Genomic DNA, 111,854 nt, shown 5'->3' with positions numbered 1-111,854 from the left:
GATTTTGTCGACAGTATACACATAAACTACTCAATTTACCTGCAAAATTATATCACTGTACAGCAATTTGTATAAAAATATGAGGTCATCAACACTGAAATGCTTGAAAAACTACAATGTCATCAGCCATACACATTTTACATGCTTAATGTCAAATGTTTAACACGTTAAAACCATACTTCAAGTATTCATAAGTTTTGAAGCTGTTTTATATATTAGATTTTGAGTCTGAAGAAGCAGGTGGGATACATTACCCTTTGAAGAGAAGGTAAACAAAACGGAAGAAGAAATTGTTTTTCTGCCTTTTTATAATGGCATCTGTGAATGCTTTCATCTTGTATCAAATAACAAGAAATAATCAGGACACAGGTTGCCACACAAAAAATTTTCTTTATAGCTATGGGAGGAGTTTCCAAGCAAAATAAGAACACAACAACAGGTAGTAACTTCCAAAATGTGTCTTGCAAAAAGGCTGTATGCTGGCAGAATTTCTTTCATGGATATGAAGACACACCCACAAATGTGCAAAGCTCATAAAGGGTGGTGCAGGGAATTGGGAAATTACTCTTGTCACCACCGTAATACAGACAGTTGTTCAGAAATAATGAGAAACAGTTGTGAACAAGATTTGATTAGTAATCTTGCAGCACTGAGGTGGTACGGAATGTGCTGTCGCTGTTAGAGCCTTTCACAAGCAGGGCAATAGTGTGACTGCTGCACAAAAGGTATTTTGAGAGCATTACCAGCTAGCTCATGGTTTCATCCCACCTGCTCATGCGAATACAATGTGGTGGCATAATTTTGAAGAAACTGGTTGAGTCTTGAAAACATAGCCTTCAGGCAGTCTTCAAATGGTATATACTCAGAGAACATTGCAGCCTTTCAAGTTTCTACCATGAGGAGCCCTCGATGCTCCATTTGACAACATGCATCAGGACTAGAGATTGGGCAACAAAGCATACAAAGAATATTGCACGACTTAACATACCATCCTTATACATTACAGATTGTGCAACAACTAAATCCCTGATAACCTGTGTCACATAGGAAGTTTAGCGAAAAGGTGTAGGTTAAAATGAATGAGGATGTCAATTTCATTAACAACATATGGACATCAGCTAAAGCCTACTGCCATCTTAAAAGATGTGTTAAGAAACAAAACTTCCATTACTGAGCACAGGAAAATCCTTACGGGTTTGACAGGCGTCCATTACACAGTTCCAAGTTACAGCATGGTGTACCATGTAATATGGTGGTGTTACTGGCCCTTGATTTTGTAATCATGAGGGTGGTACTGCAATAACAGTAACATCTGCTTGGTGTGTTCATGTGAAGAAAAAACCATTGCTAATCCCAAAACAAGCTAGACTGAGCATTCTGGAGTATCCATAGCAGGCTATTACAATATGAAAACCAAAAGGGAGTAAATCTTTCTGATATCTTCTTTAAGAAGTAAAGAGACAGTTTGTGACACACTGTAGTGAAAACATAAGTAGTATACTGTTTACATCCACTTTCATCAAATCTCTGTTTAGTCTTGAAAATTATGTTACTTCAAAATCTCCCCTTTCCCTGTGTCACCCTGCACATGAAGAGGCCAATGTTGAGGTGTCCCGATTGTGATATTTTGCCATGAAAGGCTAAATTATTGTTACATTTATGAACAAGCATTTACACAAATTATTTTCAACTGAAATTTTATTTTAATTTAAATACAAGAGTTGGACAAACACATGGAAACACCAAGACACATGCGTGCTTTAACATAAATGCAGTGGCTAGCCAAGTTTGCAGGTTGCACTGTTGTATTTGACCATGAAGAGTACCTGTACATTGCAAGTGTCATTCATGGCCAGAACAATGTTCTGTATAGTTGTGAGTGGATTACATTGGGGCTAAGTGAATTTGAATGTGGGCAAGTTGTTGGTGCTTCTGCAACCAATGGAGCTGACATGTTTTGTGTTTCAAGGATCACCATAGCGAAAATTTATACTGCACGCACGGGAAGTGAAAAAAAGTCATCTGCTAAGTTACAATGCGGATGAAAGAGTGTATTGAGTGATTGTAACAAATAGTCACTGGAGAGAATTGTGACAAAAAAATAAGAGGACGACAGCTGCAAAAGTACTGCAGAACCAAATATTGCAATCACAAAAACCTGTCAGCGCAAAAATGTGAAGGGAGTTCCATAAGCAGGGAATTTCAGGACAAATTGGAATGCCAAAACCACTCATCAGTGATGCAAATGCCCATAGCACAAAAAAAGTGATGCTGAAGCCATAAAATGTGGACTGTGGGGCAATGGAAGAAAGTCACTTGGTCGTATGAGTCTTTTTTGACACTGTTTCCAACTTCTGGTGAAATTTAACCCCAAGAGTGAAAGATGGTGGGTGTTCAGCAATGATATGGGCAGCCATAGTGTGTTGTTTCATGGGTCCCCTGATTACTGTGCAAGGTTGCATTACTGACAAGGGTTATGTGGACATTTTGGTGAATCAGGCCCACCCCTTGTTATAATGTTTGTTTCCCAGTGAGGATGATGCTATGTTCCAATAGGATTGGGCCTCTGTTCGCACAGCTTGCATTGTCCAGGACTGGCTTTGTGAGCATGAAAATGAACTGTCACAACTCCTCTGGTCACAACACTTGATCAGATCTCAATATAATTGAGGCTTCGTAATCTACTTTGGAGAAAAGGACGTATGATCACTATCCACCTCCATCACTGGTAACTGAACTTGCTACTATTTTGCAGGAATAATGCCCTTAAAAACTATACGGGTCTGTACTTATGCATTCTGAGATAACTGGAAGCTGTTTTGAAAGCCAATGGGTTTCCTACACCGTAATAGGCATCTTAATGTATTGATTTTTTTGTGTTTCCATGTTTTTGTGCAACTCCTCTACAGTTCCTGTGCTAAACTGAAAGCAAATGTGTTTTACTTTTATTGTTAGTTTAAAGAAGAATTTTTTTTATTTCAAAAATGTGTTTTCTCTTTGCAAATAATACTTACAGGATGGTAAAAATATCTGGAATTCTGTCACATACAGGCTACAAAGGGTACAGAAACTGAAGTATTAACTACATGTAAATATTTACTTTGGTCATTAGCAATTTCTCAGACATTATCAGCTCTCTTGAGGACAAGTGGATGCTCTTTATTTGTCTGAATATATTTCATGAATTGCTATAACACTGTAGTACAGAAACAAGGCATTGAGAACCATAAGGATCAAATTGGTGTCCGGTCAATATCTACAGTTGGAATTTATCAGGGAAAGCTCTGAAAATAAAATGCAGTGAGGGCAAGAATTTTTACAAGCCCTACTCAAAAAAATGTTCTGGAATACAATAATAACCAAACTACAACTATTAGTTGCTGCTGCACTACAGTCAAGTCATGCTTTCAAAATACATTTGTCAAATCAAATATCTGAAAGGCCTTAAGCAGCCTTGGCAGGATTTCCACATACTTTAAAACTGGATAGCTTTGCTGTTGTGAAACAAGGCAAGTAGAGAAAAATTGATAAGCCAAATTAATAATGAACCAAATGTTATTTCACATTTAGAATACTCAACTGTTGATGAGTAAAGTATAAGTACAATGTGGGCAATCTTTCGCCTGCAGTGACATATGTCAACCTAAAATCAAAATTAGTGTACATACATTTTCAATAGATTATTTGTAATATTTATAAAACTTTCTTACATTAATACTGGATATGTCATTTCATTGATACTATACAATATAAATTCACCACATTACGACATGGAAACAGCCAAGTCGTGAAAATTAGGAACTGATCAGAAAAAAAAATTATAGGATTAACTTTGTACATAACCTAGAATTTTCACTTTGTACTTAGTCATTACTTTATTAATAGCAGTTGGTGAATTGCAGTATATAACTCTAAGGAAATATAGTTCCCTCAAATGAACAAATGATATAATCTGACAGTATTTCCTTTATTTTTTTATTTTATGTTTTTTTTCTCATTTAGTTAATCTACTGTTTAATGCACTGATTTGTTTGGTTCTTGCACGACTGGAGAAAAATAGAAAAAGAGTGAAAGAAAAAGAAATACTCTAACTGTAGGTGTTCTGAATTGTGCTCATTAAAAATCTTATTGAACCCTGTATTCTTACATGACACAAATACATAAAAACACAGAAATTTTAAACATAGACTTAGAAATTATACAGTGTATCCAATGTAATCTTGCAAATGGGGCATGGAGTAGTAGTATTAATACTGGAGTAGATAGCTCATGCAGGCAGAATGCTTTATAAAATCTGTACAGTAATAATACATTGTTAAAAAAGAGAAAAATACTGAAACTGAAGGATGTCACAAAAACATGATACCTTCAAATGACCAGAATGCATTTACAAATAGTAATCATATGGGCATTTTCAACATAAAAATGATGTTACGATAATATTGCTACCCGGTTCTTACAAAACTGGTGCAGTTTAAAAGAACTCATGCTATATCATGGTGCATGTAAAGAAAATAAATTTATAATCTTCTCTAAACATGTGAAAATCGGCAAGACTTAAATCCATTTGATATTCTTCTATATGTCTTAGCAACCAGAGATAATGAGAGATTGAAAATTATTAATAATAGCAGCAGTACGTAAGATATGATGTGATAAAAACGATATGGTAGCCAAAGCACGGTGTAAAGAACAGTATTATCTGTGAGATCTGCAAATGGAAAAAAGAATCTAATATAGAAATTATAGTAAATACATTTAAAAAAGTTATATTAATATGCACTACAATTACAGCTAATATAAGTTACAAAACAAATTTTCCTGTCACTGTGTAGGTAATACAGCTGAAAATCAACACCCATGAAATACAAAAAAATGAAGCTCATATATCAATTTAACTCTGACAGATTACACAAGAAATTACTAATACCACTAAACTATTCATGATTTACTGAATATGAAATAAAAAAGGCAAATGTATCTCATGCATATCAGAGAGAAGGGAAACTTATAATGTCTGCTCCCTTATTACAAGCATTCTGTATGGTAAAATGAAAATTTCCACAACGTAGTTTAATGTGGCTGGCATGAAAATAGGCAGGTGGAGGGTTCATTCCACCTTTGTACAGTGTTGCAAGTCTGTAACAATTTCAACTTCACTTCTAATAATGTGTAATGATGCACTTATAAACTGCTTATTTTGTTATTACAATATAAAAAAGAAATTGCTTTGATTACAAATGTTATGAGAACATTACTTTTTTACTTCAGCCAGACCAAAACATCATAATGTCTCATAAAATGAAGCTAAAAAAATTAAGAGGCATTCTGAAGGTTTTTATTTTACTTTCAGTAGTTATCAAGACATACCAAACGTAACAGAACATGATGTAAAAAAATAGAATACGAAGAGTTTTCTTGACAGTTTTTGAATATGTTGGTTAAATTGTCATCACTAACTCACTTATCTTCGTGTTAAAGAAGAGAAAACTTTCAGCAAGAAAGTTACTCCAAAAGCGTTGAATTTATTTTTAGAATCTCAGACAGCATCTTTAATCTACTTCTTAGCCACATTTGATGTTTTATTTCCAGGGTTTCTAACTGCGCAGACTCTTGACATTAAGCAGTAAGCACTCTGTCAGGCTTTGTAAAGTACACAAAGATTTTCCAATAAAAACGAGCACTCAATCAAGGGGGGAAAAAAAAGCACAGAGGCAAATTTCAAAAGTATAAGGCAAAGGACAACACAGTAATGCAAATGCAAATATTAACGTATTCAATACAGGTCTTTAGCAAAGACTGCCATTGTTCATAAATGCAGGACTGGAAATCTCATTTTAAATGGCAATTACTGGTGAGTAAACTAATTTCTACCATTTGTAACACATTTATCATGTACTGACAGGGGGAAAATTAATATAAAATTGCAATGCCAAGAAGGAACTGTGTGACATAGACGAAAGTAGGTAGGCATGTTTCTACATCAAAAGATGATGTCTATTCAAATTTAGCGTCAGTCGCATAAGAGTGGCATTAGTAATGCCACTATGAGGATGCAAATCAGGTTTGCTTTAAATACACTCTGTAACAGCCATGGGCATCAGTTATCTTTGAGACTGGATGTGGTGAGTTGATATTAGTTAAGAATGCCTTTAAGGTGACAATGACACTGTTGTCAACATCTGATTGAGTCTGAACGAGGTTGTGTAATAGGGCTAAGAGAAGCTGGATGTTCCTTCCGCAATACTGCAGAAAGACTTGGCAGGAATGTAGCCACTATACATGGCTGCTGGCAGCAGTGGTCAGGGGAATGTGTCCAGACAGTCACAAGGCACTACCGAGTGGGAAGACCATCGTGTTCAGTATATGGCTCTGGGGCTTTGTGCTGCATACACAGCAGCAACTTGAGCAGCAGTTTGCACTGCAGTGACACAATGAACTGTTACAAATGAGTTACTTCAAGGACAACTCCAAGCCAGGTGCCCTGTAGTATGCATTCCACTGATCACACACATAACTGCCATTTGTGACTTAAGTGGTGTCATGTGAGAGCTCATTGGAGTGTAGGATGTAGGTCTGTTGTGTTCGCTGCTGAAAGCTGTTTCTGCCTTAGTGTTGGCCATGTGTTGGTTAGGAGGAGGTCAGTTGAGGGCCTGCAACCAACCTGTCTGTGTGCTAGACACAATGGACCTACACCTGGAAATATATCTCACAAACCCTGACTGCCAATTTGTATGTTAATCTGTGAACAGAATTCCAGAGGATGTTTCCCAGTAGGATAACGCCTGCCCACATGCTGCTGTTGTAACCCAATATGCTCCGTAGAGTGTCTGCATGTTGCCTTGGCCCGCTTGATCACCAGATCTGTGTCCAATCGAGCAAATATGGGACTTCATCAGACGACAACTCCAGTGATATCCACAATCAGCATTACTCGCCCCTGTATTGACTGACCAAGTTGCAAAAGGCATGGAACTCCATGCTACAAACTGACACCTGGCACCTGTACAACACGATGCACAAATGTCTGCATGCTTGCATTTAACATTCTGGTGGTTACACCGGATATGAAAGTACCAGCATTTCATATTTACCATAGATTATCTTGCACTTGCTTGAACCTGAGATCTTGGAAAGTTAATCACTTAAACGTGTTACCTAGACAATTGTATTCCCAAAATTTAATTACTCTACACTAATTATTTTTTGGTGTTGCAATTATTATTTTTCTTCTATCAGTGTACATCTAGGGAAAATATCCATTCACAATGCATCGACCCTAACTAAAATAAATATAGACAAAAATTTAAATCCAATAAGCTTTTTACATAGCTTTCATTTGCCTAAACTAGAGTATTTTCTAGTTCCATGTCTTCAAGTTAAATGTCACTTGTTTCAATCAGTTGTATTATCATATGTTCCACTATACTTTCTCTCTAGGCCCTGGCTCAAAAAATCAGTTTCTTGCAATGCTTCCAACCATTTTATGCATCTCACCCTGTCATGTTGAGTAAGTTTGTTAGCTGCTTCGCAGTGATATTGTGACAGGCACACATATTTACTTTGTGTCTTATTTCATTTGCCTACTGATCTAACTCATATGCCTTTTGCCTTCATTTCACTGAGTGAAAATGAATCATTCTTTTCATCAAATTACTCTGTTATGTCTGCTTTGCACCAACTTGAACATGGCAGCTTTTCTATTTGAATGGAATGATAGCTACCAACAATAACTGAGCCTTCTTCCAGTGTAGACAACATTCAAATAAAGCAATTTTTAAAAGCTTCTCCATTCATTTCTGAATGATTATCCGATTGGCTGGAACATTTACCACCATGAAAAACAAGTGTGTCCTATGGTAAGAAGCTTGTGTTCAATGCACCAGCATGGATGATGACTAATCAACCAACTCTACCAGTAGGGTTCTGGTTAGCCCCATCCGACCACCATAGAGGAGGATCACCATACTGTGCATCAAGAAAAACTTAACCATTTCACTTCTGCACCTGCCACACAAGAACAAGTAATAAAATCCCTGCAATTTTCTGTGTTATCCCACATCATTGGTCGGAGACTAACAGCAGCCTTATTAGTCAATTACTGTCCCCTCCATAGGCTGCCTTTAAAACAGCTGTGTTTCGATTGGTGTCGTGATGGGGAAGCACGTAGTGCTGATGAATGGCATCGCATTGGGTTCAGCACGAATTGCGGAACTGCACAACCCCAAATGGCCACTGTTCGTGAATATGGCACTGACCTCTGGAGAGGTTCCCTTCTTCCAGTTTTGAGTAAGTACATTCCAATGTTTTGAAGAAGCACCGAGGTGCTACTTCTGGTATCATTGTGTGAGGAGTCACTGGGTATGACTTCAGGTAATGGTTGGTAGTGGCTGAGGGGATTTTGACAGCACTGTTAGCTCATATGCAACATATTGTGGTGCCCTTTTTCAACACGACAATGCTTGGCCACTCACCGCAAGTACCTCAATGAACTGTCTATGTGATGTAGAGGTGCTCTCATAGCAAGCAATATCCTCATATCTGCCCCCATAGAATACTTGTGGGACCAGTTCAGGTGTCAACTCGGCCCAGAGACAGCATCCAGGATATCAAGGGCTAGTTACAACAGTTGCAGCCAACTCACCTCAGGGGAGCACACAACAGCTTTATGACACCCTTTTCAACACAAGCAGTACATGCATCCAAGCCAGATGCTAGTTGATATCGTACTTCCAAGTTATTTGTAAATTTGATTCTATTTTATAATCACTGCAATAATGTCACATGCTACCTCAACCTTTGAAATTTGCCGGGCAGTGGAATGTAGTGACCTGATAAGAATTTTTTATCAATGTCTTTGCAATGCACATTTACTGTAGATTAATAATGGATTTGATTAATTATATTTAAAGTTATGAGTAACACACAATGCATCTCCATCATACCCTCACACCTAGCCACCCTTCTGGCCTTAATCTCCATTAACAATCTTCCCTTCCACCATTTTTGTCAATGGTAGTTTTTCCATTTCTTTAATTCATATCAGATGCAACAAATTAAGAATTTTCTCAAACAGGAAATAAAAATTAGGGAAACAAAACAAATATGTAAATTTACAGTACTTACAACATTTACAATGAACAACAGAAAAAAATAGGCCATGAGCTATGTAAAAAACAGATTATTTAGGCTACTTTAGAAGAGATGTAGACAAGAGAATGGTATTAGCAGTTGTGGATACGGAACTCCATGGCTGCACACACAAATGTGTATCATTGTAAGAGCTTTACTATGGATTTCCTGTCTGTAATCTGTTAAGAGACTTCCTGACTTCCCAGTTTTTGAGATGGTTTGGGGCTAGTTCTTTTGATAGTTTACATTATCTCCACTTTAAACTGAGCTTAGTGCTCATAACCCTCAGTTGCTCAGAGGAAGCTACTTCTTGATTTTAGCCTTAAGGTAACTGGTTGAACACCATACAGCAAGTATTGTTCAGAAATGAATTATTTAATCCTCTCTCAGTACGCAGTTACCTCTCACTCAATTTTTCAATGACTGAATTTCATTATTATTGCTATAACTTTGTTACTTTTCATCTTCATCTTTCTCTCTCTCTCATTTTGGTTTTTCCCTATTTCCTTTTCTGCTTTCTTTCTAGTACATTGTCGCACTTCTCATTTCTGTTCATTTTAATCTGTGTTTACTTCTCACTCTATCCTATCATCTCCAGATTGAAGCTGGCACACTACTTTACCATCTAATACCTTTGACCTCCTACTCTCTCTAATGCCTCTTCCTCCATCTTTCCCTCCTTTTTAAGCTCCCCCAACCTATCACTCTTTTCCAGCTGAGGGAGGAACTTCTTTTCCAAACTTAGATGCAGCTTTCCCTACTTTTAAGTGTGTCACTTGACAGTACATGGAACTTGATCTCCTGAAAAAAGGTACTGCAGACAATTCTGTCTCCTTATAGTTTTACAACTTCCAAATAATATTTTTCATGCCTGACAGTAATTTCTTTGTACAAAACTGTAGCCCATGGGAACTTCACTTTCAAAATAAATGCTAATAAAAACGTTGGCATTCATTTCTGCAGTTACATTTGACTTGTATACTATTATTGTTTCAGTCTAAAGGTTACTAGAGCTACCTATACTGTGTGCATATTGTCTCCGAAATAGAAATAGTGTGTCTGATCTTCTTTGGGTAAAATAGTTTTAGGCACAGAAGATAAGGATGAACAGAATGGTGAACTCTGCATTGCCTCGAAGGACCAAATTCATGCACTATTTCTAAGTTACATACCATGAAATAGAAAAATTAAAGCAGAAGACACTACTTTAGATGCATCGATATACTCATATTCTAATTACACTTTAGTAGTCAATCATTTTTATTTTTATTTATTTATTTTTTGCTATGATCTGAACAGATTTTTCAGAGATTGCTACCAGTCAGCAACTTTTGTTGACTTACTTAACAATTTACATCAAAACATGTTGCTTTATTAAATAATTTAGTAAATCAACAAAAATTTGTGAGCGGTGGTGGTCTTTCAATAACGTTTTCATATTTTTGAAATAGTCACAGTCAATTTTCAGTCTATATGGCTTTCAATTGTTATGATTTATTAAGTTGAAATGTCTTTAAAATGTGAATAAGCACAGATTTTAGAATGACTACAGTAGGGATCAACTTTGTGTTCATATTAAGGCATTCCTACACATATCTAGGACTATCGTGGTACAAAATGAAAAGTGGAAATTGTAATCAAAATTGAAGTCAAAGAAGAATTTTACTAAACATACATGTTGTGGATTATTATTACACTAAATTATGAGGTAGAATGATCCTTTCAACCCCAATCATTTTGATCTACAGAATATGAGAGCAAAATAATTTATAGTAGGTTTCATCTATGCACTAACAAATGTCTAGCCAAGACAACACTGCACAGCATCTTCCAGATATATCCCATGCACTATCAGGAATAAGAGTCTATCAAATATTCTTGTTATCATTAAAACAGACCTACAAAATAATGGTAGAATAAACAACAGCTGCTGGCAGAAACATGCATTAGCACACTTACCAAACAAGGCAGCACCATAGCCTACATCCTGCACTCCCATTCTGTATGAACATGTAGGCACCATTATTTCTTGTACTATTTCCGTCTGGAGAAAAAATTTCCAAACCGGACCACTACTTGGAAGCAGAGCTTGTATAACAGTGTCATCACCTGGCCTCAATATATGCATAGTTGTATGCAATGATTTGTGATCATGAGCCGAGAAAATTATTTCTGGCTTTAGCTTTTTAACAACCTATACAACAACAAAAAAAGGGATAAGCTATTTGCGAAACAGTCAAGGCATGAATAATTTACACCTGATAGCTCAAAAGTCCATCACAATATGGTTAGTAAAAACATCTGTGTCATACATTACAGCTTCTTGCCCAAAGTGTAGTGGGAGAAACTACCACCACAGTCCGAAGATTTTAAACCACAGTTAAAGAGTTGAAACATTTATAAGTACCTAACAAACATATTTATTTTTTATGTTATAAACAGAATTAATATTTGCTGTTTTCTAATTCATATACTAGGGGTATTGGAGGACACACTGTTACTATCATTGTATCGAAACATTTACTACGCCTGCTCTGTAGCTAAGTAAACAGGCGCAATCAACAGCTAGCAGGCAAAATAATTAGCCTTTTTTAGGGACTGAAACCCATGAAGTCAAGATCGCACATAAAATCTTCTTTATTTGGATTGATTACTACTTTTGGCTAACGATCTATCCGTCTTCAGATCAAAGATATGAAACCAATTTTTCCTCACATCAGCGAAATACAACAGCTTACAACACAATGATCTTGCATCCTCCTACCGTCACTTGACAACGCCACGTTGTAATATGCCAGAGCATCAGCAGAAGAAAGTTACAGACTGCTGCTTTTTATAGAAAATAAGACCGGTCCTATCACACTTTCCTGAATCACTCCTGATGATATCCTTGTCTCTGATGAACACTTGCCATTGAGGGCAACATATTGGGTCCTGTTACTTAAGATGTTTTCGAGCCACTCACATTCCTAGGAACCTATTCCAAATGCTTGTACCTTCGTTAATAGTCAGCAGTGTGGAAACATTTCAAATGCTTCATGGAAATCTAGGAAAATTGGCTCCGCCTGTTGCCCTTCATCCATGGTTCACAAGATCTCATATGAGGAAAGGGCAAGCTGAGATTCATACAAGTGATGCTTTCTACAACCTTTCTGATCCGTGGAGAGAAGATTGTTGGTCTCGAGGAAATTTTTTATATTTGAACTGAGAATTTGTTCAAGGTTTCTGCAGCAAACCAATGTGAAATATATTGGTCTGTAATTTTGCAGGTCTGTTTCTTTACCCTTCTTATATACGGAAGTCACCTGCGCCTTTTTCCAGTCCCTTCGGACTTTGCCCTGAGTGAGAAATTCACAAGAAATGCAAGTTAAGTGTGGAACTAATGCTGTAGAGTACTGTTTGTAAAAGTGAACTGGGATTCCATCTAGACCTGCCGACTTACTTGCTTTAATTTTTTCAGTTGTTTCTGTACACCAGATATGTTTATTACTATGTTCTCCATATAGGAGCCTGTGCAATAGTCAAATGACAGTATGTATGTACGATTCTCTTGCATGAACTTATCTTAGATATGTAATTTAAAAATTTGGCTTTATTTTTGCTATCTTCTACTGCCACACCAGACTGGTCAATAAGTAACTGGGTAGAAGCCTTATACACCCACAGTGATTTTAAATAGGAGCAGAATTTGTTTGGGTTCTTGGCAAGGTTTTTCCTAAGGTATGACAGTGGCAGTAGTTGTAAGCTTCTCGCATTTATCTTTTTACAGATGCATGAATTTCTATTAACTTTTGCCAGCTGTCATTTTTTCATTCTCTTTTGAACCAAGAGTGCAACGGCCTTTGCTTCCTCAGCATTTTTTAAATTATGTTGTTAAACCATGGTGGGTCTTTTCCATTCTTAATCCACTTACTTGGTACATACTTTTCCTGAGTATAATTTTCAATCAGTTTAACTTTTGCCCATAATTCCTCTGTGTCCATTGTAATGGAAACAAATGGTTTCAACTCATTGTCTATGTTGGTATTAACAGTACTCTATCTGATCTTTCAAGCAGAAATAGTCTCCTAGCCTTCTTGATTAATTTATTAACTTTAGTAATTAATCTCGCTACAGTGACATCCTGGTCAACAATCCCTGCCTCCATACTGATGCCGTTGATTAAGTCAGGCCTGTTTGTAGCTACAGTTGAACTAGCAGCTCAAGACAGCTTTTGGAAAAGTGTTCAAATGATCTTTGAAAGACTGTTCGTACCCCTGCAATGAATCCATACATGTTCCAGTTTATACTTGGTAGATTAATGTCGTCAATGGCTCTAAAACCATCATAGCAGAATTGGGTGGCTGCTCAAAACATCCAACAATTAACTCGATTTCACCTACACCTGTTACACGCAACCGTATAACATCCCTCAATTAGAACTTAGTAGACAGAAGGTTTTTGTCAATTGCAATGAACACACTCCCTACTATGGTGCCTAAAGTACAGGGTGATCAAAAAGTCAGTATAAATTTGAAAACTGAATAAATCGCGGGATAATGTAGATGGAGAGGTACAAAGTGACACACATGCTTGGAATGACATGGGGTTTTATTAGAATAAAAAAAATACAAAAGTTCAAAAAATGTCCAACAGATGGCGCCATCATCTGATCAGAATAGCAATAATTAGCATAACAAAGTAAGACAAAGCAGAGATGATGTTCTTTACAGGAAATGCTCAATATGTGCACCATCATTCCTCAACAATAGCTGTAGTCGAGGAATAATGTTGTGAACAGCACCGTGAAGCATGTCCGGAGTTATGGTGAGGCATTGGCGTCGGATGTTGTCTTTCAGCATCCCTAGAGATGTCGGTCGATCACGATACACTTGCGACTTCAGGTAGCCCCAAAGCCAATAATCGCACAGACTAAGGTCTGGGGACCTGGGAGGCCAAGCATGACGAAGTGGCGGCTGAGCACACAATCATCACCAAATGACGCGCATCTGTCGGACATTTTGTGAACTTTGTATTTATTTTTTATTTGTTTTTTTTTTTCGGTTCTAATAAAACCCCATGTCTTTCCAAGCATGTGTGTCAATTTTTATGTCTCTATCTACATTATTCCGTGGTTTATTAAGTTTTCAAATTTATACTGACTTTTTGATCACCCAGTATCTTTTCAACATATGTTCCATGCATCGCTAAGTATCTCAGAACTTTCTACTTTGGGTTTCAGCCAACTCTCGGTCCTGAGAAGAATTTGAGTGCATCAACTTTCCTGGAGGGCAGTAAATTCAGAAATTTTGTTACCAATACTTTGACAGTATACTGATAAAATATTGACAGAATGTGCCTTTACTTAGAATGCAGTCTGACTTTCCTATATGCCAGTTGTCTGGCAAGTGTTCATCAGTGAACCTGAACCTACCACTTACAGTAAAAACCCCGTGTGCACTCCACAAGTACTGCGTAGCTGCTTCCTTTTGTAGTGCACCCCTGACCTATCAAGAATTCAATGTGATCAATGATCAATGTGACCATAGATGTTAACTGATTCAATCTTTACGAGTGCTAATTGCTAGTAGTATATATTATGTACTTAGAAGTTTTAGATGCCTATGGAAGTTCAGAGATATAAATAAGTGCACTAGCAATTTAATTATAGAATGAATTACAGTTCAATATTTACCAATAGCTGAAGTATCAGCATACTCACACCTGTTCAATCCAAAATAAGTACTGCACATACAATATTGAGATACATGAATATTATTATTATTGCCTTGTCTGAGGAAGACAAGTTACAATGGCTTCCACCTTCAACCGATATGAAGTTAGACTTCAGGTAATGCCACCACCTACATGCAGACAACAACTATGACTAAATCTCACCAATGCATTCTATGAATTGTGTAAAATTCAATTACTATAAATTGTATAAAGCTCAATTATGTAAGGTTTTTCCCATAAGAGTAGGAATGCCAACCATATGACATTATGGTACAAAGTCAGTTACAAATACACATATTTCTGTAAGAGGGTGATGGGCAATGGTAAATTGAAGGTATAAGATTATGATAAAATTCCAAGAATCTAAGTTCTGCACCTTTGTGCGTGCACTTTGTAAGCATCTAGCCACAGACCTAGCTGCAGTTTTTATTATTTTTTTCTTTTATAGCGTCTCTTTATATTACTTACATTGTCATACATTTTGTACATTTTCATTTTAATAAATTGAATCTGTTGTTGTTACCTATACTGGCACTAAGACATGAAAAGTGCCTTACGTTGTATCCACCTCTGTTGTGATTCACAATGCTGCATATGATTGAAGCTCCTTATGACAAGATTTGCTATTAAGACATGTAGCATAAGAAGTTTTAAAAAATGGCCTTCCTTCATCATGTGGACTGTCACACATTTTACATCCTTTTCAGTTTAATAACTGTGTAATCTGTTGTTATTACCATTACCATCACAATGACAGAAAAACTGTCGGTCATTCGTTCAACCTCAATTGTGGACCATAGTGTTGCGTATTGGTGATGTTCCCTATAATTTTGTTTGCTGTGTAGACAACTATTAAAATCAAAAATATTTTGTAACAACCGAAATAAAATGTTCAAACGTACCTACGTTCTGTGTTTTAATTTAAAAAACCTACCTGTTACTAACTGTTCATCTAAAATTGTGAGCCATATGTTTGTGACTATTACAGCGCCATCTATCACAAAGCGAAAAAAGTGGTCCAACTAAAACATTCATATTTCTTTACGTACTACACGAATATGTAATAAAAAATGGGGGTTCCTATTTAAACAAATGCAGTTGATATCAGTTTGACCTATGGCAGCGCCATCTAGCGGGTCAACCATAGCACCATCTGGTTGCCCCCTTCAAGCTAGACGAGTTTCATTCTTTGTAGTTTTTTTTGTTTGATGCTTACTTCATGAGATATTTGGCCCAGTCACTATCAATGGACCACCCTGTATGTAATTTTAAACAATGGTTGTATAAACAACAATGTGCTGCTTTGTTTTCTTCATCGCAGGCAATTTTAAGAGGAAAGAAGAATGCTGTCTGTGTTTATGGCTTACTGACTTACAATTAGAATACTACTTTGGAATCTGAATCATTTGGAACTTTACAATCTTACTTATTCACAGATGAGAAATACTGTCACTGAAGCTACTACCCTCACAGGTCCAGCAGCTGGAGAGGTCTCTCCTGTACCCCTTATATTAATGATCCCAACCGATTTACTCGACGTTTCATTTGCAGTAACAATAAACAAGGCTCAAGGTCAGAGAGAGAGGGAAAGAGGAGATGGGCAGAGTGGAGGAGGCAGAGAAAACAGACAGAGAGGAAGGGATGAGGAGATGGACAGAGAGAGGGATGAGGAGAAGATGGAGAGAGATTGGGAGGGGGGAAGCGATAGACAGTGAGAGAGGGAGGGTAGGGGAGGTGGTGGTGGAGGAGGAGGAGGAGGAGGAGGAGATGGGGGAAGACAAGTAGATGGACAAATAGAGGGGGAGGAGAAGATGGAGAAACAGAGGGGGCAGCAAAAGGAGATTAGGGCTTATTTCCATACACATCCAACAATTTGTTTTCTCTGTTTTAACATGGACATAGCTGTGATGGATGTCTGTACAAAACAGATCTCAGCTCATCTGAACTGGATATATAAAATTTGTCAACACTGTAAATTCCCCCCCCCCCCCCTTCCACCAAGCACAGTCCTTGTGTCATTTAAACAAGTTCCAAAACTATGACTAGTCTTAAAAATCAATTACGTCACTGGCAAACCACAGTTTTTATTTCTTCACCAGAACTTTAATTGCCTTTCCAAATTTCTCCTCGCGTCCATTTATCACCTGCTCAATGTACAGATTAAATAACATCCTGGATATGCTACAGCCCTATATCACTGCCTTCTCAACTACTGGTTCCCATTCATGTCACATACTGCAGTTTAGCTTCTGTACAAGTTGTAAATAACCTTTCACTTCCTGTATTTTATCCTGCTACCTAAAGAATTTCACAGAATACATTCAGTCATCATTACCAAAAGCTGCCTTTAAATCTATAAATGTTATAAACACAGATTTGCCTTACCTTCTATCTTAAGTTTTAGGGTCAGTATTGCCTAGTGTGTTCGCATACAGCAGAGTCCCACTAATCCGCACCCCGGTAATCCGAAAATGAAAAATGTTAATCTAAGAATGGAAAACTGTGTGGTAAACTGCTGTACATACACACTATTTTGATTTACACAGTACAGTAAACGGGTATTTGAAAAATTGGCAAAAAACATTGGGTTTAAATAGTGCATAACAACGAAAGAAAAGCTGTCAAACTTACTAAAATACAGTGGACATTTTATCCCTACTTTTTAGATGACAAAAACTCAAGTCATTGCTTTTTGGCACAATGAAGACAGTCTGTTATGTGACGCATAGTTGTGTCACCGTCTCATAAACATCAAATCAGCACGTGTAACAGTGGGCTGTTGCTCCAAATAACGCAGTGTGAGGTCAAGGGCTTCTGCTGCGTCACTCTGTGGCACCACATCTCCTTTGTCGCCTTCAGTCTCATTGTCACTTCCGTCACAACAGTCCACTTCTTCCTGGACTTGAGTCACAGCAACAACTAAATCAGCATCAGTAAGGTTCTCCACACATACCCCATCCATTGCCATCCACTCATCTACATCTCCTTCTAGTCTTCTACACATCCAGGGATTGTTTGTACATTTGTAGTAGATTTTCCTCCTCATTTTCAACTAGGTTGTTCTGAAATTCGAGAGATGTCTACCGTTTTCTCCACAATTTTCTCTGAGTATTTTCTGAAATATTCTGCCAAGTCTCAGTGGCCCAATAAACAACATCCTTCACATTTTTTTTTTATTTTTTCCACTAAAGGAATGCCATCATCTTGTGAGCCATGCTGCAGCTCGGGTTGGTGCTGTTTGTAGGTCTCCGCCCTCTGTTGGGGGCCAGATGATATCGTTTGGTTGGCATAGTTTGGGGCGACGTCGTCATTTTGCCAGATCATGTGAGTGGGCCAGTTTGGTTGGGGACTCGGGGAGCCAGGTCCACGCAGTGCCAGAACACGCTGGGACTGCCAGCGGCAAGCATAGACTGCCAGATGGAAGGGCTGTGGTCACAAGGGTGCACGACTTCGTCGTAGACCAGATGCGACTTCGTCGTAAACCAGATGCACCAAGCTTTAAGATGAGTGCATTTCAATCCAAGTAGACAAACCTCCACCATTGTGATATATTGTGATTCTCCAGTGACTTGGGTTCGTGTTGCTGCTCGTAGTGTCGCCGAGGCGAAGAGCAGTGAGTAGAGTGCGTGGAAAAGGGACATCTGATTAGCTTTCCTCGACTTCCTATTACTATTTACTGCGATCAACTTGTTACAATTTGTTAAGTTCAGCCAACGGTAATTTTTCTTGCCTGGTGGCCACTAATGCCCCAGTTACCTGCCCTGGGGGTTAGTGTATGTAACAGCAGTGCATGTTTCCTTGCCTTGCCTCTGCCATCCGGTAAGGCGTGTAGTTTTGACAACTTTCTTGATTGCAGGCCGGTTGGTGATTCTACTACTCTGGTGTTAGTGATTCCTTTCTCGTTCTGGGCGCTCTAAACACAGTATTCTGAGGATGTAGTGCAGACCACCGGTTCCAGCTTTGGTGTATTGTTCCATCGTTGCATTCGATTTATCAGATGTCAGGTAGCTTCAGCAAGATTATCATTAGTCATTTGTAAGACTACTTCTAGTCTGAGTTACCATCTTGTGAACTGAATGCAACTCTTGGCTGCATTTCTCATCATTCGCTTAAGTGTTACTTGCTGGACCTTCTCAGAGGTCGATTCCTGGAGCACCGTCTGTGGCCCCTTGGTTCTTGTAATACGTGTTTTCTAAAAGGAGGTCTGATGGCCAGTAGTTCGGTGTAACCCTCCTTCAATCCACGCCTTCTGTGCATATAATCTGCCTCCGTACCCTTTAAGGGACTTATGTACTGGTCCTTGTGTTTTATTACTGTATTATTTATTATAATACCTTGTAATGCCTACATTAAAGGTTACATATGTCTAGTTAATAGTTCTGGTCGCCTTCTGGTATAAACCTAGCAGTGTAGTGTTCAGTGGATGTTAAGGGGTGGGTTACAAAGTTTACCATCATCTTATTTCACCTGTTTGCTATTGTATTTCACCCCTTTGCTGTTGTATTTTCTGTTCTACAGCAGGTTTCCAATTTTTTTATATTATTGCCGTTCCTGGCGTGTAAGCACTTCCACTGTGATTGTGGTCATTTGCCTTAAAGTTCTAATTGGTATTTGTATTTTTGCAGTAAACCTTAAAATCTTATTTACTGCCATTCCTGGCTTTTTAATTTATTGCCATTCTTTGCATGTAAGGCCTTCAGCCGTGACTGTGGTCACTTTACTTAAAATTCTAATTTGGTATTTGTATTTACGCAGTAAGCCTTTACAACCTTATTTCCTACCATTCTTGGCGTCTGATGCCTTCTGCTGTGTTTATGACGACTTGACTTTAATATTTCAATACCTGTAATTTGTAAGTTGCAGCGAGTTTTAAACAATTCTTAATTTATTGCAATTCCTGGCGTGTAAGGCCTTCTGCCCATATCGCAGTGGCTTGCTTTTAAAACATTATCTGCTGTACCTGTATTTAATGGTGAGTTGCTAAATTGTAACTCACTGAAAACACTATTATTCACAGTTGTTTATTCCTTCATTGATAACGTATGGTATTTTTATTTATTGTTGAGTCTGGAATTACTGGTATAAAATAAATTGTGTGTCACTGTAAAAGGCAACCAACAGTAACTGATTACTGCCCCGTCCACAATCGTAACTGAATCCTGCCTTCCCTCGACTACTAGGTTTCAACTGGCAGCATAGTGTGGTTATGGCTGTAATATCACCATGTCAGTTACTGTTGGTTTGATTTGTTAAAGTCTGTTAGTGTTGTACAATTTCTGCCTTTGGTATTGTGTTCTGTTTTAGGTGATCAACTCTGTAATGGCGGTAAGGCAGTCCCTGGGATCGGCGTATTGAGGAAGGTCCACCTCACTTACTAGCTGGCGGTAAGACGCCAGCCTATTGAGGGTAGTGTTCCAGAGTTAGCAGCCTGTTTGCGTGCTACCGTTCTTCAGCCGGTTGTCACACTGGATGTTGAGGGTGAGACAAAGGCAGCCATTGGGTTTTTGTTTAAAGCTGTTAGGAGTCTTGAGGACAACATTGGCTTTTTAGAGGGCACTCTACCTAGTGGCAGTCAGTCAGACAGGGTGCGGGCACAGTTGATAAATTTAGCCCACTGGATATCTGACTTAATGGCATTAAAATTAGTGGATCGTGATAACAAATCAACCGCTGAATTGAGGTTCTTGGTTAACGAATTGCAGTTTAAGGTCACGTGTTTAGAGCTTGATGGGAAGAGGACAGGGGAGCAGGATTTGTTATCTTCCGGGAGGTGTGCTAGTGAGCCTGGGAATAATGCCCTCCAATGGGTTAGGCGGGGCATTTGCTACATTGCCTAATCCCCTGGTGCATCTGTTTCGAGACATCACAGAATTAACTTTAGATCAACTCGAGCAAACTGAAAGGTTGTTGTGGTTGTTGGTTCATTCTGAGCAACACGCTGATGCATTTGATGTTTCTCATCAGGTAATTTAGTCTCTATTGTATCCTTTAACTAGAGGCGAATTGAGGGCCCTGGTATCCAGGGCCATGGCAGAAGGTTTTCACGGCAGCAGTTGAGGGAGCTTGTGATCAGCAAAAGATTGACCATGGGAGTTCGTAAACAGCTCAAGTGTCGCTATATTTGGCCGATGCAGCAAGATAGGGAGGTGTTGCATCAATATGTGGAAAGAGTTAAGATGGCCTGTTTGGTCTTATAAGGCGACTTGCCAGAATGGGAGTTAGTTGTTGTTGTCCTGAGGGGAATGCGAGCAGCGGATAAGTCACATTTTGTTTTTCGTAGTCGTCCCTCCACTTGGGAAGAACTTTGTGCCACCGCTGTAGCGATATTCGCGTTGCCGCTCTCGGATGATAAACACCGTGAAGTTAAAGTTCAGCCCATGGGCGTCACTGAGGGGAGCTCCGGATTACCAACATCAGCTGAGTCTGCTAAAGGGGAATCGCAGCGTTGTTTCCAGTGCGGTGGAACAGGGCACTTAGTTCACACTTGCATTCAGCCGCGGACACCCAGAGTCAATAAATAACACCCGGCTGGGAAGCGACCCCGGGGTCGAGCCTGGTGTACCCGTGTCACTGCTTGATCATCACCCCCACTGCCTTATATTTGTTCTCGAGTAGGTGGCGAACCTACTTGTGCCCTCTTGGATTCTGGTAGCTCCTTTTCATTCTTGAGTTTGGGATGGTTTCTTAAATTTGGTCATTTTGCGAGACTTAGGCCGGTCCTTTCTTTGGTGCAGAGATGTCAGGTTGCCAACGGGCACGTGTTGCCTCTGCATGGTTGGGTCGAGGGAGTATCTCAGTTGGGGATTTCTTGTGGCCCTTGTCTTTGGCCTTGGTTAAGGAGCTGCTGGTCGATTTGATTTTGGGATGTGATTTTATCGGTAAAACTGGTCTTGTCTTGGATTATTCGGAGTACACCTTTTTCTTTATGTTCACTTCTGGTCAGAAATTTGGGTTCTGTGCGTGTACTAAACGTAAGGTGCATCGAGATGCAGGAATCCTGGCTGTTCATGCTAAGGTTAGTGAGTTTGATCTCACCCATCTTTCTTCCCAGCAGGCCTCTGAACTAGCAGGTTTGTTGGAGAGGTTCCCACAGCTTCTCTGTGATAGACTGGGGTTACTAATGTTCTTGACTACCATATTCGTCTGCCTGACCATATTCCCGTGAGGCAGTCCCCATTGCGTCTCTCACCGCCTAAGATGAAGTTACTAAGGGAAAAGATCTCCAAAATGCTTCAGCAGGGAGTTATTAGGCCTTCTACATCCGCTTATGCCTCCCCTATATTCTTCATCCCTAAGGATCAAGGGTGAGACTTTCGGCCTGTTGCTGGCTACCGTCGCCAAAATAAGAAGGTTCTCCTCGAATTGATTCCTTTACCTGATCTTCGTAACTCTTTTACTTTGTTTGCCAGGGCTAATTGGTTTACTGTGCTCGACCTGAATCAAGCCTATTATCAGGTTCCCTTAACCAAAGAGTGTAAACACGTTACAGCATTTTGTACTGATTGGAATCTGTTGAATAGGGTCCCCTTTGGTTTGGCTACTGGCGCAGCCATCCTTACTCGTTTGCTGGATAATATTCTTGGAGACTTGAAATTAGTCTGTGTTTACAATTACCTGGATGATTTGGTAATTTATAGTCGTTCATTTCAAGAGCATTTGGAACATATCCAGCAAGTTTTTGCTAGGTTGCAGAGCGCTGGTTTGACTGTTAAACCCAATAAGGTGACATTAGCCAGGCAGCAGGTATCCTTCTTAGGTCACCTAGTATCAGGAGAGAGTATTTGCATTGATCAGAAGTGGACTAAGGCCTTGAGAACCCTTCTGCCACCCACTGATAAGCGAGGGATTGCGAAGTTCATAGGGATGGCAAATTATTTTAGGCATTTTGTCCCTAATTTTTCTCAGCTGGTGACCCCTTTAAATGAACTGCGCCGAAAAGGGGTGAGTTTTGAGTGGGGACCTACTAAAGAGGCCATGTATGAGCACATTAAGGCGGCTATAGTCAATCCTCGGATTCTTGGCGTGCCTGATTTTAATAAGAGATTTTTTGTCAAAACCAACGCATCTAATGTGGGAATTTCGGCAGTCCTCCTCCTGGAGTTCGTGGGTCAAAGGCAGCCATTAGCACATGCATCTCGTCAATTAACCAGTGCCGAGCTTAAATATTCTGTTTACGAATGTGAGGCATTGGCCGTCTTGTTCGTGCTGGATAAATGCCGGTTTTATCTCGAACGTAGAGTATTTCAGCTAGAGACTGACAATCAAGCCTTAAGCTGGGTGCTAGCGAGGCCGCGTAAAACCGGCCGTAACGCGAGGTGGGCAGTACACATTTCGGCGTTTCAGTTCGAGGTTAAGTACATTCGAGGCACTGACAATATGCTCGCGGACGTGCTCAGCCATATGTTTACTGAACAACCATCTAGTCAGGGCGCCCAAGAAGCTTGGGAAGGCAACCATAGTTGGGTCATGTTAGGCGGTATTCCTCATTTGTTTAGTGACATTGCCAACCACCAGTACCAGGACCCCACTTGGGGACCCGTTAAGAAATAGATTTCGGCAGGGGAGCGTTTGGATGAATACGTTATCAGGAAAGGCATTTTGTGTAAAAGGGTGGGACGTAGCCAGGAGATTACAATCTGTCTACCAGGCACCCTAGAACGCTCTTTTTTCCATTATTTTCACAACTCATTGATTGGCTGGCATTTAGGAACCTATAAGACCTTGCAGAAGATTAAGGAGCATCTGACTTGGCCATCTATTGACCTAGACGTTAGAGAAATGGTTTCTCAGTGTCAGTTGTGTCGTGTGGCCAAACTGAAAAACGCTCTTCAACATGGGTTCCTTAGTTCTGAGCATGAATCTCGCCCCATGGACAAATTCTATATCAATTACGTGGGACCTTACCTTGCACCAAAGGAGGCCATTGGTATGTATTAGTTATTATTGACGCGTTGTTGAGGTTTACCTTGTTTCTTCCGATTCTTAATGTGACTGCTGCCAACACCATTGCACAATTAACTAAAGTATTTAGTGTTTTTGGATCTCCTAAGCAAATCTTTAGTGATAATGCGCCAGCATCTCTTTCGGCTCCCTTTCAGGCCATCTGTTTTTAAAGTGGTGTTAAGCATGTAATTACCACTCCATATTATCCGCAGGGGTCCTTCGTGGAAAGGGTTAATTGTAACCTTAAACCCGCACTGATTATCTTTCATCAGAAGTCTCCCACTAAGTGGGATTCTAGTCAGCCTTGGCTTAGCTTTGCCTTCAATACCACCAGCTATGAAGCTTTTAAAGGCTGCTCCGGTTTTCTTCATGACTGCTTACCCTGTTAATTGCCCCCTTTCAAACTTATGGGGGATTCAAGATCTAATTCTTGCGGAGATCGCCCCTCAGGTCGTCAAAGAAAACTGGAATCATGCGAGGCGAAATATTCTCAGGCCTCACAACAGACAAGCTGGTCGTTATAACCGTAATCGATGAGCCTTCCGGGGTAAGCCTGGAGATCAGGTGTATGTCAGTAATATTCCTAGGGAGGAGGTGCGCGTTGGCAACCTTGGTAAGTCCGTGTACGATTACGTGGATGTTAGGCCCAGTTAAACTTCTGGTTAAGGACAATCATACCTGTAAGCAATACCGGGTCCACCTTAATCAAATTAAGTTTTGTTAGGCCGCTAGTTGGGTTTGTCCCCGGGTTTGTCCTTGAGAGGGTGAGGTTGAGCCGTGCTGCAGCTCGCGTTGGTGCTGTTTGTAGGTTTCCGCCCTCTACTGGAGGCAAGACGGTATCGTTTAGTTGGCATGGTTGTGGTTGTTTGTCTTCTTCTCATGTTGACTGACACCACTCAGTTTCGCAAGCATTGCCTGTCCGCTAGTGGCAGCAGCGGCAGTTATCGATATGTAGTAACTGTTGCCCTATCTTTGGGGCCATGTCGTCGTTCTTCAGGATCATGTGAGTGGGCCAGTTTGGTTGGGGACTCTGGAGGAGCCAGGTCTGCGCAATTGCCAGAACGAGCTAGGACCGTTGGCGGCACGCATGGACTGTCAGATTGAAGGGCTGTGGTCACGAGGGTGCACAACCTCGTTGTAAACCAGATCCAGCAAGCTTTAAGATGAGTGCATTTTGATTCTAATAGACAAACCTCCACAATTGTGATATCTTGTGATTCTCCAGTGACTTGGATTCGTGTTGCTGCTCGTAGTGGCGCCGAGGCAAAGAGCAGCGAGTGGAGTGCTTGGGGAAGGCACATCTGATTAGCTTCCCTCGACTTCCTATTACTATTTACTGCGATCAACTTGTTACAATTTGTTAAGGTCAGCTAACGGTAATTTTTCTTGCCTGCTGGCCACTAATGCCCCAGTTGCCTGCCCTGGGGGTTAGTGTATGTAACAGCAGTGTATCATTCCTCCCCTTGTCGCTACTGTCCGGTAAGGAATGTAGTTTTGACAGCTTTCTTGATTGCAGGCCGGTTGGTGATTCTTCTACTCTGGTGATAGTGATTCCTTTCTCGTTCTGGGCACTCAAACACAGTATTCTGGGGACGCAGTGCAGACCACTGGTTCCAACGTTGGCGTATTGTTCCATCGTTGCATTCGGTTTATCGGATGTCAGCTGGCTTCAGCAAAATTATCATTAGTCATTCATAAGACCACTGCTAGTCTGAGTTACCATCTTGTGGAGTGAATGCAACTCTTGGCTGCCTTTCTCATCACTCGCTTAAGTGTTTGTTGCTGGACATTCTCAGGGGTCGATTCCTGGAGCACCGTCTGTGACCCCTTCGTTCTTGTAAGACATGTGTGTTCTAAAAGGAGGTCTGATGGCCAGTAGTTCAGTGTAATGCTCCTTCAGTCCACGCTTTCTGTGGCTACAATCTGCATCCGTACCCTTTGAGGGACTTATGTACTGGTCCTTGTGTTTTATTACCGTATTATTTATTACAATACTTTGTAATGCCTACATTAATGGTTACATATGTCTAGTTAATAGTTCTGGTCGCCTTCTGGTATAAACCTAGCAGTGTAGTGTTCAGTGGGTGATAGGGGTTGGGTTACAAAGTTTACCATCATCTTATTTCACCTGTTTGCTATTGTATTTCTGCCCTTTGCTATTGTATTTGATGTTTTACAGCAGGTTTCCAATTTTTTTATAATATTACCGTCCCTGGTGTAGTAAGCCCTTCCACCGTGATTGTGGTCATTTGCCTTAAAATTCTAATTGGTATTTGTACTTTAGCAGTAAGTCTTAAAATCTTATTTACTGTCATTCCTGGCATCTGAATTTACTGCCATTCTTTGCATGTTAGGTCTTCAGCCGTGACTGTGGTCACTTTACTTAAAATTCTAATTTGGTATTTGTATTTACGCAGTAAGCCTTTAAAACCTTATTTCCTACCATTCCTGGCCTCTGATGCCTTCTGCTGTGTTTCTGACGACTTGCCTTTAATATTTTAATACCTGTAATTTGTAAGTTCAGCGAGTTTTAAACAATTCTTAATTTATTGCCATTCCTGGCGTGAAAGGCTTTCTGCCCATATCACAGTGGCTTGCTTTTAAAACATTATCTGCTGTATCTGTATTTAATGGTGATTTGCTAAATTGTAACTCACTGAAACCACAATTATTTACAGTTGTTTATTGCTTCATTGATAACGTGTGGTATTTTTGTTTATTGTTGAGTTTGAAATTACTGGTTTAAAATAAATTGTATGTAACTGTAAAAGGCAACCAATAGTAAGTGATTATGGCCCTGTCCACAATCATAACCGAATCCTGCCTTCCCTTGACTACCAGGTTTCATCTTGGATCAGTATTTTAAAAATTGCTTTCTGTAAATCAGTTTTAATGTTTGCAGTACGTCCTAGTCCATCCGCTGTAGAAGTGATGTAACATTCACCAGCAAAAACTTTGCCGTAATTTCTCCACCACATAAATCCTCAGTGCTGGGGTGAGATGGCGCTTTATCAATCAAAACGACTGCATGGGGAGACAAATGATTTTCCTTAGAAAACCATCAAACAGAGGGAACAAACTGGCCGTGAAACCATTCTTTAAACAGCTTACCATCTATCCATGTTTTTTTCTGGTTGTGATAATATACGGGCAGGGACTTCATGTTGCAGTTTTTAAAAGCTCTGGGCCTAGCAGATTTTCCGATCAGCATTAAAGGCAGCTTGTGATTACCGGCAGCGTTGCTGCACGCTAATGAAGTCACACAATCTTTGCACATTTTAAAACCAGGAGCATGGTCTTCTGCTTCTGGTACCAGGGTTTTGTTGGCAATGCCCTAAAATTAAGGCCAGTCTCGTCAGCATTATAAATTTGTTGGGGGGAATACTTTCCCTCTCTTATCATTTTTTTCAAACTCACCCAAGTATTTCTTCACTGCATCACACTTCAGAAGAAAGCTTCTCTCTAGCAATTGTTAGCTGACAGATTCCATGATGTTTTTTGAATCTGTCCAACCAACCCGTATTCACACTAAAAGACTCATCACAATTCATTAATTTGTTCAGGTAAACAGCCTTCTCCTAGCCAGTGCTCAACTCAAAGGAGTTCCCCTTTCTCTTTCCTGCATAAACCAAAGGAAAAGAGCTTCATGCACTTTATCGTACTAGGACTGTTTCAAAGTCTGCCGAATTTCGAGTGTTTTTCCCAAAGGCGTGGCACAGAACTGTTCAAGCTTCAACTGGTTATCTTCCAATCACAAATGCTTGCTTTACCAACACCCTTTTCTGTTACCAGTTTAGATACATTCTCACCACTGTCTATCTGCTTCAAAGCATTCAGTTTTTCTTAAAGAGTTAACATTGTATGATTCTGTTTGCTCATGACAAAAAACACACACCACTACACCTGAACGAATACAATACAAGAACCAACATAACCAAGCATTTTGTGAGCCAACTGGCAGTGCACTGACCTCAGACACTACAAAGGTCTCAACAATGCACAACAACAAGAGCAGGGAATGAGTGAGAGTGAACCATTGTTCCCACACTTGTTCCCATTTGTTACCATAGTGTACCTACTTACCGGCTTGGTATACTTCATTCTAGAAACCGTAATTCCAGCTAATCCGAACAAGGTTCGGTCCCAATTCGTTCGGATTAATGGGACTCTACTGTATTTCTCTGGAACCAAAACTGATCTACAGCAGATAAGCTCCTACCAGTTTTTCCATTCTTCCACAAATAATTCATTCCAGTATTTTGCTATCACGATTTATTTAACTGATAATTTGGCAACAGTCGCACCTATTGTGATGAATCAAGCTGGAATCTCTTTACTTCCTCTCTTGTTTTGCCATCTGCCTCCATAAATTCATTTTATTTTTATTTTTTGCCTAATTACCATTAACAGTATGAGTATAATCTGCATTGCCACAAAAGAGAAAGGTTAGCCCTCCGTCTTAAGGAATATAGCACCACGTCTAATTTTGTGCTTAGTTTTGTGTATGTGATTAATTTCCTAAGTTATTTTGACCATTCCTAGTTAATACTTTTGTTATAAGGTGTTTAGCGGCTTAGATTCTATTGTTGACTTATAAACAAATATAAATTATGTACTAACTACAAACATTTGCAAGAACTACTAGGTTTCTTAAAGTATTTATTTGGCTCTATTTGAAAACATATTAGCAAAGCCAGCCCTTAATTAATTCCAAAATAGTTACCAGGTATGTCAAAAGTATTGTTTGTATAACTACATCTGTTAATTTCATTATTTAAATAAATAATTTGGCCTACTCTTTGTGGTGGAAGGAATTATTATAAAGAAGAAATTTTTTGATGTATTCAGTTAATTGAATGAATTATGTTTTAATTGTAATTTCTGTAAATTAAGCATCAAACAACGTATAATTTCAGTGGCTATTGTTGTGAGGATATATAAAGAACTGATATTTGGTCCTGAGACAGTCGGTCACCAATTGATTTGCAGATGGGAATTATGTATTGGTTAAATTAACAACAATGCATCAACTTAACAGTGGAATAAATGTAACACAAGTAAATCGTGTGTTAGAACAATTTAATGACAGCGTCTGTTTAATTTATGTATCACACGTACTGTATTAAATTGCAAGAACTGTGAACTGTGTGGTTAAGTTTTTACTGCTCACGTATGTTCAACAGGAAACTATTATAGCAATATGCTAATGTTGCCTGCAACCTAATAATGAGGCTTATCAGCATTTACCAATAGTGAACTGGCCATATAATTGTGTAATATCTGTGGATTGTGAACAGTGAAAGTAAGGAACCTTGAAACACAATAGTGCAACTGTTGGCAACATCATTTACTGTATTCAGTGACGAATTTCCACCCTCCATTTTTCAGGCAGTATAACAATGCAGTACAACAACACTGAGGACTAACAATGAAGAAATAAAGCACGCAAATGTCACATTGTCAGCACCAGACTTCTTCGGAAGTCTTTTTGAAATCTGAAGATACTTTGCCCGTCCTACATATCTTGCACATCAGATAGAACAGTTTTGTCATTATATGTTTTCTCGGATTTAAGAATTCTGAGGGAATGTTGTCTACTGCAAGCACTGCCTCTTAACTTTGGTTTTACAGCTTTCTGCTGACATCTTCTTGCAGTACAATCTCTCTCATCTCATCTTTATCTAATTCCTCTTTCCTTTCTGTAACACTGTCTTTAAAGTTCATTTCTTTCTACATATTCCTTCCACCCTTCAGTCTAACACTGGCTTGTCATCTGAGCTTTTAATATGCTTCTTTTTTCCTCTAAGCATCTCTGTAATTGAGGCAGACAAGCTACCTCACCGTAGTTCAAATGGCAGGTGCAATTGTTCCAGTTGAACAGAATAATGTACCATTTTTACAAAAAGGACAGATATTCCTATGTACAAAAACAATATATTTAATAAAACAATAGGAAGTCCAGGATGTAACAACAACAATATGAAAAGAACATATTGCTATTCACCAAGGAGAAGAGGCTCTGAGTCACACACAGGCACAATGGAAAAAAAATAATAGCAGAAATACTTAGGCTTTCGGGCAACGTCCTTCCTCAGAAGTCCTTCCTCATCGTTCTTCCTCACACATTCACACAATAACAACCCATACATACACACATGGCTGCTGTCTCCAGGCACTAGGTAGTTGTCTTTAAGTCATCAAAGCAAAGAAACATACGTGCTGCAACAATGACGTAAACAGCGAAGAGCCAAAGAAACTGGTACATGTGCCTAATATTGTGTAGGGCCCCCACGAGCACACAGAAGTACCACAACACGACATGGCATGGACTCAACTAATGTCTGAAGTAGTGCTGGAGGGAACTGACATCATGAATCCTGCAGGGCTGTCAATAAATTCGTAAGAGTATGAGGGGCTGGAGATCTCTTCTGAACAGCACATTGCAAGGCATCCCAGATATGCTCCATAATGTTCACGTCTGGGGAGTTTGGTGGCCAGCGGAAGTGTTTAAACTCAGAAGAGTGTTCCTGGAGGCACTTTGTAGTAATTCTGGAGATGTAGGGTGTCGCATTGTCCTGTTGGAATTGCCCAAGTCCATCAGTATGCACCGAGCAAGGTGGCACAGTGGTTAGCACACTGGACTCGCATTCAGGACAACGACGGTAAAATCCCGCGTCCGGCAATCCTGATTTAGGTTTTCCGTGATTTCCCTAAATCGCTCCAGGCAAATGCCGGGATGGTCCCTTTGAAAGGGCACAGCCGACTTCCTTCTGCATCCTTCCCTAATCCGATGAGACCGATGACCTCGCTGTTTGGTCTCTTCTCCCAAACAACCCCAACCCCCATCAGTATGCACAATGGACAAAAACGGACGCAGGTGATCAGACAGGATGCTTACATATGTGTCACCTGTCAGAGTCATACCTAGGCATATCAGGGGTCCCATATACAAGCTTGAACAGTCCCCTGCTGACATGCAGGGTGCATGGATTCATGAGGTTGTCTCCATACTTGTACACGTGCATTCACTTAATACAATTTGAAATGACATGTTTCCTGCCACCAACAGTCCAACGTCAGTGTTGATGGGCCCAGGCAAGGTGTAAAGCTTTGTGTCCTGTGGTCATCAATGGTACACAACTGGGCCTTTGGCTCCAAAAGCCCATATTGATGACGTTTTGTTGAAGGGCTTCCACACTGACACTTGTTCATGGCCCAGCACTGAAATCCGCAGAAATTTGTGGAACAGTTGCTCTTCTGTCAAACTGAACGATTCTCTTCAGTTGTCATTGGTCCCGTTCTTGCAGGATCTTTTTCCAGCCACAGCGATTTAAGGGATTTGATGTTTTACCAGATTCCTGATATTCATGGTACACTCGTGAAATGGTCATATGGGAAAATCTCCACTTTATTGTTACCTCGGAGATGCTGTGTCCCACTGCTCGTGCTCCAACTATTAACAGAACATTCAAACTCACTTAAATCTTCATAACCTGCCATCGTAGCAGCAGAAACCAATCTAACAACTGTGCCAGATACCTGTGGTCTTAAATAGGCATCGCCAACCGCAGTGCCGTATTCTACCTGTTTACGTATCCCTGTATTTGAATACATATGCCTATAACTGTTTCTTTGGCGCTTCCAGTATAACAGTGGTGTTAATGCCGTTGACGGAATATTGTCCCATTCAAATATGCACTTCAGCAAGTAGCTTTTTCTGCAGTATTTCAAACTGCAGTCAAGTTTTAGTGGCCAGAGACAGTGGCCATGTATTTGTGAGTTGTTCTCATGTGTCCGCAGCTCGTGGTCATGTGGTAGCGTTCTCGCTTCCCGTGCCCGGGTTCTATTCCCGGCGGGGTCAGGGATTTTCTCTGTCTCGTGATGACTGGGTGTTGTGTGCTGTCTTTAGGTTAGTTAGGTTTAAGTAGTTCTAAGTTCTAGGGGACTGTTGACCATAGATGTTAAGTCCCATAGAGCTCAGAGCCATTTGAACCATTTGTTCTCATGTGATGTGTGTGAGTTTTCAACTTTGGAACAAGGACCTTGTTTGAAAGCTTAAAATGTTCCTATTACTCTTTTTCATCGTACTTGTTTGTGACTCAGTGCCTCCTGTACATTGTACGTAGCAATCTATTCTCTCTATATTGTTGATATTTTGTTATAATTAATTAATGGCATTATAAACCCACAATACCTTTCTCACAAAGTCATTTGGTGTAAACAAGAGCGGCATGTGTGAAGCAATAATAGACATTTTGCTAGACAGGCTCTTGGTATGCAATTCGGGCTGTGGAAATGTATACAGCAGCCTGTTCACCTGAAACACACAACAACAGTGCCATGATTTCTAGAGTATTACAATATTACCTGATAAGGAATTATAATATTCAAGGAATTGTTCATTACAAATATAATGATCCAATATCATTTAGTATTATATTGAAGTAGAATAAAGTAAGTCAGCATCTTACTTTTTTAATATTAATACACTAATTAAACAATGGAAATTCTAGTATAGAATAATGGCAATGCAAAATTTTAAAAAATAAAAAAAGTCATGTGGCACGAATGCCTGGTGCAAGTCTTTGAAGTGAGTTGGGCACCTTGAGCATCCTCAAAACCAACGGCACCTGGTTTTCCCTGGAGGGTCACTCATCCCAGTAAAGGAGAGTCACCCATCCCAGTATAAGCCTTGCCCAATATTGCTTCACTTCGGAGATTGGGTGGGAATGGGTGTTGCCAATGTAGCAAGGCCATTGGCAGAACAAAAATATTATAAAAAGGGATAGATTGCTACGAACCATATGGAGGAGATGTTGAGTCGCAGACAGGCACAATAACAGAAAACACACACACATGAAACCTCTGTCTCTAGCAGCAGAGACCAGCAGTCCAGCCTCAGTGGCGATAGGCATTGAACGTGTGTGCATGTGCGTGTGTGTGTGTGTGTGTGTGTGTGTGTGTGTGTGTGTGTGTGTGTGTGTTTTCTACTTTAGAAAAAGGTCATTTGGCCAATGGCAGTCTTTTTGTTGAGACTGTCTGCGACTCAACGTCTCCTCTGTTATGGCAAGTAGCAATCTATCCTTTTTTTATGTTCACAATTCTCACATGGGACTATTAAGTACCAACACTGTATTAGCTTATGAAGTGTATTAAATTATTTGGCAAAATATATATAATTGAAGTATAAATTCCTATATAATTAATTAAAGCACAGCACATAAATACAACTGTTAGTGGCTGAAATGGAAAAAAAAACTACTGTGACACAGTATTAAGTACACACATCCTGGTATGCTTCAATCCAGTAGTTTGTTAGATTGTACACTGCTCTCTCATTTGAGAAGCCTTTGTGGAACCCTAACTGAGCAGTTCATAGTTTTTGACAGAAGGGAGATTCAATATATTGCTATAAGCTGCCTCATATGGATGTTATTACTGCATGCTTCAGTTTTATCAGGATATACACCTTAATCAACAGACTAATTGCATTTCTTTTTTTTTTTGTGAAGTACACAGAACCTGTCTTCTTAAATTAAACTTACCTGGTTCCACTTTTTCCTTCTTATGCTTTCAGGTACTGTTGGAAGAATTCAGAATTCACTGAGTCTGGCTGCCAATGACTGAATTTCATACCATCCGTCCTGCTGCATCTGTCATCAGTGAGATGAGTTTCTATGTCTATATACATACTATGTAGACTACTGTGAAGTGCATGGCAGAAGACACTTAGCTCTCCATCACATTTTTAGGGTTTCTTCTTTTTCCAACTGCATATTGATTATGGGCAGAACGGCTGCTTGAATCACTTTGTGCACTCTGTAATTAGTTGTCAAACCATTTGCCTTTATTGTTGTTCATTTTTTTCTTAAAGCAACTCCTAGTCTGAAGTACCATGAAATCTGAGACTACTGCATCAATAATAGTTTGGATATCTCAATCACTACACTCAAAGGGATGCATTTGACTCAGTAGTTGTTAAGCTTAGCTTAAACAGAAATCAGTTTGCCAATAAGCTCTATAATTCCAATAGCCCAATCACCAACTTCTACCAGAAAATACATGTAGCTACTAGGATAATCAGTTCACCCTAACAATTGGTTAAATAAAAGTCAAAACGATATTTACTTCAAAGGCAGCAACGGACACTGGTATACATAAATGGCTTTACAACAAGGTCAAGAGAGGAACTCACTCACAATCATAATTATGGATATCACTATTTCAGGGATTTAAATAAGCAGGCCTGCCTAGATGCGAGCTCTTAGTCCACCCTGTCCCCTTATCAAGGATGAACCATCACCTTATCACTGATCCTAACCACATCTACTTACTCCTTTAGATTTCCCTTTATATTTCCAACTGACAGAAGAAGGCAACCGACAAACCAACCCAGTGTTTCGTTCCCAAGAAAACCCATAATGGATTTACCTGCTGTTAAATAGTCCGGAAATATTAACTGCCTCCCAGTCAAATCTCTGAGTGGGACAGCATCCAAAGGAATATATACATTTGCAGTGTACAAAGAGTGTGCCAAATTGTTACACTACAGATTGTGGAAATGAACTCCAGTGAACTAAAATCGGAATACTAGGACTAGCAAAGACTCACAGGAAAGGCAATGGGCACTTCGAAACAGCTAATGATAATACAATATATTTTTCTGGTAGATGAGGTAATTCCAGTAATGATAATGCCTTGTTAGTACATATGGGATAGAATGCCACAATAACTGAATACAAAACTATCAGTGACCGAATAACGTTAGTGGAATTCAGTATTAGATCTTGCAAGTTAAATGTTATACAGGCATATGCACCAACTTTAACAGCTGCTGATGAAGAGTTAGAAGAATTTTCAGTGTCTTTTCAAATTCCTCAAATTGATACCCAAAAAGGAAATTACCATAATGCTAATATATTTTAATTTTAATGAAGGGAAATGGAACTCAACAAATGAAGTATGGTCATGGAGATTGACTGATTCATTTCTGGCAGAAAAATAAGTTTATTTACACTTTGAACACCATTAATGAAGACTTTACAACTGGACCTCACCAAGTGGAACTTACTGCTATGAAACTGACTATGCTTCGATTGGCTTAAGATGGAGTTCGTCCATTACAAAAATATCAAGACACTTCCGAGTGCTGATTGCGGTTCTGAACATCAGCTTCTATGTCTTGAAAAAGAGAATGAAATTGTCGAATTACTTCCAGAAACATTACTACAGCAAAAGGGTGAAACTGAAATTTTTGTGGGAATTGAGTCAGAGAAAAACATTCCTACAATCAGTAAGATAATATGACATCTGCAGAGAAATGGAACTTCCTGAAGGAGGCATTACTTAAAACATCTGAGGAAGTAGTCAACAATAGCAAAAAAATAAAGAATAAAAGCAACTGGCTTCCTACTTTAAAAAAATCATTGAGGACTTAAAAGTACTGAAAACGGCTCCATTAATTGTGTTGCCTTGTTAATACACAATGGCTGGAATGCCTCTATAACTGAATATAAACTTGTCTGTGACGAAATAATACTACCGAAAATCAATACTAGACCTTGCAAGTTAAATGTCATACAGGAAACTTTGCAGTGCTGCAAGTTGTCTGCATTAATACAGAGAAGTTGTCAAAAAGTCAAGAATAATTTCACCAATGAAACATGTAAGACAACTGAGTTATTTTGGGATTGCAACGAGACCAGGTGCACATTCAATGAAATGAAGAAACCAACAGCATCCTTCAACCAATAACATGGGTCACAGAAAATGAAGATGGTAAACCTCTAACATAGAACTAACTGTCAATCGGTGGAGAACATACTGCAACAAGTTGTACACTGTTAGCAACGGAAAACTCGGTCATGTAAACATAACAGCAGAGCTGGAACCTAATATCTTAAAAGAACAAGTTCTAAAAGCTATACCTAAATTTAAAAATAACAAAGCACCTGGACCATGCCTTATAATTAATGAAATTATAATTAATGAAATGATCAATGCAGCTGAAGACTTGGGTTTGGAAATCATGTGTGAAATACGTAATAGCATGTGAAATAATAGTACATGGATAGAAGATTGGACCATGCCAGTAATGATTTCTTTACATATTGGTAAGTAGGGAAAAGCACCGTGTTGTGAGAACTACAGAACTATTTTATTGATTTCACATGCCAGCAAGATTCTTCTGAATGGTATCCGTGAATGTCTGAGAACCAACTTAGATAAAGAAATACCATGAGAGCAAGCTAGGTTGGTGCATAATGAAGGAACATGAGAGGAGATTATCAGTGTCGGACAGCTAACCGAAAAATGTAGAGAATTCAACACCCCTTTAGCGCTCTGTTTATTGGACTAAGATAAAGATTTTGACTGTGTTGTATGAACAGAACAGTGAAATGTGCTAGCAGAAATGAGCATTCCTGATCAGCTTATTACCCTTATCAGAAATCACTACTCTGATAGAATCACAAGTAATCAGACTCAGTAAGACTATTTCAAGTTCTTTTGAAGCATGTAATGTTATTAGGCAGGAGATGCCCTCTATCATCATTTCTATTTCACACCTACTGATAGTACGTCATAAGGAAAAGCCTTCACCACTTTACAGGTGGAATCTAAACTGAAGGACAAAGAATCAGTAACTTTAGATTTGCTGATGACACCAAGCCGTGTGCAGAATCTCAAGTTATAATGAAAGAACAACTGGGTAGAGTTAAGAGAGAAAGTGAAAAACTTGAATTGTCAGTTAATACTAAAAACACCAAGATCACGATAACTGACAGTAGTGAGTAACTACCAGCTGCTGACATTATCGTACACAAAGAAGTTGACAATTAACAAAATATTCCAGGCTATTATGCCGTGGTCGAATGGATTTCACCATAAAACCCAACATTTCGTCCCCCTCTGCAGACAACATTTTCAAGGGGGATCGTAGCTTTGTTGAATATCCATTTCACACTCTGGCTTGTTACTGACTACAGCAAAATTCCACTTCCACAAAATGGCGTGACATCATGTTTTGAATACGCAAGTGCAATTGGCTGTTGTTGACTGCTGTCGTCTGCTATTGCTATCATCCCATGGTGGAAGATTGGTACACATCTTCATCAGCACCAGAACCGAATTTCATTCAATTTCATGCCCTTGAAATTCCTGGGGTGTTTCATAATCTCTATGGCCTCCTTGTATAGCCTTTTATCATATCCACTTGTGGCTGTCAGTACTTGAGTGCTCTCAAAATGAATGTGGTGGTCACCTGGTTGATAAGCATGTTCCGCAACAGCTGATCTGTCATCTTCCCTGTTCTGCAATTGCTCTTGTGCTCATCGAGTCGTTTTTTTGACAGTTCTTTTTGTAGTACCACATCGTCGATGAAGAAACAATACCGCGTAACCGACAAATTGCCGATTTTTTGTTTTTCAGTCAGATGATGTTGAGTGTACATGCATCTGCTCTTAATGCCATAATGCCGAATTTTTAATTATTTACCACGAAAAAATTACCTAAAACAGTACCGCTTATGCGACACAGCAAATAAATAGGTGGCAATACCGCGGAACTGTAGAGAATTAAATACCACGCATCTACAATCTATGGATATTGTAAACAATACCGCGTAAATACAAAAGCGCACGCAGCCACAGCACATTGTTACTGCCTTATTATGTATTTAACAGTGCTCGAAAGTGGTTCCATGCTTGTAGCTTCACTCGTGATAATGGACAGCGATACAGACGACGATCTTTTTACTGTAGAAGAAATTGTTTCTCAGCTGACATCAGGTTATGAAAGCTGAGAATCGTTACTGAGAGCAATTGACAGCAGTAAGAAAATTGTTTTATTATTCACCTTTGAATGTTAGTAGCACCACAAGTATCTTACTGTGATAAAAATCAGAATGCCCCCACTTCACTCATTCTGTGCTTTATTCATTTCTGCAAAAGATTTCTAGACTGTCCACTTTCTTGTAGGCTCTCCCATAAATGCAGAACAAACAACAGGTGAGAAAAGTCGTAATGCTGAAGTTACATTTACCGAAGAAGAATTAATTTCGTATATGGGGTTCTCGGTTGCTGTTCCTGAAACATCTAATGACGCAGGTAAATTTCCTTGGGATTATTGTTAATAGTGTTACTGATGCCATCGTTGTCATAAATACATGAATTTGAGCATCTTTGTCTGCTTAATTTATAAATATTTTTCCATCTAGAAACTTCAGTGGCTGTATCCAACAATGCTCAAAATGAAACCACAGTCAGTTTCCACTAGAGATGACAGTACTTCACACACATTGCTATGCAATGGTGCTCATTGTTTGCCAAACACTCTGGATAAATTATCAGAAGATCAAGGGAGCAATAATGATACTGACAGTGAAGCCAAGGGTTTTATAGTGAAGTAAGCAGTGACAGGAAAAGGAAGTCTAAACCACATCCTGAAGATTGGAAGAAAAACGCCAATAAAATTCTGAGAATGCGTGGACAGGCGTGTATTGGATACAAAAGAAGTCGAATTGGTAAAATCACTCACAGTACTCCAAGAGAGGTATGAAAATTAGGTCCAACATGTATTTCGAAGATGTGCCAGAAATCCGTTCAAAGCAAGTGTCATCAGTTTTCTGCTGATGAGAGAGAGGCAGTATTTAACACATTTTGGGAAACGTCATGGGATCAGAGGAAGGTTTACGTTATCAGCCTTGTGGACATAATTCCAACCAAATGTCCAGGGAAGAACAATGGCAAATCCAGGAGAAAAGGGACGCTCATTTATCATTTGAAAAATGAGCTGGGGAAACACAAAGTACGCAAAAAGATGTTTCTCAATACTCTTGGGATTAAAGAATGGACTGTCCGATATTGGCTGGGTAATTCCACACATGGGATGAGTCCTGATACAGAATCGTCATGACCTTGAATCAAACAAACGAAGAAGAAAGATGAGCAAACCTTTATGAAAGAATTCCTGGACTCTTGTCCAAAACTTCCGTCGCATTACTGCAGGAAATCCTCCTAGAAATTTTACCTTGAGCCTATTCTACAATACAAACAACAGCTGTATGGACTCTATGTGGAAAAATGTCATGCGAAGAAGGTTTCACCATTAAGTCGGGCTACCTTTAACTTGATTTTAAAAGATGGTAATATTAGCTTTCCCCAAGAAAGACCAGTGGGACTTGTGTTGTAGTTACAGGCTTGGTAACTTGAGTGAAGACCTGTGGAAGCAACACACACAACGGAAAGAGCAGGCAAGGATGCAAAAAGATGCTGACATGGAAGAAGCCTCCATTTTTAAGTGCAAGTGCAGTTTATTATAAAACAAAATTGGCTGTTCATAACTTTACAATGTATAATTTAGAAAGTCATGATGCAATATGTTACTGGTTCGGTGAACTGCAAGGTGATTTGGTTGCATCATGTTGTGCCTCATGCATCATGGACACCCTGTCCAGAACGATTAAGGAAAATCCCATTCAATTCATTCTGTATTCTGATGGCTGCACATATCAGAACAGAAATGTGATATTATCGAATGCTCTTTTAAGATTAGCAATCGACACTGGAGTATTGATTACACAAAAGTTTTTGAAGAAAGGCCATACTCAGATGGAATGTGACTCAGTTCACAGTTCCATTGAGAGCAAGCTTAAAGGACGTGAATTTACCCATTCTAGCCAATACGCTATGATATCTAAAAAAGCGAGAAAAAAGCGACAGCCATATGAAGTCCATTACCTACTTTATTCCTTTTTCATCAACTACGCAGAGAAAAGTTTGTGGCTGTACAACTCAATTACGCCTCGAAGAGCTGTAAAAAAAATGAGTCTACAGTTAACAATCAGAGAGCGCTACACTACCACCCAAATGGTATTATTTACAACAAGTGCTCTTTCAACTATGTGTGGCAAGAATTACCGAGGGGTCCAAGGAAAATTTTTGGAGATGTTTGGTTCCCGAAACTATACAAGGAAAGACTGAAAATCAAGAAATCCTAATGGGATCATTTCCAAAAAGTTAAATCTGTTCTTCCTAAAGATTGTCATAGTTATTATGACAACATTCCTTATGAATGAAAATTATCGCGGAGGTAACGGTGTGACGAGTATCAGTGCAGTGTAATTCTCTGTTGCTGCTTTGAGTGACGTTTAGGATTTTTCTTGAAGAAATGTGCCGACATTATTGGAACTATGTAAACAGTATATTTATTTAAAATGTTTCTGTGAAATCTTTCAATAAACAATGATTAATGCTCCAAAATGTGTTCTTTCTAGCTTTCTCAGCACCAAATACCAACGTAAATTTGTTAAGTCGTGCCAGGAGACTGACAAACAAATACCGCATAAGTAACAGACCATGGCATAAATCCCGAGACAATTCCGCGTATGTGCCGTAATTAAGCTTTCTAAAGTGGTTTTTTTTCACATTTTTATTTGATCCAATATTTCCTTGTAGTGCTACAATGCAAATTTAGCGCCGCTGTAAAATGTATAAGGCATTTTAGACAGTTTTTTGTCTCTCATGTAAAGTTCTTATTTTGCTACTTACGCGGTATTGTTTCTTCACCGACGATATACATCTCCACACAACTACACAGAATCCTGTAACTTTCAGCTTTTTCCAGCAGTTGGTAAGCATCCTTGGCCGATTTTAGGTCAGGCAACACTAGCTCGCAGATTTTCCTTGCTATATCTGCCAATGTTTTTTATGATGCCTCGCTTTTTGTTGGTAGTAGTTCGAATCCCAGTGTAGGAAACAGTCTGTGGGCATGGGTTTTTGGTAAACCGTGAGGCCCAAGCTACCATCGTCTTTCATGATACTAGCACATCAAGAAAATGTAATCTTCCGCCTGCCTCCTCCTCCTCCTCCTTCATAAACTGAACCTCCGGAGTGATCCCATTCAAATGTTTATGATAATGATGCAGTTCCTCCCTGCCATGCCGCCACAAAACAAATGTATCTACATAACTGAACCAAATATTCGGTTTCTTGTTCACAGTTTCCAATGCCTGCTCCTCGTTTGCAATAACCAGGCTTTAAGGTGAAATCCATTCGACCACGGAATAATAGCCCTGAACATTTTGTTAATTGTGACGTTCCCAGCCATGGAAGTTTACATTTTACAACATGAAGAAGTTGATCAATTTGTTTATCTGGGCCCACTGTTTCAGAAAGAGGGTGGCTACACAAAGGAAATATGGTGTTGAATTGTTCTGGGCAGGGATGCTGCATTGAGGCGGGCGGTGATTTGGTAAGACCAAGTTCTAACGAAACAGGGACTGTTGAAATCTCTGGTATTTCCAGTTTTCCTTTATGGGACCGAAACATGAACAACAACTGGAGGGGACCACAAAAGAACTGATGCTTTTGAGATGTGGGTATACAGGAGAACAAATCAATCTTTCAAGAACTTAGGGTGGAGAGGAGGTTTTCCAGTATTTGTTTCTGGTGAATCCTTTAGTTGTTTGCTCAGACAGTTTGATGGCAGGAGGATAACTCGGAAAATATGATGATTCAAGGCAAAGTTGAAGGGAAAAACATTGCACGGAAGACGACTGAAATGATGGTCCACCCAGATAAAGGAGAAGGCAAACAAAATACAGGACCAGCTAATCCAAAACACAGTGGACAAGGAAAAATGGAAACAGACTGTTAATAGGATCATCTGATGGGTCATCAACTTTGAACTATGAAAGATGGCATAATACTGTACTGTGTAACAAAATACAGTCTTTTAGTAATTGCCATCCATCACCTAGCACGATAGAGAAAAAGAGTTGGAAGAAAAAAGACATTTTAGATATTATATAAAAAAGCTACTTAGAACTGAGTTAAGTCAAGAAAGAAACAACAGGATAGTGCAATGGGAACAGACATAATGTGTCAGGAGAAAAGGTACATGCTTTGAGGGACTAATGGTGTTGGTGACTGAAAAAAAACTTCACAGGGGCATATGCCCTATTCCAAATGGTCTCCAAGATAAAACACCTTTAACATCAATTTGTTTTTCTTGGATAACTATAAAACTGCAGCTTCTAACAAAACTATGTCACACTACAAAATTTAACTACATTTAATTTACTACAAAAAAGGTCCTATCTCTTTTTTTCTCTAGGGCTAATAGCTTGCATGAAGTAGTGAGAGAATACTGAAAATTTCACATGAAATGTATGCCATAGCTTCAGTAGTTTTAGTAAGCCAATTTGAGTAGTTTCCTGACTTGATAGACCACAAGTGTCCTGTATCAAATTGTTCTTCTCGAATTCCTCTACACTATTTGGCATATTGTAAATAATGTACTGAATATTACACAAAATAAATAATAATGTACATTAAATGTGTACCTGAAACGTGACGGCTAACGGGGCTCTGGTGAAGCTGCGATAGGCCTAGCAAGCCAGTAGTGGATAAATCAACTGCTTTCAAAAAGGGAACATGCCTCGGATCACGGAACGGATTTACAGGAAACCGACCAAGCAATGGAAAAGGATTACGAGATGGTTTACGACTGGGCACCTTAAACGTAAGGACTCTAACTGGGAAGTTAGAAGAAATTGTAGAAATGATGGAAAGGAGGAAATTGGACATCTTGGGACTTGCTGAGACTAGGTGGAGAGGAGTTGGTGAAAAATCACTAAGTAAAGGATGTAAACTGTACTGGATAGGGAATGAGAGGGGAAGAAATGGAGTGGCAATAGTGGTCAGAGAGGGTCTGCAGGAGGAGGTGGAAGGTATCAATGATCGAATGATAAAAGCCAGAGTACGAGTGAAAGGAAAAAGCATTGAAATCATCCAAGCATATGCCCCACAGGTGGGGTGTACAAAACAGGAGAAGGAGGAATCTGAAGATGACATGCAAAAGCAGCTAAATGGAGGTAATCAGATTATAATAGGGGACCTCAATGCACATGTTGGCACAGACAGGAAAGGATTCGAGGAGATAATGGGACCAGAGGGCTGGGGGAACCGAAATAGAGAAGGAAAATTGTTGCTGGAATTCTGCAAGAGGAATGGGCTGGCAATCGCAAATTCCTGGTACAAGAAGAGAAGTAGCCACAAAATAACTTGGTACAGTGGAGACTGGTCCCAAACTTCAGTAGTAGACTATGTACTAGTGGATAGGCAGATGATGAGCAGCGTCACAGATGTTAAGGTCATTCCATCTGAGGCCTTAGACAGTGACCATCGGCTGTTGGTAGCCACCCTGAGAGAGAAAAAAGATAGGAGGGCAACAGACATACAGGAGAAAAGGTTGAAGACATGGATGCTGAAAGAGGATGAACGGAGGACCCAGTACCAGACACTGATCAGGAAGAAGCTGCCAAAGGAAGATCAGAGAACAGTGGAAGAAGAATGGGGAGATTTTAAGAGGGCTCTAGTTGAGGCAGCTGAGACTGTGTGCGGAAGAACTAGCACAAAGAGGAGAAGTAAGGAAACCCCATGGTGGAACAACATATGTAAAGAGGCAGTACTTCGAAAGAACAAAGCCTTCAGAGAATGGTTCCAGACCCGAACAGAGGAAGCTAGGGTAAAATATAAGGGAAGCAAGAAAGCGGCACAGACCATAGTAAGGGCGGAGAAGAAGAAGTGGATGGAAAAATGGACAAGAATGTTAGAAGAGGACAGTGAAGGGAACAAAAAAGTACTTTACACCGTGGTAAGAAATAAAGAGGAACGACAGAAGCGAGTGCCTGAGGACCATGGATAATAATGGAAGAGTTGTGGAGGAAATGCATGAGCTCAAAAAGATTTGGAAGGAGTACTTTGAAGATCTGTTGAATGCCGTCAAGCGGGTAACTAACAGCGATGGAGAACCTAAGGCAGCAGATGATGATAATAGTGGGGAAATTGATGATCTAACTTGGAATGAAGTGGAAGAAGCCATAAAGAGGATGAAAGGGGGCAAGGCACCAGGTTGGGACGAAGTAACAGTGGATATGATACGAGCAGCAGGAGAAGTAGGAACCCAGTGGCTATACAGAGTGCTGAGGGTGGTGTGGAAGGAGAACAGAATTCCTGAGGATTGGAAGAAAAGAATTATAGTCCCGATCTTCAAGACAGGGGATAAAAGGAGATGTGAGAACTACAGAGGAATCACCCTGCTATGCCACTGTGGAAAAATCTATGAAAAGATCCTGGAGAAGAGAATAAGAAGCAGTACTGAAAGTAGACTGCAAGAGGAGCAGTATGGTTTCAGACCGGGAAGATCAACAACGGACCTCATATTTGCGGTAAGGCAACTGCAGGAAAGGCACTATGAGTACGGGAAGGACTTAATCATGGCCTTTTTAGATATTGAGAAGGCGTATGACAGTACCTATAGGGACAAGCTCTGGGATGTGCTGAACGCAAAAGGGATAGATGAAGAGATAACACGAAAAGTCAGAAAAATGTATGAGGGAAGTGAGAGTTGTGTGAAAGTGGGGAGGGAACGTACTGCATGGTTCAAGCTGGAAAATGGGCTGCGACAGGGAAGTGCACTTTCGCCTTTATTGTTTATTATTATTATGGATGAAATCCTACAGCAAGTATCAGATGCAATTGGAGATCATAAAATGAAAGCAGTGCTTTTTGCCGATGACCTGATGTTATGGGGAAATTGCGAGGAGGTGGTGCAAGAGCAGTTAGATGTATGGGAGGCAACGGCAGCACAATATGGAATGCATTACTCTGCAAAGAAAAGTGAAATAATTGTCACAACAAGGAAGAAGAATAGGCCAAATGTGGATATAACTTGTGGAGGGGAAAAACTACAAGTGGTAGAGAACTTCAAGTACCTGGGAAGCATGATTGAAAGTAAGGGGGGAAACGCAATGGAAATAAATGAAAGGTGCAGAAAACCAGGGCAGTTCTTCAAATGCATTAGGGGGCTTATTTGGAGCAAGGAGGTGCCACAGAAATCCAAGGGAATTATATACCGAACCTACTTTGTCCCCATATTGGCATACGGAAGTGAGACATGGGTAATGCACAAAAGCGACAAAAGTAGAATACAAGCTATTGAAATGAAGTTCCAGAGGAGCAGGTTGAGTGTAACAAGACGAGACAGATTGCGAAATGTGTATGTGAGGGAAAGACTAAAGGAGGAACCAGTACAGGACAGGATAGAAAAATCAAGACTGCAGTGGTATGGACACATGAAGAGAATGGATGAGGGAAGAATTCCAAAGAGGATGTTTGATCTGCAACTGGAGGGGAAGAGGCCCAGGGGAAGACCAAGAGATAGATGGGTGAAGGGAGTGAAGGAATGTGTGACGAGAAGAGGAGAGAACTGGACGAAGGTGGAAGAGGGGGAATGGTGGAAAGACAGAACACGATGGAGAGGCTTGTGTTCCCGACAGACCCAGCCAGTGGCTGGAAACTGTCCAAGATGATGATGATGATGAAATGTGTTCTAGCTCAGAAACCATTCGGAATAGGGCATATCTCCATATGAAGCTTTTTTGTTCAGCATCATAAATACCCTCGTGACTCACTCAATGGAAATAAAATACTAACAAGTGACATTTAAAAATGTGGTAAATGATAGAGGGTTTAGAGGACAGATAACAAGTCAGATGTAAACTGAAAATGACAACTCCACTGTAGTATGTGGTATCTCTTTTTGCTCTAATTACAGTTACATGACATGGATTCCACAGGGTACTGCAAGTGTTGTGGAGCTATGATGATTCACAATCCCTTGACAACCATTCACAAATCGTACTGGTTGGTTGAAGTAACATGCAACACATGCACCTCTCTCTTAACAGTGCTCAATGCTACTCAGATTAAGTAACCTTACAAGTCAAGCAAGAGTGCCATAATTTCCTTGGAGTGTTCACAATTTTGAAGCAATAGAGTTGTGCATGGCCACCTGAATACGCAAGTCTTGGGTGGCATATAGTCCAGGAACACACAGGCACATATCCTTGTACTGTTCGCCTATGAGCAGTTTGAACCATAACCTGAATTATGCAACTGAGGAGGGCATTAGACACATTTCTCGGAACACTCCTCACATTAATGTGAAACCTGTTTCACTCTTTAAAGTAGATGACAGAGTCAGCATCACAAACATTGCAAGAATCTATCTAAGTGCCCAATTCAAGTGAGAACCATTGTTTGAACTGATTGAGAGCGAAACGGTGGTATTAATTTACTTGATTTTTTGAATTACAATAAACAAAAGTAAAGTTGCACAATACATATCGTCGTTCAATGAACAATAGCTAGCCATAGTTCCTTACTCCACATAGTATAACATAGGCCGGATCATAGTCGCCCTCCAAGAACAATTTCCCCACCTGTGATATTGGAGTAACCGTTACTTTACATCTCCCACTGCCAGATTTTATGTGTAAATTAATGTAAGGTGAGGTTACAAGGTAGTCTGCACAACAAATTTCCAGAAGCATTCTCTGCAATGGGAGCAGTGTTTGTCCAATCCCTGTGTTCGCCAATATTTTCACTAGGAATTTTTAGGGCCAATGTTTCTGGTGTCAGATGTGCTAAATCACTATAGCACAACAGTTACAATTAAATTAATGTAAGGTGAGGTTACAAGGTAGTCTGCACAACAAATTTCCAGAAGCATTCTCTGTAATGGGAGCAGTGTTTGTCCAATCCCTGTGTTCGCCAATATTTTCACTAGGAATTTTTAGGGCCAATGTTTCTGGTGTCAGATGTGCTAAATCACTATAGCACAACAGTTACAATTAATGGAAAAACAAAAGGATGGCAACTTTGACAATACAAAGGATAAAATACATTTGGACTTTTTCATCAAAACACAAAAAACCTGTTATGCAAGAGCTGCTTCTACCATTGAAGGAAACTGGAAAATAAAATGTACAAGAGCGAGCTGAAAAGCAATGCCTCCAAATTGCTTATGTGAAAACTTTAAAGCTTTTTACATAAAAAAAAACATTATTACCATTCTACATCTTTATTCTTCATGTCTACATATTTGCAAACCTCTGTCACTAGAAAGCTCTGAATGTAGTGTATAACATCACAGTTTGTAACATAACTATGTTGGTGTCAGAAACAGCCTGCTGTAATCAAGTTTCAAATTCGAAGAGTTTATCCACACTTGGAGAACCCTCTCTTCAGCATGACAATGCCTGACCACACATGAGCTGTTTCCAAAACTTAAAGAAAACCTTTGGAGGCTCCACTTTGATAGTGATGAAGCAGTGCAAGCAGAGGTGAGAGTGTAGCTCCATCAACATAGTCAAATATTGTACGGTGATGGTATCAACAAGCTGGTCTCTCGTTGGGATCAATGTCTTTGTTGGCATGTTGACTATGTAGAGAAACAAATGTATAAACATGAAGAATAAAGATACAGAATATTAATAATGTTCGTTTCATTTAAAAAGCTTTAAGAGATTTCATATAAAAATTCAAAGGCATTACTTTCCAGAATGCCCTCCTATTTCTGTAAATGTTCAACGCATAATACAACACTGTTTTGAAGTCACAGAAAGTGAACAAATGATTCTGATGAACCAAGTTGTAATCACACTACTGCAGGGGTAATATCAGGAAAGGGAGATATTCTAAATACACAAAACATTGACTAAACTCCAGATGACACACCTAAGTCCTCACTCTACTGAACATCTCATTGAGTCATTGTGCTTCAATAATGGACCTGGACACATACAAGACAGCAGTTCTAAAGGTGCACATCTCCAACAAGAAACATTCTAAACTTCAACAGGCTTTTACAGAGAGTACAAATAAGGCTTAGTAGAAATAACTGGAACTCAATGTGTGTGTGTGTGTAGATTTGAATTTTAATTTCATTTCAGACAGAAGCATGAACTATGGACCTTGCCATCAGTGGGGCAGCTTGCATACCTCAGCAATACAGATAGCTGTACTGTAGATGCAACCACAATGGAGGGGTATCCGTTGAGAACCCAGACACATGTGTGGTTCCTAAAGAGGGTCAGCAGCCTTTTCAGTAGTTGAAGGGAAAATAGTTTGGATGACAGACTGATCTGGCCTTGTAACATCAACCAAAACAGCCTTGCTGTGCTGGTACTGTGAACAGCTGAAAGCAAGGGAAAACTACAGACATAACTTTTCCAGAGGGCACCCAGCTCTACTGTATGGTTAAAAGATGATGGTTTCCTCTTGGGTAAAATATTCTGAAGGTAAAATAGCTCCTGTTTAGATCTCTGGGCAGGAACTACTTAGGAGTTTGTCATTATCAGGCGAAACATAACTGGTGTCCTATGGGCCGGAGCCTGGAATGCTAGTTCCCTTAATCAGAAAGGTGCGTCAGAAAATTTAAAAAGGGAAATGGGCAGGTTGAAGTTAAATGTACTGGGAATTGAAGTTCAGTAGTAGGAGCAAGAGACCTTATGGTCAGGTGAATATAGGGTAATAAATATAAATTCACATAAGTGTAATTCAGGAGTGGGTTTAATAATGAATAAGAAAATAGGAATGTAGGTAAGCTACTATGGACAGCATAGCGAATGGATTATCACTGCCAAGACAGACACAAAGTCCATGCCTACCACAGCAGTACAAACTTATATGCCAATTTTCTCTGCGTATGATGAAAGGATTGAAAAAATATAAGATAGGATAAAAGAAAAAAATTTATTTAATTGTGATGGGGAACTGGAATTCAACAGTAGGAAAAGGAATAGAAGGAAAAATTGTAGGTGAATAAGACTGAGGGAGAGGAATGAAAGAGGAAGCCATCTGGTAGAATTTTGCACAGATAACACTTTAATCATCACTAACACTTGATTTAAGAACCGTGAAAGACAGCTGTATACTTGAAAGAGACCTGAAGACACTGGAAGGTTTCAGATTCATTATATAATGGTAAGCCAGAAATTATTTTGGAACCAGATTTTAAACTGTAAGACATTTTCAGGGGCAGATGTGGTCTTTGACCACAATTTATTGGTTATGAACTGTAGATCAAAACTGAAGAAACTGCATATATTTAGGAAATTAAGGAGGTGGGACTGGGCAAGTTGAAAGAACCAAAAGTTGTTGAGAGTTTCAGAGGTAACATTATGAAAAGGCTAATCTCGAATTTAACTGATGAAAAGAGGAAATATAAAAATTCAGTAAATGAAGCAGGCAAACGTGAAATCAAACATCTAAACACCGGGACTGCCAGGAAGTGCAAAATGGCTAAGCAGGTATTGGTAGAGGACAAATGTATGGATTTAGAAGCATATTTCACTAGGGGAAAAATTGATATCACCTACAGGAAAATTAAACAGACTTTTAGAGAAAAGAGAAGCAGCTGTACAAATATCAAGGATTCAGACAGAAAATAGGTACTCAGCAAAGAACGCAAAGCTGAAAGGTGGAAGAAGTGTATAGATGGTCTATACAAAGGAGATGAACTTGAATGCATTATAGAAATGGAAGAGAACGTAGATGAAGATGAGATGGGACATGTGATACTGCGAGGAGAATTTGACACAGCACTGAAAGACCTAAACTGAAACAAGGCCCCTGGAGTAGACGAAATTCCATCAGAACTACTGATACCCGACATCCTTGGGAGAGACTACCATGATGAAACTCTTTCATATGGTGTGCAAGTTGTGTAACAGCTGAAATACTCTCAGACTTCAATAAGAATGAAATAATTCCAATTCCAAAAAAAGAAGTTATTGACAGGCGTGAAATTTGCCAAAGTATCAGTTTCATGGGTCATGTTTGCAAAATACTATCACAAATTCTTTACAGAACAATGGAAAAACTGGTAGAAGTCAAACTCCAGAAAGATCAGTTTGGATTACAGAGAAATGTAGGTACATGAGAGGCAATACTGACCCTACAACCTATCCTAGAAGATAGGTTAAGAAAAGGCAAACCTATTATTATAGCATTTGTAGACTTAGAGAAAGCTTTTGACAGTGTTGACTGGAATATTCTCTTTGAAATTCTGAAGGTAGCAAAAAATACAGAGAGCAAAAGGCTATTTACATAAGGTAACCTTGCTGCTAGAATTTAGTATCCTGTGCCACAAAGAGAGAGCTTTATTTATAGCACACTATTAGGTTTGTTGGTTGATTGACTGATTCAGGGGATGGGGTGAAACAGCGAGGTCATTGGTGCCATTGAATTAGGGAAGGATGGGGAAGAAGTCAGTCATGTCCTTTCCCAGAAACCATCCCAGCATTTACCTGAAGCGATTTATGGAAATCATGGAAAATCTTAATCAGGTGCACCATAGAATTGGCTCCAACCAAAATTTAAATGTGGGCTTCAACAAATACTGCAAACTTCTTTACTGTAGCGCCAAAAATGAAAAAAAAAATTACCAAAAATTAAAAATTCTGAGAACAAATCAAAGGAAATTTGGAGCATTATTAAGCATGAAATGAATAAACTAGAAATGGTAAATGGTAAGAAGACTAATTACAATACACACCGAGGCATTTAAGCAGTCTTTCTGCCTATGCTCCATACACAATTGGAACACAAAGAAATCCTAAAATGTGAAATAAATCGAAGTACCCTCTGCCAACCACTTTACAGTAGTCTGCAGAGTATGTACGTAGACGCAAATATTCAGCTCCTGGATGACAGGAGCAATGAGACAGATGGTGTGAAATTTAATCATTGGCCACTAAATTCAATGAATTCTTCCTAACAAGGTCTGAAAGTGCCGAGAGAGAAAAAATGGACAATTGAAATGTAATGTTGATACCTGAACTTCTTGTAAAAACTTCTTCAGGAATCTTGGGAGTGTCAATACACACACTCCCTGATGTTAAAGAAGAGTAATAATAACAAATTTAGGATTAACTGTGATATCCACAATCACAATACTATAAGTATTAATAATTTCCATACACATTATATGTGCCTTTCTAGGTTTCAGAATGAAGTTTTTATTTCTGGTGCAAATGCTCAGATACTAAACAAGAAATTAAAACAGTACCTTATTAGCCACTTCCATAATTTATCAGAATATCTGGACTTGATGTAAATTCTGTTAATACTAATGTTCATACTACACAGTCACTATTATCACTGTGAGTAAATTGGCACTAGTCATAATTTGTTGTTAATGTGCTTTATAGAAGTAGCCTGAATTGGCTACTATTTAAACAATGGCCTGAATAAAAACATTGTGAAGAGAGAGAAGATTTATTTCCATGTACTTTTCAGTATCAACACTGTCATATTTTGACATTGGCATTTACTAATATAACTACTTTCAAGACTTTGAGCTCCTTGCAGCATGCAGTTTCCAGAATACTCACGAATAATAGTGTGAAAGCTCCGAGTTGTATAGCTGCTCATTTGTTGCTGGTGTTGACATTGTTTTTATTATATCTGTTAACATCCAACAGTGAAGTATTCCACTAGATGAGAGTGACTGCTGTCGCACACACAAGTCAACCAAGACAGATGACCCTGGAGATCCTGATCAAGACACTTACTGTATATCCATAACACGTTTGTCTAAGAAAAGCTGAGTGGTAGCACACCTTGAGAAATGAAGTGCTCAGTTTGTCTGGCTTTGTTCACATGGTCACAGCCAAATGTGTTTGGATCTTATTTCTTCAAGAGTCTGTTAGTACCTGTCTCTGTCACTTAGTACATACAAAGGGCGTTCAAAATGTTTTGCACAGACATCTCTAATTTTTTTTTATTTTTGCATGAGGAGAATGAAATTTTTTGTGAACATACTTGGAACATTTAGCTATAAGTTGGTATATAAAAATATTTTCTTTTATTTACAGGTGAGCCATAATGGACTGTGACGTACATGTCAGGTTGCGACAAAGGTTGGTGATTGAGTACCTCTTCAAGAATAGCAATGACTCTGCCATATCAATTCACAGTAAGTTGCTTCCTGTTTATGGAGAGGACACAGTGGGTTGTGCCAGTATCCAGCAGTGGTTGCAGAGATTTAATGAAGGTGATTTCTCTCTACTGGACAAGCCATGATGTGGTAGACCATCAACAGCAGTGAGTGATGTAAATAAGGAGCCCATTGATCAAATCATCCAAAATGACAGATGTGTGACGACAGAACAGCTTGCTGAAATGACTTGTTTGTCATTGGTTAGTGTGGTATCACTGGTACAGTCACTAAGGTCAGAAAAATCTGTGCACGTTGGGTGCCTATATTATTGACAAGAGAAATGAAAACAATGAGGGAGAATGTGTGTGAGGGTCTCATGAAGACCTTTACTGAAGAGTGGCATCCTTACCCAGGATGAAACATGGTTGTTTTTGTCTGAACCTGACAGCAAAACCCAATCCATTGAGTGGCGTCATCCAGGTTCCCCTCGAAAGAAGAAACCAAGACTTTCACGAACAGCAGGCCAAAAGGTGATGGCCTCCTTCTTCTGGGATCAGTGTGGTCTCATTTTCATTGACTTTTTGGAACCTGGCTCCACAATTAACCGAGAATGTTACTGTTTGTCATTGAACAAGCTGTGATGTGCCATCAAGACCCACAGACCACAGCTTCAGGGTCAGCTCATCAGACTACACCATGACAATGCCAAACCCCATACAGCCCTTATGACGCAGGAGAAAATCACGAAAATGGGTTGGAAAATTGTTCCCATCCTCCCTACAGTCCGGACTTGGCTCCTTCTGATTTTTACCTCTTTGGTCGTCTGAAGGCCCACCTGTGCCGTAAATCATTTGATAGTGAGAAAGACCTTATTTCTTGTGTCAAGCGATGGTGTAAAAGTCAATCCCCAGAATTTTACCAAAGTGCATTTACATCATGGAAAGAACATTGGGCCAGATGTGTCATAGCTAATGGAGGCTACATTGAGTAGGCTAAAAGTGTAACTAAATGTTCCAAGTATGTTCACAAAAAAATTTGTTCTCCTCCTGCAGGGGGGGGGGGGGGGGGGGGGGAAGACGGCTGTACACAACTTTTTGAACGCCCTTTGTAGTATGTCAATGTATTTCATTCAACTACGGAATTCCTCCAACGCAGAAACTAGGCTCATCGGTGTGTGTTGACAATGTGTTTAACCAAGTGATATCTTACACTATAACCAGCATAAAGTACAAAGTTATCTTGACAGAAGAACAAGCTTCCAGAACGAGAAGTTCTCTTTCAAGATCTATGGGGGCAGGAAAAAGAAAAAAAAATATCAGGAAGCTGTGAAAGGCTGCATAGCAAGATGATGATAAGAGAAGAATTTATCAACTTGAAATGTTGGTCAAATTACACATTTTTCTGGCAAATACCTATCTTCTGCTCAATTTTTCATATGTAGCCATGGAAAAATATGTCAGTTTAACAGACAGTAGATGAGCAACAGAACATTCAGAGGGGAATGAGAATGCGCATGATGGTGTGATAATATAGTACTCATTCTGACTCTCCCTAATCCTCATCATTTATACTCCATCTCCCTGGTATTGTCTGTTAGAGAAATACTATGATGTGGCAAGTTGGACATCCTGATCATGAGTGCAAAAACACCCTTTTAATATTTAACACATTTTGAAAGTTTTAAACAACTAACTATGCTACAGAAACTTCCTTTTCCAGCAGAAACAAACAAAATATCCCTGCTTACCTTATATACAGTAATGTTTTTAATGTCAATTTGATCAGGCTGACTAAAAGTCAGTTTATATCTTTGCAGCTTTTGTTCTGTTATACTGTCATCTTCACCACCAATGTCATTGTCACCTGGATTGTAAATTGCCTGCAAAAAATAAAGTACAAACTGAACTACAAAAAAACTAATCATTATGCCCAACTAATAAAACAAAAAATAATCAATAGTAATAACAATTAGAGAGTGCTCAGCAAAGCTAACAAAGGGAAGAGTTACTACATGTTAAAATCCCAAAAAAATGAAAGGCAGGCCTGTACTTACCTTCAGAAGACTCAGTATCCAGTATGGATGATAGAAACACACAAAACAGAACAGAAGGCTCATAATTTCCAGAACAATTGGTTTCTCCTTCAGTAAGAAGAGAAGAATTCGTAGGGGGGTGCTGGAAAGAGCAGTGTGGCAGGTAATTCACATCCCAGGCTAACAAGGACCCACCTGTTATGAGGAGGAAGAGATCCAAAGGTGAAGGAAAAGGCATCAGAGCGAGTGGAATATTAAAAATAGTGCATTAGTACGTATTTTAATGTCTTAGTACTGATAACATAGAAGAGACAGAGTGAGTAGTAAAGATAGAAAGACAGATTACAAAAGGAAGATACATAAAATAATAAAGGGATTAAAGAAGGCAAAGGAAGGGGAAAAATAATAGGCTTGGAAAAACATAGAAAAAAGAAAAGAAGGAAGGAAGGATAGTTTTACATATTAGGGATAAGAATAAGTAACTAAATAAACAATAAGATAAAATTCTAACATACACCATACAGGAAAAAATGTGGGAAAGGAGGGAGAATAAATCCAGCAAGGTGGTGGGAAGGGGGGATATGTGCAAGAACATGATCTCATCTATAGAGATCAAGCAGAACTAGTCTTAGGTGGGAGCATACAAATGGCAAGTCGTATAACAGCCCCACAGGCCTCTTCGAATTTTAATGTAGTGCACTCTCATCAAATCTCCAAGGAACACAACTGTTCTGAGCTAATTCATGAATTTTGCCAATGTGGGGAGGGATATTCCTAATACAGAAAGTTGTGCAGTTAACATATCAGGAAACAAGAGAAGTTTCATGTGTCATCCTACCTTTAATACTATATGGTTTGTCAGTTGTGAAGTTAGTGTAGATGGCAGCCTGTGGGTGCATTGCGCAGATGTCACTATCGTTACAGTTTCAGGGGTTGTAATCTTGGAGTATGGATGGCAGTCTTGAGGTGTCATAATGTTTGAAAAGAATGCTACAAAGCTTAAGAGGGTGAGTTTCAGTCATACTTGGAGAGCTGAGTTGGAAAGAGAATTGCCTTCGAAAGGTGAAGTTCTGGGTTTCAAGTCCCAGTCTAGCACGTAATTTCAATCTACCAAGAAATTTAAAAAATGACACTCCCTCTGCTGCTGAGTGAAAGACTCACTGTGGACACACACTGTTTCCCACTGACTACCACAAATCACCATTACACAGTTGCATCCTCATACAAACCTTAGACTCTCCCAAAAACTAGTAATTATGGTTTTCATTTGTGAATACTTCTATCCTGACTAAAGACAAAATCATTAGTGTAGTTCAGTACTTCACAGTTTGTCAATTTTTTTCTGCTTTTTGACTGTTGTGACTGTAAAATATTTTACGATTAGGCTGAACTCAATGAGACAGTTGGAGGATAGTACAAATGAACCCATTGCACTGGGAGATGGTACTGTAACTGAAGGATCAGATGAAGTATGGACAGAAGGGGATTGCAATAATGAAGCAACAACACCTTTAGGTGAGGTCTCTCATGTAAAAAAATCTACAGCAAACAGTAACTCTAAAACTGGCACTGTCTCCAGCATTCTAGTAAATGCAGATTAATGGACCAGTACATTGGTTCTGGGCACTCACAGACTTGGTTTATTGCTCAAATAGCAAAAACTATGTATGTCTCATTCCACAAATGATCCAGCTGAACAACTGTTTACCTTTTAATGGCTAATGTAGCATCTGTGTAAACAGAAATGGTCAAATTGTAATAGAAGTGCTTTTATTCATAATATAAGACATACCAAGGACAAATAAATCTGAAATGTGAAAATATATGGCAGTCATAGTCTTTTGAAACCAATAACTAGGTTATAGAAACTGCCACTGTCTCCAGGAAGCAACTGCAACAACAAAAGGATACTGAAGACCCATCAGCAGTAAACATGTGTCAGAATCTAACAGACAATATTTTTCTAAAGACAATTATCTAATGGTTGCTTTCAAATTTCTTTAAATGGACAATCAAAAGAATACTGGTAAAATACCAAATGTTTGGTTCTAAACTGCAAGTTTCTTGGTGGGATGCTTTTATGGCTTCAAATTTTCCTCCTCCATATGTTAAAGGTAAGGTTACTTTGTGCATAGGGAAAGTCACTTTTGTTCCTAGTATTATATACATGACCGCCAGCACTACCTTCAAATTGTAACTGGTTCTTCACAACAAATTTACAATGAGAGTAAATCTATTGTAAGGTATGCCTAATTTTTCAAGCATTTGCCTGTATGAGGTTCAAGGACAGACACCAGACTTTTATCCTTACAGTATATTTCTGAGCAATGAATACTCTGTCAGGCAGAACAAATGCTACCAACTTCAAGTGTTTGAGAAAATCTATAAAATCTATACGAGATTTCCAATTGAAGCTCTGATCAACAAGGGGAGAAACAGGAATATTGAATATTCAGTTTTACATATTTCATTTCCCCAATGCTCTTTTGTTATTAATATCAGATAAACTCTATCACATGCAGAAACATATGAACTCTTGCCCTGCTGCCCAAATGTTCAGTGATAAGCTATTTACTAAAAACCAATCAATAATTTTGCTGAACATTTATTTTTCCTTCTGATGCTACATTTCTTTTGGTTTCATTAGAATGCTTGCATCAACACCAAAGAACAATATTTCTGTTTTATAAGTGTAAAATGTTAAGTCATTTAAACACTGTATCGCACTTAATTGTAAAAAGTGACAGGGGTGAAAAACATATGCTAACAGAATGCGAATTCGGCATGTTACATGTTGCAATTTACTGCACACTTGTACCTGTTAAATGAGGTGTTCCACATGTCATCCTCACAACTGAATGCAATACTGCACTTATCTCTGCTCTGCGTTGGGGATCCTTTCAAACACCTGGAGTCATCTCCTAAATCTTTACCAAACTATACAATCCACTGTTCCAGTTCTTCAACCATATAAATGGGAGTGCCATACAATTCACTTCTGAGATGATCTCAGTCAGAAAAATCCAGAGGATTGAGGTCAGGTGATCTTAGAGGCCAAGGAATAGGTCCTGCTTAACCTATCCACTTTGGATCATATTGATGCTTTAGATATCTCACACAGCACTAAATTGTGCTAGTGCCCCATGACACAACAACCATATTTCCCAATCATGCACCACAGGTGAAATTTGAGGCTAATTAAATGAGGACTTACTCAAAAAGTTCAGATTTCAAATACATTTGTATTAAAAATGAAAATATTTCATACTGAAGTTTGTGGTGGCTTGTAAGAACACTTTCGCAGTTATCTTGAATGTGGCTCATTCACATTTACTTGAATGTCTTTGCTTTTATTATTGTATACTTTCACCCTTGTCAGTTTTGAGTTCATTATTAATTACACTCACATATAGAGACACACTGACACACAAAATTGGAAACATCTTCAAACAACAAGGAATAAAAATAGAAATGTCTAAGGGAGGAAGATCATACTGACATGTAACAAAAATCTGGTATTTACCAACACTAGTGTAGCAGCTGTGATGTTCTGTACTTAGGTCAGACAAGTTAACATGAAACAAGTCCTAGATCTGCAAGGAAGCTTCCAGATTTAAAAAGGAATAACAGATAAGAAACACATAACAAATGACAGACAAACATCAGCAACCAGATGTTATTTCAACTAATAAAACATATTGTAGAGAAAGACACCACAAAATAATATCACAAACTAGGCAATATCCCAATTCTACATCAACCACCATAGTACAGCAATAATTTACACATACTGTGTGTAAAACATGTTAGCTACCTTTACACACACACACACACACACACACACACACACACACACACACACCTAGTTGGAAAATATAAGCACTCATGCACACAGAACAACAGCAAACACTCCCACCACTACCAAAACAAATAAAAGGTGAGCGCAACCCGCAATAGCAAAACGAAACACACGAAATGGTCAGATGACAGTGGTTCTTCACAACATACAAAAACATGAATATGTTTAGTTTCATGTGAAAGAGCTGTGTGTTAAAATCTAACATATATATGTGAAGAACAGGAAGAATGGTGTAGACAACAAAACCACCTTGTGTAACAGTAAGAATTAATACTGTTTATAGAAGAAGTAAAAGCACACGACCTGCTGATGATCTTAACAAACTAAATTGTAAGACAGGAAAAAAAGAGAAGAAGAACCATATTGTTATAGTGGCCACTGAAGATGCTTTAAATTAAAGCAAAACGCTTTTGGGTTTAATAAAACTTTCATTACAGTTGCAAAAGAAACAATTTTGTTACATAGCAAACGTCACAGGTGCAATGTTTCCCCACTAAGGGCCCTTGAAAGGTTTGACACTGGACTTCCCCTAGGCCACTGTCCACAGTTGTTTTGACTGCAACATGTTGACAACGGAAGGTGATTTGCAAAACAATTACATCTTACTTCTAGGAATGATAAGTTTTCATTCTGCTAGCATGCTCGCATTTCTGGAGAAACAATTACATTATTGTTGTTTACGTTGTTTTTACATTACAGTTTCTAATGATGTTTACATATTATTGATGGCTTATTACACCCTAAGCAAGATAGCTGACATGCATATCATTTATGGGGAGGTACAATGCAACAGCTGAGAAGCAATGCGTCTGTATGCAGAACAAATTCCAAGGAGGAAGTTAACAAATCATGTCACATTTCAAATAACTGGCAGCTATCTTCATGAATCAGCATCCCATAGATGGGAAACTGGTAGACTACACACAGTGTGTGAATTGTTCAGTTTGAGGAAGCTGTGTTACATCGAACTGAGAACAACCTCATAATAAGCACACGATCTGTGACCAAGTAACTACGGTACCGTATTTACTCGAATATAAGCTGCACTTTTTTTTCTGGTTTTTGTAATCCAAAACGCCACCTGCGGCTTAGAATCAAGTGCAAAGTAAGTGGAAGTTCTGAAAAATGTTGGTAGGTGTCGCTACAACTAACTTCTGCCATTGAATATATGTAGCGCTACACAGGCGCGCTTTGGAGGCACAAAGATAAATACTGGTGCCAAAACCTCTGCGTCAGTAAATAAATTTAAAAAAATAGTAGAAGACGAGCTTTCTTCTCCTCCCCGAGTTTCGACCACTGCATTTTGATACATTATCCAATTGTGTGTGTGTAAGTTGTTAATGCTTCCATGGAATAAAGTTTTGTTCAGTCTATTGGTCATGTTGAACCATACCTAATTACAACTTAAAGAGATTATTCAGTACAGAAAGAATGAAGAAGCCAACTTCAGTTTATTTTTTTCGGTTTCATGGATGGATGATCCTCAGACTGTTGAAGAAGCCTTATCATCTCTCACGGTGATCAGTGGAAGAAAGCAATGGATCAACAGTACAACTCCTTGATGAAAAATTAAACGTGGTCGTTGGTAGCTCTTCCACAAGAAAAAAAAAAGAGTTTTACCATGCAAGTGTGTATTTAAAATGAAGACGGCAAGGAGGAAATAAATCAGTATGCGGCAAGATTAGTAGTTAAAGTATGTGTTCGAAGAAAAGGTGCTGATTATGATGAAGTATTCTCACCAGTTGTAAGGTACGCTTCATTCATTACCTGTTTGTTTTGGTTGCTAACTCCAACCGAACTGTTGATCATATGGGTGCAGTTAGTGCACTTGTGCATGAGGACACTGACACTGAAATTTTTAAGTCACAACCAGAGATGTACTCGGAAGGCATCCTAGTATGTTTGCTACAAAAGTCTCTGTACGGTTTGAGGCAGGTTAGCTGACACAGGAATTAGATTGATCCCTATACATGTATTATTTTGTCAATAATGTTATTCACTACTACAGCCTATCGACCATATTTGATCAACAAGTATGTCGGAGTGGAAGTGAGTTGCAACAGAGCCAGCAACAGGCAGGCAACAGTGTTATGCGTTGCGATGCAAAACACAGCTGACATGCATTGCAAAGCAGAGCCAGCTGGGTGCAATATACAAACAGCCAACTCTGCAATACGCTAGCAGAATGATGGAGCCTTTCCTTCATTGCCACCATGGAAGTTTGTAGCGTATGTGCCATAAGCCCTAAATGAATAGTCTGAATTTTATAAGTACTCAGCCATTCGAGTACTAAAATATTCTCATCTCAGTATCACAGCCTACACCACAAGCCTGTGACACTTGGAGCAACATCCCAGAACGAAGTATGGTGTCCGCTGTTCGACCATGGGCAGCCTACCCCGAGTCACAAGGGCAGCCGCTGCTTGAGCAGTGTGTCACCCACTCGCTGGAGGGAGGTCACAGCCGCCTCCATGGTATCAGCTACTGTGCTGCCGCACGATCATCACCATTGCAACCAGAGACGTTGCTGACAGCCACATTCGAGTGACACCACACTCGGCTCTGCTCTTTGCACTGTCAGCAATGATAGACAGCTATTGTTTCGCTTGAGAAGCAACTGGACACTTCCAACAAGCTGTTCCTGAGGTACTACAAGCTGTTCTGATGTACTACGGCTGAGGATCAGAATAAAGATGTTAATTAGACAAATCTACTGTCATCCTAAAGTCTCATTTCACTCTCCATAGATGACAATTCAAGGGTCATCTAACAGTACAGTGTGGATAAATGATTTACTAATTTTTGCTAGCTATCAGAGAAACAATCTAGAAATCAAAGAAAAAATAAAAGAAAAATTCTGGAGGAAAAGTATTGGCAAAGTGAAATAATGTATTAGTATAATCGTAACTAGAAATCCCAAAACAGGCATGATTATCCAAAGAAGCATATAAATGAAGTATTGATATGTCCAACTGCAGACCTGTTGGAACTCCTGTTGAAGTGAATGCCACATTTGATAAAAATTCTACTGAAAGAAGAGCCAATATTTCTCACGGCCAAGTGATAGGATGTCTGTTGTCTACTGCAAAAGTGACAAGACCAAATATTTTACATATTGTAAAGAAGTCAAGTGAGGGCTGCAATGATCCACAGAACTCGGGTATCTTTAAGGGACCAAGAAAATGTGACTTAACAGAAATAATTGGATGGTGTGATGCAAACTTGCTATTGATCCTACAGCTAGGCGATCTTGAACTGGATACGTGTTTCTGTTCCAGAAAGGCAGTATCGCATGGAATTTGTGCAAACAGCGAAATGTAGCACTTCCTACAGCAAAGGCAGAATGCATGGTAATGATGTCGGCAGCTCACAAAGGTGTATGGTTCCTACAGCTATAAACTGAACTCTTATCAACAAGGTAGTAACGCATTAGTAATATATCGTGATAATCAAAGTGCAATAAAAATGGCATCTACAAACTGCTTTCATCCATCCTGAGCCGTGCACACATTCATACCAATACCTTTGCTGGCGGGATATCTTTGTTTGGTTACATAGCTACAGTTTCTCTAGCATTTTAGTAGGTGGTGTCCTTGCAGCTACTTGAGCATGAGAAGGCAAAGAGAAAACTCTTTGCCTTTACAAATGTCTGCTTGTGTCTGTGTATGTGCGGATGGATATGTGTGTGTGTGCGCGAGTGTATACCCGTCCTTTTTTCCCCCTAAGGTAAGTCTTTCCGCTCCCGGGATTGGAATGACTCCTTACCCTCTCCCTTAAAACCCACATCCTTTCGTCTTTCCCTCTCCTTCCCTCTTTCCTGACGAAGCAACCATTGGTTGCGAAAGCTAGAATTTTGTGTGTATGTTTGTGTTTGTTTGTGTGTCTATCGACCTGCCAGCGCTTTTGTTTGGTAAGTCTCATCATCTTTGTTTTTAGATATATTTATTTATTTATTTATTTTTGGGAGGAGTAAAGCAAATTGTGTATGAGATAGTGAAAGACACACCAGAACAGATTGTTGTATGTTTGGCTGACGTTGCTGCCATTATTTATGAAACATCTGGTTTTTTGAGCATAGACAATCTTAACGCACAAGATGACAGTTGTACATTAAGACAAGTGGATGACATTTTCAGCTACATCTCTAAACCATATTCAACAAAAGCAGTTTGAACACTGTCTCCAAACATCACTCATATCAAACCCTTCATGGACTCCTATTGGGGAACTGGTGACCAAGTGGAATTTTTGTCACATAAAAAACAATATTTCTTTTTATGTCTCTAAACACACTAAAATTTTGTATACGAGGTCTTTTCAAAAAATTCTGGAACTTTCTCCACAAAATTTTTTCACACTTATCTTTTACTTATTGTACATGGTCTCCTTCAAAATACTCTGCTCCACAATTGATACACTGCTCCCAACATTGTCTCCACTAACGGAAATAGTCTGGATCATGCAAAGCGCCATCTGTGACTTTCCTTTTATCTCATCTATCATTACAAAACTATATTCTTTCAATTTGGTTTTCAACTTTGGAAAAAAAAAAATCATCAGAGGCCAAGTATGGGAAATACGGAGGATGAGGCACTTTTTGTGCAATATTTATTCACCAACAGTGATGAATTTGTGGGTGCGTTATCATGATGAAAGAACCATGAATTGTCTTGCCACATTTCAAGACCTTTCCTTTTCACATTTTCTCACAGGCATCGTAACATGCCCTGATAGTACTACCAATTAACAGTTTGTCCCTGTGGCATGAATTCATGATGAACTAATCCTTCAAAGTCAAAGAAAACTATCAGCATGGCTTTAACATTTGCCATGGCCTGACAAGCTTCCTTTGGTCTTTGGAGACCTTTCCCCGACCCATTGTAAAGACTGAACCTTGGTCTCCACATCATAACCATATACCCACATCTCATCACCAGTTATGATTCTCTTAGGGAACATGTCATTCTCATTTTCGAAATCCAAAAGCTCTTGAAAGATTCTGAGGAGAAGGTCTTTCTGTTCTTGACTCACAAGCTGTGGAACAAATATGGCAGCAACATGATGGATTCCAAGATGCTGTGTCAGGATTTCATGACATGATCCAACTGAAATCTTACATTCTTCTGCAATATCTCAGACAGTCAGTCTTCGATTAGCAGAGACAATCTCACTGACATTCCTGACACGAGCATCATCGGTAAATGTCGCAGGGCATCCTGCATGAAGATCATCTTTAACGTCCATTCATGTGAACCATTTGTAACACCAAGTATGGCTTACGCACTCATCAAAAGCTTTCAGCATCATTTGGTGTGTTTCTGTAAAGGTTTTCTTAAGTTTAACACAAAATTTAATGCAGAAGCATTGCTGCTCTAACTCCGCCATCTCAAAATTTGCAAAAAGGTGTGACACAAAATTCTTCTCAACACAACACTGAACAATAACTAACTTCTGGCAGTCACACATTAAACACAGGCACGTGCAGGAATGACAACCACATTTTGCTCCAACATACCATTGGCATGAAATTACAAAAGTTCAGGACTTTTTTTTAATAGACCTCGTACACAGTTTTTACACACCCTGCATAACTAGAACAGGAACTTTCCAATACTGAATCCTGTAGAACACCTGTAGCAATGTGTTTCCATTCAGAAAGATCTACCATGAAAACTTTATGAGTCACCCAATATGCGGCTTTGCCTCCCACCAGCTCTATATGAAATGAAACAGTTACTTATTGTACCTTGAAACCCATAAACTTAAGTCTGTCCAAAAGAATGTTCTCATGAGCACACTCAAATGCCTTAGTCACAGCAAATAAAATCCTGGTAAGTGAATCTGTGTTATTCATATGTTTAATACAAAGCAATAGTAGTAGTAATAATAACAGTTTCATCTGTTTATCGACAATAGTATTGAACATATAATGTTTACACAGTTCAAAATTTCATAATTACATAAACATATCAATAAAATAAAAGATTATCTTAAAATAAGAACCTAAAAACACTTATATATACACACAGATTTTTTTTTAGCAGGTTCCATGGAGCTACACAAGTACAGGGTGTACATAAGTCCGGGAACACTTTCAATTATTTATTGCACGAGAACTAAACATTGTACAGATGTCACACATATTGCATTTTGAAGAGAAACTCTAATTTGTTTTTTTTTTCTTTTTTTACAAATACTTTTTTAATATGCAAACCATGAGTGACCCCACAGACACTGAGACAGTAATGGAATTCTTGCCACACCCATCCTAGCATGGCATCGTCGACTGTGGCGGTCGCTTCCCATATTCTCTCCCGCAGCTCTGATACATCACGTGGTAGAGGCGGTACATACACCAGAACTTTAATGTGTCCCCACAGAAAAAAGTCGCATGGAGTGAGATTTGGTGATCAGGGAGGCCATTTCATGAAACAGCTGTCCCCTTCTGTAGCACGGCCTATACATTGATGCACCAGGTCCATGTTCAGATGCTGAAAGATGAATGGAGAGTTCAATTGCATTTGAGTCATCAGCCATTGCTGCAACATGTCCAAGTAGGAATATCCAATGACCGTGCTCTCGGCAAAGAAAAATGGCCAGTACAGTTTTCGATGTGAAAAGGCACAAAAAGCATTTACCTTTGGGGAATCACCCTAAAATTCAATGCATTCGTGTGGATGCTTTGTACCCCAAATTCGACAATTATGCCTATTCACTTTCCCATTAGTGTGAACAGTGGCTAAAAATTAAGCGATCAACAATGCCATCCCCAGCTTAATTCAGTTGTTACAACTGCGAACAAAACTCAAAATGCTTGTCTTTGTCATCATCATTGAGCTTTTGCACTAGCTCCAATTTGAATGGTTTCATAGACAGCTTCTGTTGCAGGACTTTCCACATTGTCATTGGAGCCATTTGGAGTTCACGGGATGCACGACGCACCGACTTCTTTGGACTCCTTATGAATGTCTCTTGTACGCGCTCCACATTCACTTCACTCACACTGGGACATCTGCTTCTCTTTGCCGGACACAAGCAACCCATGGTAATGAATTTGTTATGCCAGTGGTAAATGGCCTTCCTTGTTGGTGGCTTCTTACCGTACTTGGTTCAAAACATCCGTTGAACAGCTGTAGCACACTTGTTTTTGTCGAAGTTCAACACACAGAAAGCTCGCCCCACACCTGAACTCCCCATGTTTGTGACTAGCGCTGACTATCAGCAAATTACCAAACTACACTGTGGCGGTATACATGAAAAAAAAAAAAAAAAAAAAACTTTCAGGGCTTCCCTCAAAAAGACGTATGTATGATATCTGTACAATGTTTGGTTCTTATGCAATAAATAATTAAAAGTGTTCCCGGACTTTATGTACACCCTGTATATTCAATTAGTGACCCGCTCCAGCTTTGCATGGGTAACACTAAGTAACTACAGCTTGACAGCTTGTCTGGTGTAGTAATGATTTAGTTGATGGGCCACCATGTAGAGCTATGATGATAATTTAGAAAACGATGTTAGGTAACTGAATAGCAACCTTTCATATAATTTAAAGAATTTCAATATGCATGCCAGGAAAGTTCTCTTGAGGCACGAATGTTGTCTGTTCCATATTTAATTGGCATTTGGGGTGTCTTCTCATTGCACTGATTGGAACTGCAAGCTACCACATAATCAGTCTGTCTGATTCAGCATCTGTTGAGTGCGAGTTATAGCCACTTGCCAGCCACCTGACTGCAGTACCAATATGGCGCGCTCCACCCAACTGCAACGGAGTTCAGTATGTATGGCCACTTCCCAGGCGGCTGACTTCAGCAGCAGTCAAGCATGAGTTACATTTTGTGTGAGGCCTTTTCCTGCATTTCCCAATGTAACATTGCTAAGAAGCACCCTCTGCCACACAACATTAGTATGAAGCAATTTCTGCCATGCATAACTAGTACAGAACATATTACGCAATGCAATATGGTACAAAGCACCTTCTAAAATGCATCAGTAGGAAAATCCCTCAGCCACATGACATTGGTAAGAAGCACCTTCTGCCACACAATATCGTTATGAAACACCCTCTGCCATGCACCATTGGTATGAAGCACCCTTTAGCAGGAAACAGCAGCAGGATCCACTTTCTGCCGCACAACACTGCTGTAAGCACCCTCTGGCACACAGCCCCGGTTCAAAGCACTCTCTGCAATGCAACATTAGTATGAAGCAACCTCTGCCATGCACATGAAGCAACCTCTGACATGTACAATTGGTACAGAGCACCCTCTGCACACAAAAGCACCTTCTGCCATGCATCATCAGTGTGAAGTACACACTCCCATGTAACACTGGTATGAAGCACTTTTGGCCACGTAACATTGGCACGAAGCACCTTTTTCAACATGACATCACTATAAAGCATCCTCTGCCACTTGACATTGGTATGAACCATCCATCACCATGTAACATTCGTACAGAGCACCCTCTACCACATAACAGTGATATCAAGCTCCTGCTGCCATACCCTCATAAGGAGTACATTCGAGCTTGCACAATTTCAAGTAGTTCGGCCATTCACCACTAATTCGCAATAGCAACTTTTTTGTAGAGGCTGCAGCTTCCCATGAGATATTTATACATTATGTACACAATCCTTCATTGTAAATTAGTCTTTCTATCAGTGAAATTCATATCAAAATCCCTACAGTAGTTCCTGAGATTTGCACGAACACACAGACAGAACCAAGAGGCAGAATACCGCACTGTGGTCGGCAGTGCCTACATACGATAACATTTGTCTGGCGCTGTTGTTAGATCAGTTACACTGCTGCAATGGTAGGTTATAAAGATTTAAGTGAGTTTGAAAGTGGTGTTATAGTCAACGCACAACCAATGGGACACAGCATCTCCGAGGTAGCAATGAAGGGAGGATTTTCCCATACGACCATTTCACAAGTGTACCATGAGTATCAGGAATCCGACAAAACATCAAATTTCTCACATCACTAAGGTCAGAAAAAGAGCATGCAAGAATGGAACCAATGACAACTGAAGAGAATCATTCAATGTGACAGAATTGCTGCAGATTTCAATGCTGGGCCCTCAACAAGTGTCAGTGTGGGAACCATTCAACAAAACATCATTGATAAGGGCTTTCAGAGCTGAAGGCCCACTTGTGTACCCTTGATGACTGCATGACACAAAGCTGTACGCCTCGTCTGGACTCGTCAATGCTGACATTGGACTGTTGATGACTGGAAACATGCTGCCTGGTCAGACGAGTCTCATTTCAAAAATGTTTCAAGTGGATGGACGTGTACAAGTATGAAGACAACCTCATGAATCCATGGACCCTGCATGTCAGCAGGGGACTGTACAAGCTGATGGAGGTTCTGTAATGGTGTGGGGCGTGCGCAGTTGGAGTGATATGGACCCTTGATACGTCTAGATATGACTCTGACAAATGACATGTATGTGAGCATCCTATCTGATCACCTGCATCCATTCATGTCCATTGTGCATTCTAACGGACTCAGGCAATTCCAGAAACACAATGTGACACCCCACACATCCAGAATTACCACAGAGTGGCTCCAGGAACACTCTTCTAAGTTTAAACACTTCCTCTGACCACCAAAATCCCCAGACATGAACATTACTGAGCATATCTGGGATGCCTTGCAATGTGCTGTTCCGAAGAGATCTCAACGCCCTTGTACTCTTATGGATTTATGGACAGCCCTGCAGAATTCATGGTGTCAATTCCATCCAGCACTACTTCAGACATTAGTCAAGTCCATGCCACGTCGTGTTGCGGCACTTCTACGTGCTTGCGGGAATCCTACACAATATTAGGCACGTGAACCAGGTTCTTTGGCTCTTCAACGTGGACTAGCAACCTGCCCCAGCTTCACAAGAGTAGCACAAACACAACTATCTGCAGCTGTATGACTGGACCGACATAAATGTGTAGAGGTGTATAAATATAAGAGCAGATTCTTTTGTGTGGCTCAATGTTCCAGAGTAAGTGTTTCAGTTGGGTGTCACTTCAGTGAATTGCTTCTCCATAGCAAGTTGTCCAGCACAGAAAAGTTGACCTATTGTTTAACTGTTTAACATCGAATCCGAAACACATTTGGTTTGTGACAAATTGCCATATCACTGAGAGACTGTTTAACGTGGAATCTGAACCATGATCCACTTATGTTGAATGTTCACATCATCGAGAGATGAATGCTAGGCTAAAAGACAGTAAAAAGGCCATCGTCCGACTGAAATTCCATTTCGTAACCTTTGAGTTTTCAGGCACACGCTTTACTGTTAGACCACCAGGCCTGACATGGTGTCTGCACAAGCTTCGCTGTCGACTGGAATTGTGGCAGCTATACTGCTAGATGGCAATGCCATCATTTTCAAGAGTGACAGTAGACTAATTCATCACAGTTCAGCCACTTTCCACAAAATATTTATAAAAATTATATACATGATCTCCCTCATGAATCAATCTATTAGTAGAAACCAGATAAAAATCACCACAGTAGTTTTTAAGATTAACCCAAACATACATATAAATAGAAGAAGATAGAGAGATAGAAGGAGAAAACAGATGGAATACATCCTTATGTATCCTAAAATAACTACTTAAAAACAATGTGTAATTTCAGATGTATATAATATACACTGATGCTATCTCAAAAAATTCCCACATATTTGTACCGTTACGCACTAACATAATTCTTTAATTTTTAGCTTCAAAACATTTTATAAAATTTTAAAGGCAAATTTTAACCAAGCGACATTTTATTTACTTTTGGAAACAATCACATTTTTTATCGACTTTATACATTGTAAAAAGTTGCTGTATAGAAAGCATTGTGCATTTCAGACCCTTTCTCACTTAATTTGAACTGATCTCCTTCAATCTGACAGTCATTTTTACTTCTTGTGTTATAATCATGGATATCTCTGATGATGCAAGACAATTTTTATAGAAATAATTGTTTGATATCAAGTTAAAGCATGGTGGTCAGAGAGAGATTTGACCCATCAACCTCATGAATGCGAGTCCAGTGCGCCACCTCACTTGGTTTCTCTATTAGATCCTAGTCTCCAAACTTGACAGTAATATTGCTCAAGTTATATGTTTTGTTTGCATGCATTTGCATATATATGGTTTTGTTAATATTTATAAAAAGATTATTTCCATTGCAGTAACAGTTTACATTTTTCACATTCAGGGAAGCTTTCTTCTGGTAGTCATCTGTTGAAACACTGTTGTCATAGTAGTTGTGGTCTTTAGTCAGAAGCTTGGTTCGAGGTGATCTCCATGCTAGTCTATCCAGTGCAAGCCTCTTCATCTCTGTGTATCAAGTGTAAGCCCTGGCCTCCTCTGCAATTTTTACCCTCTACATTTCCTCACATTAACTTACTGACAATTCATTGGTGTATCACATTGTGTCCTATTGTCTGATTCATTCTTTCAGGCAAACTGTACCAAAAAATTCTTTTTTCTCCAATTCAGTTCAATACCTCATCATTTGTTATTCGATCTAGCCATCTAATCTTTAGCATTCTTCTATAGTAATAGATTTCAAAATTTTATATTCTCTTCTTGTCTGAACTCCTTATCGTTCACGTTTCATTTTCATACAAGGCTAGACTCGAGACAAATACCTTCAGTAAAGACTTCCTAACACTTAAATTGATATTGGATGTTAACAAATTACTCTTTTTCATTAAGTTTTCCTTGCTACCGCTAGTCTGCATTTTATATCCTGTTTCCTTCAGCCATCCATCAATTATTCTGCCGCCTAAATACTAAAACTCATTTATTACTTTAAGCGTCTCATTTCCAAACCTAATTCCCTCAGCATCTCCTGATTTAATGCGACTCCATTAGCCTTATTTTACTTTTGTTGTTGTTCATTTATAATCACTTTTCAACAAACTACCCATTACGTTTAACTGCTCTTCTGTGTCCTTTGCTGTCTCTGGCAGAATTATGTGATCAGCAAACCTAATAGTTTTTACTTCTCTCTCAACTTTGCTGAATATACAGATTGAATAACACAGGGAATACGCTACAACTCCGTCTCACAGCTTTCTCAACTATCAATTCGCTTTCGTTTCTTGTGACTTTCACAACTGCAGTATGGTTTTTGTACAAGTTGTTAGTAACCAGCTGCTTCCTATAGTTGATCTCTGCCTCCTTCAAAGTTTCAGAATGGAATCCAATCAACGATGTTGAAAGCTATGTCTAAATCTAACTATAGGTTTGTGTTTCGTCAACCTATCTTCTAGGACAAATCATACGATCAGTATTGCCTCGTGTGTTTCTAAATTTCTCCAGAACCTAAACTGAACTTCCCCGAGGTTGGCTTCTGCCAGTTTTCCAGAGCTTCTGTACATAATTTGTCAGTAACTTACAACCATGATTATTAAACTGATGGTTTGATGGTATTCACAGCTGTGAGCACCTGCCTTCTTTGGAATTGGAATTATTACATTTTTTTCCTGAAGTGTGACAGTATTTCACCTGTCTCATATATCTACATACCACGTGGAATATTTTATCATTGCTGTCTCTCCCAAGGATCTCAATAATTCTAACAGAAGGTTGTCTGCTCTGGGGGCCTTTCAGTGCTCTCTCAAATCCTCCTCACAGTTTCATACCTCCCCTCTGCCTTTCTTATTTCATCACTGAAAGCTGTCCATTTGTTTTCTATTGCATTCTTTTCCCTTTTTCAGTCCAGCATTGTTTAATGCCCCCTCTGAAACTCATGACAACCTCTGTTTCCTTCAAATTACCCAGGTCTCATCTCCTTAATTTCCATCATTCCTAAATTCTTCTTTTAATATACAGTCCATAACAAACAAATTACGGTCACAGTGCACATTTGCCCCCTGAAAATGGCTTACATTGTAAAATCTGCTTTCAAAATCTCCATCTTACCACTATACAGGGTGTCCCAGCTATCTTGTCCACCCAAAATATCTCTGGAACAACAACAGCTATTGGAAAACGACTTTCACCGGTATCAATGTAGGGCTGGGGCCCATGAATGTACATATTTGGAAACATTCTAAAACGAAAGCATATGTGTTTTTTAACACAAACTTATGTTTTTTTAAATGGACCTCCTATATTTTTTCTTCAGCAATCCATAGCATGACAAAGCACATACACAATGGTGTTGATTGCACCGCAATATTCCCATTACATCCCAAGATATTAAGACGCGAAGTTGACGCTTGAAACACCCGACATGCGCTGCTAGCGCACGTCCTGAGGCTCAGGCATGCACCCCATGCTGCCTGTAATCGCAGCAGACCGTATTATTCATTTCGGACCTCTTGATAAGTATGGAGGTGTGATTACACATGTCAATCACATCGCTATTACGGGCAGCATGGGGTTCATGCCTGAGCCTCAGGACGTGCACTAGCAGCGCATGTCGGGTGTTTCAAGCGTCAACTTCGCGTCTCAATATCTCGGGATGTAATGGGAATATTGCGATGCAATCAATGCCATTGTGCATGTGTTTTGTCATGCTATGGATTGCTGAAGAAAAAATATAGGAGGTCCATTTAAAAAAACATAAGTTTGTGTTAAAAAACACATATGCTTTCGTTTTAGAATGTTTCCAAATATGTACATTCATGGGCCCCAGCCCTACATTGATACCGGTGAAAGTCGTTTTCCAATAGCTGTTATTGTTCCAGAGATATTTTGGGTGGACAAGATAGCTAGGACACCCTGTATAATAAAATCTGAAACCTTCCAGTGCTCCAGATCTCTTCAACATATACCACCTTATTTTGTGGTTCTTAAACCCAGTGTTAGTGATGATTAAATTATCTGCAAATATCTACCTTTCCTCTTTCATTCCTTTCCCCCAGTCCATATTCTCTACTATGTTTTCTACTCTTCCTTTCCTTAGTTAATTACAGTCACCCAACACATTTAAATTTCTGCCTCCCTTAAATGTCTGAATAATTTCCTTTACCTCATTAAACATTTCTTCAATCTCTTCAGCATCTGCAAAGCTAGTTAACATATGAACTTGTATTACGGTGGTGGTTGTTGGCTTCGTGTCAATCTTGGCTAGGGTAATGCTACACTATGTTGTTCATAGTAGATTATTCATTTTCCTATTTTCCAATTCATTATTAGCATTACTCCTGCATTATCCCTATTTGATTTTGTGTTGATAACCTTGTACTGACCTGATCCGAAGTCCTGTTTTTCCCACCATCACACTTCATTATTTCCCACTACATCTAACTTCAACCTATCCTTTCCATTTTCAAATTTTCTAACCTACCCAGCCAGTAAAGAGATCTAACATTCCACACTGCAACCCATAGAATACAATTTTTTCCTGATGGTGACGTCCTCCTGAGCAATCCCCACTAGGAAGTCCGAATGGGGGATTATTTTAACTCCAGAATATGTTACCTAAGAGGATGCTATTATATTTTAAGACATGCAGCAGAAGAGCTGTATGCCCTTGGGAAAAAAATTACGGCTGTAGTTTCCCTTTGCTTTCTGCCATTCGCAGTACCAGCACAAATAGAGAATGTTGGGTAATGTTACAGGACCAGATCAGTCATCATCCAGACTGTTGCTCCCACAACTGCTGAAAATGCTGCTGCCCTATTGGAACCATTAATGATAACAAATGACGTGTTATATGCATCTATGACAGCATTTCCACCAACTACTTTGGGCATATCATTTACATATATAACGAAAATTAGTGGGCCCAGCACTTGTGACGTGGTAATGGCACATTCAGTGAACAGGCTCTTCTGGAGGCAACTTGTGACAGACTCAGAATCTTGTACGTGCAGGTATGCTGAGTTATTCTTAAGTACCTCACCTTCTCTAAAACTTTTATCATGGACATAAACAGCGAAATGTGTCAATGCTATTAATAATATATTGAATTTCTTAAAGAGTTGTTGTAACACTGTAATACTTTGTGTACAGTATCTTGTGCTAGGCATGAAAAAAGCATCAGGCTACGTGACTGTAGCCTCCCCCCTCCCCCCCCCCCTCCCCACCCCCCGCCCCACACACACACACGCGCACACACACGCACACACACACACACACACACACACACACGCACACACACGCACACACACACACACACACACACACACACACACACACACACACACACACACACACACACACCAACCCTCATCTCCAATCCATTTAGATAGTTACCAATATTAATTCACACTCTAATGGTTTCTAGAGTTGTGAATGGTTCAGAAATCTCATTAAAAAGTTCCTAGAAAGAATAGTAAAAAGCCTAAATTGCAATTTTATCAAAACAAAACTTCCCAATTTGGTCTTATAATGTCCTCTGATCACCAAATAAAGAACATAAGAAACTCTTATTTATGATAAGTTTATCATTTATGTCTCTCATTCACAGTTGTATCATTTATAACTGCTTATTAGAAACTCATTTAGAATAAGAGAGGCTATGAAACATTAGCATTAGCATATACTAAAAACTTACTACAAATGACTTTCACGAACTCTGCACTTTTTAAGTCCTCCAGAAAGATAATGTTATCAAAGACTTCCATATAATAAAAACAAAATGTTAACACAACAAATACTTAATGGTACAAAGCCTTCTTGTATACTATACGATTAGTAATTTATTTGGGTAAAAATAAATATACACTACAAGGAGATGCACACATTAAAAAACCTTCACACACAACTTACTGCACGTCTGTAAAAAAATAAAAATATTATGTTTATCTACCTGAATCTCTTGAGGTGTGTGGAAAATGTTGAAAAATCTCTCAATGTATCGCTGATACTCTTCTCTTGTAGCCACACTTCCCTCATCCATCAAATCACCCAAAAAAATGACTGCATGGGGTTGCATTTGAGAAACTGCCCTTGTGAATGTGTTACGTAAATATCTGTAATGTAAAACAATCTGGTAAGGAATGTGCACAAAGAATGGCAAACATCAGTTTCTTGTTTTAATAGATATGTGGTATCTGTTCTTTCAGACATGACTGATTTCAATCAACACCTACTTGCAGCTAAGGTCTGTAATTCCTTTGTGTCGTAGTTCTTACTTTAACTTATACTTCTGATACAAAAAGATGGTTACAGTATTTCTAATATATTGCAGACATATTGCTTTAATTTATGCTGAGACAAACTCTGATGTGAAAAATTCCAAAATGCACTTGGATCAGAGTCCACCTTAAACTGTAGGTACCTCTGTAACTAGCTCGGCAAGTCAGCTCAAAAGTTGGAAATGGCACACCACTTCCAATATTAATGCAGTGTTGGAATGAACCTCCAGGTAGAGGAGAACTCTTATCTTTTTCTCTGTCTTAGTATAAAAAAATACAGTAATTAAAAGAACTGCATGGAGTAATTATGCCAAATTAGCATCTGCTGGTATGTCAATAACATAGTGTGTACATATAAGTATCTATTACTGACAAAATGAGAATCATTATCATGTATTAGTTGCTGAGAGTTAACATATTTGTATTGTTTATGATACGGAATTTCAAGAACTGCAATGATTAAGCTATTTTTTGTGCTGTTGGCACATGAGTTATATATGTTGTTTAACTGGCTGAGGAACATGAACACATTAAGATAAGTACCTACAGGTAAAGCAATTGAGCATGGAGCTAAGGCAACAGAAGTTCTGATTTTGCCAGCAGACAAATTCTGCTTGCTATAGTCAAGTAAATTTTACAGCAGACTGCTTCTCCCTGACCCTCGTGATAGCAGTTTATGTCAGGTTATGTTGTTTTTAATGAGAGTATACAATTGCCTCCAGTTTAGTTACATATTTTTGACATTTGTTGTGCACTTGTTTCAGGTGTTCCTGACACCTGATTCCAGATGGTACTTTCAGGAGCTATACCTTCTATCACCTAGAACAGGCTGTTTCAGCTCATGACCTCAGTGCAGAGATGCATAGTGTTCCCTGCTCCACAGAGCATTCTTGCCCATTCACACTTTTAATCTGCCTGCCGCGCCTTACATGATCGCCAACCTCATACTCCTAGCTGCTGCGACGTGGCAATACGCTGATTCGGCAATAGGAAGTTACGGAAATAGATAAGAAACAACTGTTCTGAAAATTATTACAGCATATGTTTAAGGATTTTCTTTGCAAATATCAGGCACCAACGTGTATGTGCCATTAATGTGATTTTAAAAAAACGACGCCTGTGGTATCATCCAGAGATCATGGTGTCACATCACAGTCAGCAACACATATTGATACCACAGACATTAGCGAGATCTCCCTGCAATCCGCAATGATGTACTGAGGTGCTTGTGACAGTACCTCCACACCAGAGTCAATACAGAGCTGAGCACAAAGAACTTTGCCGAGACAGCAGCCAGCATCATCATGTAGGATAGTGACAATCCAAATATTAGATGAAATGTGCTTTTGTAAATTTTTCATTTTACCACTCCCACTCTTTTGCTGATGTTCATTAGATAAAAAATTATATTATAGGAGGTACATGTCTTGTCTTCCAATGAACAAACAATTATTATAATTGGATTTCATACGTAATTTGTGTTCATTTAGAACAACACCTGATTCAATGCTCTTAATAATCATTATTCAAGAATATTTTTAATTAACACTTGAGCAGGAGTGCAGCTTTTCATAACATGACCAGGTGCGCAGCATTCTTTGTACACATTTATGTTACCAAGGTAAACATGTATGAGTAAAATCACAGTTTAATTGACAACGATAAAATAAATTTACATTATATGAGCTAAGGCATTCTTTAATTAAACAATAATAAAATATATGCTGATAAGCCAAAACATTGTGTCTACTGCCCACAGTGAAGCTGGATGCCTCTAGTGGTGCTCCAGATGCGTGATACAGTAACAAAAGTATGTAAGCAGGGCAGACACAAACTGGGGACCACCCTAGCAAAGATATGGGCTACAAATTGGGAAAACCATTGTGATAAATGACTTTGATAAAGGGCAGATTATTATTACGCAAAGCCTGTGAACGAGTATACTAAAACAGTAAAGCTGGTCAAATTTTCATGTGCTAATGTCGTGAGCATCTACGGAAAGAGGTAGGACAACAGTTAAACTACCACTGAGCGCTAAATGCATGGATGTCCACAACTCTTCACAGAAGGTGGGTTTAGGAGGCTTGTCTGCTCTGTAAAATAAGATAGGTGGTGATCTGTGGCATCTCTGCTGAAAGGGCACAATGCTGATGCAAGCACAACTGTTCCAGAGTATAGCATTCATTGTACATTGATGAACATGGAGCTCCAGAGCAGACCACCCCTAAATGTTTGCATGTTGACCCAATGATGTAATCAATTATGACTGCAGTGGTCATATGACCATCAGGATTCAACCACCGATCAATGGAAATGTGTCAACTCTTATGATGAATCACATTTATGCCACACTAGTTCAATGGTGGTCTCCACAAATGCCATCATCGAGATGAATGGTTGCTCGAAACATGCAACACAGCATGGGCACAGGCTGGTGGGAGCAATACTATGCTACGGGAGACATCTCCACCGCTTGCATGGGACCTATGGTATTAATTGAAGACATGCTCACAGCTGCGAACCACCTGCATCCCTTCACGCTTCACATCTTCCCCAATGGCGATGTTATGTTTTACCAGTATAATTGTCCTTGTCACAGAGACAGAACAGTGCTACAGTCGTTTGAGGAGCATTATAGTGAACTCACATTGATGTCTCGGTGATCAAATTCATCTGATGTACATCCTATGGAGCCCATCTCTATCGCTATCGAGTGCCATCACCGCATATGCATATCAGCGGCCCATTACTTATGCGAATTATGTGACCTGTGCACACACAAATAATGCCACATACCTCTACAAGTCTACCAACAAACTGTCGGAACCCTGATATGCAGAATCAGTGACATGCATATCAATCCAAAGATGGACAAACAAGCTATTAAGCAGGTGGTCACAGTGTTTTGGCTCATCAGTGTACATTCATTATATCACTTTGTTGGCACATACGAGTGTTACCCCACAGTAACGGCCAACTCAAAGCATTAAACAGCGCAATCGCATCATCAAATCCCTGATCACTAATTATCTCGCAGACAACTGCCTCATTGTTGGATTGTGCTGCAAGCTTGTAATCTGGGTCAATTTCTTGCATGGATCGTAAATTTTTTCTTGTCTAGTACTGCTGTTCACTTGGATGTATGACAACACAAATTTTCGCTGTGGCTGTGCTAGCAGAAGCAATAATGAAAGACTAAGTATGGGCTCACAATTATTAAAAAAAAACAATGAAACAGTACGAGGCAATGTTACTTGTCAGAATGAGATTTTCACTCTGCAGCAGAGTGAGCACTGCTGTGAAACTTCCTGGCAGATTAACACTGTGTGCCGGACTGAGACTCGAACTCAGGACCTTTGCCTTTCGCAGGCAAGTGCTCTACTCCTTTCTTCCAGGAGTGCTACTTCTGCTAGGTTTGCATAAGAGCTTCTGTGAAGTTTGAAAGGTAGGAGGCGAGGTACTGGCAGAATTGAAGTTGTGGGGGCAGGTCGTGAGTTGTGCTTGGGTAGCTCAGTTGGTAAAGCACTTGCCCATGAAAGGCAAAGGTCCCGAGTTTTGAGTCTCGGTCCAGCACACAGTTTTAATCTGCCAGGAAGTTTCAATGTTACTTGTGTTTGGTGCACTTTATATATAAGTGTGTAGGTGTGCCCGTTCAACGGTTTAAGTGAGAAGAGTCTCAGTGTACAGGAAATATTGTAATGTGTGATGTATTTGTGCATCTATCTGGAATGTCTATTACTTGAGGCATTATATGCTTATTTCCTTTTGGAAGTTATGTTGTTTTTCTACTTCCAAACTAAAGTGACTTATTGTCATAAGTCGTTAGATATGACAACCAAACATTCACTCACTTATTCCATTTTCAAATACATCACACACTATAGTAAGAATATTCAAGTTTACAACTTTTTTCCTAAAATTTTGAGTTTTACAATAAATTTTAGATTTAATACATTTTACATTTGTTATTATATGAGAAACAGTATTAAATCTTTTATAATCATTAGATTGTTTGTAAATTATCTAATACTATGAGCCTGAAATACTTATGAAGTAGAACATTTCTATTCCTGTTTCATAAAAACCCTAAGAAAATAAATTTAAATTTCTGTCAAAAATTTTTAAAGCTGATCTTTTAATTTTGCAGTAGGAAGGGCTGCAAAATATTCTGGGAGGGCACTGGCTGGATTCAGTCCAGCGTGAAATGCATATTTTTCATATAATGCTTTCCTATGGCTATTAATAAGGTACTTTGATTTTTGCCTAATAACCTGGTTTAGTTCACAGTTTAAATTTGGCTTCATTTTTTTCACAAGCAATATTACTTTAAAGATATATGCACTTTTAATGGTAAGCACACCTGCTTTTGGAAGCCAAGTTATGACATGATTATCTGAGTTTTGCTCTCAACAAGTAATTCTAGCAGGTTTTTTCTGCAATATAGATATAAGTAGTGTGTGTAGGCTTGCTTGTATTGCTGCTCCCCATGCTTCTATCTTACACTTCAGATTCGATGAGAACAATGAATGCTATGCAGTTTAGCACATGTATATCTTTAAAATATTTGCTGATCATGTTTACGGCAAATAGGTTTTTACGTAGTTTACACATTAAGAGATATATATGCATGCACTGACTTAGATTGTCCTGGATTGTGATTCCAAAAACTGTTATCCAGTTTTTCTTTTTTACTTTTGAGGGTTAAATACTATTATTGAAATTTTTGTAGCATTTACATTTAGATGACTTCCTTTGACATACTGCACTATTTCATTGCAACTCTGTTGTACAGTACCTCTGGACTGTCATAGGCTTTGTTTTTGCATACAAAATATATATCATCTGCATACAATATTTTTTAGCATTCTGAGAACTGCACCTTACATCATTAACACAAATCAAGAAGAGAAGAAATCCCAATGGATTTTAATAACACTTTAACCTACTTGCTACGTTTCCCAACTGTTTGTCCCCACATAATTTTTTTGTGATCCTCTCTTTGAAGTTACGACATATCAAAAGTTTTGTGCTATCAACATGGTCAAATGCAGACCTGTTTCAAAAACTTTTATCACACACAAAATGTGTGACATGATACATCATTTGTCAAGTTGTCAGAAGTACACACTGAGATTGGCTGATGTGAATCAAGTTTATAGACAGTTAGAATGGACTTCGGTGCCATGACTACCGCACTTTGTGGGTACCAGATTAGTCTTTCACCATTCTAACGAGTACAGCAACATTCAGAAAATCAGTGGGGTCCCCCAACAGAGAGCTCATTTCTCAATTTGTAAAGTGTTACTGAGAGTTAAACACTTTCAGTGATGGGCCAGTCACATTTGGGCACTGGTCCATGGCCAAAGATGTCATCTCGTGAACTGAGTCTTGGACAATGATATAATCTTGCAGGTATATTCAACAGCATACGTGTATACTGACTGCAAAATTTAGTGCAAATAGGACCAGCAGACAGACATAATGAATTAAAATGTCATGCCTTGAGACTTGGCCTCAAGTCTCAAAAGTATGAAACACGTCGCTCAGAAATATTCATTCAATGTGATTTACTTCAGTTTATGAAGTACTGATGTTATAAATACTACATTGAAGGACACTTGCTTGCATCAATAAATACACTAAATTTTGTGAAAACTAACTCCAAGAGGGATATAAACAAATGAAATTAATGTTATACACATACCACGTCCAATACACTATGCAACTTATTAATATTGCATAACAGTTACTTAAATGACAAGACGAACCAGCTATCTTCATAATTAGTATTTTTATTCACTTCCATTGCAATTTTCAAAGCTTCGTTTCACTACCACCACCACTACCACCAACAACAACAACACAACAACAACACTACGACTATTACCACACCACCATGACTATCACAACTAGTACTATCGCTTCACCTTTCTACTGAGGAAACTTCATTACAACATCAAACAGGTGGAAATAGTTTTCTGTTAAATGTCATAATTAATTTAGAAATGAATAATAGTGTATGGGAGATTGCCCACAAGTGTGTAAGGAGATAATGGGTTAGAAGCTGTGAAAAGGCAGTGGAGGATGTGGTAGCATAAAGTTCTCCATCCTCCTGGATTAGTACTTTCAGGCCATCACCCATAGGTTACCTGGCTACATGATGAGCTCTAGTTACTTCCTCCACTATCTTTCCATGGTTTCCATTCCACAAAAGTTTGGATATCTGCTTGTCACTATGAATACTGGCACCTTATAACCCATACAACCCATTCCCAAGGCCTTGCTGTCGCTAGTCATGACGTTTTCCAATGTACTGCCAACTCTGCACCTGGTATGTCCTTCTTCACGAACGTAAGCAACTACATCTTCCAGCACAAGTACTATTCTTTCAAATGCTATATTATTAAACAAATCTGTGCTAAGTCTTGGGAACTTGCATGGTACACATCTATGCTAACCTGTGTATGAAAAGCAAAGATGAAACTTTCCTACCCACATAAAATCCTAAGCGATTCACTCAGGTTAGATTCACTGGTAGCATAATCACAACTGAAGTCAAGGGCAAGAGGTGCTGCTCTCATTTTTCTGAAATGACAACACTTTCCCATTAAACTATTAAACTATATACTGAGATGATAAAAGTTGTGGGAAAACAATATGCACATATATAGATGGTCGTATTATCGCATACACAAAGTATAAAAGGGCAGTGCATTGGCAGAACTGTGAGGACAAGTGACAGCTGTGACTCAGGTGGTTCATGTGAAAAAGCTTCCAACATGATTATGGCCACATGACGGGAATTAATGTACTTTGAACATGGAATGGCAGATGAAGCTGGACACATGGGGCATTCCATTTTGGAAATTGTTAGAGAATTCAATATTCTGAGATCCACAGTGTCAAGAGTGTTTCAAGAACATTACATTTTAGGCATTACCTATCACCACAGACAATGCAGAGGCTGACCATGCATTTAACGACCACAAGCAGCAGAGTTTATGTAGAGTTGTTAGTGTTAACAACAAGCAATACTGTGTGAAATATCCGTATAAATCGATGTGTGATGACATGCGACAAACACATCCTGTATGACAGTGTGGCAAAATTTGGCATTAATGGGCTATGGCAGCAGATGACTGATGCGAGTGCCTCTGCTAACACACATCACCTGCAGCGACTCTCCTGGGCTCTTGACTATATCTGTTAGACCCTAGACGACTGGAAAATCGTGGCCTGGTCAAATGAGTCCCAATTTCAGACAGTAACAGTTGATTGTAGGGTCTGAATGTGGCACAGACCACACGAAGCCTTGGATCCAAGTCGTCAACAAAGCACTGTGCAAGCTGATGGTGACTCCATAATGGTGTGGGCTGCATTTATACGGAATGGACTGGGTCCTCTGGTCTAACTGAACTGATCATTGACTGGAAATGGTTATATTCAGCTACCTGGTGACCATTTGTAGAAGACAACAATGGAATCCTGCACAGGCAACCCTTCCACAATTATGGATGGCTATGGAGACAGTATGGTTCAATGTTTCTGCAGGCTTCCAAAGACTTGTTTGGCCTACGCCTCGTTGAGTTGCTGATCTACACCGGACAAAGGGAGGTCCAACACAATACGAGGAGGTATCCCATGACTTCTGTCACCTCAGTGTAAATTCTTCTGCTCAATGACCCACCTTCTTGGATGTTGATACCCACCTCTCAGAAGAGGTGCATAACAACCTTTGTCCATTTTAAACACACTGTTCACTAACAATAACTTCTCATGTATAGTAATCCCATTTTCACCCATATCATATCCTCTTGTATTCCTAACTCTCTCCACAAACCTACTAACAAGTAAAAAATAATCTCTCTCTTACTTCCCATGACTATTCTACAACACTAAAACAGAACCATATTCTGCACTGAACTCATCCTTATGCCTTATAGAAAGATGAAAGTGCATGAACTGGACCCCATGCATCCATCAACTATGCCCTATACTTGTCCAGGGCATCTGTGAAGCCAGGCATGTCATATACCTCACTTAAAAAAATTTTTTGCAGCACCCTAATTACTTGTGTCATTACTGATCTTTATCAGAAACCACTTTGTATATTATTTTAGGCACAGGGATCTGATATGTAGACACACCTTTGTAATAATTATAAAAGTAAACCTGTGCTTTCAATGTACTTCAGTAGACTGCACCATGTCTCCAATCACCAACAATACAATGCCGCTCGTGTACAACGTCAGTCAGTCAACATGCCTTGATGGACATTTTAAGCTTCGACTCTGAATATATTTTCACTTCACAACAAGAAGGGTTGTCAGCACTTGATATTTCCAGTACAATTAGCATACACCACATACATGTCATTCAGACATTCAACCACTATGGGGAGAACACTGAAGATCTTGGTTACCTGCAGTCAATAATAACAAGCTGATGACCACTTTCTATAAATAATGGCTAGTATGTTGCCAAGGAAGAGGCAACTCAACTGTATGCTGGCTTTTTGGAGCCAGTTGGGAGAGCTGTGTGAAGTTGGACAGTATGCAGTCATCTCCACACAATAAATTAATCCTCTAGGCCTACATTACAAACAACAGTACAAATCCTACATTGTGGTGTGCAATGAAGTTGAGCAAGAAAACTTCTGTAATGGAATCTGGATCAATGGTGCTGAATTTAGTCATCAGTGAGTGCAGGATTAGTCTGATTATCATCACAGAAGCATGTGGTTGGTGCCAGGTACCAGTGGACATCTCAGACACATAATCAACAGGTTCAGTTGGGAGATGGGTCTGTCATACTTTGAGGGCTGTGCAGTACTGAGGTAGAATCTTCCAGCCTACTGTCTACCCCTTAAGTCAATGTTTTAGTGATGAATTGAAAATCATAATGCACGAACACACTGCACTTACCTTGTGAATGCCTTCCACCAGAAGAAAAACAAATGAATGGAATGAACTGTGCTATCTGCTGACGTGAACACAATTAAACATGCCTGGGTCCAATTGGAACCTGCAAAGTGTCATTGCAAGAGCCCTCCCCAGGGCCACCACCAGTGGGGCAGGCTTGATCAGCAATGTCTCATTCACGTTGCAGACACCATGCTACGATGAATCCCACTATGACACAATTCATGGGGTGCAACAATGTTGATACTGCATATTATTCAGCAGCAGATTTTGATTTCGCAGATGTGCACTTTTGAAGAGCCTGCCCTTATTTTGGTTATTGTTTTGTTTTATATCACAGTTCAGTTGTTCTCCCCCTCCCCCAAGTCTTATTTTTAATTCTCTGCTCTTGAATTGAGCCCACACAGATTCATAGATGTGCATATGGTGCAAAATGTTTTGGGAAATTTATGAACTTCACAATAATCAGATCACAGCTAATGGGCTAGGCCACAAATCAACAAGCCATTTGTCCAAACAGCTACCTACATACTTTTTTTGCAGGTGGAACTCCTATAGATCCAAGAGTACCACAATGTTACTGTACTCAGCTTCCATTAGTACTTGCCCTCCATCTGTCTCTGCATCCCTTCCTAGTACTGCCCCTGTTCTCATTCAATGCTACTCCCCCCCCCCCCCACCCCTCTCCCACCCATATGAGTACAATTCCATCTTCTTCACTCAATAGCTTCAATTTCCTCACTGTTCTTTATTCTATTTATACTTCCAGATTTCTCATACAATTCCCCTTCCTTCCTTCCTTCCTTCCTTCCTTCCTTCCTCCCTCCCCCCTCCCCCCCCCCCCCCTCTTCTCAACACCCAGTATCTCCTGTCTTTTTCAGTCCTGCATTTGCACTTGTTACTTGCTTCACTTGAGCCTTTGAATTGCTTTCAATGCAACTTTCGTGCATCTCTTCATATTTAAATTAACTATAATGTTTCACAGACAAATATTTCTTGAAGTAGGAACTTGACGAATCAGTCACAGAACTGTGCTTTGAAGTGTATACTACCAAAAAGATGACAGCTGCTATAACTTATATATCATATATTTTTTTACTGCGAAGTGAAAAGCTTAATATACAAATTGGCAACAGTACTTGACGGATTACTAATTTAACCATGTCTCATTTGATACTAGGGATCCTTTACAGTTTTGATCATCTCCAACAAAGTTTCATGAAAGGATGGAGATACAATTTGTTTTAAGTTACAGAATTTTATTAATTACGCAGAAAAAGCATGTTCCACTGCACAGTACCACTCTGATGTAGTTCCAATGCACTATAGCACTTTCATATATAAATTTTAACAATACAATACAATGATCATTGAAACATTGATAACAAGATCCTGAAACTGTTCATGTGAATAAAAATATCTTAATGGTGACTGTGGAGAGAACTGTCATTGCCTTTCTTTGTAGAGTTTTTTCCTTATTAAAAAGGCTGTTGGCAGAAATCTATTGTCGAAATCTCTTATATGGTGACACATGCTGAGACTGTGTTCTCTTTTATCAATTTCATTACATGTCCAAAAGTAATGAGCATGATACCTGTAACTTGTAAATCACTAAAGTTACAGATATAAAATTAGTTTTCTGTTCCGTTTAGTGTTTACGCTCTGTAAACTGTAATGTCTGTAAGTGTGGCAAAACACAAAACAGAGAAAGTGACAAAACTGTTACTAGTTTTGGAAAAAAATAGAGACTATTCCAGTGGCATATTGTTACAGCATTTGTAACTTAACACAAGTAACAGCTACTTTCCATATAGCAGAGTAAACTTACAAAACATGAAATGATAAAAGTGCTAGATTTCAGAATTGGAAGATTGTTTACATGGCGAGGAGGAGGAACTGGATCTACTTCAAGATTAAGCAGAAAAATCAGCCAGAACTATAGGTCAAGGATGACACTGCCAGACAGTGCAACATAGAAAAGAAAAGAAGCAGTGAAAATATGGAAGTTGGTAAGTAAGAAGTCATGAAGTGGGCAATTGAAGTACTGTGGGTCTTAGAACCAATGACATTCTGCAGCACTGGCTCTGGAAAATAAGATTTAAAATTGCCAAAATCATAAAATATAGGCAAATATTATTTTACAATGTATATCCTCTAACAGAATATTCAGATTTGACACAATAACCATCCAATATTTCTCATAACTGTCAGCTTTTATTTATGTTTTGTCAGCTACAATTGATTAGTATTGGTTTTCTTGAACGTTTCCTTGTGGCTGTCTGCAGCTTGATACTTCCTCTATGTGGTGAGTAGCAATCTATCCTTTCCATAGTGCTGTATTTGTGTCTAATTTTAATCTGTAAATTCCTGTCCAATATAGGCATCCATATTTGTACCACAACAGCTAGTACATACATAACAGTTTTTTTATAAGCACTTGAAAATATATGCACACAAATATGTAAGTCTATACAAATAAATTCATTTCTGCGTTACCTGTCACAGTCCCACCTAGCTAAGGTCCCAACAGGAAATGGCATCTCAAATTGTTCACCGATAATTTGTGGATCAGCAACAAAGAGAATGCTGACACACTCATGAGATTTCTCACAGGTAAGATTTGGCCAGAGAACATATCTGTGCATTGTGTAACTGAGATACTCATTGTATAACAAAGAGATAAATGCAATGAAATATATAATCCTGACCCTGTTTCTGGAACAAAAAGGAAAAAACAGTATTAGGTTTAACAGCATATATATTTTTTTTAGAGCAATGCAGTATTTAAGACCAGAAAAATAGAAATGCTGTCAAATAAATAAACTATGGCTTTCTTATTAAATGATGGTTTTATGTCATAGCAGTAAATTAGCTGACACATCTACAATAATAACTGCAGAAATACACACATCAATGAGATTTCCGAAGAGGGGGGGGAAAAAAAATCAAGTTTTGATTTCCTCTCTACTATACTTGTACATTTGTCAATACAAAGTAAAACTGAAGTTAAACAAATAGTAAAAAAAGGTTTCTCAAAGATATGACCAGTTACGTTATCATTTCACATAGTTGAGGCATTACAAGTTTTGGTGCCATTAATGTTCAATGTCTGGGTCCAAAACAGAAAGAAATATTATGGTCTAAAATACCATTCATCAATTAAAGACATAGCAAAAGTTCAAACTTAACAAGGATGGGGAAGGAAATCAGTCACAGCTTTTCCTAATAAATTTTATTGGTACTTTCCTTCAGGATTGTTGGAAGAGATTTAAATCAATGTATGAGGATTTTAGCTCTGCTCCTCTGACACCTTAACCACTGCACCATCTCGTATGGTGACATACTCCACAAGATCTGCAATATTAATCCCTCACTGACATCAAGTAATGCAACTGATTTTTCAGATCCCACCATTCATTTACCTTAGCAGCTATTTTCCATAATTGCCAACTATTACTTAGCATAGCATTTACAAAAGTTGATTCAAACATCACCACACAGGTGCCACAAGTATGGAGTATCTAGCATAATCACTGTAAAATGATCCCTGCATGAATGAATAAATTTCCTTCACTTTTACGTAGTACAAGCTGCAACCATTACTCACATTTAATCACACAAAATATCTTGACTTCTGTATAAAAATACAGCAGTGGTTGAAATAAGGTGAACTCAATGCCAAACTAGAGTCCATTCATTCACTTGTTGTATTTCATTCATCCCATCAAGAAGGAGAACCTTAGGTATGTAGAACAAGTTGAAGTATACAGCGACAAAAAACAAGCAACTGGCAGAAACTTAATTTGTGTACTATTAACAATAAAATATCACTACAATGCTTAATCCTATCCACAATTATGCCAGCTAAATTTAATTAAGTACATCAGAAAGAGAGCTGCCATTTTGAAAAAGCTGCTGCCTTCTCAACTGTTTGTCTGCTACTGTTAGCTTAATATTTACTTGTTTGTATTTTTCAAAGAAAATAGTTACCTACACCAGTAAATACTAAGTCCTGTTTACAGCAAATTACTTTGTATCACGCAGCTTTACAACAAACAGTAATACTTGTCACAAAGCTAACAAAATTATTCAATACTTGAATCTTGTAGATATTCAAATAATTTATAGGAAGTGTGGTTAATGAGGAATTTTTCAACTTTCCTCAGAAATGGTTGGGATTTCCAATTTCCTACTTTATGAAAGATGTGAGCTTGTTGAGTACATTGGCACAAAAGTACATAACCCCCCTCTGAATTCCAGACAAGAAGGCGAAGTCTACAAGTAAACTACTTTTGTACTGTGATTGTGTACATCAAAGTTCTGCCAGAACTGAATTTTATCATTGGCAATAAAAACCATTACGGAATAATCATGATAGGCTTACTGCTCACTTCTGCTGAATAAATACTTACTTAGTTTCATGATCCATGAATCATTTTTCACAATGTGTGGAAAAAGTCATTTTACATTCACATTGCAAATTAATCTAAATATGACTACATGCTGAACATTTTTAAGACTATTTGTTTTAATATATAAAAGACACAGATGTGAGTGAGTAATTATCCCCATCACCTTTTACACATTGCAATACCAAAAATTCTTCTGTGGAATAGGAGTAGCTGTCAAGGAGAAACTTTTTCTGTTTGTTTTCAAATTGTACTTTGCTGTCTGTCAGACATTTTATATCATAGGGTAAGTAATCAAAAATTTTAACTGCAGCACTGTGTATACCTTTCTGTGCTAAAGACAACCTTAATGTGATGTAATGAATGTCATTTTTCCTTCTGGTATAGGGATAATGTACATCACTGTTCCTTTCCAACTGTAGTGGATTACTTACAGCAAACTCCATGAGGGAATAAACATACTGTGAAGTTGTAGTCCGAATGCGCAACTCCTTAAAGAGATGTCTACCAGTTGATCATTGGTGAGCACCACATAGTCCTTTTTTGAGCAAGAAAAACTTTCCTTCTTAAAGATGAGTTACCCCAGAACATTACTGAATAAAAATATACAAAATATGACAAACTTACTGATTAGACTCTTCCCAAAAATTTGCAATGATTCTAAGTGCAAATGTGGCTGAACTAAGTTTGCCAAAATGTGCTTTCTCCACTTTAAATTCTTCTCATAAATATGGACACTTAAGAATTTTGAAGTTCCCACCCTATTTATTATTTTCTCACCATGTGTTACATTTATAACCGTGTAAAATGTCTCGATGTCCAGAAGTGAATGTGTTGAGTCTTTTTAAAATTGAAGGCGAGACTATTCGCAGAAAACCAGTCAAACATACTTTTAAAAATATTGTTTACCATTTCTTCTGTTTCTGTACATATGCTTGGATTATTGACATAACTATTGTTATCTGCAAAATGAAATAATTCTGCTTGTTATATATTAGACGGAATATAATTTAAACATACGAGGAACAATAATAGACCTAACTTGAGCCTTAGGGAACCCCATACATGATTTCTCCCCAGTCAGATTTACGTCCCTGGACTATATTCGTTGGATGTCTGCCTCCGTAGTGTAGCTGTAGCATTACCACCCACCACACAGGGGGGCCGGGTTCGATTCCCGGCAGGGGACTGGGTGTTGTGTGTCCATCATCATCATTGACTCACAAGTCGCCGATGTGGCGTCAACTAAAAAGGACTTGCAATACGGAGGCTGAACTCCCCCGCATGGGGCCTCCTGTCTAACAATGCCATGCAATCATTTCATTGGTTGAATTATTAAGTACAACTTAACTTTTTTTTCATCAGCTATGACAGCATTAATTGGTTGGCTGTACCATCAATCCCATAAAACTTCAATTTATCGAGGAGAATACTATGATTACACAGGCAAATGCCTTAGATAGAACACAAAAAATATCAACTGGCACTATTTTATTATTTAATGGTTGTAAAATTTGATGAGTGAACATGTAACTGCCATTCTCAGAAGAGCAACTCTTCTGAAACCAAAACTCTGACTTATTCGGGATATTACTGTTGCTAAGGTGAGATATTCTAGATTCTATCACCTTCACAAAATTTTGGAAAATGATGTCAGGAGTGAAAGAGGTTGGTAGTTATTGACATCTCTCTTATCACCTTTCTTAAATATAGGTTTAACGATGGTATATTTGAGTCTCTCACGAAAAGTGCCTTGAATTAGTGATGCATTACATATTTCAGATAAAACCGGACTTATTATATGGGAACAAATCTTTATTACTCTATTGGAGATACCATTAAAACCAGTTGAGCTTGTGGGAAAAAGAGGTCAAACCATGAAGTGCATTGTTTATTCCTTGGAAGAGTAACTGATTTTGAGAGTTGGATTTTTTTTTTTTATTTTTATTTTTTACAGCAGTTACTTCCGACTGCAAACTAAAGAAATATCCATAAATATATGTGGTTTGATTTCTGAGTTGCAATCTTTCATTTTTGGAAGAAAATACGAGTTTCTTAATTTCAGAAAGAGAAGATGGTAGTACATTTATAAAATTGACTTTTATGAGAGTTACTTTTCCAACATACTGCTGCGATTTTTCTCTTCGATTTTTTTCCCTATAATTCCTACTACATTTTACTAAATACATTTACTATGTGTAACTCATCATTTATAGCCCTGTTATTAGGGTTAGGGCTATTATTTGTTTTAGGTGCACTGCCCAAATGATAATCCAAAAGGCGGCAAGAATTGAAAATATGCAAAATAAGCCAACATACTTGTCTTTAGGCCAGCACAATGTGAGATGCTCTTAATGTCAGAAAATGTTTGGACGAGCTTTGTAAATTGTTAAACTGTACTTTGGTTCCATTTTGACTTGTTCAAAGTCACATTGCCATAAATAATGCAACAGACTTCATCAGTATCCTAGCCCCTTATGTCACTAAAATTTCTTAATATGCAATTTTATATACACCACTGGCCATTAAAATTGCTACACCAAGAAGAAATGCAGATGATAAACGGGTATTCATTGAACAAATATATTATACTAGAACTGACATGTGATTACATTTTCACGCAATTTGGGTGCATAGATCCTGAGAAATCAGTACCCAGAACAACCACCTCGGGCCATAATAATGGCCTTGATACGCGTGGGCATTGAGTCAAACAGAGCTTGGATGTCATGTACAGGTACAGCTGCCCATGCAGCTTCAACACGATACCACAGTTCATCAAGAGTACTGACTGGCGTATTTTGATGAGCCAGCTGCTCGGCCACCATTGACTAGACATTTTCAATTGGTGAGAGATCTGGAGAATGTGCTGACTAGGGCAGCAGTAGAACATTTTCTGTATCCAGAAAGGCCCGTACAGGACCTGCAACATGCGGTCATGCATTATCCTGCTGAAATGTAGGGTTTCGCAGGGATCAACTAAAGGGTAGAGCCACAGGTCGTAACATATCTGAAATGTAACGTCCACTGTTCAAAGTGCCGTCAATGCGAACAAGAAGTGACCGAGACGTGTAACCAATGACACCCCATACCATGACGCCGGGTGTGGAATGGGAAGCAGTTGTCGAAATGGAAGTATTGCTAGTGGTTGGTGGGATTAATATGGATGGAGGTATTGATGTAGCCATCTTTCGGGTGGTGGTCAACATTGAGGAAGGTGGCTTCTTGGGTTTAGGAGGAATGGGTGAAGCAAGTGGGGGAGAATGTGTTGAGATTCTGTACGAATGTGCATAGGGTGTCCTCAGCCTCAGTCCAGATCAGAATCATCAATGAATTTGAACTAGTTGAGAGGTTTGGGATTTGTGGTGGTTAAGGAGGATTCCTCTAGATGGCCCATGAATAGGATGGGATAGCATGGTGTCATGTGAGTGCCCATTGCTGTACCACAGATTTGTTTGTAGATGATGCCTTCAAATGTGAAGCAATTTTGGGTGAGGGTATAGTTAATAATGGTGACCAGGAAGGGGGTTGTAGGTTTGGAATCAGCTGGGCATTGGGAAAGTTGGTGTTCAACAGTGGAAAGATCATGAGCATTGGGAATGTTAGTGCAGAGAAAGGTGGAATCAGTAGTGATGAACAGGATGCTGTGTGGTAAAGGAACAGGAACTGTGGAGAGTCAGTGAAGGAAATGGTTAGTGTCTATTATTTAGGAAGGTGCTTTAAGGGTAATAGGCTGAAGGCGTTGGGTCCATGAGGGGAGGCATTCTCTCAATGGGGACACAGTAACTAGTTACAGTAGGGTGTCCTTGGTGGATGAGTTGAGGGGCTTTTCGAATGCATGTAGAAAGTAGGAATTCAGGGAATGGTAGACATAAGAAGAGATATAGAGATTCAGATGAGAAGTTCTGGGATGAGGAGAGAGTGGAAATCCTGTTGGATTTCTGGAATGGGGTCACTGTGGCAGTGTTTGTAGGTGGACAAATCTGACAGCTGCCAGAGCTGCCAGGTAATCCCTGCAGTTCAAAACCTATGTTTGAGGGTGGAACTATAAGATCGGGATCAGTTTTTAGGTGGTGGATTGCTGTTCTTTTTGCAGATGTAAGGTTGGCCTCCATGTTGTGGTATGCAATTTTGTCATATGATGACATGATGGAGACCGTGGCTGTTGTTTGAAGACAAATGTTGATGGTGTTAGGACAGCAACCAGCCAAAAATTTACTTTTAGTTCCTTTATTCAAAGGCTACCGTTACTGGTTTCGAATCGTTGTGATTCATCCTCAGACGGTTTACATGCTTTCTTTATGACATGTGGTGTGTTTTTTATAGATTAATTGTCCTAAAATATAAATAATACATAATTATAAACACGCCACATGTTGTGGTATTTGGGGGATGATGGTGAGGCAAGGTTTGCGTTAAGAAATTTGGAATGTTATCAGGGGGTGATTTAGGGGCAGCGAAGGTGAATCACTGTTGGATGGAGAAGGAAATGTAGGGAGGGCGCAACATTGGCTTTGTGTCAAGTCTGGTTGGTAGAGTTGGTAGCTAAAAAGTGTTTCCACTGTAAGGACCAGAAGAAGGAGAGAATGTCTTTGACAAGTCCAGCATTATGGAATTTGGGAGTGGGGCAGAAGGTGAGTCCTTTGGAAAGTCTTTTCACTGAAAGCTCAAAGGTATAGTAGCCTTTATGTTGTGCCTGTCTGTGACTCAACCTCTTTTGTATGTGGTTAGTAGCGATGTATACTTTTCATAATACTGTTGTTATTCCATTCTGTAGTTTCCATTGCTTAACAATGTGATTTTATTGTTTCATTACCAATCATTGCAGAGCTGCAACAAACAAAATACTCTGTGCATTTTGCTGTGTTGGTGTACACTTGGCATGACAAGTGTTGTTCCATCTAATGGCCATAACAGTCAAAAACAGGAACATATTATTTGTACCTGGAAGAGGTAGATCTTATGTGACTGTCACTTAACACAATACACTTCAAATCTACTCGTTTTTTTTTCATACATCACCAGCTCCTTCCCATTTTAGTGCCTTCTTCTTCTTCTTCTTCTTCCTCCTCCCCCCCCCCCTCCCCCCTCCTCCTCCTCCTCCACTGTCCTCTTCCATTTTCTTTTTGTGCTTCCTCAGTTGCTTCATCCATCACAAAATTACATGGAGATGGCATCCAAGACACACACCTTCGCTGCCGAATGCAGTTATTGCTCCGGGCACCACCTCATTTGGTTGTACCAAGAAACCGAACTTTCCACTTGATTTACATGTAACTGAATTGATAAAGATGTGAGAGGTTGAATTGCATGGCTCCAGTTGTAATTCATAGTTCTGTATTCAAGGTTAGTATTTTTTCTACAGTTTGTGAAGTGAGCAGCTTTACTTTTAGAATCAAATCTCTGTAGCCACAATAGAAAGGTGTTGTTTGGTGATATAATAATGACATGTGTTCAAATGATCTGTAGTCATTCAACTGAGAGTTTCATAGTGGTCTTGCCAATGTAGTATAATGCTACAGAACACCTGTAGCTCAATTGTGACATTAGGTGCAAATAAGTGAATAAGTTTCAATGACAAATGACAAATACACGCTTCCAATGTGCGTTCATCGCGATGTCGCCAAACACGGATGCGACTATCATGATGCTGGAAACAGAACCTGGATCTATCTGAAAAAATGACGTTTTGCCATTCGTGCACACAGGTTCGTCGTTGAGTACACCATCGTAGGCGCTCCTGTATGTGATGCAGCGTCAAGGGTAACCGCAGCCATGGTCTCCAACTGATAGTGCATGCTGCTGCAAACATCGTCGAACTGTTCGTGCAGATGGTTGTTGTCTTGCAAACATCCCCATCTGTTGACTCAGGGATCGAGATGTGGCTGCACAATCCGTTACAGCCATGCGGATAAGATGCCTGACATCTCGACTGCTAGTGATACGAGGTCATTGAGATCCAGCACGGTGTTCCGTATTACGCTCCTGAACCCACAGATTCCATATTCTGCTAACAATCATTGGATCTTGATCAACGCGAGCAGCAATGTCAAAATATGATAAACTGCAATCGCGATAGGCTACAATCCAACCTTTTTCAAAGTCGGAAACGTGATGACATGCATTTCTCCTCCTTACACGAGGCATCACAACAACGTTTCACCAGGCAATGCTACTCAACTGCTGTTTGTGTTTGAGAAATCGGTTGGAAACTTTCCTCATGTCAGCACATTGTACGTGTCGCCACCAGCGCCAACCTTGTGTGAATGCTGTGAAAAGCTAATCATTTGCATATCACAGCATCTTCTTCCTGTTGGTTAAATTTCGCGTCTGTAGCACGTCATCTTCGTGGTGTGGGAATTTTAATGGCCAGTTGTATAAATACATTAGTAGGCAGTTACACTAGTACAGAGCACATCATGGAATTCTACTGAGTACAATGGATTTAATAATAAGAACAGGAACACTCTCCTCTCAGAAATTTGCATACTTCTAGCATTAACAGGTAATTTTTGTTTGTCTGAAATCATGTGTGCCTTAATGAGATTAAGGCTTAAATGATTAGCTGTGAATCACTTTGAGTCTTGCTCAGTTACTGTCTGAGTTGTCTCTCCTAAGGTAGAGTTTGTATGCCTGAGCCATCAGCAGACATTATTTAGTACCCCACCTACAGTGGGTACCAATGGCAGCAGTGATGCAGAAATGCTGGAAGTTGCCATCAGGCAACCTACCAGTCTGGCCACAAGAGGCAGGACTAATGCGTCATATGGGCAGTGCCACTAACAAGGATATACACAGGTCTGCAGACTGCACTGGAGCTTATTCCTTGCTGTTTCCAATCTATCATCATATCACAACCCCTCCAACAGCCCTGATTTGTTTTTTGACTGTGTTTTTCGCTACTGTCATATGATCAGTGCATAGCTAATGATGATTCTGACTCTGACTTAGTTTACACTTTTCTACTGAGATTCGACACAAAAGTGACTCAAGAACTTGTCCAATTATGCATTTAATGACACAATCACACACAGTGCCAGTACTATCGCTCATCAGTTCTCGAACTTTGACAACAATAGGTTTCACTGCAGCAGCAGCAACTGCTACAGAACTAAAATAGCAATAGCAACAGCAACAACAGCAAGCACAGCATTATGCTATCCTGGAACTCTCGTGGCAGTGACAACAACATAATTAACTATGGGCTATGTTAATCAAATACTATGATCATCAGACATGTTTTGTTGCAGGTAGGCTAAGGTTTATCAGTGTCACAAACAACATGGATAGTTTTATACAGCATCGACTGCTGCCTTGAAGGGTCTCTCGCAACAGTGCAATTTCAACTGTCACAGTTGTAAAGTTATGTATTATGTAGAATCATTTATTCATGATGTGGTTGTACACCTATTCCCCAATAGGACAGTTATGGCATTGGTCACGTCCACTCCTAGTCTTGGTAAAGATCTTAAGACTGCTGAATTTTTTGGGGCTGCTTCCAAGGCTCAGTATATCACCATTAGTGAAATTTTGATATTAAAAGTGGTCAGTCACTGCGATAATTCTCACTAATCATCTTTTTCTTACATCCCTAAGTCTCACCAGAACTCCCGGTCATTCAAATTCCTGACATCATGAGGGACTTACGTATGTCTGTTGTAATGATTCCCCCTCAGCATCGAGTGTAATAAAAAACTGGTGGGCCGAAAGCATCCTTCCCTCTTGACGCTTACGTCTGTGCCTTGCACGTCAGCAAAGCTACAGTCACACCCCGAGTGTGGGCAACATTATACACAAAACATCTGCCCGCACTGTTCCGCTCACTGTTGAGCGTAGGGCAAATGCTTACACCTAGCAGTTGTCAACAAGCATCATGTAACAACACAGTCCAGTGAAGACACATCTTTCCACATAGTCATGTCAGCTGAGCATACAATCCAGCAAGCAAAGCAGGAGCTAACACTGGCTCACATCATTTCTGGCCAATTAGTGGAGTTCCAACTGGTTAGCTGCAGTGTCATTAATCAATAAAGACATTTATCAGCACCTTGTCTCATCTCTGCTAAAAACTGCCCAGTGGCGGGTCATGTCTTACTGCCAAAAGACACCTCTAGTTGAAGAATTGCCATTTACATCTAAGTATAAGAAAATTGAACACATACATTCTTACGTGTAGATTCAATTGACACTGTTAACATTTTCACTTTATATGCCTTTATAGCATCTAAGTAGTGATCAAAACAGGATCACTTACCAATCTTGATTCTCTCTCTGCATTTTTAGTGCTTTTGTTATGTTGTGCACAAAATTTTGCTGTGAAACCATAACCAATACAAAGAGTTTGCCCTCTACTATTTGCCATCAGAGATGTTCTTCAGGTCGGTCTAACACGGCTTCATTAACTAGGTGTCATTTCCCCGGTATCTAATGGACATCACTAAAAAGTACAATATGTCTACACATATTTGTGGCAATTTTAAAGCAAACAAAAATGCTCAGTCATATGTTGACCTCTAACCTACACCACAGCCAGAGGATTTGTCAACAAAGCTAGCCAGAGAAGACTATTCAAAAACTGTTTTAAAAGATGCATATCTACAATCAAACCAGCTACAGGTCCTAAGCGCGCAATTCAGCATGTTCCTGTGTAATCACTTAACGTTTGGCATTGATAGCATCCCAGTCATATTTCAGAAATAGTTGGCACAACTGATTCATGGTATTCTGCAGAGCACTGACTACTTGGAAAACAATATCACTGTAACAAGAACGAACTTTGCAGTTTCGGAAAAGAATTACGTTATCAGTTAAACATGTGCAGCTTTTCACCCCAAGTATTACATATCTGGGACTAATTCTCAACCAGCAAATATACAGGGTGAGTCACCTAACGTTACCGCTGGATATATTTCGTAAACCACATCAAATACTGACGAACCGATTCCACAGACCGAACGTGAGGAGAGGGGCTAGTGTAATTGTTTAATACAAACCATACAAAAATGCACGGAAGTATGTTTTTTAACACAAACCTACATTTTTTTAAATGGAACCACATTAGTTTTGTTAGCACATCTGAACATATAAACGAACACGTAATCAGTGCCGTTTGTTGCATCGTAAAATGTTAATTACATCCGGAGATATTGTAACCTAAAGTTGACGCTTGAGTAGCACTCCTCCGCTGTTCGATCGTGTGTATCGGAGAGCACTGCAACATACATCGCGTTTCTACAGAATGATCTGCCAACGTTGCTCGAAAATGTCCCACTGGAAACGCGTCGACGTATGTGGTATCAGCATGATTGTGCACCTGCACATTCCGCAATTAACACTAGGCTGATCCTTGACAGGATGTTCGACGGGCGTTTCATAGGACGTGGAGGACGCATAAATTGGCCAGCCCATTCTCCTGATCTTACACCTCTGGACTTCTTTCTGTGGGGTACGTTAAAGGAGAATGTGTGCCGTGATGTGCCTACAACCCCAGAGGATATGAAACAACGTATTGCGGCAGCCTGCGGCGTGTACGACATTCATTACGCCAGAGATTGCAATTGTGTGCAGCAAATGATGGCCACCACATTGAACATCTATTGGCCTGACATGTCGGGACACACACTGTTCCACTCCGTAATTGAAAACGGAAACCACGTGTGTGCACGTACCTCACCCCTCATGGTAATGTACATGTACGTCAGTGAAAAAGACCAATAAAAAGGTGTTAGCATGTGGACGTAATGTGCTGTTCCAGTCTCTTCTGTACCTAAGGTCCATCACCGTTCCCTTTGGATCCCTACGTAATTCGGTGCTCTCCAATACACACGATCGAACAGCGGAGGAGTGCTACTCAAGCGTCAACTTTAGGTTACAATATCTCCGGATGTAATTAACATTTTACAATGCAACAAACGGCACTGATTACGTATTTGTTTATATGTTCAGATGTGCTAACAAAACTAACGTGGTTCCATTAAAAAAAAAAAAGGTAGTTTTGTGTTAAAAAACATACTTCCGTGAATTTTTGTATGGTTTGTATTAAACAATTACACTAGCCCCTCTCCTCATGTTCGGTCTGTGGAATCGGTTCGTCAGTATTTGATGTGGTTTACGAAATATATCCAGCGGTAACGTTAGGTGACTCACCCTGCATTATGCCAATGTGCGACCGAGCCAACATGATAAACTTGCTAGTGCCCAGTAACCAGAAACAACTGTGGACTTTTCTTGGAAAACAATCATCTACTCTGCTAAGTTTATACCCCAAGCAGTGCAAATTGCTCACCCACTAAGTCCACTGTACAAAAACAACACTGGATTTGTGTGGTCAGCAGAATGTCAACAGGCTTTTCAACTATTTAAGGAGTGTGAAAAGAACACAATGCTTGATACCGCATACACCAGGCTTGTGGATGAAGCTCGCAACAGACATGCCGCAGTGTGGGATTAGGGTGGTTCTGTCTCATAAAACACCAGGTGGATCTTAAAGACCCATTGCCTATGCTTCAGAAACATTAACAGTGAATGAAATAAACTATTCTCCCAAATTAATGATAATTTTTGACGTGGAGAAGTTTCATGTATATTTGTATGGCATTAAATTCCACCTATTAAATGACCACAAACCATATCACTTTCTGGGTGTAGGTCCAAGTTCCCAGAAAAAACAGCACAGCACGTGCAGTGGCAGGCATTGTTTTCAAGTAGTTATAACTATGAAACCTAAATTGGCACTTTGGCCAACATGCTAATGCAGACACCCTACGCCATCTTCCCACTGACCCCAATGTCTAGATTAATGGGGAGAAAATGGATTGTTTTGTGCTCAACCAGCACCTACAACAAACCACAGATGAATTCAAACTCACGAGAGTGCAAGGTAGTCACAGTGTCAGTCCACAGCCCAGTTCTGTGCACAGTTTTGTCAGTGACGCAGTCGAGGTGGTCAGAGTGTTCATCAAACCACATTGACAAGTTGTTTCATGATTACTTTGGCAATGTGATACAGTTTCAATGCACAAATGCAGTGGTGTCTCAACATTCGCCTCAGCACCTACAACCACCCCTAGATGAATTCAAACTGATAAGGATCATCCCATAGCGCAGTTCTGGGCACAGTTTTTTCAGTGGCGCAGTCAAAGAGGCAAGAGTGCTTATCAAACCACATTGACAAGTTGTGTCATGACTACTTTGCAATGTGGTACAGACTCAATGCAAAACGCGGTGTCATAACATTAGCCTCAGGTGACTCTTAGTGCCAGTTTATCATTTCATCTCTTCTCCCAATCCTCCAGCTACTTCTTGCCCACAGGGTGATGATGCACATGGAGGTGTTACTTTAGCAGTGCATACATTTACCTAATATTGATGTAGCAATTGAGCATGCATACTATTCCTCTTATGCCTGCTTCCTAAACCAAATAGCCCTGACACAGCATTTCTCTCTGTAGCCAAGTCCATATCACATATGGGAGGGACTGCATATTGATTTTGCTGGGCTATTTCTGGGAGCTATGTAATGAATGCTCTCTCCAAGTTCTCTTTTGTTGCAATGTTGCCACTATCCATCAGTCATGCACTCTTTACACTTATTGCAATCAAGGAAGTGCATCACACACTGGCATATGAGAAAAGTCTCTAGTTTACATCTACACATTTCAAGGCATTCTGGCTCTGTAATGGAATTGAACAATGATTACTGCACAATTCCACCTGGCCTACAACTCAAGAGGCCAGATGGATGATCAGGACATTCAAAAGTCACACGCACAAGGCCTTGCTGACACTGCCAGTCATGAAAGCATTACACAGCTTCCTCATGTGAATATGAACCAATCAGTCTGAAACGTTGCCTGGGCACGAGCATTGAACCCTGCTAAACCTCTTGCGCACCATGCAGTGTGCCTAGCCCAAGTACAAATCTTCCTACATCCAGGATGACTGTTTCTGGGAGCATGCATTTGGCCTGACACCAGTAGAGGCCTCAAGTAGTCGTCACAGGCCATGTTGCAAGCTCAAGGCCCACCACCAAAACCAGCTCTGACCATGAATGCATTCACACACAGTGCTCCCGCTACTTCCAACCTGAGGACTTGATACCCACGCCACCATCATGACACAGCCAGTCTTAACCATGCACTGCATCAACCAACCGCTCACTGGTCCAACCTGCATCCTCACTACCTCAACTCATAAGCACAGAGTTGAGTGTTACCAGGGTCTGACTCCATGGATGGCAAACCACTCCCATGATCCAAGGGCCTCCTATCCCAGTGTAACAACCTAACCACTCTATGCACTGATTAAAGGGGGGAGGAATTTAGTATCCCTGTGTACAGTGGGTGTCAATAGCAGTGGTGACTCAGCGATGCTGCAAATTGGCATCAGAAAAGTCATCCCATCTGGGTGCAAAAAGAGGGACTGGTGTGTCATATGGATGGCAGCTATACGTCAGCCTGTGAACAGCACAGAAACTTGTTCCATGCTGTATTGAGTGTTCCGTCTACTGTCATGTCATTCCACCTACAGCGGACCTGCTTGTTATTGGACGCATTGTTTTTAGCTATTGGTATATATTCAGGGGCAGATGTGAACTCTGACCACAATCTATTGGTTGTGGACTGTAGATTAAAACTGACAAAACTGCAAAAAGGTGGGAATGTAAGGAGATGGGACCTGGATAAACTGAAAGAACCAGAGATTGTAGAGAGTTTCAAAAAAAGCATTAGTGAATGATTGACAAGAACGGAGGAAATAAATACAGCAGAAGAAGAATGGATAGCTTTGAGAGATGAAATAGTGAAGGCAGCAGAGGATCAAGTAGGTAAAAAGACGAGGGCTAGTAGAAATGCTTGGGTAACAGAAGAGGTATTGAATTTAATTGATGAAAGGAGAAAATATAAAAATGAATACAAATGTCTGAAAAATGAGATAGACAGGAACTGCAAAATGGCTAAGTAGGGATGGCTATAGGTCAAATGAGAGGATGTAGAGGCATATATCACTAGGTGTAAGATAGATACTGCCAACAGGAAAACTAAAGAGACCTTTGGAGAAAAGAGAACTACTTGTATGAATATCAAGAGCTCAGATGGAAACCCAGTTCTAAGCAAAGAAGGGAAAGCAGAAAGGTGGAAGGAGTATACAGAGGGTCTATACAAGGGCGATGTACTTGAGGACAATATTATGGAAATGGAAGAGGATGTAGATGAAGACGAAATGGGAGACATGATACTGAGTGAGGAATTTGACAGAGCACTGGAAGACCTAAGTCGAAACAAGGCCCCAGGAGTAGACAACATCCCATTAGAACTACTGATGGCATTGGGAGAGCCAGCCCTAACAAAACTCTACCATCTGGTGAGCAAGATGTATGACACAGGTGAAATACTCTCAAACTTCAAGAAGAATAAAATAATTCCAATTCCTAAGAAAGGAAGTGTTGACAGATGTGAGAATTACCAATCTATCAGTTTAATAAGTCACGGTTGCAAAGTACTAATACGAATTCTTTACAGACGAATGGAAAAACTGGTAGAAGCCGACCTCGGGGAAGGTCAATTAGAATTCCGTAGAAATGTTGGAACACGTGAGGCAATACTGACCCTATGAGTTACCTTAGAATATTTCTAGCATTTGTAGACTTAGAGAAAGATTTGACAATGTTGACTGGAATACTCTCTTTCAAATTCTGAAGGTGACAGGGGTCAAATACAGGGAGCATAAAGCTATTTACAATTTGTACAGAAACCAGATGGCAGTAATAAGAGTCGAGGGGCATGAAAGGGAAGTAGTAGTTGAGAAGGGAGTGAGACAGGGTGGTAGCCTATCTCCGATGTTATTCAATCTGTGTACTGAGCAAGCAGTAAAGGAAACCAAAGAAAAATTTGGAGTAGGAATTAAACTCCATGGAGAAGAAATAAAAACTTTGAGGTTTGCTGATGACATTGTAATTCTGTCAGAGACAACAAAGGATCTGGTAGGGCAGTTGAATGGAATGGACAGTGTCTTTAAAGGAGGATATAAGATGAACATCAACAAAAGCAAAACAAGGATAATGGAACGTAGTCGAATTAAGTCAGGTGATGCTGAGGGAATTAGATTAGGAAATGAGACAGTTAAAGTAGTCAATGACTTTTGCTATTTGGGAAGCAAAATAACTGATGATGGTCGAGGAAGAGAGGATATAAAATGTAGACTGGCAATGGCAAGGAAATCGTTTCTGAAGAAGAAACATTTGTTAACATCGATTATAGATTTAAGTGTCAGGAAGTCTTTTCTGAAAGTATTTGTATGGAGTGTAGCCATGTATGGAAGTGAAACATGGACGATAAATAGTTTAAACAAGAAGAGAATAGAAGCTTTTGAAATGTGTTGCTACAAAAAATGCTGAAGATTAGATGGGTAAATCACACAACTAATGAGCAGGTACTGAACAGAATTGGGGAGAAGAGGAATTTGTGGCATAACTTAACTAGAAGAAGGGATCGGATGGTAGGAAATGTGCCGAGGCATCAAGGGATCAACAATTTAGTATTGGAGAGCAGTGTGGAGGGTAAAAATCATAGAGGGAGACCAAGGCATGAATACACTAAGCATATTCAGAAGGTTGTAGGTTGCGGTAGGTACTTGGAGATGAAAATACTTGCACAGGATAGAGTAGCATGGAGAGCTGCATCAAACCAGTCTCTGGACTGAAGACCATAACAACATACATTCAGTGTGACTATAACAAGGATTCTCGCTCTTTTTACAGTTTACGCTCTAATATTGGGAGCAGACTGAAAATATTACTTTTTGAATAGCTCTTTGAAGTTAGTGGAAGATCATATTTGTCGATTAGAAACAAGTGTGGCCCTACTGACCCTTGTGGGATCCTGCATGTTATGTTTCCACTTTACAACCATACGTTTCATGCCTGTGAGGCAGTTCTGTCAATGAGACCTTCTGCCTCCCATTATGGAACCGCGTGTGTCCACTCCAATAGAACCTTTGAATGTGTGCAATACTGGAGCTGTGTTGATGCAGGTTTCTAAAAACTAACTGCATGAGCATATAAGGAAGAAACGCAACACAGACGGTGTATTTGTTGGGCCCTTATGAAATCATTAAATTTTCCTTCGCATTCCCCAGTTCTCATCTATGCAAGCAGCTTCACCGTAAAGTACACCCTAACAACTTTTCCCAGTAGTGTTTAATCCTGACCCACCATTTGTTAAGACATAAGTGTTCAATAAGAAGTTTTGTTTACGATAACATATGTAAAATATATGAAGTTGTCCTCAACCCAATGTTGGCTTGAACACCACAGTGATTTACCAGACATGGCCATGATGGTAGTGGTACACTCTTGCCATCATCTGATGTTTGAACCGACATAATCCGGACAGTCTTGGAATTGGACCTAACACTAATGTGAACACTCGACCAAAGTGCCACTTTTAGTATTTTACATTTACAAATCATTGTCAGAGGTGAAAGAACTGATAAGTGACATAATAAATCCTTGATCTGTCGGAGACCTGACACCTGGACCTTAGGATTAGTAACCTGAAACTTATTCACTGATTTTCACCTAGTGTCACAATTGAGCTACAGGTGTTCTGCAGCATTATACTACATTGGCAAGACCACTATGAAACTCTCAGTTGAATGATTACAGATCATTTGAACACGTGTCATTATTATATCACCACACAACACCTTTCTGTTGTGGATACGGAGACTTGATTCTAAAAGTAAAGCTGCTCACTTCACTTCACAAACTGTAGAAAAAATACTAACCTTGAATACAGAACTATGAATTACAACTGGAGCCATGCAATTCAACCTCTCACATCTTTATCAATTCAGTTACATGTAAATCAAGTGGAAAGTTCGGTTTCTTGGTACAACCAAATGAGGTGGTGCCCGGAGCAATAACTGCATTCGGCAGCCAAGGTGTGTGCCTAGGATGCCATCTCCGTGTAATTTTGTGATGGATGAAACAACTGAGGAAGCACAAAAAGAAAATGGAAGAAGACAGTGGAGGAGGAGGAGGAGGGGGGGGAGGAGGGGGGGAGGAGGGGGGGAGGAGGTGGGGGAGGAGGGGGGGGGGGAGGAGGAGGAAGAAGAATCAGAAGGCACTAAAATGGGAAGGAGGTGGTGATGTATGAAAAAAACGAGTAGATTTGAAGTGTACTGCGTTAAGTGACAGTCACATAACATCTACCTCTTCCAGGTACAAATAATATGTTCCTGTTTTTGACTATTATGGCTATTAGATGGAACAACACTTGGCATGACAAGTGTACACCAACACAGCAAAATGCACAGAGTATTTTGTTTGTTGCAGCTCTGCAATGATTGGTAATGAAACAATAAAATCACATTGTTAAGCAATGGAAACTACAGAATGGAATAACAACAGTATTATGAAAAGTATACATTGCTACTAACCACATACAAAAGAGGTTGAGTCACAGACAGGCACAACATAAAGACTACTATACCTTTGAGTTTTCAGTGAAAAGACTTTCCAAAGGACTCACCTTCTGCTCCACTCCCATATTCCATAATGTTGGACTTGTTAAAGACATTCTCTCCTTCTTCTGGTCCTTACAGTGGAAACACTTTTTAGCTACCAACTCTACCAACCAGTCTTGACACAAAGCCAATGTTGCACCCTCCCTACATTTCCTTCTCCATCCAACAATGATTCACCTTCGCTGCTCCCAAATCACCCCCTGATAACATTCTAAATTTGTTAACCGCAAACCTTGCCTCACCATCATCCCCCAAATACCACAACATGGAAGCCAACCTTACAACTGCAAAAAGAGCAGCAACCCACCAACTAAAAACTGATCCCGATCTTATAATTCCACCATCGAACACAGGTTTTGAAGTCAGGGATTACCTGGCAGCTCTGGCAGCTGTCAGATTTGTCCACCTACAAACACTGCCACAGTGACCCCATTCCAGAAATCCAACATGATTTCCACTCTCTCCTCATCTGAATCTCTGTATGTCTTCTTATGTCTACCATTCCCTGAATTCCTACTTTCTACATGCATCCGAAAAACCCCTCAACTCATCCACCAAGGACACCCCACTGTGACTAGTTACTGTGTCCCCATTGAGAGAATGCCTCCCCTCATGGACCCAACGCCTTCAGCCTATTACCCTTAAAGCACCTTCCTAAATAAGAGACACTAACCATTTCCTTCACTGACTCTCCACAGTTCCTGTTCCTTTACCACACAGCATCCTGTTCATCACTACTGATTCCACCTTTCTCTGCACTAACATTCCCAATGCTCATGATCTTTCCACTGTTGAACACCAACTTTCCCAATGCCCAGCTGATTCCAAACCTACAACCCCCTTCCTGGTCACCATTATTAACTATACCCTCACCCAAAATTGCTTCACATTTGAAGGCATCATCTACAAACAAATCTGTGGTACAGCAATGGGCACCCACATGACACCATGCTATGCCATCCTATCCATGGGCCATCTAGAGGAATCCCCCTTAACCACCACAAATCCCAAACCTCTCACCTAGTTCAAATTCATTGATGATTCTGATCTGGACTGAAGATGAGGACACCCTATGCACATTCCTACAGAATCTCAACACATTCTCCCCCACTTGCTTCACCCATTCCTCCTAAACCCAAGAAGCCATTTTCCTCAATGTTGACCACCACCTCAAAGATGGCCACATCAATACCTCCATCCATATCAATCTCACCAACCACTAGCAGTACTTCCACTTCAACAACTGCTTCCTATTCCACACCAAGAAGTCTCTCCCATTAAACCTAGCCGGCCGCGGCCATTCCGAAGTGACAAACAGTCGCTCTCCATATATATATCACGGTTCTCAGTGAGGCCTCCACACACCGAAATTACCCTCCCAACCTTCTACAGAAGCAGGTCGCCCATACCTCAACTCTCTATCCACCTACAATCCCCCCCCCCCCCCCCCCACACACACACACACCATCCAGCCATTTTGGAGCACTCTCATCGTGACTACCCATGAGTGGAGCAACTGAATCACATTCTCCATTAGTGTTTGAATTGCCACTTATTGTGCCCTGAAATGAGGAATATCCTACCCACTACCTTTCCCACCCCTCCCACAATGGTATTTTGCTGCCCAATGAACCTGCGCATCGTTGTCCATCCCTACTCCACACCCACTCCCAACAACCCCTTGCCTCATATTCCTGCAACAGACCTAGATGCAAGACCCATCCCATATGTCTTCCCACCACCACCTACTCCAGTCTGTTCACAAGCATCAGGCAGGGCTACCTGTGAAACCAGACACGTGATTTACAACCTAAGTTGAAACTGCTGTGCTGTTTCCTATGTAGGCAAGACAACCAACAAGTCATCCACCCACATGAATGGCCACCACAAATTGTGGCCAAGAAACAGCTGGACCACCAGTTGCTGAACATGTGGCCCAACACAATGTGCTTCACTTCAATGACTGCTTCACAGCCAGCACCATCTGTATCCTTTCTACAACATTAGCTTTTCTGAACTGTGCAGGTGGGAACTCTGCAGTGTATCTTATGTCTCTCCTTGTGTACTGCCCCCCCCCCCCTCCCCACCAAACCACCCCACTGCACCTAGTAGTCCTACCCTATCCTCACAACATCCCTGCATGCTTCCACAAGCAGCACACACCCTCCCACACTCCTAACATGCTATCCCTTTCCCTCCCTGTCCCAGCCTCCACCTTACTCCTCACTGACCATTTCTGCCAAATCACAAAACTGTTGCAAGCAGAGTGAATTTGGATTGCAAGCCGTCCAATGTTTTGGATTGTATTAAACCGAATAAAATCCTAAAATGTTTAGATACATCTTTTAGCTATTGTAACAATCTCGATAACCAAATAAAGAGGCAAACTGTGGCATGACTGCAACAGAAGTATCCTGCACATCATTAACTAGCATGAGGCTCATTGAGCTGCAGGGAGCAAGTGCATTGTTGCCTGACACTAAGAAGCTATGTACACATATTTTATATTGTTATAAAACTGTGATTGTTCTTATTCAACTAGTGTGCACATCATTAGTGCTGTCATTTTTGGAGGTAGTGAATATGTGAAGTTTGCAACTCAGTAAACCACCTTTTCTTTTCTTTTTTTGGACTGGTTTTATAGCACTTGTACGCTGTGCAGTTCAGTAGCACAACATACAAGTGTAAGGCTGTAATTCCATAGGTTATGGGTTTGATCTCCAATTAGTTCTGTGATTTTTTACAGCACTTCCCCTAATCTTCCCATCTGAAAATTCTCTGAGTATGAGAAAGATGACAATTAGCACCACATTAAACTGTATACCCATCTAATAACTCAAATGAAAATATTGTACGTATATTTTAATGTATTCAGTGCACCAATTGACATGCATTTAATGCATTATTACTGGGTAAAAATGAGTTCCCTAGTCATCAGCTCATGATTCGGTGACTAATAGAATTGGCAGTGTGATACTTTTTTCCTCCTGTGCTAAAATCTTGAGAATTATTTTGGATTTTTTTTCCTATTTTGCAATGAAAACAACCTGCAAATATGCTGCAACTGAACTAGTTGTCATATTTCTTCAACATTGCGAAGATATATGTGGTTGTCTGGGTATGGCTAATTTTATATCATTTCGTGCGTCACTTCTTTCCCCACCAGTAGATATTGGTCTGCACAAAAAGGAAAGTGGAAAAATGGACAGAAGAGGTGAGAATTGGAGACAGTAAAGCAAAGATGTATCAGTGGTATGTCTTGACATTTTTGAAAACCATTAGTGAACTCTTCTGAACTTGCTAGGCACATCTGAAGCTAAAGTTAAGCTAACAGCAAACTGCATTTGGATGCATACAGTTGTGAAGACACTTTGACTGAAAATGGCAACAAGACCGTGTGCAAGTTCACTGGAGGCAGATTCTTATTATGCAGAGAATCCCCAATAGCTGAAATGATACAAGAATCTAGTGTCAAGAATCCTGGAAAAGTTCAACGTATCCAATCAAATGTGCTTCCAGAGCAAGACGATAATAACTGATCAATGAGCATATACTGGTTCAAGAGGAAACTGGACATTGGTTTTAATAATGAAGGGGTGTGTTAATGGTTATATTCTGTGCCCAACATTCCAGTATTTGGATGTTTGTCTTTTGAGCTAAAATATAACTCTCACTTTCTTGACAGCCTAATGTGAGGTGTATGCATTGGGAAGCACATGAAAGAATGGGCCGTCATGAAAACGCAATCGACCATTGTGAATGCTTCATACAGTGGAGTTAATATGAAAGAAATATCATAGGACTAGTGAAAACTGAGTGACAGAACTCTACAAAATGACATTGTCGACACAAAGGAAAAATTGTGCATCACCTTAAAAAGGCTTATTCATGTGTAAAATACCAGGCAATGCAAAATTTGGCTTTGTATGAATATAAAGCACAGCTATACGGAGACAATTACATCCCCAGAGCAGGAAACCTCCATCTATAAAATCTACACACCAATTTTGATCCTGTCATGAAAGAACACCTCATCCAAATGGAATACCAATCAGGCACCATACCTTACCCACACCTTACTAACTCTTGCTTCTTCAAAACAAGCTCATTCATCTGATGTCATGTGCTGTTCACAGGATAGATAAAAAAAAATCTACTCACCAAGTGGCGACAGATCACACACATAAAAGACGGTCGTAATTGGCCAGCTTTCGCAACCAGTGGCTTATTCTTCAGACAGAAGGGTTTAAGGGGTGAAGGAAAAGGACTGGAGAGGCCTAGGGAAAGGGGTAGATTTCGAGAAAATCACCGCACGGGATGAGAAGGAAAGTCTCAAGAAAGAGTTACTGGCTCAGAAAGCTTACCAATTACAAACGTCTTTAGTGTGTATGTTCTGCCGCCGTTTCGTTAGTAGAATTTTTTATCTATCCAGTTACATTATTTAATCTACTCAGTAAGATATATAAAGCCAAATATTACAAGGTTTTGCTAACTTAACTACTGTTTGGATGTATCATGGGTAGATACCGAAAGCTGTCTTTCCTTTATTTTTTATTATCAAAATAAGCCAGAAAGCCTTGTGAATGACATCCTGTGTCAACTGGTAGAGGATGGAATGGAAGATTCTAGGCCAAAGTGCAATGACAATGATGAAGTGGTAACGCATCAAAAGAATGGAGTTAACCATAAGATTGAGGGCAAAAATAATCTATCTATGTTTGTGGACTGTCTTAACCACTCTTTGAATTTAGTGGGTGAGCATTCAGCCAACCAAGATATGACTACGACACTATTCTTTAGAGCTATGCAAGTGCTCCAGCATTCCTTTTCTAGCTCAGAGGTGTGCTGAGAGACACTTGAGCTGTGCCTGGAATTGTTATGTCTGAAAGTGGGACCATGTGGAAGGCAAAAAGACAAGCAGTACATCCAACTAGCAGTATCTTGTAAAGACAGTTCAATTTTTGAAAGGCATGATGCAATAATTATGAGACTCAGAAGAGCAGATCTGATGGAAGTCAACGGGCAACCACACTCTGAGCTATGATTCACTCACTGCTGGGATGCTACAAAAAAAATTCTAGCTCACACAGATAGAGTTCAAAAAAGCTAAAAGTTACTTTCTTGAACTTCCATGGCTTTGTACATGATGTGAGGGCTCCTCATGGCAATTTCTGTAAAGAAACAGACAAGTAAGTGAGTAAGCTACTTCGGGAAGAATGAGACCTATGGGAAGAATGAGATGTCAACAATGCAAGGAGCATCAGATAAAGAAAGTTGATGGCTAGTTGAAGTTCAGAGATTCAGGCTGTGCAAGAAATGGAAAGGTGATACAAGGAATGCTGGAATTTTTCACGCAAAAATGAAAGTACGATTCTCATCACTAAATTACAAATGGACAAAAAGTCATGGTTTCTTCTCGACACAGGAAGGCTGTACTATGATCCGGAAATGTTGGACTTCAGGACACTGCTATGAAGCCACAATTACATCTTACTATCATGAAGAAGAAGAACTCGTGCAGTTCATTGTCTTCCCAAGTGTAAGAGTACCTACCCAATTACCAGTACTGTTGATGGCCAGTGTCTTCACTGTTAGATGTGGTAGATCCTTTAACAAACTGAAGCTCGTATTTTCATTCATCAGGGAACTTATGGGACAAAGTAGGCTCACTAGCCTTGCTGTGCTTACTATTGAGAGAGAAGAGAAATATAGTCATAATTTTAATGGAATGAGTGAAAATAATGCAGCAGTGAAAGCATGAAAGGAATTTTTTTCATAAAGACGACAATTTACAAATAGAAAGTTTTTAAAAATATCAATAATTTATATACTTGTTAAAGCAAATATTATTCAAAATTATTAGAATTTCAGATCATAATTTTTTTAATGTGTTTGTGAACACAATGACCTGAAGAACTTTACGGAGGTAAAGAATAGGACTAATGCATTACATCAATTTTCAATGTCATAACAACAAAATACCCTTCCTTTTGGCAACAATTTAATTTTTCTTCTTTAGTGTAGGAATACAATTAAGATGTAGCAAGATCTTGCAGTTTTTTGTTAAAGAAGGCACTGATTCTGCACAATGAGAAAAAATATAAAAGTATGAGTTTTCACTAAATATTCTTAATATTAATATATTGTAGGGATTGATTTGAAACACTGTATTTTCTTTCTGCACTAGCATAACGTTGATTTTGAGATTTTCTATTACCAAATAACTATAGTCATTAATGATTTATACCAGCAAGTCTGTAACAAAATTTAATTATTCCTATTTAATGAAACACTGCCACACTGCATTTTCATGACACCTCACATTTTTAATAGTCTCAGAGGTTTGGAATGGGGACTTCTTGTCAAAACAGGTAGACCTAACCGAAGGGTTCAAGACAAAAATTACTCTTGCTCAAGGTTCTCAACAGTTAACGAACTGTATCAGCATTGCAATTTTGCTTAATTGCTACATTTAAATACACGAAACCAACACGTTGGTGGGAGGAGTAAAAGGGTGAGTATCAAACAAAAAATATTTGTGGCAGGTTGACAGGGAGTGGAGAAAGGGGCTAAGTCAAAGTCTGACATGCGGGCGTCACCTGCGAAACATCATGGTGGTGTGACGTTTCTAAGAGCTAAAGGGCAGCAGTCTATTCCCCACGCATTCTGGATTCACTTTTTCTTAGTTTCCCTAACGCACATAAGGCTATACCCACAGTAATAGTTCATGCCCACATGATAATTAAATTAGATATACTTTTTGTTTCCTTAATCAATAATGTGTAGGTTCTCAAGCAACAAGAATACACAAAAACTCTTAAACGTTATTTCATTTCAGAGGTCACATCGAACCTAGCCAATCACAAAATATGTAAATGTGTAACACACTGAGGTGCACATGAAAATCAGTTTGAATTTACGCTGAACACATTATGGTACTGAAGATACGCCGACATTATTATACAAAACTCATTTTATTTGATATTATTAACAAGGTATTTTCATAAATCAGTTCTACTAGAAAATTCGTCATTGGAATAGAGTTTGTCACCAATGAATCCCTCCCTGTACCTAAACATTTTACGGTCACTTGCAAAACTATTTATGTTGCTGGAAGTCATTGCTACTTTTAAACTAGCTCCACGTTTTAGCAAATTCAAGAAATTAGTATATTTCATGTTCTGTTCAGATGATTACAGTGGAACTCAATGGTGTTTTACATCAGTATTATTCGTCACTACCACCAATTAATTTGTAGGCTGTACCAAAAGCCGTATTCATTCATGGTGCAAAAATGAGATGTGAAGCGTTTTTCTAAATGATAAAAACAGTCCACTGATTGGAATGCACAACAACCCTCATTAGCAGGCCACGTAAAAGTAACACGGATAACAGGGTTCCGGTCTGTTTTTCAATATATGTGCAGTATTCGTTAATAGAAGCTGAACATATCTCAAGTTGAGAAACGTTGATAATCAATCTGTAATACAATTTTTAATACATAAATATAAAACGTACACAGAATGCTTCACAGTTCTCAATGTTGAATGTCCTAAAGAATAACAATATCGTGTACATCGGTGCGACTGTTTGGGTATATTTTCGTATTTGTTACGGATATACCTTGAGACAAAATGCAATCTCCTAATGGCATACTTTTATTTCTGACGAATATTTTAAATTCCCTATAACAGGAGCTGCCGCTACTAATCATATAGATGATATTGTGAGACACAGTAATTTCCTACCTGTATATCTTTGTTTTGAGCATAAATTTTAAATTTGAGAATACTGGTAAAATATTTTCTACTTTTACTGTGTCTACACCAGCGAATACAGAACTGCTACACCCTAAAACACGTTAATGACATCACTACAATGAATGTAAATACACACACCACACCACTGCAACAACAGTGTCAAACAAGTTGACGTATACTCACAGATAATGCACACTGCGAAATAACCCAGGTCAATCGATCCGGTTGGCGTCAGTGAACAATGACGGAAGACCACTCACGACGTTTTTCCACAGATAACAAAAACTCGCACATCCATCCCCCAACCACAGGAGCCAATGAACTGGCTATGGAACCACCCTACTGGCTCACTGTCAAGTTAGTTGGCGTAACAGATAGAAAACTTAAAAGTCGTTTTAAGTTATTGGCCTGATTTTCATTCCGCACCACCATCCATGAGCTTCAGTAACAGGCACTAGGTGTATCTGCTCTCATTCTGCATTCTGCACCAACATCTACATCTGTACTCCGGCAGACACCTTAGGGTTGTATCTTAGGGTACCACTGGAACTTCCTCACTTTTCTATTACAATCGCAAATGATCTGCGGGAAGAACAGTTGTTGGTTAGCCATGCGAATTCGGATCTCTCTTATTTTATTTTCGTTGTTTTTTCGCGAGATACACAC

General features: G+C 39.4%; 1 protein-coding gene across 1 annotated transcript; it reads right to left on the bottom strand.

Moving 5' to 3' along the window:
• Window positions 1-2,967: 2,967 nt before the first annotated feature.
• On the bottom strand, window positions 2,968-111,343 carry LOC126462401 (uncharacterized). The gene is made up of 7 exons (XM_050096070.1): window positions 111,177-111,343; window positions 84,992-85,210; window positions 73,247-73,409; window positions 53,327-53,458; window positions 31,985-32,107; window positions 11,092-11,326; window positions 2,968-4,711 (listed from the first exon to the last, which is right to left on the bottom strand). Exons 1-7 carry the CDS (start codon window positions 111,197-111,199, stop codon window positions 4,533-4,535), a joined length of 1,074 nt encoding a protein of 357 aa, XP_049952027.1. The 5' UTR covers window positions 111,200-111,343; the 3' UTR covers window positions 2,968-4,532.
• Window positions 111,344-111,854: the final 511 nt, after the last annotated feature.

This window comes from Schistocerca serialis, chromosome 1 (assembly GCF_023864345.2).
Source record: "Schistocerca serialis cubense isolate TAMUIC-IGC-003099 chromosome 1, iqSchSeri2.2, whole genome shotgun sequence".
Lineage (NCBI taxonomy): Eukaryota > Metazoa > Arthropoda > Insecta > Orthoptera > Acrididae > Schistocerca > Schistocerca serialis.
Note: the sequence above shows the minus strand (reverse complement) of the source record. Positions and strands in the feature narration are given on the sequence as shown.

Excerpts from the sequence above, each read along its gene's own strand:
- LOC126462401 (XM_050096070.1), bottom strand. The coding sequence starts at position 111,199 with ATGCTCAAAACAAAGATATACAG. Across the intron at positions 73,410-84,991 it reads GCTAGGTGGGACTGTGACAG|ATATTTACGTAACACATTCA; the intron begins GTAACGCAGAAA and ends TTTACATTACAG. Across the intron at positions 32,108-53,326 it reads AAAACATTACTGTATATAAG|GTGAACAGGCTGCTGTATAC; the intron begins GTAAGCAGGGAT and ends TGTGTGTTTCAG.